Source organism: Haliotis rubra, unplaced genomic scaffold (assembly GCF_003918875.1).
Source record: "Haliotis rubra isolate DU_JTF1 unplaced genomic scaffold, ASM391887v1 Scf124, whole genome shotgun sequence".
NCBI lineage: Eukaryota > Metazoa > Mollusca > Gastropoda > Lepetellida > Haliotidae > Haliotis > Haliotis rubra.
In genome coordinates, this window is record NW_025765159.1 from 238,590 (window position 1) to 382,768 (window position 144,179).

General features: G+C 40.2%; 1 protein-coding gene across 1 annotated transcript; it reads left to right on the top strand.

Moving 5' to 3' along the window:
• The first annotated feature begins 9,783 nt into the window (after nt 1-9,783).
• Nucleotides 9,784-88,741, top strand: LOC124266201 (gamma-aminobutyric acid receptor subunit beta-like). The gene is made up of 9 exons (XM_046701005.1): nt 9,784-10,215; nt 10,321-10,415; nt 34,231-34,298; nt 49,145-49,365; nt 53,745-53,827; nt 69,673-69,810; nt 78,514-78,666; nt 82,794-83,029; nt 86,778-88,741. Exons 1-9 carry the CDS (start codon nt 10,160-10,162, stop codon nt 87,153-87,155), a joined length of 1,428 nt encoding a protein of 475 aa, XP_046556961.1. The 5' UTR covers nt 9,784-10,159; the 3' UTR covers nt 87,156-88,741.
• Nucleotides 88,742-144,179: the final 55,438 nt, after the last annotated feature.

Consider the following 144,179-nt stretch of genomic DNA (forward strand, 5'->3'; position numbering starts at 1 on the left):
ATTCCAATTCCTTGTTTCATACGAAAATGGTGTTTTTAAGTAATGTTTAATTTTAAACTTTAATAACATCGTATTTCTATATTTCATGGCGAGGTGTAGGCAGCATGACCTTAACTAAGACGTCACAGACTGCCCCTGTTTGATGAGGTCGTAAAATGATTCACAATTCATCTGGCTCACTGGTTACACGTATTATGTGGTTGTTGCGCTTATTCAATGCAGTTTTGCAATGCACAATGTGATTGATATAATATCAAGTCCGTACCAGACCGCCAAACATTTCTAACGGCAGAGCCTCGTTTTGAGATTTCCACGATATCCAGATTTCCGTTTGTCAGAGCTGGCTGTACGACAGAGCACGCTGCACGACGTGTTTGCAAGGATTAGAAGGAGCGTAGTGTTGCAATACACTAGTGCTCAGATGTTTCAAATAATACTGATTAATATTTATGTATCCAGTTGAATGAATTGGTCTCAAAATTCTGGACTGGTTATTGTACGAAGTTGCGTAATAAGACGAAACCCAGTCAGCAGGAAACGAGACTGTTGTGTAATCAATGTATTGACTTGTTAAGGGAACATTCACTCACACTCCATACGTGCAGTAACTGAACCATTAACAAGTTTGGAATGTGTGACCTGGCAGATCGTATCAACAAGACCATTAATGATGGTCGGTCTTCATGATATCAACCATTAGTTTCTTTGGTGAGAATTAAACATAAGACTCTATACGTGTAAGTAGTTGAGCCATTATGTCTAGATGTGTTCATGGACGTAGTCACAATATGTGACCTGGCACATATTATTGATAAGATCGTTTCAACCATTAGTTTCTTTGCTTAGAAATGCAGATTGTACTGTAAACATTAAAGCAGCTGAATTATTAACGTATCCACGTGTGTCCTTGGACGTTGTCACAATGTGTAACCTGGCACATCGTCTTAACAACACGATCGGTGTTGGTTGGATTTCAAGCTATCAACCATTACTTTCTTTAGTGATAATTACAAGTTATACTCTATACAAGAAGGCAGTTGAATCATTAACATGTCTGTAAGTGACCGTGGAAGCGACCTCATTAAATTGTCAGAGGATGTGCGGGTTAAGCGAGAAACACGCAGGTGGCATTACATTGCCCTGATTGCAGAATCCTCTAAGGTATCAATTTACTCCCTGTAGGGAATGTTTAAGACGTCGTTTATTAAACCTTTATGAAATGGTAGCATCTCACACCAAATGGTTCAAAGGCATGAGCTGGGTACGTTCATATGTTACTCTCATCAATGAAGTGTATGTTAACTGCCTGTCAAAAGAAAGTATCATTTTGTTATGCTCTCAAGAAATGAAAATTACACGAGGTGGTATTCGATGCTGGTGTATTGAATACGTGTATCAAAGTTTATGTAATATACATCACATCAATTAGTATCTCACAATAGGTCACGATCGAGGAAAATTGGGGTCGTAATTTAACAGTAAACGGTTATTAACAGTGAAATGTGACAGATAATAAACAGTTACAGTTAGTAATATTTATGAGTGAAAGAATCTTAGCAGCCATCATCTCCAGCGGTATCAAGGAGACAACAATTCAACGCTGGTCATGGAAACCAGTGACTAGTATTAGTAATAAAATGAGCAACAGGATACCATATCATTAAGTTACACATTCTGAGCCATCCGATTCTCTTTTGGATTGGTGGTTATGACAACCCTGGGATTATGAGGATATATTATGACGTATTTCAATGGTGCAATATTTTCCCTGTTATTTATGCCAAAAAAGGGCATATACGTTAGTCGTGTGTCCCATTTCATTTGCCGCCTCCGTGGTGTAGTGGTTAGAGCGTCCGCCCGGAGATCGGAAGGTCGCGGGTTCGATCCCCGACCACGTCATACACAAAGACGTTAAAATATGGTACTTGTTGGTCCCTGCCTGGCGCTCGGCATTAATGGGTACAACAAGGACTGGTCGGCTCGGAGTCAGTATAATGTGTCTGAGTGGGGTATTCATGCTTCACTGCGGCATGGTATCTCACTGAGCTAGCAATATAAAACCAGCTTCAATCTGGGCTAGTACAAGCAGCCGCACATACACATACACACGCATGCACGTCGTCATATGAGCGAAGTATTCTCAAGCACGACGTTAAACCCAATTTCACCTCACCTCACCTCCCATTTCATTTTATTGCTGCACATCTTATCTCGGAACTAACATCCCAACCAAGATGAAACGTCATCATCATTGTCTATGAATTATCTGAATATTCGCGACGGGACCACACACTCCAGTGGTTGAGGTCAAGACCACCAACTTACGTGTCTGGGATAAGATATCACACATCAACCAATCAGCGAGCTAGAATCCATTAGTCGCCTCTTACGTCAAGCACGGTTCCTGAAAATCAATAAATCCTAAACCGGAACTCCTGACGGGAGATTCAAGAATGTAGTCATCTAACACTCGTATTTGTATCTCAAACAGCGATTTTCAGTAGCTTGTATATGATTCCATAGTATGTTTTAATAGTGCTCGCATTGATTTGTCTAACCTTATGTACACACTGCACTCTGATTATTTCATTTTTTGGCAGTTACGTGACCTTGGTTTTATGTCATTAATTTCCTTTTAGATCAGAAATAAAACTGTCAATCTGTGTTTTACTATTACGTTATCATTTTCGCTTGGATTCACTGATTATGTTCTCTGGGGCCAATTTTCTTTATCAACCATGCCAAGAATACACTACCTTGGAGGCATATCTTGCCATGAAGCATAGAAGGGCGACACTTGCAGAAACTGGTGTAGTGAGTGTTTAGTGTTTTGGTTGGGTCCATCGTCTGTACTTGGTCCAGACAAGTACCTTGCATATTCATTTGTTTCATACAGTCACCATCGTGGGTGCTTCTCTAACAGTGACTATAGAGTTTGTAGAAAGTTACAAACAAACTGATCACCTAGTCTCATAATGTACAACAACGCGAGTTATGCGTGTCTTGATAGTTGTCTTCGCCCATGTCTCTATTTCTCACTTAAATTTGTTATATATGTGGGTCAATTAGTAGTTCTGTGGGTCAGTAGAATCTGTTGGTTTGGTTTTTCTCGCCAATTTGGGTGATTCTAAGCAATATCACAGCAAGGGGTAGCACACATAGAGCCCAGCTGTATGGAACCCACCCACTCTCACCTCCACCCCCGGCAGGTCAAAAGAATGTTATCCGTTTTTAGGCCAATAATAAAATATCTTTATAAAACAATAATATAGTATACGCCAGCATCAGTATCATATTAAACGTTTATAGTTCTATAGTATTATATACTTACGGGTGCAATAGTACGATGAACGATGACGCCAATTTGATATTGTTCATCAGTTTATAAGTCAGTTGGTTGGCAGTAAAGTAGATTGTACGTTGATCAATATTAAAGTATTCTAACGTAATGTAGTGAACGTTGGTATGTCCATAGTTTGGTTACGCTGACGACTCACCAATATGCTACAGAGTGATAGATTGTAGTGGGGTATATGTTGAGAAGTCAATAGTATGAATACGCTCCCGTTTCCGCATGTATTATGAGCACACTCTTTTACAATGCAAACGTGCACACATCCTGTGAGCGCGACATGTTATATTCCGGTGCTTTCATCTCTGATACTGAAGTAGCCTCACATCAACAATTACATTGTCGTCAGTTATTGGAGACCTTCCTTGAATACTTTACAATTGTGCATTTCCAAATTAAATCACAAAACCCATTTTATAATTAATGCTGAATTTAAAAAGAATCTATGCGATATCAAAGCAGTACTAAAATTCAGTTTTACGATTCGACTTTTTCATCAGGATGTGTTTATGAATCAATATCAATTGGTAATGCGAAATGTGTTCCAAAAATGTGAACGTATCCTGCCCCACCCGTGGCACACGTCACAAACACATGCAAAGGCAAATCAACTTCTCACCTGAAAGGAGCACGAGAAAATATGGTGCAAGTCGAAATAGATATTTTCATCCGACATCACTTCAGTCATTGTGGCATCAAATTTTGAAGGTACTCCACATGTTTAAGTGAAGTACGTAAATATATTTTTAATCAGAACGTATGTTTGAAATAGGTATTATTACGTCACTCGTTAGTAACACTTGCGTAATGAAAATACAGAGGCGTCTTTAAAGTGCCTCTGGTGTTCAAGAATCAAGACGAATGGCACAACTAACCAACACAACAGTGACATTTAAACGGAACTATTAATACTACCAATCACAATAATGTTTAATATGATTGTGAATGTTTCTCTTAATAGCTTAAGCGTCCAAGCTCTTACATTTCATATTCAACAATACATTATGAATAATGAGTATTCCATAAAAAATGTTATCATTAAACCACAGCGATGAGTTCATCCCTCGAGGTATTCTTGAGATAAAGGATTAGGATTTCGCTTTGACTCATAAACTTTGAAAATATTTCCTGTGAAAGGGAATGAATGAAATAAAATAAAGTTTATTGAGAGAAGTTATTTTAAATGTCAAGGCATTCAAACGTAAAATTAACTTCAGCGGGTTTAGGGATTTGCTTGAATCAATGAGGTTTGTGGTGGGTTAATTTTCTCTGGTAATTAGATATGATATGTAATGTTTTTCAGTGGTTCCATTTAAGCTAAGCCATCCATACAAACGAACTTTTGACATTTAATTTTAATTTAACTTAAAGTTAAATGCCAGTTCCTGTAACGTTCTGAAAAATATTTGTGAGTGCGACATTGTTCCATGGTTGTAGATGCAAGGTTTACTACACTTCCATGACTGACGTCACGATTGCAGCGTGTATGTGTGGGGGTGGGGGTGGGTGTGTGTTGTGGGATGAGGTTTTTTTAAGCGTTTGCTCCTCACACCTAAAAGGCAGGCTCAGTACCCCACATGGGTAGAATGTGGGAAGCCCATATCTGGTGTCCCCGCCGTGATAATGCTGCAATATTGCTAAAAGCGGCGTAAAACTACACTCACTGGATAAAGTGACACCAAGTCACCGCAGCAGCCAAAGATCTCTCCATCCTGGTTCATTTAGCTCGAAATAGGACACTCATTGCAAAGTCTCAGCAACATCTTTCTGTGAACACCTGGTATCATCACTATTCGATGCGTAAACGCATGGTCAGTATATAGTCGCAAACGTTAAATCGGATAAACTTTCATCAGAAATCAGAAAGGATGTGGACAGAGTTTTGACGCTTATATTAACATCCTGTATCTGCCCAGATTCTCTTTCATCCTTTACGACCTGCCGAAATCCGAAGACGACGTTCAAACTGCGAGCGTTGGTGTCATTTTACCTCAACGTAAGCGACTTCAGCGGTTGCAGTCGTGTGGATTATGTCATCAGTAGTAGACTAAGATTTTGATTGATTGAAGATTCCCGATCCCCAAATCCAAGAAGATTTCGACTGTGTATATCGGCGACTGAATGAAGGATATACCGAATATTGCGGACGAGGGGTCAGCAGATTCGGTGGAGGAAGTGTCATGATGTTTGAAGCCCTCTCTTATCGGGGAAACAGATATTGCTCATACCAACGGCAGCTTAAAGTGACGAGATCTCACATGCTTGTGCTGTTCCGACTTGAAGTACCAAACGCCATTTTCAACATGACAGACCTCGTCTCGTCACTGAACGAATCTGAACTGATTTCCTGCAAGTTCAGAACATATCCGTACTTCCGCGGCCGTCTCGATCACCGGACGGAGCACAATTGAGCATCGGTGTGATGAGCTACGTTTACGTCAACGTCAACCACGGCCACAGGATCTGTAGCAATTACGACGATCACTTCCGGACAAATGGGCTGCCATTTCAGATGTTGACAACGACAGACATATTGCTTCCATGGGCAGGATGTGGCGTGCAGCCGTTCAGGTCAGTACATGGTGACATAGCAGTTGGTTTTCCGACTCTTCTGTTTAAAGTTAAAATATGGTACTTGTTGGTACTATATTGTCCCTGCCTGGCGCTCGGCATTAATGGGTACAACAAGGACTTGTCGGCTCGGAGTCAGTATAATGTGTCTGAGTGGGGTATTCATGCTTAACTGTGGTATGGTATCTCAGTGAGTTAGCACTATAAAACCAGTTTAAGTCTGGGCTAGTACAAGCAGCCGCACATACACATACACACGCATGCACGTCGTCATATGAGCGAAATAGTCTCAAGTACCATTAAACCCCATTTACCTCACACCACCTGTTTAAAGTTGAGTTGAGTTGAATTTCACGTCGCATCGGCATTATTTCAACCAGACCAAGTCTGCATACATACATATTTTCAGTATAAAGTTTAAACGAGATTCTTAAAATACACCGTGGCGAAGCCTAAACATGCTTAGAATTCACCATTAACTCCATTATGAACTCTATTTGGCTTTGTAACCTTCCAAATATGCACGTTCACTTACCGCATTTAAGCCTTATATTAATTGTCATTGAATGAATATTTGAAAAGCCATGCATATGTTTCTCGTTTCAGGAGTTTGGATCATTTTGAAAAGGTATCGTTTGGCATGTGGTTCATGATGGATACGCCAAATAGGTAAATTATACTGTGGCGCTTTGTTCGTGTGATTTCATATTTCAGAGTAAACGTAATGTGTCATATTGACATGGGACGACTGATAGGATGTAGATAAAACGTTAGCTCTCCAAACTCATGGAACCCCTGAAGATCCGGGTTAGAATTGGCCTTCAGCAACCCCTGCTTGTCTTAAGAGGCGACTAACGGGATCGGCTGGTCAGGATCGCTGACTTGGAAGACATATCACTGTATCCCAATTGCGTAAATCAATGCTCATGATATTGATCACTGGATTGTCTGGCCAAGACTATTATTATTTAAAAACCATGAGTACATTTACCAACCCCATCTGCCTCCATCGTTAATCCATGATATCTTACCTAGTTGTTAAGTCCGTGCTCATCAGTCCGCGCAGGTGGCATAAGTACTGCATATCCTCTGATATGAGGATCTACCTGTATTTCCCTGTTATCAGCCAGTTTGTATATTTCATTAGACAGATAGACAGATATAAATTTATGGTTGAATGCTAGTTTTAATATGAATCTGCAATTATTGGACTGTCCTTTGTTGATAGGCTTTTATGTAGTGTAAATGTGTTGATTTTGATGTACAACTTTTTTATAGTCCCAATACGAATGACATACTGTCGATGTGACTAAAGCCTTATTCACTCACTCACTCTTCCCTGCACACGATTAAGGGGTGACATCCCAGCTAACAATTTAACGTCGTCACAACGTTGTCACAATGTTATGCCTTTGTTGTTACAACGCTATTCTGTGGACTCCTATTTACGTAGTCGCAACGTTATTCTGTGGACTTCCATTTACGTTGTTACAACGTTATTCTGTGGACTCCCATTTACGTTGTCACAACGTTTTTCTGTGGACTCCCATTTACGTTGTCACAACGTTATTCTGTGGACTCCTATCTACGTTGTTACAACGTTATTCTGTGGACTCCCATTTACGTTGTCGCAACGTTATTCTGTGGACTCCCATCTACGTTGTCGCAACGTTGTGGCCTGGCGTTATGATACGTCGCCACAAGGTTAACGTTATTTGATACTAACGTATTTTACGTTGTCTTAACGTTCTATTTAACGTTAATTGTTGAATAGTTTTCCCAGCAGTGAACACTACATTAGAAACAAAGCAGAAATTCACATCAATGTTTATTCGTCAATTGCATGTTGTTTTGGTCGTATGTTTTCTGAAGCTGTAGCTGAATAGTGAAGAACGAATCTCAAAGTGAAATGTTTTACAGAAAACACTATGGTGACACCAAGTTATAAGAAACGTTGTTATAACACTGTATTTCATTTTTTATCACAGTGTGTCAGCTGGAGGAGTGTGAGACAGCATGTCAAAGGCATTTCCAGACTGGACGCACAGCACGCGGGTACGTTACCGCCTAAACTATTGAGGTGAGGTGAGGTGAAATTGGGTTTAACGCCGTGCTTGAGAATATTTCGCTCATATGACGACGTGCATGCGTGTGTATGTGTATGTGCGGCTGCTTGTACTAGCCCAGACTGAAGCTGGTTTTATAGTGCTAGCCCACTAAGATACCATGCCACAGTGAAGCATGAATACCCCACTCAGACACATTATACTGACTCCGAGCCGACCAGTCCTTGTTGTACCCATTAATGCCGAGCGCCAGACAGGGACCAACAAGTACCATATTTTAACGTCTTTGTGTATGACGCGGTCGGGGATCGAACCCGCGACCTTCCGCTCTCCGGGCGGACGCTCAAACCACTACACCACGGAAGCGGTCCCTAAACTATTAAGTGAGTTTAGTTTTACGTCGCTTTTAGCAATATTCCAGCAATATCAAGGCGGGAGACACCAGGAATGGGCTTCACACATTGTACCCATGTGGGGGAAAGCGAAAACTTTAACCACTAAGCTACCCCACCGCCCCTACAACCAAAACTAGAACAACGCAGTAACATGTAATAAACTACGGATACTTGAAATAACACGGTGATGTTATACTTGGGTTAGTTGTAATAAGGGGCGGTGGGGTAGCCTAGAGGTTAAAGCGTTGGCTCGTCACGCCGAAGACCCGGGTTCGAATCCCCACATGGGTACAATGTGTGAAGGCCATTTCTGGTGTCCCCCCGCCGTGATGTTGCTGGAATATTGCTAACAGCGGCGTAAAACCAAACTCAGTCAGTCAGTAGTTGTAATGAAAACCGTATTATTACACATATATGATGTGGAATCTGGAATTCTAACTAACAATCAGCCTGTCCTGGTACGGTTAAAGAACGCAATTCTGCATCCTGGGCTTTAAAACATGTTTTATCCACAGGAACACCTCGTTTTGTTTGATCATACCAGGTCTTATTGTCATATCTGCCAAGTTAGCAATTACATTTTGTGCAAATTGCTCTCTGCTGTTTGCATTATTTAACATTGGCAGTGAAATAAGACGCACGACAAATTTTAAAGTTCATTTTTTCTGAACTATGTTTCCTGAATAAACACAAAACTGGTACATTTACAAAAGAAAAGGACTGGTTTCATTGCAGGGGTTATACCCACTGGTAAAACAAACAGTTACTCTCATTATAAAGGAAACGTCAGTTTCGATATCCAGTCATAATCCATACAGAAGCTCTGAATGTCCTTCAAATGATAGACACATTAGCAAACAATTCGCATGATTTGTGATCAGACAGTTTATGGCAGTGTGAATATAAAATCTTAATTTCAAATTAATATTATTCATATGTGAAAGGAGTCTGGTTTTGATTTAAGACTAGACTTGACTAGGGGTTAATATTGGTAATTTCTGATTCCGGCACAACCGAATAAAAGATTCCTTAAACGATATGACATGCCTCGATATATACACGGTATGTTTCAAGTATAGTTTTACTTGACCCGGTATTAAGTATTGTCAACAAATAAGCCACATGTTTGTGATGATGTAAGTCAAAAGATTAAATCAATGTCACATTTTTTAAAGATAGAAAACGAAATTGTTATGAAAATATTTTTGCTGCATCTCCCTCGAAAAGCTACGCACGTTGTGTCGTTACTCCTTACCCTAATCCTAACGAAAGGCAGTGTCTAACGATAAAGCCACTGTGGCAGAATACGACAACAGAGTGCATATTTCGCGCATTACACTGTTCCTCGTAGCATCAGCTGCAATCAGCTGGCCTTTACAAGCAACGGTTGAGCTTGGTAGGGACGGAGGACTATAAAAGCTTGGAACTCGTCTCCAGATTAATTTTTCGAGCTCATTACAGAGGGAGCAAATTCTGAGGGATGCCCTTGGTTAAACATGGACTCGCCTCCAACCTAGAACGGTAGAAACGTCTAATACAGAATGGCCTGGCGGTCGATGGGTTTACTTGGCCCACATTATTGATCTCGCCCAACACTTGTTCAGAATCAATCTCGAATTCCACTGGTATATCCGCCACCTAGCGGCAGCGAGATGAACTACTGGAGAGACGCGGAGCATGCGCGCTCGGGGACACAGTTTTCTCCCAACGTGTGATGTATTTATTTCAAACACATGTTGTAGGGAAATGATAATTGCGCGCACCTCAGCCAAACAATGGCCTTTCTGACGGATTTTTGGGCGATATTTTTCATCGCCTTTCACATTTCTGGGTATGTACAACTCATATATCTCCTCTCATTCATGTATGGCTCGGTGTTTATGTATAGCAATACCGCAAGGGTTTGGACGTTATTGCCTTGTATTCTTTATTTCAGGGCGTCCAAAACGGGTGAACGGTTCCAGAATGTGACGGATACAATAAAGGGGCTTCTGGAAGGGTATGATGTTCGTCTTCGACCAAGTTTCGGAGGTAAGAGTGTCCTCATCTCTATCATTTCCTATATTCTGTCCTTACGAGCAGTATTTGGGCAGCATCGATTGCCAGAGAAGCGGCATTAGGCACACAGACATTTGATAGCGGCAACCTGTCACTTCACTGTTGTGTCTGTGCAAATGATCAGTCAAAACATACAATATTGACACTTGTGCCACAGTCAACCTTCTGTCATGTCAGTTGTTTCACTATATCAGCATAGTCAAGCTTCTATGAACACCGTTCATTTGTATGTCAATATACCTAAAGCTGAGCGATTCTTACTGATTCATCTGCGTGTACTGGTATTCCATGTGTACATATAGTTTCAAAAATCAATATTCTGCAACAGTTTGTTTCATTACAAAAGAAAACATGTGTGTGCAAAACGGTTCTTTCAGGTAGTTTTTAGACATATTGGTGCCTTTATAAAACCATTTTTCATAAAAGATATAAAAGTTAAGCTCTATGATATGATTGGGATAGTGGAAACACGCTGTCATGTTCCTAAAAGACCATTTATAAAAATATTTGTCCTGTTAAAAAGGTTATTGCTATTTTTTTCTAAATGACAGTTTAATTGCTGAACTAATATGAGATGGCGTGCAAACTGTTCATTTATCGATATTAGGAAATGCAAAGTTATCTCTCATGTATAATAAGTCATTAACCCCAACATGAGAAAAACATAAACGTTTATCTCTAGAACATTTATAAAACGTAAGACAGGTCTTAAAGAAATACTAGAATCTGTCTCAGATGAATATCAAAACGTTGTGTGAATATGCGTATCGCCTCAATAGAATGAAATGTCATTGTATGAATTCATCCATATCTCCTTCAATTGAAATGAGTTCCGCAATGACTACGACTAAATGTTCCGTAGTGTAAGTTATATGACAGCATCATTTGCATTACAATAATCCCACAGAGACGACGCATTCAACGGTATCTCCATATATTCATCTCATTGCTTCGCCATAAAATAGTACTTTCAAAGATATTCAAATAAACAAATATTTTCTTTTAAATTTCTCAAATGGATTGTGGTAGTTCGTTCATTTGCATTCGTAATGGGGTTTGGTTCTGAAGCTAATCTATTCACACGCGACGCTAAAATCAAGGAGAATCCACATTTATTCAATTACATGGCTTTGCTGTTTGAAGCTGTGTAGAGTGTCTTGACGGATGGGTATTTGATTCACGTTGATTACTGCTCATTTGAGCAATGTGTTTATTCACACCAACAAATAGAGAACTATTCAGTCAAGTAAATTCAGTCACAAACGGAAACATAGGCAAGAAATTCCAGAACCGCATCATGTTGCTCAAAAACTCTTGACAAAAGCATACTTTTAGGAATACGATCTCATTAGGTACTTCCCGGAAGTCTGTTCCTGATTTTGAAATGTACAAATACAAAACGAAGATCCGTTCAGTCTTATTTACCGATTCAGACTGACGCCAAATGGATTTCATTAAAATGCTTAAAAGCTTTTCCCTTTTCACCAATATCTGAAGAATTTTCAAATTATATTTTTTACGGAAATATAGATATAGAAATGGAAGATTAAACACTATATGAACTCATTTGATTGGAAATCTTAAAATATAACTTTTCAGATCTGTAAAGTTTCATGATTTGGATTTTTATGGCAACTTTTGGATCTATATTTCTCTTCTCCGAATGTCATGTTATTGCTTCTCTCTTCACGGTGTCTTGATTAGCATACGTGTCATGTACGTGACTGCCGTTCGATTTCCAGCATGTACGTTGGCATTAATGCTGCCACACAGCTCCACGATGCAGTTAGTCTTCAATAAATCCTATGAGAATGACATCGTCTGACCAGCTCAGCTAGTCTCAGTCAGTAAAGACCGATACCTCAAAGGACCCTGTCAACTCCGTCTATCGACATGACTGATCATTCTCCAGAGCTTCTAATACAAGTAACACCAATTGCTCTGAGCTCATCAAAGATCTTTCTCAGTCGCTGACAACTATCTGTGAAACTGACAACTCAGTGTGCTGCACAAATTCAGGAGTAGCATCAGAAATACTTGATATTTACATCATTTTAAATAATTGGCATTGTTTGTATTGCTTCATATTCTGTCTTTGATGAATCAAAGACGATATGTCACGATGCCCTATATCAAACGAAAATTGCACCACAGTTAATTGATATGTTGAGTGCATGATAAAGTAGACTTCTGGATGTATATTGACTCGAAGTAAGACTCTGGCAAAGTATTGAACAACTTCAGCTGGAACTCTGTGGAGCCATCCTGTTGCATGACGGTCTTCTGTGGTTTAATCTGTAGCGCTGAGCCACAACGGCAATCGTATTTAGCGTGTACATGCATATATTGACACAAAGCAATTGGCATGTGAATCACGTCTAAACATTGATAGATCTACACGTATGAATCCTTTAAGAAACAAGTACAGGTAAAGAAATGTATTTTGATCCGATGTCAACTGTTTGCGAGAGTAGCCATATTTGTAAATAGAACAAGACCGTTTCCACATCCGTAAGATTTCTGTGCTAAAAAGCAGAGCACATTGTACAAACGATTGAAAACGTACAATATTGTGTGTGTTTGCGCGTGTGTGTGCGTGTGTGTTTGTATGTCTGCGTGAGTACGCGTGTACGTGCGTGTGGGTGTAAGTGGGGTGTTGTGTAGGGAAGGTCATACTTTAAATTCTGTATCAATTATCACTGAATTGATACGGATTATTCTCAGAGATCCATAATAAAAAATAAATACGAAACGACACCAGGTGTTGGAGAAAATAGATGTAACATGATTAATCTAACAAAAAATGAGGTGATGTACCGAGTAAGAGAAGCTTGAGAGCATGCGAAAACACTTTCTTTCACTGAAGTTGTGTTGTTACTGATATAAAAACGCTTCAAATTCTTATCATATTTCATGTTCCATTTCATGCAGCAGCATCATCACCACCATGCCTGTGCATATACTGAAACCATTCCATTCACTCTTCTACTCTTATCATATTCTTTGATATCTTCCATTGATCACATGTGCTCACACATAAGCACTTCAAATATTTACATAAACATATCTCCTCTATTTATTTCAATGGCACAAGAGACATATCAGGGCGAAATATATTTCTAAGACAGTAACGAACGTGTGCGAGGATTTCCTGGCCCACAACTGAAATCAAATTGGTTTCTATTTTTGCTTCCACGGCCCAATACAACAATGCGAATTCCTCGCAAATTATATTATTGATTTTTACAACAGCGAAAATTTCATTAGAACATCGGAGAAATTAGAAGCTGGTATTTTTTTCACACTACACTGTATTTAAGGAGAAAGTGGTCTCTACTCTTAACCTTTCGCACCAAAGACGGAGATATCGTCTTAGTGTGACGCATAAACCATTAAATCCTGATTTACTGCTTTGCTACATAACAGGATGGCTTACAGCAAACTCTTTATCTGTTTACAGCACGATACGTTTCTAAGAGAGGTTACCAGACATGTTTGCTGTTGGTTGGTAGCCAAGCAGTAGGCTTAAATACGAAATATATTGTTTCACAATGGCATTCAGGATACATGCCGTCAACTTGTACGACAGAGTGACTCACAGTCTAACATAGCCTGACATTGCCCTCTTAATGATCAAGCCTGTGTGGTATGGCTTAATGTAACATGTATTGCCTCTCTGATTCCACAAGATATATGTTCCCAAGCCACTGACAAGGATAATATCCAACAAGGACATACACGTATTTCCGTCTGCTGACGACATGGTCGGGCAGAATCCTCATTTCCTGTACACTGGCGTGAACGGGGTTAACCACATTTTGTACATACTGACTGGGACAGGGTTGACAAAAGTACAGATGGGCTTCTGATGGAGGTGGGCATTGTTGACAAAACGAACATTCCCGGCATACGGATGTTGACAGCGTTGGCCAGAACAAACATTACCTTCATGGTGACTGGGGCAGGGTTGACAAAAGCACAGATTGGCCTCTTATGGAGGTGGGCATTTTTGACAAGAACAAACATTCCCGGCATACTGACGAGGGCAGCGTTAGCTAGAACAAACGATTCCTCCGTTCTGACTGGGGCAGGGTTAGCAAAAGCACAGATTACCTTCATACTGACGTGGACATTGTTGACACGAGCAAACATTTCCTGCATACGTATGTTAACAGCGTTGACTGGAGCAAACATTTCCTTCATTCTGACTGGGGCAGGGTAACTGACTGGCATGAACAGGGTTGACAAGAACACACGATTCCTCCATTCTGATTGGCACTGGGTTAACAAAAGCCCCGGCGTAAATAGGGTTGACAAAAACAAACATTTCCTTCATTCTGACTGGGGCAGGGTAACTGACTGGCATGAACAGAGTTGACAAGAACTCACGATTCCTCTATTCTGATTGGCACTGGGTTAACAAAAGTACGGATTACCTCACACCGGCGTAAACAGGGTTGACAAAAACAAACATTTCCTTCATTCTGACTCGGGCAGGGTAACTGACTGGCATGAACAGGGTTGACAAGCACACACGATTCCTCCATTCTGATTGGCACTGGGTTAACAAAAGTACAGATTACCTTCACACCGGCGTAAATAGGGTTGACAGAAACAAACATTTCCTTCATTCTGACTGGGGCAGGGTAACTGACTGGCATGAACAGAGTTGACAAGAACACACGATTCCTCCATTCTGATTGGCACTGGGTTAACAAAAGTACAGATTACCTTCACACCGGCGTAAATAGGGTTGACAAAAACAAACATTTCCTTCATTCTGACTGGGGCAGGGTAACTGACTTGCATGAACAGAGTTGACAAGAACTCACGATTCCTCCATTCTGATTGGCACTGGGTTAACAAAAGTACAGATTACCTTCACAACGGCGTAAATAGGGTTGACAAAAACAAACATTTCCTTCATTCTGACTGGGGCAGGGTAACTGACTGGCATGAACAGGGTTGACAAGCACACACGATTCCTCCATTCTGATTGGCACTGGGTTAACAAAAGTACAGATTACCTTCACACCGGCGTAAATAGGGTTGACAGAAACAAACATTTCCTTCATTCTGACTGGGGCAGGGTAACTGACTGGCATGAACAGAGTTGACAAGAACACACGATTCCTCCATTCTGATTGGCACTGGGTTAACCAAAGTACAGATAACCTTCACACCGGCGTAAACAGGGTTGACAAAAACAAACATTTCCTTCATTCTGACTGGGGCAGGGTAACTGACTGGCATGAACAGAGTTGACAAGAACACACGATTCCTCCATTCTGATTGGCACTGGGTTAACAAAAGTACAGATTACCTTCACACCGGCGTAAATAGGGTTGACAAAAACAAACAATTCCTCCATTCTGACTGGGGCAGGGTAAACAAAAGCACAGAATACCTTCACACCGGCGTAAATAGGGTTGACAAAAACAAACAATTCCTCCATTCTGACTGGGGCAGGGTTAACAAAAGCACAGATTACCTTCATACTGATGTGGTCATTGTTGACAAGAGCAAACATTTCCTGTATACTGATGTTTGCATCTGGTCAGAGCAAACATTTTCTGATGCAGAGTAACAAAAGTATAGATTACCTTCACACCTCCGTGGGCATTTTTTGACAAGAACAAACTATTTCCGGCATACTGACGTTGAAATATTATCTTCACACGGTCGTGGACATTGTTAACAGAAACGAACATTTCTTCACACTGACATGGGTCTGGTTGACAGAAACAAACACTTCCGGCATACTGACGTGGAGGTTAAACAAAATCACGCATATCCTTTATAGTGATATGAATTTCGAGGACAAAATCACGTATTTCCTTTTTGCTGTGATGGACAGTGTTGACAAGAATAATATTGCCTTCATCCCCACTTGGTTCTGTTTGACTCAAACCAGATACTTTCTGTATGTCGACGTGGATAGGGTCGACAAGAACACATATTTTCTTCATACTAAGTTGGGCAGGGTAAACATAAACCCACATTCCTGTCATACTGACTTGGACATGGTTGACAAGAAGACACAGTTCCTTCATACTGACGTTGATGTGGTCCCTTTCGGTCTATACATTGACAATAACAATGCCCTCCCGGGATCATATGTCCCTTACGTTAACACAGATTTATGGTAATCGTATCGTGTAGATGGCTCGGTGTAGGTGCGCTTCAATACCCATTTACCTTCCGAACAATAAGGATAAGATCTTACCCGAATACCCACATGGATAAGATCTTTCCAGGATACAAAATTCCATTCCCACCAACAAGGATAATTCATGGGATTAGACCTTCCTCTTCCCACCAATAAGGATACGATCTTATCAGGACATACATTCTATTTCCAACCAACAAGGATAAGATCTTACCAGGATACACATCACCAGACTCCACACACAGACACCATCCCCAACACATACCATCCCCAACATACACTCGCGCACGCACGCACACACACACACACATACACACACCATGTACCGCAATAAGGGTATTATTCATCCAGAATACACATACAAGAGAGTCGAAATGGAAATCAAAACCAATACTATCAATTCAAATCTGTTTATGACATTGTTGTATTTATTCAAATTGCATCCAAGCATATTTGTAATGTACAAATTTATATAGACAGCAGAAATAGTTATTATCAACTATCTTCCATCAGGTTCCGTTATGGTTGGTGCAGGTGCTATTTATTCAATCACTAAAGCTGATAGTCTGGAATAGATACACGATACTAGCCAAGCAGTGGAACTCTTGTCATTATTAAACACGGCAACGCAGCGACTACACTGATATCATACAATGTATTGATGATAATGTTGTCGCTTGTTGTGTTTTGTAAGACTATCTGCAAGACCATCAGACTCAACGATCCTTTGAGTGAGTGTGGATATGATGACAACCTAGATGCATGATCAGGGCCAAGGTTGGAATTCAATTACAAAATGGCAAACATAATGAAGAGGTAACTTGAATATATCATGGATTAAACTAACCTTTTTAACATTACTCATCAGTCATAAAAAGGGTGCCAGTGGTCGTTTCAATTAATTTTGAAATAACAAACTATTAATTTCGAATATCACGTAATTAAATTGCTAAAATCATCGGAGGATATTCGCATTTGCATTGCACAAGAGAGTGAGTGAGTTGGGTTTAGCATCGCACTGTATCAGAAGGGAGTGTGTTTAGTGTTACGCCTCAATTTACAATCGAATCAAGGGAATGAAGAGAAACATCAGATGCGTGTCTGATCAACGCACCACTCCCAAAGGGCAAACAGAATACCATGTACTCCAAGACTTGGAGAACTCATATGTACTTTCTCGAAGCCAAGCCTTCTCACATATCTCTCCTTTCATTGTACATTCATGAAATGAAGAGCAACTAATCCTATACCCATGCTGGTTAATACACGTCAGCCACCAGAAACATACCAAGACCATATAATATACTGAAGCTTTACCTCTGGTCTGGAATGCCAGTGCTGTGTTTACAGAACGCAGGAATGGTTTGTGTAGGATTCATAATTACTTTTCTGCAGTACACCGATTCCCATCTATCACTTTCCCAATGTTTCCAAAGGATACCAACCCACATTTGTATTGATTATGGACTATTTTTTTAGAGGAACACTCACATATGAAAACATTATTAAATGAAAGAGTGAGTTTTCTCATTTACTTTGCCTATTGGAGAAAATCACATATATTCTGATTTCCTCACGGAATCAGGAAGTGGTATAATGCTACATCCTCTGAATCTTATGAAGGATGACGCTTAAAATATACGTAACCCGAATTCAAATATATCAAATGGCCCATAAGAAGATTGAGCCATCCTGGGATTTGCCATATGGGCATCGTAAAAATGAATCATTAATCTTTGGAGAAATATGCTTATAAACCTTATTGAGGCAATTTATATTCTTTGAGACGACTTAATCCAGCATATAAGTCAGGAAAATAGCAGAGCCATCGCTTCATAGGGCACACTTATCTCTGGAAAAGTATCTTAATACTTAAAAGACGAGCTCCCGTTTATTGCTGCCAAAAATACTCTCTATGAGGATCAAACCATCAATTCATGTCTACTGGAGTGACAATGACGAGCTTCAAACTATACTTTTTCACAAATATCGTGTCCGGTTGACCACTCTTTTCACGGTAGCCATAGATTATTCTCGCAGCGGTCATTTACAATGAACCGCAATCAATCACTGTCATACTTCTCGAAGATATAATGTGCACTGGACAGATGAAAGAGTATGATTCATATCCTGAATGACCACTGAGATCCCTCAGAAACCAGATATGGAGAAATCACACCCGTGGCAATGATCAAGTATATATCATATCAGCAGGCGTCGAAAATTGCAATAGCTGTCTTGAAGCCTTGTTTTATAGGTTTGCGCTGCCCATGATACTAACAGCCAATATAGTTAATAATGTCTAGGTTTATATGACTGTACGACATCAGACATATTTCATTAAATGTGACACATTCAAACCTTTTGACAAAAGTTTTGCTTTCTTCTTTTTCTTTGAAAAAGAAAATATATAGTAGTCAAATAAGCCTTCGGTCAATGAAAGTACAAGCGTGTTTTATGGTGGCTAAGTTTGAAAAGAATGGAGAGATGGTTCTTCGGTGTTTCTGGGACTGTCTGCAGTTTGGTAATGTTTTGTATTGTTATGGTCAAATCCAATTTTCATGTGAATACATTCCCTAACCCAAAAGTTTATCATGGTTAAGAATAGTTCAAGTAAGATGTGTAAGGCTTGCTCGTATCTGAGTCCAAGAGAAAGACCGAAGCAAGAACATTACAAAACCATGTATTGTATTATTGCCGTACCAGTGCCAGCACTGAAGCCGAAGTGGATTTAAAACTTACTGACAAACCAATACTCCGAATGTGTGGTAGGTTTACAGCTGACGTGAAGAAAACCTCTACGACCGTCGACATCAAGAACTGTTATTTGGGGATGATACATTTGAGTAGTGTGGCAAGTCTTTAGGTTGAATTGGCAATTATATCCCTGTTACTTTGGTTAAATGTGAATAGCACGCAGATATCCCCTCAGACAGTACTCTTGATCTCTATCGCTTAGACAGAACAAAATCGATTGTTAGAGGTATTCATATTCGTGTATCCGTCACATAAGAATGAGATGAGCTTCACAAAATGAATGGGATAAATCGAAAAGACTTACAGTCATGAATGATTGTGAAGAAAAGGCCAAAGTCTTCGATCACTCAAGGCAGGCAAACTGTTTCGTGCTAACTGACCATTTGAAAGCCCTTCTATATCTGTTTGTCTCATAAAAACCCTTTATGGTTTCATTTTTCACATTTCGTAAATTGATCATTTTAAGACTTTGTTCATAAAGCTCTGATTACAAATTCGAGAACTAATTCTTGCTTTCATATAGCCATATGTTTCAATTCTTTGGTTGCAGACAATTCCAGAATCTTCTATTATAATAGGCAAAAGTTGGAAAGTAGGTTTGACAAATACTTTGCAAATGCCTTCAAAACGTAACAAACATTGTAAACCTTTAGGTCCAAAAGACAACTAAGGTACATGTATCAGTATACAAGTACATCACCATCGACTTACTGTTTCTTGATTGGTTTATTTGTAGTCCCTCAAAACATGGGTGTATACTTCGTTTGCCCGGTAGCTTATCTGATGAATTCGTATAGGTATTTATTACCCCTGATCTGCACAGTGCATCTATCGCATGCATATTGCATGCTGATATAATCTGATCAGGCGGAACTGCATGCAATAGGCCTTCGCAAGGAGACCTTCTGACACAGTCGTTATTTGATATTAATTCTTCCACGGTCTCGGGCTGAAGTATTTGGCTCATTATCTGTCTACTGTATCAAGTATTGATATGTAATTAATCCAATACTGTGATTAGGCAATCCCATGATATTATGTTCCCACGTGACAATATCTGGATTATGCAGAGGCTGTAGTTTGCGAATATAAAAACGTATTGGTTAGTATCATCACGCAAGACTATTTCAAACACACAAACCTAGATCCCAATTGTTTGATGAGAGGGATGTTTTTTTCATAGTGTAAAGGTTTCTCATGCTTGACATACCTGTCCCATACGCATCTCTATGAAAAGAAAGAAATTAATTAAATCAGCTTTTATCGAACAGATTTAACTTTGAAGAAATCTCCGTCAGCTTCACTGTCGTATTTTGGAAAGACGGTGCAGTGGTACAGACATAATTTGTTTGCCTGTGTATGTCTGGCAGTGAAGGTCATAGGTTGAGATCTCACCGCGAGCGTATTCAACGAGACCCCAAGCGAGAACTACAACGAGAAGGGTTGCAGCAACAGACGCCCACAGCGAGATGCTAACCGGGGATGTTGGTCCCAGCTCGGTTTCAGCTTGATCAAGCCCACCATTGATTCGCTGACCACTCGGAGGTTTCCTATTGCACTCGCTTTGTGAACGATATCATAAAATTGGCAGTATATACTGTTAACGTAAGGGAAACTTAACCGTTCAATATACAAGTATTCACACAAGAATACAACTTGTTGAAGTGCATGCTATATTTCGAAAAAAGCCAGTCAGCACATTATTTAACATGCATGCTATCAGTGGTATCTATGCAAGCATCAGCAATAATATTGCAGTGAAGCATGTTTTGTCATATGACTGTTTGATATGCAATAACATGAGTGACAGTTAGATGTGCAATGATAATTAAACTTTTGCAGGACTCTGTTATCAGACTGAAGAACAGGTTATTTTAGACGATACAGGTTTAGTAATTATTGTAACATGGAAATATGTAGGACGCTGACTTCAGAATGCATGCTGCACTACAGGGCGTCATGATCTGCCGTGGCAAAGTGCTTGCGTGCCAATGAAGTTATCGACAGATAGTACTTTAATTATTAACTACATGTTGTCTGCTACTCTTCCCAATGATGCTATGGTCTGTTTCGAACTTTAAGGGTCATTTTCATTGATCAGATATGATATATTCAGTTAAATATAGCGTGGATGTCAACAGTCAAAATAGTAAAACAATTTGACAAGGAGTGTTTTGAATCTAAAAGTAACTCTGCCAATGTGTGTCACATTATACAACTGATAATAATCGACTTTTCCATAACATTTACTGGTTACGGTTGTGGCAACCATAAATCAGGTTTCTTACTTTTAACACCATGGGTTGTGTATACATTATGTATGCATATGAAATTTAAGGCCCTTCTTAACCTGATTTTCGGGATCGATTATATTGTATTTTAGTGATAAGTTGGCGCTTCGAAAACAAACTCCGAGTGCTTTGCAACATGTAGTTTTTCATCCACAATCGCGGACGGTTTGTCGTTAGCAATGAGATTGTTCTGTTCATTCCCGGTCTCATAAATGCTTAAAAATATTTCAAGGTCAAAATGTGTAGACCATCTCTACATGAACGCATCATGGACCTAAATGAAGTCAATGTAAGTCCTTGTGTTTAATTGGACTATATGTTCCAGTGTTTGTTTGTTATTAGCTAAATAATTAACTTGCCTTTGAGTGTGTTTATGACGTGTCCAACAGGTGTAGCAATATATAAACACATTTTCCCCCAACACCGGGTGCCATCAATATTTGATAGCGATGCATAAACCCAGGTTCGAAATTGTGCGATCGACTCAGCTCTTAGTGAGATTACTTATAATTATGGACAAGTTTTGTCGCTTTTATTTAAACAGAGGCGCTTGCATCGCACTAACACAACAAGAAGGAACCACATATAACCAGTCTAGTTAGGGCAAATCGTTCTGCGTCACAGCTGGGGTCAAATACGCATTCAGCTCATTGCATGTATAGCAGCAGGAAGGTTTGCCATCCACAGCTCAGACGGATATGTCTGCCTTCGTCATACGCACGGTTCAGCATTCACTGTCATTCCCAAATGCAAATCTGCATTCTATTAATGGCAACAAGCTAACACTCTGTGAGCCTGCATCTTTAAGCCTTGTAGATACCACTGACTAAGCCTATCCCTCTAGGTCGCTTGGATCTGTGTCGTCCTCATTACCTTCACCCTAAGGTAAACGTAACGCTGGAAGGTAACCTTGTGCTTGCGACACGGTTATTATTTACTTACGCCGTATCTGAGGAGCTTCATACAATAGATGTGTGTCCAAGCATATATGATGGGTATGTCCAAATGGTCTATTCCATCAGTGTCCATCTAAGGTTATTTGGAATTAAGGACAGTTTGAAAACTTGGTTTGGTTCGGTTGTTTAACGCCGCACTCAGCAGTGTGTAAATAATCTAGCGTAGGCCAGACAATCCAGTGATCAACAACATGAGCATCGGTCCATGCAATTGAGTGAGTGAGTATGGTTTTACTCCTTTTAACAATATTCAAGCTACATCACGGCGGGAGACACCAGAAATGGGCTTCGCACATTGTACCCATGTGGGGAATTGAACCTGGGTCTTCAGCGTGACGAGCCAACGCTTTAACCATTAGGCTACCCCATCGCTACAATAGTTCCACGGGCGATACATCCAAAACTTTCTATCCGAACTACCTGTTTTGTGTAGCACACGGACACAGTTTGATCATAACCAAGGAAAAGTATCAGTGTATCCTGGTACAAAAGAGGGCATCAACTTCTGGTACATTGGTCATTTTCATTTCTAAAATCGCTTCCAACTGACTGAGGATATGTACCTGATAGACTATTCCAAAATATTTTCATCTGATCATCGTGGCATTGGACGGGATACCTTCAATTTAGGTTCCAGTGTGTTTACAGAAAGGGAACTAGTACTCTGCAACCAGAGTATAAATGGCAATGGCATTCTGTTAATAAGACCATAAGACAAACGTCTGTAGACATCCCTATGGAACAGATTCCATTAGTTATTGGTCATCTACATGAGAAGCCATTAAGAATGATGAAAGCAAGGAATGATTACAGCATCTTATCGTCAGCTAGCCGTGATATAAATTCCCATATTCAGCCTTACACGCAATATGACCAGTTCATGCATCTGATGTCCAGATTCAATTGAATAAAGTACTATAATCATACCCACTTGCCGGTTAATTGTGATAGTACTTGTGTAATCAGTGATGTAATAACGTATCGATAACAAGAGTTTTGGGTAGCTTCCAACGTACAAAAAGTTGGCTATCTTAAATTATACGTATTTCAAGCCAATAGTTCTGTAGTTTCAGGGCATGGCACTTATTCACACCTGGAAACGTTAGACATCACTCTTTTGCCATACATTTCGGACTTCTATGTACCCTTGGAAATCAATATCGACAATATGCTCTTCATTTTATGTCTAAGATATCACCGAATGGTTTGAGTAAGAACACTGGGTCTGGTGTTTGCGGGAGCTTATTGTTTCCTGTCATTCGAGGGAAGAAACTGTTAAATACTTGTACTTAGTTTACGTAATTAGTTTTGGTTGTTAAACTTTAGGATGTGCATGCCAGTTTGTAAACAAATAAGAACATGTGTAAGATGTAAATAAAAGATACGATTTATTGTTGTTACATTTTGAAATAATTAGGTTGTTCATACAAATGTGTCACTTTATATACAGTTTATAATTATTTGTTAAATGACAATGGTTATTCATCTGCACTCGTCAAGGACATGGAACATCTGTCGAAATCTGCCATTATTGACAATATTGGTAGGCGTTAAACAAACACACGCCCTACTCATTTCTGAACAATGTTGCATTTGCGTTTGAATACCGATGCAGATGGTGCTTGATGTTTAAATAAGATATTCCTTCATCGCTAAATACATATACCCATTGATCCTGTGCTAAACCACGGTCATTACAACTCCAACATTCGAAGGGCATTTCTTTGTCACTAAAGCTCCCAAATCCAATATCATGAAGAATTTCTTTGGGTCAGGAATGCAATAATAGTGTGGTTGTGAGAGGTCCAATTCTGCTAGTGGGAACAGTGAGCGGTTTAAATTATACACCCTGACTTGAAAGGATGATTACAGCTCTGGACTCCTGTGGTCAAACAATCAATACAAGATCCTAATCTGTTACCCGTACCAGTGACGTTGTGAAAACGGTCCTATTCACACGATGTCACTATTGGTTTGACAATAATTGATTTTGTACCGAGGTCTTGGTACGCACTGGTATAACGTGCTCTGTAGTCAAGGACTCTGTGAGGGTCTGATTCCACATGTGACTCTTGTAATTTGTTCTTTGAGGCCATGAACTTGCTTGAACCTGGTATTGATGGTGCACTCGTCAACATTGCCACATGCCTCGGTACATGTAACAGTTTCTTTTGATCAATATACCCTTTGTGTCTTCACAGAACACACACATACGCATCTTAATGTTATTGTCCTCAGCTGATGAGGCCTCTTAGTCACGGTTACTCAATCTTAATGTCGGTATTATGCCTCTTATCTCAATTCATTCCATTTACAAGGAACATTATACAGTTTTATTGGACGCAGATTTTCCCCGGTGCTGCTCATGGCTCTCCTTGTTCTGTTACAACACGTTGATTTACAAATGAATAGACGTCCCGAGTGGTACTGACATATGTAAATAGTATTTGAAGTGACTGACACTTTTCGAGAACCACCGGGACACTTGAGAAGAGGCTTCCCTAATTCAATCTGAAGAATTTGGTAACTAAGCACCATTGTCGTGCTTTGCAGAGACACCATGATAAATGCCATAACGTGCCAAGAATGCCTATTTTAGTACCAACAAAGGACACATGATGAACAGTTTTGGTTTTGAGTTCCCTGTCCTGTTCAAGCACATCAAAATATGTTAAACGATTTTAGTTCATGACTGAGCAGAATATCTTGACCGTCATGTGTGTGACAGTATCTACAATGTATTCGCGGAATGATATACCATTAAGAACGAGTAATTTATTGTATATAGATATATTCTCATAGTGGCGTTTAATATTTTAATTAAGACATTGAGAACATTACAGGATTTCGTACAGAAAGTCTATATGATGAAAACTACTGCTTAAGCATTGTTTTCCTGAGTGTATGCAAATCTAAATATATTTTCAGAACTATTTTATGAGGAATAACTCTATAAGTGAAATATACTTATGATTTGCACGGTTTTACTATATTTTACCTAAATTGGCTTTTACTCAATCAACTCATATCCATTTAAGCACTGTCTCCATTTGTATGGTTTTACTATATTTTACCTAAATTGGCTTTTACGCATTCAACTCACATCCATTTAAGCACTGTCTCCATTTTACGGCCCCAGTTATCAGCTTTGTTGTTGTTCTTAACTGAGGGGCCCACTCAGTCACGGTTACTCAATCTTAATAAAGGTCTGATCCCTTGATGGCTACTCAGGGACACCTACAGGATCAGCCAGATAGAGTGCTTTCAAGAACAGACATCAGGAACCAAGCTCTGATTCCTAGACCACCCCTGACTCATTTGTTATCAAGAATCTCGTTATAGAATTTATTCTCATCTTTCAGAAAGTATAGTTTCTTCACACTTGGGATTGGGAAAAAATCCTATTAAGTCATCTGGATCAGAAATGGGAGTACTTGGTATGGTGGTCATTGATCTAGAGCGGTCAGTTGTTTACTTCCATAATTACATTGTATGGACGAATCAGACAGCAGTCTGCCTGTTACACCAGACATGGGCTTGAGAAAGCCTCTTCTGGTTAATCGAGTATAGGCGTAATCTCCCACTAATCACGACATAATTGCGACAAGAAGATATGACATAATCCTACGGTGATGTTAATATGGCACTTTCTACAACTTTGAAGCACGAGAGTAAGTAAGGATGTAAGCCATAATCCAGCAATAACACGTCGGAGGACACCAGAAATGGGCTTCACACCATGATTCCATGCGGAGAATCGAACCCGGATCTTTGGCGTGAAGAGCTTTAACCACTAGGCTACCACACCATTCCTGAAGAAACAGAAGAAATCGTTTGCACAGTTTTTCTCAAGTTGTCTTTGACTTGTATATGAATGACTAAACAACTGATAATTTTATCAGGCTAAGAGCTGTATATTTTGAATACAATTAGTGGACAAGAATTGATAACAAATTAATGCAATCGCACCTCATGCATCACAAATATGTACAAATGTGGACGTTCCATATACCAGTCTCCTTTTTGTGTCTTGCCCTGTTCATCTCGTCCTGATCAGGATTTTACGTCTTTAGATCATGAAGACATGTTTGTCTGAGTTTTTAAACAAAATCTCAGACAATGATTCTTCAAACATATGCTCACCCTTTCGTTAACAAATTGTTTTTTACAGAGATCCATGCATATTATTGCTTCAAATGTATTGCCATTTACGCCCAATGGTATCTATTGTTCCATCCTATAATCGAGACTGGTTATTCTCTGGCACTATCGTTTTATACGTGTGTTGTGTATTTCACACGTATGTGACACATGCATATCTGAATATACATCCTTGTAACATCTGATGTTTTCACATATATCTATTTCAGGAAACATTAATAAGTAATAACCATGATTACTCAATATAGTAATTCACTGGTTTCCAAGTTCAACTGGCACACTTGGGTCAAGGGTCCAAAGCATTTTCAATATCAATTGTTCTTGCTATCATACTAACGGAAAAGTCAGTTACATTCATGCATTAATAATATTATTAATATTCATCAGTCGACGATGCAACCATCATGTCCAATCGTTAATGGACACAGGGGAAACTTGGAGATGTGCTTTGCTCTCTTTCTGAAAGAGCACCAAGATTACGTAAGAGACAGAAACCATTTCAATATAACGAGAATCAATTTTTGTAACTCATGATTATTTTTCATTGAAATAAGTGTTTTTTCTTTAAACTGGATATTTTCCCTCTTTATTCATGCTGTTAGTCTGAAGCAAAATATTAACGACTCATACATATTTATATCTGGGTATGTGAGTTCACTTACAATCAGAGTATATTGCTTCAAAGTTGTAATTCAATAAGCACAATTTTTGTTTTGAATTGGTTTTGTCAGTAGACTGCGCGCCCATGACAATACCTCTTAAAGTCGGTTCGTTAAATTGGTGCACACTATGATAAGGAGAAAGTATTCAAGCCAGAATAGACTTAATAAAAGCCCAATAAGGGGATTGCTTCCCTGGCTTTCCCACCTTGGTGGAATCGCTCCATTTTCATCATGGGCATAGCTGTTCAACCAGCAGCCTCCACTGAAGATGGATGCCCTTCCAAGGTGAAATAATAGTGCATCTCGCACCTCCCTTTATGTGGCAGCGCTGAAAACACAAGGCCTTTCAACGCAGGCGTTTTCCGTAAAAACACTATAAAGTCTTTTTATGGAACCCCATTTTCAAGCAATCACGGCAAAAGGACACTTTTAAGAGATATGTTGTGATTGAAAACAGAAGCAATAGGCTCGCATTAGTGCATCCAAATCCTCTTGCCAGTAAAATGGAATGCCCCGGTTTCCAGGACCTGTTTGGCAACATTATCTACAGGCGATAAGGCGCCTCTGTATTGATCTTGGGAGGGTGATATTTTAAATTACAAGGCAAACAAACCCTGCTAAATTAACGATACAATGTAAGGGTTTCAGGCTCATTCAGCTGCTAAACTTTCCCATCAGTGAAAGGAACTTCTGGCCAGGACAACCAAACTCAATGTCGTCATAGCAATGGAAAGGTTTTGTTCCCATCTAACAATTGACCGTTGGAATGAACTTTTTCCACCCCAATGTTAATGACGGACAAGCAAAGAATCTCTTTATTTGATTAAATGTCTGAACTGTCTACCACCGATGACTGAGTAAATACACTCAGTTGAGACTTTGAAAAGTAAACATACATATACAACTGGGAGTCTGCTTTTAACCTTAGCGGATATGATCACTCTTCTTGAAAATTGACTTCGTTCTCAAGGGAAAGTCCAAACAAAACTGCGTTTGCCTTTGATCTGGTCACTGCAGAATTAAAACAAAACGTGATATGAACCACATGATTTTATGTGTGACGTACCCAGACAAATATACAGTTTAAAGTGGTATATTGGTGTACTTTGTGTGCATTAATCTCGCACACCATCCTCCCTCATTGCTTGTGTATATCAGAAAGTAACAGACACGACTGCAGTTTCTGTAATACAAAACATCTCCCCGTATCAATATCAAAGGACCAGTACAGATTTACCGCAATGATAAAACCAAACCATATTAATATTTTGCAATAAACAACCACATGAATGGTAGTTTTCATTGTCGTTTTCATGTAATTACCACTCGCTGGTGAGTAAATACACACCTATGAGCAATATACAAGGTTAATCGCACAGTAAGTCTTCTCCGTCCGTTGTAGTGTCATTGCAAGCCAATTGCAGTACAGCTGGAAGCTATTGTCCAACGAGAGCTCGCTATCTGATCACGTAGAAAGTATTGATATACCTAAACTTTTCAAAACTCTTCATTATATGATATGTTTTATCGACGTAATGTGGTGTTTTGTGCATTTTCTTGCATTTCACTGGTTGTAAGTGCAAACCAGAGAACGAGACAACTTACTGCACTACCATCCTTTTCCATTTATTCGTCGTTTCACTGAATGAGAGAATATTTTGCGTGTACCGCTGTTATTCCTATTCGTCTTTTATGTTAAAAAAGGAAAAAACAACGGCTTGCTTGGTATTATTTGCATATGTGTAGAAGACAATTCAGGGATAGTTGGCGTTTTAAGTGACCTTTAGTCACTTATTCACTCACTCACTTACCCACTCTCACGTGGCCGTTTCATTCGATACTACTAAAAGCAGTTTGTTTTTTTAGTTTCAGTGTTGTGTGTTCATGTTGACGTCACGGACCAAAGATCATATCCGGACTTTGTAGATGTAACTCAAATTGTTGAAAAGGCAAAATGGTGGTGACAATGATAAGAATGGATCATATATGACACCAGGTGTTCGCGAAAACGATAAGCATGTCCTACCCTACAGTTGGCAACCTATGCCTTCTCAATTGCAAGAAGTTACCTCAGATTATCATTCTTGTTAATGTTACGTGGACAATTGTAAAGTGATAGCAGAAACGTCACACATAGCCAAACATAGGTGTGTTAGATCGCTTTGTGCACGTTAGCCATGTGTATGGTTCATAATTCCCTACTGGTCGCTATATCAGTGGCATGTGCTGAAAAATCTACATGAAACTAAAATGTATCTGTATTAAGTCAATCATTGTCCAACACAAATATCGGAATGATATACTGAATAATACCATATATGGTATCATTTCTGTAAAACCGTGACAAAATTGAAAAGCGTATAGCCTTAAAATGTGTAGCAATAAATTGACAGGAAGAACTAAATGACAGTAACTACTCTCAATTTCCCACCCTCACGATCCCCAAATACATGACGAAAATACACTAAGTCCCTAGAATGACGTCCAAATGTTAAGAGTTCGGACGTAAAGTCCATTCGACACCTACATCTGCAGCATTGTCGTTAACCGACGTTGTGAGCAGAGTTGGTCGTCAGTCTGGCACGGTTCTGTCCCCAAGAGGACTCGTTGACAGAATCTGAACTAAAACTGTGGTCTATCATACTGCGAGAAACAGATTCATTTGCCTTCAAATGTCTCGCTGTCACATCCGTCTGAAACTGAACGTAAATGTACGTATATGTCTAGACGGAAATTCAGTGATGTCTTTTCTATCAAGACGTAACATGGCTACCCCTGGCAATTCAGAGAAACAAACGTTAATCCTTTCTAGCAGGTTGCCAGTATCAGGCATCGCCCGTTGGCATGGATTGACGGACGGCTTAGGGGTTACACAGTAAATGTTCTGAGATCCAGACACATGAACTATGGACTTTCTCATAAAATTAGCCCGCTGCTATGAAACTCTTATTCGCCACTAAAAGGCAGAATACCTGTTCGGTTATATCGAGGACATTTATATTTGCAAGGCAATTCCGTTCGTCTACGGTTACTGAACATCGTTAGCGCTCAGATTCTAGATGTTGAGTTTCACAGATGGAAGAGTGGAAAAGGTTATACAGAGCATTAAAATGTGAGGAAACATTGATATATTTGTACCGATGGCCGATCTGTCGAGATAGATTGGACTGATCGTTACATTGCGTGTTGTGAACGTTGTTTTAGTGTTTTATTAAGGTCGTGGAACAAAAGCGGTTCCTTGTCACAGCCCATCTGCTCTTAGTGGGCGCTACTCGCGAAATTCAACTCCATTTCACATAACCCCGATTTGGAATATAAATGAGTTACACAATTTAAGTGCAAATCATGTCGATTTCGATTTTGTTTTCATAGTCGATTATTTCTTTGATTATCATGACAACATAAGCAATTTATATTCATCTATATTCATTCCAAAAAAGATTTGGTTATTCCATCACTCACTGTATGATTCTTTAATGCTGTGTATTTTTCTAAATCACACAGTTAATGTTCAAGTAAATTAGTATATCACCAACATGAGCGATCCCTAAAACGGAATTATGGATTTTTAAACAAAGTATTGAAAGAGGACATAAAAATCTCATAAAAACACATTCAAATGAAACATCATCATGATGTTACAGTAATGGATGCATATATGTTTAATTTTTTTGTTTTTAATTATTTTATTCTCATGGATTAAAAGCATTGATACAAGTATGAATATTCCTGACTTTGATTTTTTATAATTTGAAGAATATTATGTAAATAAACATCACTATTATCAACAATAAACATCAAAACTGTCTTTCACAATATTACTGAAATTATTTTTAAAACACTTTACTTTGTAAATTGTTACACAAAATTCAATTGTCATTCACAGTCTGAAGTTGATGAATCTCTATTTCATATCTGATCCTTTTATGTTTTCTTTTCAATCGGTTCTGGTTTAATGTTGATTAGAATACCATTGATTCTCGCGCAGTGATATAACACACTCTCTGACATTTCACCAATTAGCTTCAATAGAATCGTCGTTTTACACATTCCAAAACTAGAACTGACAGATATTATAAGACGGTCTTTGAAACCTGAACAACTTAAGAGTTCTTTAGAAATCTGATTTTTTCAGAAACGTACAAACATTTTCATTACATTTCCTGTATATGAATATGCTTAACGATGGTTTGAAAGGAAGTGTTTTGGAGTTGATGTCTACTGGAGACCTTCAATCGAAATTGATTCTACGCTGGTTCTGATCTGTTTTGTTGGTTGGTTGGTTGGTTGGTTTTTTAACGTCGCACGCAGCAATATTCCAGCTATATGGCGACAGTCTGTAAATAATCGAGTCTGGACCAGACAATCCAGTGGTCAACAGCATGAGCATGAATCTACGCAATTGGGATACGATGACATGTGTCAATCAAATCAGCGAGCCTGACCACCCGATCACGTTACTCGCCTCTTACGACAAGCATGGGTTACTGAAGATCAATTCTAACCCGGGTCTTCACAGGTACTGAATTATACACGTAAAAACAGTTTCGAATGCACAGGTGTATGTTTGAATATACTTCCATGCCATTGTCGGTAATTCCAACCAGGAGGTACGATGGCCCAGTTGTCTCAGGCGCTTCGCTGTCCTGAGTTGCGTCCCTTGGAAACACCAGAATCATATATTTGTGGGTTCGAATCCCGTTCCTAGGTGTGTCAGTACCATAACAGGGAATTGTAATACGTTGTAAACGCCAGTGACCTGCATTACTGCATTCTTCCACATTCAGCTGCCACGCCGTAATATAAGTGGAATACTGTTAAAATCGTTGTTACACTCACTCACACATTCAAACCATTCTGTGGCACTAATATTGGCGATGCAGCAATCTCTATGTGTTCTATGAAGTTGTCATCGAGGAGATGTTTAGGGAAATTACACAAAACAGGTAGTTCGGATAGAAAGTTTTGGATGTATCGCTCGTGGAACTATTGTAGCGATGGGGTAGCCTAGTGGTTAAAGCGTTCGCTCGACATGCCGACGGCCCGGGTTTGATTCCCCATGTGTGTACAAAACGTTCAGCTGGTGTCCCCTATTGCTGGAATAATGCTAAACGTGGCGTAAAACTATGGTCGTGGAAGGTAGCAACGATAATCCAAATCCACATTAAAGAGACACTCAAGAACAGCATAAACAAGAAAGACAATAAACTCGTTTCAGTCCTACTAGTACATACCATGTGATGATTAACAGTGACATTCCTCATTTATCTTGCAAAATTGTAGGTTGTGTAATGATCTAATTATATGGTGATGCCTTCGCATCATGTAAATGAATGGCAATACATGGCCATTATTTACAGCAAATGTGCCGATATATAGCACTGTATAGCAATGTATGCAATTATGTTCCAGAATATGAAAATGAGCGACGATATATAAATATTGATGTCAACAGTATCAAATAATGTATGTAAAAGTATGCACAACTATGCTAAAGTATGCTAAAGTATGACAATGTATCAATTATCAAACTGTTGTAATGTTACACTTGAATATGTAAAGGACTACATTGGCGTGAACTGTTAATGAAGTGATGTTGTTCTCTGGTCCGAGCAGGCAGTTCTAGTCTCGTTTCTTGGCCGTGTTGTACATTTCGCAATCAATCAGGGTCATCTTCTTTCTACCATGGGAAATATACGTTCTACATCAGATCGCGTCTTTTCCGTGAAATATTGCTATTTGCATCAGTAAACGGACGTGACAAGTGTATGCGTCCTTCGGGATTCCTGAACAATAGGAAGGCTTCTGTACTGTATCGTTTGTTTCTCATGGAAGTCATCAATGTAATCGATACATCTGTAGCGTGATAATCCGATGAAAGGTTTCTATGTCAGGATAGATAGTGATCGATATGGTATTTAAAATAAGGTTTGTTCTAGTTCATCTTTGGGCCTTGGCGTAGCCTTGTGGTTGTAACGTTTGGTGGTTGTAACTGAATGAAAAGTATAAACCTCATTTCTAGTGTCCCAGACCGTCATACTGCTGGATTATTGCCGCAGGCAGCGTAAAAACTTACTGTCTCAAAATAATGTGTGACGTTCAAAGATCTGAAAGAATATGACATTATGGCAAATATGTTTTGTGCGAAAAACGTACTTAGCTGATATGTCAGATCTGTGATGAATATGTCAAAGGACGTCATATCCTACTCCAACCCCTGGAGTGATTTCTCCAGTTGTGGCTAAAAAGTTTAAGAACCGAATGTCGTAATGTTTCAAGGGCATTTCATAAAACGGACTGGTTTTGGAACTATTTTCTGTCGCCCATCGGTTCTTTCAGTTGTCCTTTCAAAGACTATTACTTGTTTATGTGTGATTGCCAAACCACTATGAATACATTACCGTTAGCAACCATTCCATACCCGGGGAGTGGATGGGTAGGGTGAGATGGGTGGGCTAGATGAAGTGTTCACATCAACTGTATAAACCTAACCCTAACCCAAATGAACATGGCTGGATACCCAGATATGATACTGATAAACGTTTTAAGCCAACATATTTGAGAACAACATTACGATAATGTATATATTTCAGCAGACAATTTCCTTTTTGATAATCTGAAGCATATTTATGTTTTCAAGCATTTACGAGGACAATTTAATACTTTATATAACCGCATCCCAAACTCCTCACCCTGTCCCAGGGAATTTAATTGTCAGTTCCTTAACACTGTCGTGATAATCTGAATCTTTTATAAAGGATGTTAAATATATTTTTGTCTATTTTCTTTCAGAATCACCTCTTATCATAGGAATAGCAGTAATTATAGCGAGTTTTGACAGTATTTCAGAAGTCAACATGGTAAGTAACCTTTTTGTGCATTCATTTATTCAAAGTCTAATGCATATTTATAAGTTATATGAATATTTAACCTGGATATTCCCTGCACGAAAGAGTCATAAACTTGTGCGTATCTAAAGAGAAAGTTTTACTTTCAGCGTATTATCTCATAACAGCTACATTTCAATTACTTATCCGTGTATAGGTGTACAGATCACGGTGTTAAGAATCGCTGAGACGCATCAATCCGTCGCCTCTTCCCAACCCTACCAAAGGGCAGATATATTTCCAATTCCACTAAAGCAAACTCCATTACGTGAAAATAGTATTGATCTCCTCACAGAATTGTAACGTAAAATAACGTTTACAACACATCTTGAGCTCCAATAACTTCATTATCCCCACCGACAACGTCGTATAAACGTTGCTAACTGGGTATAAACGCTCATGCCAGTCTCCACAGATCGTCTCCAACGTTGCTGGTAGCTGAGAGGGAGCGGTGGCTGGTGGGGTTGTCAATCAACACTAGTTCACTGCTCTATATTGATCAAAGGCCAAACTTATACATTCTTGTCTCCAGTCGTACATCAAGGGTTCCAAATTGCCAAGAACACTTTTAATTGCCTGTTGGCCAGTTCTGGACATGGGTCAATATTCTTCCCCAGGGATAAAGAAGTACCAAGGCCAGTGGCTATTTCTGAGCATTTCTTTGGTCCGTGTTCAGATTTGCCCAAGACTTCCAAACTGCCAAGAACACTTTTAAACGCCTTGTGGCCATCTCTGGGCATGGGTCAATATTTTGCCCTCAAGAAAAAGAACCACAGTGTCCAGTTACCAGTTGAACATCTCTTTCGTCCCCGTTCAGATTGGCTCAGGGACAATATGATGAGCCAAGAGACAGTGGTGGACGGCTGTGGTTTAATGATGACGCACCATTGATTGTGGAGAGAGTGTTATGGATACCGACTCCATAAACCTACATTTGACACAATCTGTCTTATAAGACGAGCGGTCACCACCGGTTGAATATGCCAAGCGTACAACTAGCCAGTAATGATCAACCAGAAATGTACACCGAATGGACTTGCGGATGAAATCCGAAGCTTAATCATCATGCTCGTAGATCTCTTTCCAGCTGGTCTACAATTTTGGAAGATTAGCATCGCAAGAAGATAAGTTTAAAGAAAACCCTCATCCCGTAATCAATCATTCTAGGCTTAACGCTACAGGTGTAAATTACAGTTGAACACGCCCACATCGTCAGACAGGTAATCACCTAATACAGTCCTTACACATTCGGCTCATGACAAAGGAAAACGTATAAACAACGAAGGTAAACACATGGGAAAGTCATACATATTGACTTGGTATCATTCAACGATTGCCTTTTGGCTTGCAGTAAATACACATGTTTATGTCAGTTTTCTGGTCCTGTCACTGTACCGGATCCCAGACAGAGGCCTATCAACAAAATTGCGTTATCGACCTTCCTCGTTTTGTGGCCCGTCGAGCACGTCTCAAGACCCACAACTTAACCTTTGTCGCTTGATGCTGTTTTCCACAGTTAACAGCGTGTTGGCGACCAATATCGGACCTGCCACGACCCAAAAAAATCTTTTTCGGATCAATGTTCTTCAGCGCTTTCTAGCCTTCGTAGGATCCAACGTATATCTGTGGAATCAGACAGTTTATGCCCACAGGGGCTCCCTTAGGACGCCGTTTGACGTTATTCCTCCATACAACTAAGAACTAATTCATGGTGAAACTGTGCCCTGCAAAGGTTGAAGACGTAGATTAGATTTGAAGAACGCATGTAGAATTGGGCTGTTCTTACTTATCCCGTTTCTGTATATACACGTAAAATTTAATAAACATATTTACATCAGTGCTGACAGCTATATCTCTTGAGACGTTATTGTAGAGTGCATTGGCGACTGTGTGTTACAAGAGTGCTGTGATTTGGTTTTGCCGCGTGGCCTGTAGCTTCAGTAATGATTACACATTGGGAGCATTCATCATTTTACTGGCATAAACTCAGAAGATTTCTGGCTCGAAGAAGGAATTAGGATAGTAACAGATGATGTTTCTTGAGACACAGTTTGGGTAATTACTTCAACCCGTAACTTCTTAGTACAGTAAATTTGGAAATAATGATGACGTTTAAGACCTTAAGACACCGTGTGTCCGAATGTAATTCTCCTTCCCTAAAGGCGCCTTGTCAATGCCAACTGTGCTGTACTGGGTGTACCTAATGGCTATATATAGGGTTACAGAAGCCACACATTGTAACTCTGATCAGCAAAACATGTTAAGCCAAGAAACGACCTTCATTTCCAAGAAGTCAATATTGGATTTCGTCGCAATCAGCAATATTATGGCATCCTCATTGATGTCGTTTCTAACCATAAGTTGGAGGTACTGGGGATTATGCTGCCATTACCAACGGAGTTCATACAAGGGAGCCTTTAGCGACGCCCCTGGTGCATTACGACACCCAGACATTGGCTTTTCGTGTTTTACTTATCAATGTTGGAATCGAACCTAGTCATCGAGTCATCGAATAAACCAATTTTCTACTCAGTCACACCAATTCATACAAGATAAAGCATGAAGTGATTTTTTTTCAATGCTTCAAGGTACATTCGGATAATTCGAAGTTTTTTCGACTTTCGAAAAAATCATACATACTGATTTGGCAAATGAAGTGATTTTCTTTTGTTCAAGATGTAACCATATTATTTTAGAAAATACTGTCGCGAAGAAAACACGTTATTTTATGAATGACTCGGTTGTATGTTGAGGAGTATTTACATGTATTTAATGTCAGATTAGACAAACCATCAAATCTGTGACAACAAATCATTGCCAATTGCCAATAAACGATGTCATTATCAAATCTAAGTTAGCTTACACAAACATGTTGATTTCACAACATTCACACGACCTTATGTCTGACATGCTCATGTATACGTCAAAATAGCGTACTGACTATAAGCCAAAATAACATCTTGACTATACGTCAATATAGCGTACTGACTATAAATCAAAATAACATCTTGACTATACGCCAATATAGCATACTAACTATTAGCCAATATAATATTGTGGCTATATGTTATGATATCATTCTAACCATATGCCGTGATAACACTTTGACCCTTTGCTTTTATAACACCCCGGTTCAATGTCATGGTAATGTTCAAACAGTAATGCATTGCTGATATATACTAGTTATTTAATACTTTGTTTACGAATCCTTCGACTATTTTATTCTGCCGACAAGAAATAGGTAAACAGTTTTTTTTAGAGAAAACGTCTTTTCCGTCTGTATCAATACAACTTAATTCTTTCACATTTTCGAACAAACACATTTGTAAAGTGTATATTAAACGTTGCTGTCCCTTTTTAATAATGTGAAGAATCAAAACATATTTTGGAAATGGGATGTTGGACAATGACTGTTGAGCCGCTCAGTACTGCAAGGGTAGACAATGCTTGTTCAGCAATTCAGTACTCAAAGGGTAGACACTATCATCATGGCCTCTGTGAACAATGCCTATTCAGCAATTCAGTTCTCAAAGGGTAGACAATATCATCATGGTGAGGTGAGGTGAGGTGAAATTGGGTTTTACGTCGTACTTGAGAATATTTCGCTCATATGACGACGTGCATGCGTGTGTATGTGTATGTGCGGCTGCTTGTACTAGCCCAGACTTAAGCTGGTTTTATAGTGCTAGCTCACTGAGATATCATGCCGCAGTGAAGCATGAATACCCCACTCAGACACATTATACTGACTCCGAGCTGACCAGTCCTTGTTGTACCCATTAATGCCGAGCGCCAGACAGGGACCAACAAGTACCATATTTTAACGTCTTTTGGTATGACGTGACTGGGGATCGAACCCACGACCTTCCGGGCGGACGCTCTAATCACTATACCACGGAGGCGGTCTATCATCATGGCGTCTGTAGACAATGCTTGTTCAGCCATTCAGTACTCAAAGGGTAGGCAATATTATGATGGCTTCTGTGGACAATGTTTGTTTAGCCGTTCAGTACTCAAAGGGTAGACACTATCATCATGGCTTCTGTGGACAATGCCTGTTCAGCAATTCAGTAGTCAAAGGGTAGACAATATCGTCATGGCCTTTGTGGACAATGGTTGGTCAGCCATTCAGTACTCAAAGGGTAGACACTATTATCTTGCAAAAGGAGGCACCATCATAATTGCTAGTGAAGACAATGGTTGTTCAGCCACTCAGAACTCCAAGGGTAGACAGTATCATCATGGTTTCTGTGGACAACGTTTGTTCAACCACTCATTACTACAAGGTTAGACACTATCATCATGGGTTCTGTAGACAATGTTTGTTCAGCTTCTCATTGGCAGGATAACGTAATAGCTCCACACGATAAGGTTGCCTTTGCACAGAGACCTGTGTTTTTTAAACTATCTTGTGATAATGATTTATTTCAACATCACATGGAGCGAGATAAATCGAAAGTGATGTGTATCACAGCTCTCAGTAAAACCATTGAAAGTTCAACATTGATAAACCTCCCTGTACACTACTGGGATTTGCAAACAGTGGAGAGTCTAATGTTCTCATAACCATGACACGACACAGAATTAATGTGTGTGCAGCGATCTCATATCCGTGGAGATTTCAAAGTAGAATAGGCCAGCAGTACCTTATACTTGATGCAAGAGCCAGCTAAATTGGGCTTTGCGTGGTTTCAATATATGACCTGGATGGTTGTGTCACCATGCCCCGACTGAGGGGGTCGTTTGCTGATCCTGTGGGCACAGGCACGTGTGTTCCAGACTGGATTGGTTACAGAACTTCGTGATAAGGTAGTGATATCTCTGACAGAAGACAATATCTTTCGCTCGGTGAAGCAAGTTTCATTCTGAGCAGTCACCCTCCACCCCGTCTCTCTCTCTCTCTCTCTCTCTCTCTCTCTCTCTCTCTCTCTCTCTCTCTCTCTCTCTCTCTCTCTCTCTCTCTCTCTCTCTCTCTCTCTCTCTCTCTCTCTCTTTTGCTCGGTGAAGCACGTTTCATTCTGAGCAGTCACCCTCCAACCCGCCTCTCTCTCTCTCTCTCGTTTGTCCGCTCTGTGTCCTCAATATAGACGCATGTTTAATGCGTGTTTGCTGTGAATATTCTCCATCAGTGATTCGTGTTCTCTATTAATGATGTAAGCTCCCTGAGACTGATGTGGGCGCACCAAGCATCCGTGATGATGGCAAAGCCCAGGCCACTGACCTTACAGGATTCGAAATGTCATGACCTTATATATTGCAGCATTTACACCCACCCTCTACAACCAGAACCTTGTATTTGTTCGGATAATAGCAGCAATTACCGAACACTAGTCCTGAAATAAGATCTCAGATGGTAGACAAATATCCACTTTTAGAACATTCTAATTACCGTTCCTTTCTTCCAATCAGATTGGCTTAAGGTTTTGCAGCTCTACAAATTTAGAACAAACTGTTAAGGACATTAAGGACTCAGTGGGCATATGAACGTAGAATCAACATTTTTCGCACACATGCAAAGGTTCGTGTTGGACTGAGAAGTAGGTCTTGAGAGACTGTCACCGAACCCTTGACATCCCGTGAAGGGCCATGGCCGGAGTTGGAAGAAGTCCATATTTGATTTCGCTAATTCAAGCCCAGGCTGCAGAGCTGAATCTAATATCCAATATCGACAAGGACAATTTGCAGAATAGGGCAAGACAATTATATTTGTGAAGCAGTGTTGTAATGCACCAGTCGCTTCCCGTCTAGACTCTTGGGTATTATTGAGAGAAAACAAGGCAAGCATGAGAGTATCCCAACGAAGATGGCGTTGCATATCTAGTGTTGTCTTGTAAGGTCTTTCCGGAAGTCCACTGAAAACGGGCGACGGTTGTCATGGCAGCCCGTGCTTGTTTTACACCCTTCTGATGTGAATGTGCCTTTCAGGATAAGACAAGGATCTGTGCCATGCGCATAAATTAGACTCGATCTGATTTAGCTATTATTGGAGAGTATTAATTGGCTGGAATCCTGATGATTGCTTAGACTAAGGCTCGCTATTTCTTCCTCATTACCCACAACCGGTGAACACACATAGTTCAAATACCGTTGCGCGGCTACCTAAACACTAAAACCCGTATGGTACTGATTAGTCGAATGATTTTAAGTGCGTCTATTGCTTGTCTATAGCTATTCTCTCAGACCGGACTCACGTATTATATCGGCACATGTGGCATATATGAACTTCATTAGTCTGACCAAAGGGCAGGTAGTCAAGTGGTTTATGACTCCGTCCCTTATGCCGATGACTGAGTGAGTATAGTTTTACGCTGATTTAGCAATATCCCAGCAATATTACAGTGGCTACACCAGAAATGGGCTTCACACATTGTACCCATATGGGGAATCGAACCCGGATATTCGGCGTGACGAGTGAACGCTTTAACCACTAGGCTACCCCACCGCGCCTTATGCCGATTAACCAGAGGTTGAATAGTCCTTGTCTGTTGTCCTTCAACATGAATGTTTTTCAGTAAATCGACAGAACGACAATTCACTCTGAAAATTAAAATTGATGCTAAAAGCAGGGTGTCTCGTATTGCTTTAGTAGCGCAGTTTTCTGTAAGTACTCATGCTCGCATTAGTTTCGTGACGCACCGTTTTTCAGATTTACAGTTCATAATCAGCGAACTGACATATGTTTGTGATTATTTCCACAAGAGCCCATTTGAATTATATAAAATATCAGACGCTATGTTAATTGTTTTATATTAGCAGGTTTTTTTGGCAATGACGATTTGTAACGAATGAACACAATGTGATTGAACCGTAGGCCAACATAGCCAAGATTAAAACATTAAAGACTTAATCTGTCTTTCCTTAGCAAGCAATCGATACCTATCTAACATAATCCGTTTCACGTGTCCCAAGGTTGCATATAGCCCACATTTATCACTGGAATAAGTACAAATTATCGACGATGAGCACCTTTATTCAGAACCCGTGAAGGTCCGGGTTAGAATGTGCCTTCAGTAACCCATGCTTGTCGTAAGAGGCGACTAAAGGGATCGGGTGGTCAGGCCCGCTGACTTGGTTGACACATATCATCGGTTCCCAGTTGCGCAGATCGATGCTCATGCTGTTGATCACTGGATTGTCTGGTCCAGACTCGATTATTTACAGACCGCCTCCATATAGCTGGAATATTGCTGAGTGCGGCGTAAAACTCAACTAACTCAAGTCACTTTTATTCAGAAAATCACGATGACCCAAAGACTTGTAGATTATCAACCATCCGTATCTCCTACAGCAGCTTCGAGGGACGAAATGAAGCTGACTGATCTATATATATATGTCTTAAAGAAAGGCTTCCTTGGGCTACTAATTATCCGATCCCGTCGGTGGACTACCCAATCGATGGCCCCTTGACCACTGGTCAGCGTTCATTTACAAGATATCGAAGACAATCTCAGAGTTAGAATCAGGAGATTTTCGCAAATTATTTTGTTCACCCTTCTCAGACGTTGTAACCTGATGTGGTAAGTGCGGATACACTTGTTCCCTAACGCCATATCTTGAAGGCGAAAAGAGTTGCTTAAGCTCCCACAACGCTCATAAATCTGGTCCCCTTGTTGACAAAAGGAGTTCATTCGGACGTTAGCACATTCCAGTGTTATTGGTAGACCACTAAATCAGACAACGAGCATTTAATCTGATAGGTTTGATGGCAAACCATTCTCGTTTTCTCGGGACTCGCATATTCTGAGCAGTGAGTGGAAATTGATTCAAATTAGCCCAGAATATCTAAATATATTTAGAAAGTAAACTTCTTCTGGAAATTGTGCAATATTTCTAATTATTCGTACATTTCGTTACCAGACTTGTTTGAAGATGAGAATACGATTTGCTGTAGCAGTTTGAGAACTGGCTTTATTGGAAAAGCCCGGAATTTTTATGTCGATGGCATTTAACCATTCGTTGGGATGTTGTCATGTTGGGTCGTTACCGTGGTTACACAAGTGCTGTTCTCAGTTCTATACAACATTATTGCTGTTTTCACCCCAGGCATATAATACCTCGACAACATATATCATATTTATAAATACTTCACAAACAATCTTGGATAAAACAAATAATGCGATGTGGTATACGTATCATCGGCCTAGTGTTGTTTTCTGTTGCAATCTGAGTTGGCTAAAGCTCAGAAGCGGACCATTTTGAAATCAGTCATCGAGTATGGTTTCAATCCGCTTTTCGCAACGCTAAAACAAAACATGGTAGAGTCACCATTAAAATTTTGTATATATTGTGCCTTTGTGGGCATCGAAACTTGTTTTCGTTGCAATGAGCCAGAGTTTTTCCAATTGGTCTACTCCGTGGTCACATCCTAGAATAACAATTACACAAGAATAGATAAACTGAGAAATTAGTACGTGCGTGGTATTTCATTGCCAGTGTCATGTTAAATCTTTGTTCAATAGAAATGCAAGTGAGTGAGTGAGTGAGTGAGTTTAGTTTCACGCCGCACTCAGCAATATTCAAGCTACATGGCGGCAATCTGTAAATGATCGAGTCTGGACCAGACAATCCAGTGATGAACAGCATGAGCATCGGTGAGATACGGTGACACGTGTCAACCAAGGCAGAGAGCCAATAGCAATTGTTACATGACAGATATAAATGTATTTTAACATCGTATAAGCATGTTACAAGATTCAAATATTGTTATGACCGTTATGCTTGATTTAATTTCTATCTAGGTATAATCATGTATGAGTTAAAAATATGACACTTGATTCTCCGAGAGGATTAATATTTTGCCTGCTTTAAAATTTCCAGCCGGTGTACTCGGCTACTGCTTCCCTTAGGATCGGGAACACCGGTTGTCACCAATGATATTTAGCAGTCATCCGTATGATTTTCACTGCTATTTCCCCTTGCACACCAAATGGAATCTATTTCTGACGATAGTCAAAACTGGGTGTTATTTTGCGGTGATATTTCATATTAGTTAAAGTGCTTGTTAAAATTTCATTATTCAGACAGAATCTTGTCTTTCATTTTTAACTATAGGGTCATTATGCCTAGTGGTTAAAACGTTCGTTCGTTACGCCGAAGATCCGGGTTCGATCCCATGGGTACAATGTGTCAAGCAGCAAAACGAACAATCTTTCACGTGTGAGCATTTGCAAGCTGATTTACGTCTGATGAAGCGATAGTCATGAACAAATGACGAGATACGTAATTAATTTATGTATGTGCCTTTCCACGCGTATAATTGCTCAAAGAGATACCAATTGGAAGCGTTGAAAACTATGACAAACAGCACTGATAAATGTAATATTAAGGATCGAGAGATCTGGGTCTGCAAAACCTTGGAAGGTAACATCGTTATGTTTTTAACGAGTAGGAGACATGGATAAATGCCCTCTTCTATCATTGGGATGCCCGGTCGATGTCAGGACAACGTAATCTATTCCCAGAGCCCGAAAAAGCACGTCTCTCAAAGATTTCATTCCGGCGATGCATCAACGGGAATCCATATAGATATAAAAATTCAAATGAGAATGTAGCCAGCTGCACCTTCTGAAGGCTAGGATGTAAAGAAATCCATCTATTTCCTGTTTCAAAGAAACAGAACTCCCTGATCTTGAAAACCGCGGTTCAAGTAGTTTCCATAAGAACGTCATGCCCTTCGAGAGGTCTGTCAGAAGAACTTACTCTAGCAAAACCACAAAAATTGGGGAATTGAGTAATAGCCAATGTTGGTGACTTAGCATACCTTGTTGTGGATGGTCTAGCTCAGGATAATGTGATCAACTCGCTTCATCGAGGAGCTGATGAATATTCTACAGGAGTCAAATCTATTAGGTACAATTGAGGCCATGGCTCGGAGTTGGGCTGCTTTTATATTCGTGTTTGAATTTCATTTGGCATAGTGGATGGGAACCCTGTAAGGGGCATAGTTAACGGTGCCAATGGTGAACATAATGTCAACTAGCTGCCTCTGCAATGATGTCAGATAGACGTAACATCTGGAATGAGGTTGTGCCATATTCCTGCTTCAACCAATTTATGTTTCCAGTAGAGAGACAGAGTTTGGCGAAGAAGTTCCTTGAGCAACTCACACGTTAACGTTCGCACTCGTGGGAGCGCTTGTGGTTCATGCTGTCGTAGTATCTTAATTTAGAAAAGTTCGCTGGTTATAATGCCACTGGTTATAATGCCAGTCTGGTTATAAGGCCATGTTGTATTTTTTCTCAGAATAGATTTCCTCAGAGCAGAATTCCTGGTTATATAAGGCCAGTCTGGTTATAAGGCCATGTTTTTTCTCAGAACGGTAATCCTAAGAGCAGAATTCTAGGTTATAATGCCACCGGTTTTAATATGAGTATCGTTATAATGCCACGCTTGTTGTAATACGAATGCTGGTGTGTCTTGTAATACTAATTTGTAAATATATAATATAATAATATTGAATATTGACAACAAATTGGCAATGTAGTTAGGTGACAATTCCTACTTCGAAATCGGCAGACTATTGATCCCAGTTGCCTTAACATCTAATCTTGACGCAGATAATTATCTGCTTTCTTAAAATAACGAAGTCATTAGCTTGATACTAATTATTTTAGCTTTTTCTATACACTCTGTGTGTGTCGTTTTGGTGTTGATAATGTTGCATTTCAACACTATTTCGTTGTCGGTAATGGGTCAGGTTGACATGCAAGTCCTGTTTCAAATCACATGATTTAAGCGTGAAATACTTCCCTTGAGGAATAATATCCACTGACTAGGAGAAATCAGAGGCTCAACTGTGAATCATTGTTGAAACCGAATAACTGCTGTATTTGTGAAATTGACAATGCTACGACAGCTATGGATAACCTTTCTTTTATCTGTCATGCAATTCAAGCACGATTTCCGAAAGCATCCTTTTGCAATGTACAATCTACAGAACTTGACATCTATCATAGGAAATATTATGCTACCTTGACAGACCAATTTCGTTTTTCCATAATCAATGGTCTAAAAGGAAATATCCGTGATGGCTGTTGCTATAGATGGGTTGTTCGGTGCAACCAGCCGTAGACAAGCCTTTTCTTGAGAGCTCAAACAAGCACCAAGGTTAGGAATGGTCATGACCCAGAAAATCTGGAACCTCTATGCCACTGGTGACTTCGCTCCATTCAACCCCCTGATTGGTCAATAAAACCATATTGATGTGAAAGATGGCTTTGCTAATCATTTCAGATGTCATCACCACCCATTCTCGTTCGGGGAATCTCGCATTTGAATTTCCAATTGCTGAAGTATCATTTGAAGATAAAGAATGGAATATTCTGTATTGATCATAATGACCCCATGGTATATGATGAATGCTTCTTGGGGATGTTATGTTACCATAAATAGTCATTATCGAGCAGTGACGTGAAGAATGACGACAGACTTACTGTTTGATAAAGGGGAAGTTGGGTAGCCTAGTGTTTAAAGCGTTCGCTCGTCAAGCCGAAGACCCGGGTTCGATTCCCCACATGGGCACAATGTGTGAAGCCCATTTCTGGTGTCCCCCGCTGTGATATTGCTGGAATATTACAAAAAACCAAACTCACTGTTTGATAAAGGAACTGGCACCTTTTCCGAAACAAAAACAACAACAAATAAACAAGAAACACAAATGATATTCAAAACTACAAATTCACAAATAATGTGTACTTTGACTATGTAGTCTTAAATGCTTGTTAAACATATTAATGTGTGGGAACTTCCAATGACTAGATGACTTGATCACCCATTATGTGAACCTCGCTGTAGTATTCTCGTGATCGAGAATGTAGTATTGGTATGAGGTTCCATAACATCGGCTCTCCAATGATTTACAGATTTACAGGTGTTTTGTGCGTGAGTGAATATAGTTTTACGTCGCTTTTAGCAATATTCCAGCAATATCACGTGGAGGGACACCAGAAATGGACTTCACACACTGTACCAACTGTTGGGAATCGAACCCGGGTCTTCGGCGTGAGAAGCGCAGGCTTTAACCACTAGGCTATCCCAACGCCCCTTTACAAGATGAACAAAATTGTATCAAATAGTGCTGTTTTCTATCATTTGTATCAGCTTATCAGCTTATCAGCTAATCCGCATATAACTTTGACCCAATATTTGTGAAAGTGATTGGCCCAGTATTATGTACCCAGATGATTTGATACTGTTAACTGTCTCGAACATTGCAGTAATCTTCATTGTATACAGACATCAATGTTCTACCAAATCTTTGAAGAGTGTTTCAGTTGCATTATGACCCGTCAGCTCCGTTCAACGTCACAAAATTTGGAATATCTCTATCAGATTTAATAACGTCGGAATCTTGATAAAAAAAAATTTCTAAATTCGCCACAATTGCACAAGGTATTCTCGATGAGTCGAAGCATCTCCCGTTCTACAGATAACATCCAGATCGAGGTTACCGTAGTACATTTCACATCGAAACCATAGAACATTTCAAAGAATTATTCTATCTCAAGTAATTATCCCACGAAAATACTTGTAAAGCCTGGTGAGTGCAATTCCACTGGCACTTTGTATGTACCATTGATCAATGCCCAGAAGACGTCATGTTCTTTTATTGATACTGTCAAGAACGTAATTAATGGAATGGTGCAGATAGGTCACGTATGTACTACCCATGAGGGCAATGGTCAGAGATAAGAAGTCGTCATATGATAATGTGGAATAGAGCTTTCAGACAGATCATCTTACACGGATATGTAAGATACGTAGGCTATGTGTGGCACTTGTTCCTCGAACACTTAGGTAATGAGTGAGTGAGAATGGGTTTACGCCACTTTTAGCAATATTCCAGCAATATCACGGCGTTGGACATCCGAAACGGGCTTCACATATTGCACCATGTGGAGAATCGAACCGGGTCTTCGTCGTGATGCTTTAACCACTAGGCTATCTCACCCCTCCCTTGAGTAATAAGATACTGAAGAATAGCTAAGTATGTTTTATGTGTATCTAAACACTTAGATATGCTTGTATTTATATCAAAACATTCATATGTGAATACATAATGCCCTCCTGGTCGCTGAGTCTGCTAGAGTTAAGTGAGTGAGTGAGTTTAGTTTTACGCCGCACTCAGCAATATTCCTGCTATATGGCGGCGGTCTATAAATAATCGAGTCTGGACCAGACGATCCAGGGATCAACATCATGAACATCGATCTACGCAATTGGGATACGATGACATGTGTCAACCCAATCAGCGAGCCGTTAGTCGCCTCTTACGTCAAGCATGGGTTACTGAAGATCAATTCCAACCCTGATCTTCAAGGGTTGCTAGAGTTAAGCCGTATTCTAAGAGTTTGGGTTGGAATCGCGAATAGGACAACATGTACTACACATCGTAGAACAATCAACTAAAATAGTTACCCCAAATATAACATATGTAACTTTGTAATGCCCATGTAACCAGATGATGAGAAGCTGCTGTAGAAGCAAATACACCATGATGTCAGTAGTATATGACGAAGCTACATGTTTGGACCTTCATGCTTACGACGCTTATGTTTAATTAATTGTTCTCTTGTTTTCTTTGTTACACTTAATATATATACTTTGCCTCCACTTCATATTAAAATTCCTGCTTGACAACGTTACAAGAATTATTATTATTATAGGATATTTATATAGCGCACATATCCACGCAACTAGTACATACTCAAGGCACTGGTATTGTTTCCCTCGATCATTGGATGTCAATCTCATACATTGGATGTATCATCTATCTCAACTCCCCGGGGATCATACACCTCTTGCAGCCACTAGGCGCTCCGAGTTATTGCGGCTTTCTCATCCTTACGAGGTACCCATTCACAGCTGGGTGGACTGGGACACATAGTCACAGTACTTTGTCAAAGTTTACTGCACGTTACTGTACCCGCAACTAGGTGTTTGCACGTATTCATGTGGCCACCATCTGGTCATATACCGACGGATTCGAGGGTTCTTGTGCACAGGGTTGTGTACTGTACACTAGGGTTGTGACAACACTGAAAGAGTCTGCACACAAAGTTGACTCCAGGGTCTTTACACCCGGTCACAGGTTGGCTCGATCTCGACACCTGAAGCTCGCTGGGTCACTAGCCTGGCGCCTTAGCCAGCTCGCCCACCATGCCCCATCTGTATCGAAACGTCGCACACTCATAATAAAGAAGTTGTTATCCATAATGTTTGTCTGTATTATGCTTACCAAGTTTCATATCATCGGAAAACAAAAATATTCCTATTGATATGGTCGTTTTTCCTTGACACACATTGATGTTTCAAGATCATTCATGATATCGCAACAGAACATCTCACAGCATTCAGTAGATAGAACACCCTTGAACTTTCATTGCCTGATGGGTTCAATGGTGTGCACATACGTACTCAGTCATGGATGTGAAATAACGTTTCTCATCCATGCCTATGCAAATATGGCTTAATTTCGATTGGTTGATCAAAGCACCGCGTGACTAGTTTCTGCTAAATCTGCGCTCATAACATGTTTATTGAATAGTTGATCTTTACCAATATATTTGATAAATGGGTTGTTATATTGCTTTGATATTGCCGTTGCGAGGTTAGAGTTGAACTCACTGGCTGAAAAAAACAGGCCAAACAACTATTATCGTATATGGTTGATGAAGCTGTATCAATGCTATCTGAGGATATTATTAACATTTATGTGTAAATATTATTACTAATATACTCTGTATGATCAGTTTCCATGACTGTCAAATCATTTCAAATTATTGCATATTGAATCATATCCTTCTTTGATCTGTTGACAGGATTACACCATTACCATGTATCTAAACCAATACTGGCGAGATGACCGCCTCCAGTTTTCGGGAGGCAACGAGAGTATGACGCTCACGGGAGAATTTGCCGAGAGGATATGGGTACCTGACACGTTTCTGGCCAATGACAAAAACTCATATCTTCATGATGTCACCGAAAAAAATAAAATGATTCGTCTCTATGCCAACGGATCAATCGTTTATGGAATGAGGTGAGTTTTTGAGCTAGCACTGAAATGTATTCCAGCGGACATTCAATAATTAAAGCTCCATCGTCCAAATTGCATTCCTCGAAACGAATGAATTTGAATGTCGGAGTATTATCAATTTTCTTAGTCTGAATGAATGCAATCCAAAACGTCATGGATGTCTTGTCAAGCACATTTGAAAATCGCAAATTAAATATTACAAAATGAAATACCTTTAACGTTGTGTTATTCAAGGTGTATATCGGTTTATAATTCAACCAATTTAGTAAATACGTTCAGCACGGCTTACCGTACATATTGTATCTGCATTTTAAAGTCATTACACCAATCAACAACTCTCTGTACAATTCTCCAGTTGTCGTTAAGATCGTATCTACACAAGCCTAATGCGGCAAGGTTTACCAAAGTATCGTTGAGAGGTCAGAAGGAACTATCTCTAACTATGATTCCTTCCGTTTACAGGCGTTGTCAATGTAATCAATATGAAAGCTCTTTTCTAACACGAAAAGCTACGATTGCTTTATTCAGTCTCGAATGTTTTCTTTGATGTTAAATCACGTTAAAGTGGATGCTTGAAAAATGCATTGATTTCTCTCTAAAGATCCTGAAAGTTTGCAAAGTCCCTATCTCAGTCCGCTTGAATCTAGAAACCACTACTTGTGTGAGGTCACCATAGACATTTGCAAAGAATTTTTTTTCTGTCGGTTTATAAGGCTTCTCAAGATCTCACAGACATCTTTTGTATGATATAATAGTTAATATTTAACGTTACTCTTGCTTAATTCCTAATGTGCATGAAAATTACATGATAGAGTATTCAAACGTGGATACGACTATTTGGACAAGTGAAACAATATGTTTTCTGTCATGTGAATGTCACCCATATTGATGTGTCAGGGAAGATCATGTTACATGAACGGTCACTCTGTTACACCCCATATCGATGTGTCAGAGACGATCATGTTACATGAACGGTCACTGTGACACCACATATCGATGTGTCAGAGACGATCATGTTACATGAACGGTCACTGTGACACCTCTTATTGATGTGTCAGAGACGATCATGTTACATAAACGGTCGCTTTGTGACACCTCATATGGATGTGTTAGAGAAGATCATGTTACATGAACGGTCGCTCTGTGACACCTCATATCGATGTGTCAGAGACGATCATGTTACATGAACGGTCACTCTGTTACAACCCATATCGATGTGTCAGAGACGATCATGTTACATGAACGGTCACTGTGACACCACATATCGATGTGTCAGAGAAGATCATGTTACATGAACGGTCACTCTGTTACACCCCATATCGATGTGTCAGAGACGATTATGTTACATGAACGGTCACTCTGTTACAACCCATATCGATGTGTCAGAGACGATCATGTTACATGAACGGTCACTCTGTGACACCACATATCGATGTGTCAGAGAAGATCATGTTACATAAACGGTCGCTTTGTGACACCTCATATGGATGTGTTAGAGAAGATCATGTTTCATGAACGGTCGCTCTGTGACAACTCATATCGATGTGTCAGAGAAGAGCATGTAACATGAACGGTCACTCTGTTACACCTCATATCGATGTGTTAAAGAAGAACATGTTGCATGAACTGTCACTCTATAACACCTCATATCGATGTGACAGAGAACAGCATGTTACATGAGTGGTCACTCTATAACATCGCATATCGATGTGTCAGAGAAGAGCATGTTACATGAACTGTCACTCTATAACACTTCATATCGATGTGACAGAGAACAGCATGTTACATGAACTGTCACTCTGTGACACTTCATATCGATGTGTCAGAGAAGAGCATGTTACATGAACTGTCACTCTATAACACTTCATATCGATGTGACAGAGAACAGCATGTTACATGAACTGTCACTCTGTGACACCTCATATCGATGTGTCAGAGAAGAGCATGTTACATGAACTGTCACTCTATAACACTTCATATCGGTGTGTCAGAGAAGAGCATGTTACATGAACTGTCACTCTATAACACTTCATATCGGTGTGACAGAGAACAGCATGTTACATGAACTGTCACTCTATAACACTTCATATCGATGTGACAGAGAAGAGCATGTTACATGAACTGTCACTCTATAACACCTCATATCGATGTGTCAGAGAAGAGCATGTTACATGAACTGTCACTCTATAACACTTCATATCGATGTGACAGAGAAGAGCATGTTACATGAACTGTCACTCTGTGACACCTCATATCGATGTGTCAGAGAAGAGCATGTTACATGAACTGTCACTCTATAACACTTCATATCGGTGTGTCAGAGAAGAGCATGTTACATGAACTGTCACTCTATAACACTTCATATCGGTGTGTCAGAGAACAGCATGTTACATGAACTGTCACTCTATAACACTTCATATCGATGTGACAGAGAACAGCATGTTACATGAACTGTCACTCTGTGACACCTCATATCGATGTGTCAGAGAAGAGCATGTTACATGAACTGTCACTCTATAACACTTCATATCGGTGTGTCAGAGAAGAGCATGTTACATGAACTGTCACTCTATAACACTTCATATCGGTGTGTCAGAGAAGAGCATGTTACATGAACTGTCACTCTATAACACTTCATATCGATGTGACAGAGAAGAGCATGTTACATGAACTGTCACTCTATAACACCTCATATCGATGTGACAGAGAAGAGCATGTTACATGAACTGTCACTCTATAACACCTCATATCGATGTGTCAGAGAAGATCATGTTATATGAACGGTCACTGTGACACCACATATCGATGTGTCAGAGACGATCATGTTACATGAACGGTCACTGTGACACCACATATCGATGTGTCAGAGACGATCATGTTACATGAACGGTCACTGTGACACCACATATCGATGTGTCAGAGAAGATCATGTTATATGAACGGTCACTGTGACACCACATATCGATGTGTCAGAGACGATCATGTTATATGAACGGTCACTGTGACACCACATATCGATGTGTCAGAGACGATCATGTTACATGAACGGTCACTGTGACACCACATATCGATGTGTCAGAGAAGATCATGTTACATAAACGGTCGCTTTGTGACACCTCATATGGATGTGTTAGAGAAGATCATGTTTCATGAACGGTCGCTCTGTGACAACTCATATCGATGTGTCAGAGAAGATCATGTTACATGAACGGTCGCTCTGTGACACCTCATATCGATGTGTCAGAGAAGATCATGTTACATGAACGGTCACTCTGTGACACCTCATATCGATGTGTTAAAGAAGAACATGTTGCATGAACTGTCACTCTATAACACCTCATATCGATGTGACAGAGAACAGCATGTTACATGAGTGGTCACTCTATAACATCTCATATCGATGTTTCAGAGAAGAGCATGTTACATGAACTGTCACTCTATAACACTTCATATCGATGTGACAGAGAACAGCATGTTACATGAACTGTCACTCTGTGACACTTCATATCGATGTGTCAGAGAAGAGCATGTTACATGAACTGTCACTCTATAACACTTCATATCGGTGTGTCAGAGAAGAGCATGTTACATGAACTGTCACTCTATAACACTTCATATCGATGTGACAGAGAACAGCATGTTACATGAACTGTCACTCTGTGACACTTCATATCGATGTGTCAGAGAAGAGCATGTTACATGAACTGTCACTCTATAACACTTCATATCGATGTGACAGAGAACAGCATATCGGTGTGTGTGTCAGAGAAGAGCATGTTACATGAACTGTCACTCTATAACTCGGTGTGTCAGATAACACTTCATATCGGTGTGTCAGAGAAGAGCATGTTACATGAACTGTCACTCTATAACACTTCATATCGATGTGTGTCACTCTATAACACCTCATATCGATGTGTCAGAGAAGACTATGTCATATGAACGGTCACTCTGACACCTCGGTGTCATCAATGTCACTCTATAATACAGAGAAGAAGGAATGAAAAGTCATTCGGCGTCAGCTCATATCATGAGAAATGGTGTGTCAATAATTTTAACAAGGATGTAAATGGCGGTTTTAAATTGAATCTTCAGCCAAACAAATTAAACCTTTTTATTCATATTTGACAAGAAAGGTTTTACAAATTGATATTTTGTTCAGGAAATGTATAATTAAACAATTACTTTTTTAAGAATTCATTCAGAGTAGCACACCCAACTGTGATTAAACATACAATATCTGTTCCCAATTGACTTGTCTTTTCTCAGCGGAAACTTTTTCCCCTCTTCATTCTTGTGTTCTATTACGAAAACCAATTCCAAGCTTGTTTCGTGAATTGCAGGATGTCTTGGTTGATTCATGTAACTTTAATTGTTTCCAGGTTCACGACAACTCTGGCATGTATGATGGATTTACATAATTATCCCCTCGACCAGCAAAAGTGTTCAGTTGAGATTGAAAGTTGTAAGTACACCATACTGACAGTTGAAATAGATTCGATTTAATCAACGCTCCTGCTTCTGAACCAATAGTCTGGAAACAGAAGAATATTCATTGCAACATGCCTAACTTTCAGTAGTACGCGTTGGAGAAACCCAACGTTCAAGAAAACATATTTTCGTGTTATTATCATAGAAGTACATTTTCTTTGATCTTCTCGTCCTGTTTTTATACGTCTAGGGTTTGCTTCCTGCAACAGCGACTTTGAAGCAGAGTTTGTTTTAGCAGTAGACACTTTTCCTTGCACAGTATGTTAAATTATCTTTTGAGTATTTTCCTCTGTTTTGATGACTCTCGAAGGGTAAAATGACATAAGGAAATTGACTCTTTGCGCAGCCTACACAGATGTTAGGCCGGAGAACAAAAGTGTGGAAATAGGTGTCAACCCTGAGGTACCCACTATAAATTGGGTTTAAACGACGTTATTATTCCGCAGTGTGTATCATAACAAAGCCAGTGCATGGCGTGTGTTTCTGGTTATTTCTGCTTAGTTATCTGAATAACTTTATAGAGAGTTGGTGCAGTGTGTGAAATAGTTTCCAAATTTTGCTAGCCAGTCGGGCTAGCTATGCCTGAAAGTTACTAGCCCACGAAATAATTCACTAGCCCGAAATTTGAATGTAGACACGGGTTTCATCATTAAGCTGCTAACATGATGAACATTTTTATTAGGCCATAATCTTGCATGATTTAAAAGTGTATTATAACTTAACAAGTCGGAGAGTGTGATACATTTACAAAATGACCCCATTGTGAAAATTAACTTGCCAATCGGGCCAGTGACTGTGAAAATGTACTGGCCCGACTGGATGTTTACTAGGCACGGGCTAGCGGGCCAGTGGCTATTTCGCACACTGAGTTGGTGAGTGACTTTGGTTTCACGCCGCTTTTAGCAACATTCCAGCAATATCTCGGCGGGGACACCAGAAATGGGCTTCATACCCATGTGGGGAATCGGACCCGGGTCTTCAGCGTAACGAACGAACGCTTTAACCACTAGTTATCCCGAATAACTTTATAGCAATGACTTGCGTTAAATTTATATTTTACGTTCATTATTTCAAAATAATAACCTAAAAGTGAACAAACATCATATATTTACGTTATTCTTGTTTGCACAATTAAGTTATGCACATGACTGAACCTGACTGAATAACTATAGACACAATCTCTAGATATCGGGCAACATTATGACGGCACATTAGGCCCTGCAGTGTCAATCGTAGTGTCACATTATTTTCTGGAGCCACAGGTGACTTCGATAGTCTTCGAGATTTCGAGTTAAAGAGTTTTCATAAATCTTCTTGATATTGACAAGTAGGTCCATAGCTGCATGAAGTCTTGGATCTTCTCTTGCTAAGAGTGGCCAGGTGTTTTCTTCTGTACGAAAAGAATCTCATTATTGAAAATAGTCAGACATGCAGAGAAAGCTATTACATGGAATAGATGAGCGAAACATAAAGCAATATAGCCGACGAGCCTACAAAAATACATTCCTTCCTCGAAATACTGCTAATTAGAAAGTGATTTGTTGCTGCAATACATTCTCTCTTTTATGCAACATTCTACAAAATGCATAATATAATGGAGCATGAAAAATTGCATGTCAGTTCAAGAAGCCCATAATCTTTCTTTTGCTGTTTAAACAGACCATTTCCTTTGTGCTAATCAAAATTGTTTTTGTGCATCGTTAAAGAAACGTTGCTTCAACACATCTGAGCTGATGGTTTGTTTTTATCCTAAATATTTACGACAATGTTTATATACAACGGGCGGTCTTGCAATGGCGTGAAAAACACGTAAACTGCAATGTTATTAAGCATGACAGTGACAGCGCAATTTCTAGCATGTCATCTCCCAAATAGATACCACCGTCTGAATGACATCTAAAGATTGGCTTGCCGTACGATGTCTGTTTTAAATCGATTGATCAGCAAGATTAGATGTACAATAAAAAGTCAGATCATAAGCCAAGCCAACATGACAACGTTAGTACCCACTTTACGACGTGTCCATAAAACTCTCTGAAAATGCAAATGCAATATTTCCTGAAAAGCACTAAAACATGCCTGCAGGGTGTGAAGAGTGGAGTGTCCACGTCGGAGTGTCCACGTCGGATTGTCCACGTCGTAATGGAACGCATCATTGTGTGACAAGTCAATCACATACCGAATGTTGTATGATGTTCCATTTGTCGTCTCCCGAAGTACTTAGTCCATGATATGTGTATTACAATATCAGGTTTTTAGACAAGCTCAATATTGACAGAATATACAGTGAAAAATCGCCATTTAACATATAAACGAGTCTTACAACCTTGTGTTTACAAAAAACAAGAAATAAAAAAACCTGATTCTGTGAGATGTGAATTGGAATAATATCAACACAAATATATTCTTTCTTTCGTTCTTTTTCTAAAACTGCCAGTCTAACCTATAGAAGCCACGCGATAGAAACATACTTCGACAAACGATTTGCCAATTCCAGCAAAACGCTTTGTCTGTTTTTCGACTTACACGACACCTTGGTATTTACGATCGGATCATCTAGTAAAGTCATCTTACTGTCTGAAGCATCTGTGTAATTATTTGACAACACTAGCACTTCCATTCGTTTACTACCCGGGTTACCAACCAACTGTGCCATGGCATATGATATGTACACAACTCGTCAGGTGATACTATCAACAACTATTTCGGGAAACCATCTGTTTACTACTAGCACCACGACTAATGAGACTTAATATCATATATCAAGAGAATGTAGTTTGTGATTGTATTCTGTACTATATCCGATTCAATGCATCATCATGTACTAACACCCATGAAGATTCAGGTTAGAATTGATCTTCAACAACCCATGCTTGTAATGGATACGGTGGTCAGGCACGCTGACCTAGTTGACACATGTCACCGTATCCCATCGACGTGGAGCAATGCTCATGATGTCAATCACTGGATTGTCTGTTCCAGATTCGATTATTTACAGACCGCCGACATACAGCTGGAAAATTGCTGAGTGCGGCGTTAAACAACTCACAAACAAACATGCACGATATATGTAAAGAGCGATCTTCAGTGTCAACGTGCCTGTTTCTGAAGGATGAGGTCGGCAAAAATCACTGCCTCTATGACGTCATTGCCAAATTTGAAAATGTACAGGCAAGTCTTCCATCAATACATTTCATCTTGGATGAATATAACCGTCTTGTTTGTGTGCCCGATGATAACAGTACTCCATTTCTATAGCGTATTCAGCAAACCCACTAAAGAAGATATGTAATTGAAACGTTTTTTGCAAAAAAGCTGCCACCGGGGTATATTCTTTGTACAGTTAACAATACAAACAGTCTCTACGAAAGTAGTCTCACACGGCGTCTTCTAGATTGACATTATACAGCATCAGAAATGAAATGTATACATATCATTCTATAAATCAAATTTATGTGCCCTCTAGGTAAGTAATTGCTGGAGTTATTCGCTATGGTTCAAATTTGTAAGAGACTGATTCGATTTTAAACCCTTTCTGAAAGTGGTTTCGCTTGAGCATTGATTTTTCTTTCCCGGGCACGTGTCTCGTAGTATAGATTTCCGTTTCCAAAAATGATATTAACATCAAAATTACACACACTCTGCTGTACGTCGATAAATCAAACAGCACACATGTCATATCAGACCGACATTAAATCACATCTTCCTTAAAAAATCATTTTAATTGCGTTCGATCGTATTTATTGATGAAGTGTTAGCCCAATTAGGAGGCATATGCACAGATCTAAAATTATGCATTGCTTTTATGAAATATAGCTTCTTGCCATTGTCAAACATATGTAGGCATTTCCATGAGATGATTGTTTAACTCTTTTACCTCAAAAGGCTTACATTAAAATCCATTATTAAACACAGAAAGTCAGATAACCACTTGGTAGTGTGTTTTCAATAGTTTTATCTTCATCTTGATGAATATATACAACGTCGGTCATTTTAGGAATCATATAGCTCTGAGTTATTCTGACATGAGAAATATTACATAGCAAACAAAACAATTATTTATTACTGCTTACCGTGAAGATCCGAGTAGCGATCTTCAGCAAGCCATTCAAGACGTAAGATGTTAACACGATACTCAGATTATCTGCCTTGGTTATCCCAGTAACGTAGATCGATGCTCATGATGTCAATCATTGGATTGTCTGGTCCAGACTCGATTACTGGCAGATTGCCGTCATAGAGCTGGAATATTGCTGAGTGTGGCGTTAACATTAAAACCAACAAACACCATAACTCACTGGTCATATCTATAAATGTTAAGTGAGAAATAAATGGCATTTTTGCTCCGGAACATTAAGTAAGATCAAAATTCGTCTACTGCCGAGACAGGATATTTATTCTTTAGTAATAGTTTCATACATCAGTGTCGCAGAAATGTTTATGTCCTCATGCTTTATAGCTACACGTTTATTTAAACACTTCAAGTGTTTTTTGACAACGACATACGATGACATGAAATAAAATCTTCACCTTGCATTTTTCAGGACACAAACCCACGTTCTGAACTATCAATATACACAAGGTTTCTGTGACCTGAAATTATATTTTTTCTAACCCTTTTTTCCAAGTTAGAATGGCATCCAATAACACAACATTGATAGCATGTTAAATAACACAGCCTTACATATGGCCATTCACTTCCAGTTTAAACTGAATTCAGCATCTTTTTCATGTGTGCAAGAAAGCGTTAGTGGCATCGTATTGCAGTAAATTATGTCATTAAAAAATGGCTTTATTGATCACCCGCTGTGGAGACGTAACCTCATTTTTTGCGACCAATACTAGGATTTAATAACAAATACTCAACGTCTTCAACAAAACATTCAGTGATAGGCAGTTTTATTGATTCCGTCTCATCGATTTTCTTCAAGTTCATACGATAAGCAGAGACGTTTTGTTTACTTGGTGATGTTTTTGTCACCCCAGTCGTCAAGGATTTCAGTAAAAGCTATCAATAACATTTGGAATTGTTCGGTGTTGCTCTTGAAACACTGAGTATGGGAGGTGTGTGCAATAAATGGATATGTCGGAACCAGATCCAACCAGGGTAGAGTAGGACCCGCTGGGAAAAACGCGTAGTTTTATAACGAGCACAGGCTTGGAAGTTTGAAAGTTATTTGAACAATCTTCAGTGTTTGACAAAGATACAAATATTTATTTTAAATCTACGAAGCGTTTTTCCTTCGGTTTTGAAAACACTGAGGAAGTGATTGATTTCTTGATTTCTCCAGGCATGGGTATTCATCGATTGAAAAAACAAAGTCGTAAAAAAATTGCGGAAGGTTTCGTAGACAAAACTGTTCACGTTGGGTCTAAGAGGCAAATATACTCGCCAGCAGCGTTCAGCGTCTGGATCAGCATGGCCACGTTTTCCACAAGTGATTCGTGTATATCCTGTCTAGTATATGGTTCTGATGAAATGCTTCATATGATCGAAGAGACGTGTCGTGATCGTATTGAGACTATAAGCAATTTGATTAGCCGTGATGCCAAAATGAATATATGTAATCCAAAGAAATACGACTCTATGGCTCCTTCTTTCCACCTACGATTCCAGTGTAAACACATGAGAGAGTCTGATCATTTTTTCCGCAGTCATTTTGAAGTCTCGTCAATATTCGTACGGTGAATACCTTCACAGCCAGAGTATGTTTACATATCACATCAATCATTGCTTACTCGGACACAAAGGATTCTTTTAAAGACAGTAAACAAGAGATCGCCATCAGATTTGTTAGTAGAGCACACGTTGTTGTGGAGTCACGTTGTAAACATGTTTTGATGCTGGTCATGTTAAACTTCCCTATCTGATGACGACTGTATCTTCCATCTTTCCTATTTATCAGGTTGTTAACACGTTTCAAATGGGTCACATTGCTAACTTGTTCCAGATGAGACATCGTGTCAACACAAGATTGGTAAGATGCTTGATGCTTTGAATTAGTCTCGGGTTCACATGTGTCAGATTAGTCAAGTTGTTAGCATGTTTCAGATTGGTCACGGTTGTTAACACATTTAAGATATAAGTGAGGTTTGTTAACAAGTTGCAGATTGGACATGTTTCTTAATATTTGACAAGAAGAACGAAGTCTTTTAAATGTTCCAGATTTGTCAGGATGTAAGCATGTTTCAGATTAGTCAGGTTGTTAGCATGTTCCAGACTGTTCATAGCTGTTCATACATATAGGATATAAGTGAGGGTTGTTAACATATTGGAGTTACGTCATGTTCTATTTGACAATTAGAATTCAGTTGTTTACTTGTTCCAGATTTGTAAAGTGTTAACATGCTTTGGATTTGTCAAGTTCTTTGCATGTTCCAGATTGGTCATGGTTGTTAACACATTTAATATGTAAGTGCGGGTTGTTAACAAGTTGGAGATTGGTCATGTTCTATGAAAGAGACAATTTAAATTAGTTGTTTTCATGTTCCAGATTAGGGAAGAGATTAGCATGTTCTAGATTGCGTATTTTGGTAATGTATTCTAGAATGCATAGGGTTGCCAATGATAATCGAGGTCATATGTTTAACATGTTAAACTACTAACATGTTCCAGATTGGTAACATATTCAAGAATGAATAGGGTTGTAAGCGATATCGAGATTGGTCAAGGTTGTTAGCATGTTTAAGACTATTCAGCGTTAACGCGTTCAAGATTGATCACATTGTTCACGAGCTCCAGACTGGTCATATTTTTAACATGTTAAACTCACGATGTTTCTCTCTTCTTCTTTTGCCCAAATACACTGTATATCCCCTGCGTCGGATCCCCAGCCTTGTATGTACCTAAACAAGACTAACCACTTAGACAGTACACATGATATACCAACGTGCGATACTTCTACAAATAAATGCATATGAAAAGTTTCGAATAGATCCTTGTAAATATATATTATATTTAATGTCTTGAGGAATATGCAAATATTCAGAAGGAATATGTATACAGTAAAACTTTAACTATATATTATAGCAAATACCTTGAAGAAAACACACATATTCGGAATATATTTATCTCAAGACATTTATTATAATATATATTTACAATTTTACTATCACGGAATTGAAAACGATAATTTAGGCGAAATATATGGACAATACTTGAATGAAAAACTCAAATGCTCAGTGGTTGGTAGCATAAGCCAGTAAAGATAAAGACATTAAAGATCATTAAGGATACTTAAGCCTGAATTCCAGTGAACAATGACTCTCAAAGAAAACGTTGCGAATATAACAAAGCTGATGTTTCTATGTTGTCTGTTAATTCAGACAACACGACCTGGAACTGGAACATATAGTCTCAAAACAAACACAGGTATGGCTTGAACAATGTCGCGTTTTTCTTTTGTCATCAGAACTGATAATGATGTCCACAGACATAATCTGACCCAACAATTCTACAAAAACTCTATCTTGGATTTATTTTGGACACTTTACAATACCAACAGAGCTATTTTTTAATTCACACCAGCATCACAACATAATTGATTCAAAGAATTATTCAGCTATTTCAGCATACATCATCACGGTCACAGGCAAAATGCGTTTAAAGGTTTCATTGAGACTTTATAATCAATTAAATTGCCATATACAAGCTAACAGTTCACACAAATGGGCATTTTTGTTTTTTTCAAGAGATAATGCCCGCCCCTCACCAAAGTTTCCAAATAATTCTGGCGACTTGCAGATCCCCTTTTCATGTGTATGAGTAATTTGAGAGAAATATATTGAAACGTCTAACGTCAGATGTAATCAATACCATTCAACAACCCATTTGCTGGTTCTTCTGTACTGCTGTCTTGTATCGTCCCCATCTGACAACGTCAGACGAATGTTGATGTCGAAATGCCTTAAATTCATTGCTACAACGAAATACGTTTGTTGTTCGTGGTTTCATTACGATCTCTGGATTGACTGCATTCCTGTGTTTGATGGCTTTCTCTGTAACTGATCACAAATTAGCGTTCAGTGTGGATCGCGACGTATCTTTCAGTCAGCGTCTTCAAACGACCCACACGTTTGCGCTTCAAACCGGCAGTTCCCTCTGCCGCAATGTTCTTGCAATATTTTGTTAAATGAAGGATTATCCTATAGCTGGTGGTGAATCGAGGACGGTGACCTTTCCAAACTACTTAGAACATCTGTACATTTTCTCTCCAATTCTGAAAGAATCTCTGAAAGTGATTTTATTGATGTGCACCAAGCTTTAAACAGTGTTGAAATTGAAATATTATCAACACTAACAAAACAACTCAAGGCACACCTATACTGCTACCGTCCTTTCTCACGCCTTTTACCTTGGTTCGTTCCTGTCTTGGAACTGTTAATAAAGTACTTCCCTGTTTGGGATCTGTTATTCCCGTACTTTGAATTCCCTGTCTTTGGTCTGTTATTCCCATCCTTTCCTGTCTTGGGTCTGTTATTCCCTTACTTTCCTGTCTTGTGTCTGTTATTCACATGCTTCCCTGTCTTCGATCTGTTATTCCCATATTTCCCTGTTGGATCTGTTAGTCCCATATTTCCCTTTCTGGGTGTGGTATTCCCATACTTACCTGTCTTGGGTCTGTTATTCCCATATTTCCCTGTCTTCGATTTGTTATTCTCATATTGCGCTGTCTTGGGTTTGTTATTCCCTGTCTTGGATCTGTTATTCCCATATATCCATTTCTTGGGTCTGTTATTCCCAAACTTCCCTGTCTTGGGTTAGTTATTCCCATACTTCCCTGTCTTGGATATCTTATCCCCATTCTTCCCTGTCTTGGGCCTGTTATTTCCATACATCCATGGCTTGGGTCTGCAGGCTCCATACCACCCTGTACTGGGTGTATTAGCTCGGTATACCACGGCACTGGTCAATATGCACCTCAGCTTACCTCCAATCACAATAAATGTGTAACTGAGTGAAAGGCAGAAAGATCGCTGACAAATAAGTAATAATATTGCAACATCAACATACTTAATCATTGTTTGACAGATAATTGTTCCCAGTGGTGGCGACAATAGTTTTGTCTTACATAAAGGATACAGATGCAACACTCAAGAGCGGTGGACTCATCACGCCGAAGGCCAAGGTTGGATTCTCAACATAGGTAGAAGCCAATTTCTGGTGTGCCCGACATTCTAATTTTAGAATAGAGTCCAACACAGAGTAACACACCAGACACACTGACCAAAGAGCCAAATCTTGGTCACAATCAAAACTTTTCAAACCGCACGGTTGCTATTCTTGACTTCTGTTATGTAACCCGTAGGGCAGAAGAAACCTGTTCATCTCAGGCAAGAACCGACGATATTTCTACCATCCTATAAGCGCACCAACACACGAAGACTAAACTCAGTTGATATTAACTTAAGTGATATGTCAGCCATGTATGAATTAAAAGAAAAAATGCAATAATCCAGAATTTAATCAAATCTTAAGGAACCGTTCATCCGGACCAGTTTTCAAAGAATCCGCATTTTTTGTGTATTTTCAATTTAACCCCTGTGATCAATACCGCTGGTCTACGTGGACGCCATGTTTAAGTGTCTCCTGTGGTGAAGGATGTAGCCAGGTGCAAGTCAAATTAGGAAAAGCCAAAAATGTATGCCCATTGGAATACATACAAAAAGTAATTCTGGGATTTCTGAATCTCCAGGAACCATAATCAACGATAGCCATGTCGATGAAGAGCTTAAATGTCATGGTGAACGAAAAACGGGAATTTTCTCGACATGTTTTACCCTGGGAGAGATTTCGGATTCAAGACTGCAGTGCGCAATTTGTCTTGCATAACTAAATTGTGCTTTACTGAGAGAGTGAGGTTAGGTTTACGCCGCACTCAGCAATGTTCCAGCTATATGGCGGCTGTCAGTACATACACGAATCTGGACCAGACAATCCAGCCATCAACATCATGAGCATCGATCTACGCAATTGGGATACGATGACATGTGTCAACTAGGTCAGCGAGCCTGAGTTACTAAAGATCAATTCTAACCCGGATCTTCACGGGTTGTGATTTAGTATAAGGTAATGCGTGATCGGACAATACAGCCTTTGTTAACGCTGTCAATGCATATTTGCTTGATCCAAAGTAGGTCATTTAGTGCTGTCTTTATTTGGTAGTAATGGCTCTGACGACATTTAAAATTTTGAAAAAGAACAAATTTCATGAAACGAGTCCATGATGAATTATACACTTCAAGAAAAGTAGAGGAACTTCATTTCTAATTTACGATTGAAAACATTGGGAGATATATCAATGTCAATCAATGTTGATATGATAATAATGAATGTTTGGAGAGTGCATCACCACTTGCACTTATGACCATAGCTGTTTGTACAGTAATCCCTCTTGAAAGATGATTGATGTATGATGTGAAATTTGCATGTGTACGATTTTCATTTTCAAACGGCTAGAACTAAACACTAACAACTGTGTGATGCAAGATGATTGTCAAACTAAATGGTCCACAGTGATGTATCGACCTTCCTGAAAACCTTTAAAATCAAGAATGACCCCCATGCACGTGTATGGGCTACTGCGTTGTGTTTAGGGGTGGTGGTAAAGAGAAATGGTGGTGCGTCTGTCTTTGAAAAGTATGTTAACGCTTATACTTCCTATCCAAATTGAAAGTTAGGGTTCCCTTACTTTTTAAGAATATATATAATGTCATGTGAACATAACGAAGTGGTTCGTCTGACCTTAAGCTGACGAAGTAGGTCGATGCCAAACTTGGTATTGCTGACCATACTGACGAAGATTGGTGTATCTCACCCTAACCTTTATTATTGGCTTGTCTAACATCACGATGACGAGGTCGGCTGACATCCGGACTTACGTGACAAGTTTGTCTGACCTTATCCTGACCGTCGTTATCTGTCTGCCTGACCTCACCCTGATGAAATGTCGATACCCATTACAGGTTTGTCTGACCTTATCCTGACCGTCGTTATTTGTCTGCCTGACCTCACCCTGATGAAATGGGTCGATACCCATCACAGGTTTGTCTGACCTTATCCTGACCGTCGTTATTTGTCTGCCTGACCTCAACCTGATGAAATGGGTCGATACCCATCACAGGTTTGTCTGACCTTATCCTGACCGTCGTTATTTGTCTGCCTGACCTCACCCTGATGAGATGGGTCGATACCCATCACAGGTTTGTCTGACCTTATCCTGACTGTCGTTATTTGTCTATCTGACTTCACCCTGATGAGATGGGTTGATACCCGGCCTAACATCGCAAGTTTGTCTGACCTTATCCTGACTGTCGTTATTTGTCTATCTGACCTCACCCTGATTAGATGGGTCAATACCCGGCCTAACATCACAAGTTGTCTTAACTTATCCTGACTGTCGTTATTTGTCTATCTGACCTCACCCTGATTAGATGGGTCAATACCCGGCCTAACATCACAAGTTTGTCTTAACTTATCCTGACTGTCGTTATTTGTCTATCTGACTTCACCATGATGAGATGGGTTGATACCCACACTAACATCGAAATTTTGTCTGACCTTATCCTGACCGTCGTTATTTGTCTATCTGACCTCACCCTGATTAGATGGGTCAATACCCGGCCTAACATCACAAGTTGTCTTAACTTATCCTGACTGTCGTTATTTGTCTATCTGACTTCGCCCTGATGAGATGGGTTGATACCCGCACTAGCATCGCAAGTTTGTCTGACCTTATCCTGACTGTCGTTATTTGTCTATCTGACTTCACCCTGATGAGATGGGTTGATACCCGAATTTGTCTTACCCACGCTGACGAAGTGTGTGGATACCCGGCCTAACATCACAAGTTGTCTTAACTTATCCTGACTGTCGTTATTTGTCTATCTGACTTCGCCCTGATGAGATGGGTTGGTACCCGGAGTAACGTCACTAGTTTGTCTGACCTTATCCTGACCGTCGTTATTTGTCTATCTGACCTCACCCTGATGAAATGGGTCGATACCCATCACAGGTTTGTCTGACCTTATCCTGACCGTCGTTATTTGTCTGCCTGACCTCACCCTGATGAAATGGGTCGATACCCATCACAGGTTTGTCTGACCTTATCCTGACTGTCGTTATTTGTCTGCCTGACCTCACCCTGATGAAATGGGTCGATACCCATCACAGGTTTGTCTGACCTTATCCTGACCGTCGTTATTTGTCTGCCTGACCTCACCCTGATGAAATGGGTCGATACCCATCACAGGTTTGTCTGACCTTATCCTGACCGTCGTTATTTGTCTATCTGACTTCACCCTGATGAGATGGGTCGATACCCATCACAGGTTTAATCTGACCTTATCCTGACTGTCGTTATTTGTTTGCCTGACCTCACCCTGATGAGATGGGTCGATACCCATCACAGGTTTGTCTGACCTTATCCTGACTGTCGTTATTTGTCTATCTGACTTCACCCTGATGAGATGGGTTGATACCCGGCCTAACATCGCAAGTTTGTCTGACCTTATCCTGACTGTCGTTATTTGTCTATCTGACCTCACCCTGATTAGATGGGTCAATACCCGGCCTAACATCACAAGTTTGTCTTAACTTATCCTGACTGTCGTTATTTGTCTATCTGACTTCGCCCTGATGAGATGGGTTGATACCCGCACTAGCATCGCAAGTTTGTCTGACCTTATCCTGACTGTCGTTATTTGTCTATCTGACTTCACCCTGATGAGATGGGTTGATACCCGAATTTGTCTTACCCACGCTGACGAAGTGTGTGGATACCCGGCCTAACATCACAAGTTGTCTTAACTTATCCTGACTGTCGTTATTTGTCTATCTGACTTCGCCCTGATGAGATGGGTTGGTACCCGGAGTAACGTCACTAGTTTGTCTGACCTTATCCTGACCGTCGTTATTTGTCTATCTGACCTCACCCTGATGAAATGGGTCGATACCCATCACAGGTTTGTCTGACCTTATCCTGACCGTCGTTATTTGTCTGCCTGACCTCACCCTGATGAAATGGGTCGATACCCATCACAGGTTTGTCTGACCTTATCCTGACTGTCGTTATTTGTCTGCCTGACCTCACCCTGATGAAATGGGTCGATACCCATCACAGGTTTGTCTGACCTTATCCTGACCGTCGTTATTTGTCTGCCTGACCTCACCCTGATGAAATGGGTCAATACCCATCACAGGTTTGTCTGACCTTATCCTGACCGTCGTTATTTGTCTATCTGACTTCACCCTGATGAGATGGGTCGATACCCATCACAGGTTTGTCTGACCTTATCCTGACTGTCGTTATTTGTTTGCCTGACCTCACCCTGATGAGATGGGTCGATACCCATCACAGGTTTGTCTGACCTTATCCTGACTGTCGTTATTTGTCTATCTGACTTCACCCTGATGAGATGGGTTGATACCCGGCCTAACATCGCAAGTTTGTCTGACCTTATCCTGACTGTCGTTATTTGTCTATCTGACCTCACCCTGATTAGATGGGTCAATACCCGGCCTAACATCACAAGTTTGTCTTAACTTATCCTGACTGTCGTTATTTGTCTATCTGACTTCACCCTGATGAGATGGGTTGATACCCGGCCTAACATCGACAATTTTGTCTTAACCTTATCCTGACTGTCGTTATTTGTCTATCTGACCTCACCCTGATTAGATGGGTCAATACCCGGCCTAACATCACAAGTTGTCTTAACTTATCCTGACTGTCGTTATTTGTCTATCTGACTTCACCCCTGATGAGATGGGTTGATACCCGGCACTAACATCACAAGTTTGTCTTTATCCTGACTGTCGTTATTTGTCTATCTGACTTCACCCTGATTTGTGGGTTGATCCCGAATTTGTCTTACCTACGCTGACGAAGTGTGTGGATACCCGGCCTAACATCACAAGTTGTCTTAACTTATCCTGACTGTCGTTATTTGTCTATCTGACTTCGCCCTGATGAGATGGGTTGGTACCCGGAGTAACGTCACTAGTTTGTCTGACCTTATCCTGACTGTCGTTATTTGTCTATCTGACCTCACCCTGATTAGATGGGTCAATACCCGGCCTAACATCACAAGTTGGTTTTAACGTATCCTGACTGTCGTTATTTGTCTATCTGACCTCATCCTGATTAGATGGGTCAATACCCGGCCTAACTTCACAAGTTTGTCTTGACGTACCCTGACTGTCGTTATTTGTCTATCTGACCTCACCCTGATGAGATGGGTTGATACCCGACCTAACATCACAAGTTGTCTTAACTTATCCTGACTGTCGTTATTTGTCTATCTGACCTCACCCTGATTAGATGGGTCAATACCCGGCCTAACATCACAAGTTGTCTTAACTTATCCTGACTGTCGTTATTTGTCTATCTGACTTCGCCCTGATGAGATGGGTTGATACCCGCACTAGCATCGCAAGTTTGTCTGACCTTATCCTGACTGTCGTTATTTGTCTATCTGACTTCACCCTGATGAGATGGGTTGATGCCCGAATTTGTCTTACCCACGCTGACGAAGTGTGTGGATACCCGAACTAACGTCAAAGTTTGTCTGACCTTACCTTGATCTTCATTACCCGTTATTGTGACCTTACTTAAAAATGAGTCAATAACCTCTCAAAGGACACTAGTCTGACCTACCCTGCCCAGGTGAGCCAATACCCTCTCTAAGATCCATGGCCTGACCTTACCCCAACAGAGTCAGTCGATGCCACTGACCTTACCCTAACCGAATGGGTCGATACCCAGACAATACTCACTGGTTTGTCTGACCCAGGTCTGATGACATTCATCTGTGGACTGTCGTGATATTGATGAAAAATTGCTGTCTGGGCATAAAGTGCCTTCTCCCTCACTCAACTCTAAGTGACCAAGTTGATCGTGGTCAGACCACAATGATCCCTGGGAAATCCTTGGGAAAGAATGATAGTCCTGTCGGGCATAATGAGTAGATAGAACCTAACTGATGCATATTGAGCGCGGGGTTGAGTCGTTGTTGTGTTGGCCGATGGAGATATTGTCAGCGTTCCGTTACATTTAGATGGGCATTTTATATTTTTGTTGATTGCTATAGACAACCATGTCATTGTGCCAAGTAGACACAATTTATTGATAAAAACGTCTTTATTGTATTGTTATACCTTTTCGTATAGCTCCTTATACCATTGTCAAGTAATTTATATCATCAGCTCATGGTCCTTGGGATTGAATTTATTATAAGCAAATGGTAAATGTTTTAGGGGCCTTTTGTACCCACCGATTTCAGCCAAGGTAAGGTTGGTTTGGTTGTCAGATTGATTAGTTGTTTGATTGGTTCACTGGTAGACTGATTGGCTGATTGGTTGGTTGGTTGGTTTGTTTATGAGTTTAATGACACATGCTCACTTTGCAATATCCAATATGTATGACTGCAGTTTAAAACATGGTGAGGGGGATCTTTTTTCCTTTTTTGGGTTACACCAAAATATTACAACGGATATCAAAATCATACCAGAATGAAGTCAGCCAGGAACCAAACACTGCTAATTTAAGATTCGAAACGCAACAAAGATACACATCTATTACGCATAAACATCGAATACCCAATTCTTGATTGTTGCATTCTTAACATCCCAACATGGGGTATCATTTGTCTGTACTGTTGTATGATAAGATGGTTATGGATGCGAATACACCAATAACCTTTACGCTTTCCTTGCCCCGAACAATTGCATTTATGTGTCAATCATGAGCCTATTATCAATCGTTGTGCGAGATATGCCAATCTTTGAAAATCGTTTGACGTATTATTTCCTGTTTGCAGACGGCTATGCCGAAGCAGATGTAGATCTGAGATGGCTGAATGAGAGGGATGCCGTGTCAGGTGTTGAAAACGTTGATCTCCCTCAGTTCTCAATTGTGGATTACTCCACAGTGGTGTGGGTCGAACGACTGCTAACTGGTAAGTGTTCCCATCACAGGAAATATTGATAGAGTTGTCACAAGTCTTTATCCGTAATCAGTCTACATTAGAACAGACGTTTACACTGCTGGAACATTGTCACGGGGCTTTAGCACTGATCCATCCACAATTAGATAGACCTAGAAGCTGATGGTTCAGACTTTACATGGACAAGGATGACCAAGATGCAAATTTGGATTACTTGGAATAGGCTGTGCTGGGTAAGTGTGTGGTATTTACAGTGCTGTGGAAATGTGACTGCAAACATTCCATATGTAAATACTGGTGTAATCTGATGAGTAGAATTTGCTCAGCTTTCATGGACAAATGAAGGTTCGAACGTTTCTATTGAGTACCTATGTTTGAATATTAATGCATCCTCTTTGGTGTATTATATTTCATATGTTATGTTTTAGAAAAAAATGCACTTCTTATTTTCAAAATGAAAAATACATTGCTGGTGATTTTCTTTCAACTTCTTCACTTAATGAGTTGAAATTGGTTCTGTTTTGCATGTTCTCACCAGGGAAGGTATATTACAATTGTCTGCAATTTTGCCTCGACTTCAACAATCAATGTGTGTTTTATCCTGGAGCTGAATCCTTATGAATGTATAAGAACATGTTTGTTTGTTTGTTTGTTGTTGTTTGTTCATTAGGCCGTGTTCAATTATATTCTTGCTATATGTAAATATTTATATGTAAAGAATCTTGTCTGAACTAGACAATCCAGTGACGAACATCTTGAGCATCGATCTACGCAATGATCACGTCTATCATGTGTATAATAATAATAATAATAATAATAATAATAGAGTGAGTATCATTTAGTTGGATATTCCAAGGGATACTATTCAATATTCACACATATCCGCATCGCATTCATTAAAACATACATCTGAGCGGTTTTGGCTGATTTGAAACTGAGGCTTAGCCGCGTGGTTAAATCACTTGCACATTTTGCCCAGGACCCTGGTTTTAATAATAATAATTGTCCATTTGTATGGCGCCGTTTCCACACACTAGTGTATGCTCATGGCGCCCCGTGTGTACAGCTAAAAAACTGCAGCAATTGTACAAGTCATTCGTAATATTTCCGGAAAAGATGGGTCTTCAATGAAGATTTGAATAAGTCATGGGAGGTTGCTGTTTTGATGGTTATGGGAAGACTGTTCCACAGTGAAGGAGCAGTATAGCTGAATGATCTGTGACCATAGTTATTGAGATGGACATGGGGTGTTGTTAGGAGGAACTGTTGGCGTGATCTCAGTTGTCGTGGTGGTGTGTACTCTGAGATGAGTTCAGAGAGGTACTGCGGCGCTAGGTCATGTAGACATTGGAACACAATGGCCAATATCTTGAATTCGATTCTGGGTTGGATAGGGCAACCAGTGAAGAGACTTTAGGACAGGGGTTATGTGAGATCTTTTAGATGTTAGGTATACCATGCGGGCTGCAACGTTTTGGATTTTCTGGAGTTTTGTCAAGTGTGCAGAGCTGACTCCAAACAGAATGCTGTTTGAATAGTCCAGTCTCGATAGAACGAGGGACCTGACGAGAGTATGGGCTGTATCTGTTGTTAAATTATGACGAATGTTACTGATAGCTCTCAGATGGAAGAAGCAGATTCTTGAAAGATGGTTGATCTGAGCATCAAGTGATAAGTCCTGGTCTATGAATACTCCAAGGTCTTTCACGGATGGAGCTAGAGTAATTTCTGCATCGGCTATTGTGATTTTCTCAGTCATGATTTTGTTCAGACGATGTTTATTGGCGACAAGCATAGCTTCTGTCTTATTATCGTTCATTTTGAGCATCATAGATGACATCCAGGATTTGATGGACTTTGTGCAGATAGCTGTCTTCTCTACGGAATGTTGAATCTGATTCAGAGCAAAAGAGTCTACCAGCTTAGTATCGTCTGCAAACGAATGATGAGGAGTGTCATACTTGTCAGATATGTCGTTCAAGGGTGTCATGTAAAGGAGGAAGAGGATGGGCCCCAGAACAGATCCCTGCGGAACTCCACATGTGAGATCTGCTGTTGTGGATGAAGACTACTTTATCAAGACTCTCTGAGTCTTTTATATCCAATCCAGTTCCTAATATCACCCCCTTTATTATACTGTAAATTCCAAAGACACCTTCAGTCATCACTATTAAACGGTGATCCATTCATGTTATTTTCATTCCAGTTTGCCCGTCCAGTGCAATCTGTTTCGGCGAAATTGACACTGGTGATGTTGTATATTTAGCATTCTTACTTTATGATGTCCAGAACACGGCATTCTTGACCTAACTGACCACAACTGCGTCATGTGTTTTTGATAGTTATACAGACACAGTCAATGAAAATAGATTCCCCCATTTGCTTCTATGGATTGTGTTATGATCCTTGTTTTGGAAACTATCCTTACACTAAAAAAAGTGTTTTGATGCATACAGAAATGCCAGATCCCTTTAACCATCCGAATCCAGATCCTGTTATGATAAGTTCAAACAAACGTTAGAAAAGGTCGGGGTTTTAGTGCTTTGTTATTCATCCTTCTTGAACAAAAATTTAAAAGAAAATATACATTTTACGCCTTAGAAAATTGCTATAATTCTAGGTGGTTATAATGCATCTTCTAGAATGAATTTGCTATTGTATTCGGGACATCTTTCGCGATTAATTAGGTTTCTGTTTTTGGGAGTGTGTCCGAAAGCGTTTACTTCACTTTTAGCAATATTCAAACCATATTCTTTTGCACATATTGATCAACGTGGAGACTTGAACGGAGAAATATGCTTCAACTACAAAGCTACCACTCATCTTTGTGTTCTAATGTTCCTTGACGGTTTCAAGTTGACTGAGGGTATGCTACTGATATAAGTCCATCTTTGGCGATTTATAACTGTTCCTCATTTAAACGGATTTTATGAGAGAATATATTTCCAACGATGCGCTGATGAAAACGTGTCCAATGTGCCTCAAAACAACCGTTGCCAAATCGATCGTCCTTCAGATTTTCACCAAGATGTGTCCTTGATTACAATAAATCTCACAATTTTGAGAAGAACGTGGGTTGAAATCAAAACATTCTTCCATTTTAGAACATACTTCCACAGAACAGATTCGGTCAATACCATTTAAAGGAGCTCGGCCCGCAAGCTTCCTCTTGTTCAGAAGCCCTTTACCACGCAAGAACAACGAAAATGCAATTAGGGCCAATGGCTGTTCTTCTTCGGAAGCTGCGGTCATCATTCGATATTCTCTCCACTGAGTATGATGTGAGGCTTTGTTACGGGTCTTCTTGGAAATATTGACATTCGCAAACAATTCTTTAAGCAGGTCACCTTTTTACCCCCGTTCTCCCTCTACTAATGTTGATCTTTTCAATTGCTATCCCCTTAGTTTTCCGAGAGACTAATTTCACATTTGGTTGTTTTATATTGATTATCGATTCCCTAAAAATCTTGTTACAGTTTTAGAGACCGCATTTACACATCTCGTGGAAGAGGCATACAATGCGTGTCCTCTTCTGAAGATTCTTGTTCTTGAAAGCATTCATCAACAATGGCGACAACACTGTTTTGGCCTCTGTGCTGCTTTTATGGAGGTTCCAGCACAACGTTGCATTTGATTGGATACAATGTGGTAATGATAGGTCGGCATCTCTAAACGTTGAGCCCCTCCTATCTCAACAGCCTGAAAACCCATTTCACAAAGCTTGAGGCATGTTTCTGTTAAAGGGGGAATCGATTCCGGCTCTAACCAAGGGTCGGTGTTGTTCCGTTTACGCAACTATTTTGGTTACAGCGAATACCAAACGAATGTTTGATCTATTCTATAGCAATATTGATAAATTTCCTTAGCCGAAATTAACCCCGTTGGCAGGCCTTCAGAAGAGGATGCAGTCTGATTGAGCATAGACATTATCTGATAAGTGGACAAGAAAATTTCTGAATATGCAAGCCATGCAAAGTGGCTTACAAAATGCTCTTTCTGAAAATTTACCGAATACATCCTTACATATTTATAATGACATTCTCTTAGTCATGATGATGGTGATGAGATGCAGATTAAAAATGTCATTAGCACTTTCAGAGTTTCCTGTTTTCATGCTGTTTCTTAAGCAACAATTACCTTTTGTGCATTATTGTGTCCCTTAACCGTTGCAGGATCCAGAGTCTGTGTTCGAATCCCCTTGAAAGCTCTCGGTATTTATCTTTCACGTTAAGCTGGAATGCCTCGTAAATAGTTACCCCTGTCCAATCATTCCCTCGACCGGTAATAACCCTACCGGTATCCAAGTATGTTGCTAACGATATCGAAATTGTACGTTTAATTTATCATGTTGGTAGAAAATGAAATGCTTATGTTCACTTTTCTTCTCTTATACTTTGGGGTTCAGTCTGTTTGCATTACTAAGGTTAAATACTTTTGAGAATCAGTGTATATATTATTGATAACTTGATTTGGTTTTACCCACCTGAACTTGAAATTAAAGGGAAAAGTGGGACTGCCTCAGCTGTTTCATATTTAGATCTATGCATGAAGATGCAGTGACAAAGAAATCTCCACAAAGCTGTATGACAAAAGGGATGATTTCAACTTTCCAATAGTCAGCTTCCCTTTCATGCCAAGCAATATTCCAACAGCTCCAGCCTTTGGTGTTTACATTTCACGACTTTTGAGATACAATCGAGCGTGCTCATTTTGTCAGGATTTCAAAGAGGGTCATGTCACTCTAGCTTAGAAGTTGTTTGATTAAGGTTACAACATTCAAGGCCTCAGCAAAGCTTTCAAGAAGTTTGATGCATCAGTGACAAAAATGATGTCCGATGCAATTCCCTATTTTGATTTATACCATACGTTCCCGAATTATTTCAGGTAAACAAATGACTAGATTTAGCATATGTTTATGACGGGTGCCATCGGTGGGGCAGGATACGCTCACCTTTTCGCGAACACCTGGTATCATCACTATTTCATAAACACATGCTCTCTCATCATTACATGGTGACAATCACTGGATTGTCTGGTTCAGACTCGATTTCTTTACAAACAACGTCATACAGTTGTAATACTGCTGAAAGAAATATCTGCTCATAAAATATTCACAATTCTACAATCGACTCTGCTTTGGGCTGAGATTTCTTATGAATGTAGAAACGGTTTTGAGATGCTCTAACTCTTTGAGTCAGAAAATAGTTGAAAGGGACATTGGGTTGCTGTACCTCATACCTTCAAAAGCTCTAATTATAGCACAAGTCTAAAAATAACGCACACCACTGCCCCCACAGTGTTATACACTTGGAATACTGCTACACAATAACACTGCCAGCTAACACAAACATTAAGATTGACTGAAACGTACTTGATCCTGACAGTCTGTGATGCATGCATGATGTGTTAATGGCGGATGGAGGGGAGGACATGCTTAACCTTTTGTTATCCATTCTTGCTATTTCTACGGCTATTTTCTCTTTTTACAGCCATTGGATTCACAGATATCTTTTTGAGATTCACTTATTTATGAGACACTGTGTATTTTTACGCCGCTTTTAGCACCATCAATATCACAGCGGGGGACACCAGAAAATGGCAATCTAAATATTTGGGTAATCGAACCCGGGTCTTCGGCAAGACGACGAACACAAGGCTACCTCATCGTCTATTTTATAGTCATAAAATATACTCTCCCAAAAAAAAAGAAACGCATCATGAAAATAGCAATTTCATGTAGCAATGAATTAAAACGTGTTTCATTTTACAAAAGGTTTTGCTCTGTTAATAAGTCCTATGGTGTTTATGTTTTGAAACAGCACAACAAAACGCACCATCCGTAAAATACCCGTATTTAACAGCATGATTTTCAATTCCGGCGTGTAGTGTCACAGAATACACAATTCACATGCAATGCACGTGGAAGTTGGGGATCAGATAGTCTCGATGATGGGTATAAAAGGTTGATCGCTGTCTGTCGATTATTCACTGTATTTGGAATATTGTTGACGAACGCAATATTGTTGACGAACGCAAAATGCCAGTCTCAACGTGCACGTCTTTCACGTGAAGCCAACCGTCATATCGCCATTGGTTTGCTTCGAAGCTGGCCAGTCTCAAGACGTGCAGTTGCCCGACGCATGAATGTTCACCAAAGCACCATTTCACGGCTTCGGGAGACGATATCGCCGGCAAAATGCGGTAGACAGATGCCCCGTTATGATGTGGGGAGACCTCGAGGAGACCACAACCTGACAGCGCAGGATCGCTACGATCCGGGCCCACATCAATCATTGATCGCCATTGTTTCGAAATGCCAGGCAGCACGTCACACTAGAGACTTCCTCCAGAACCACAACATCAATGTGCTCCCCTGGCCCTCAAGATCACCGAACTTAAACCCGATCGAACATCTGTGGGATGCCCTGGACAGACGGGTGCGACGCCGTAACCCTCAGCCCCAGACACTTCAGCAACTCGCACAGGCAATACAGGCAGAGTGGGCTGCGATTGGGCAAAACGAGATTTTGAGACTGATTCGTTCGATCCCGAGGCGATGCCGTGCAGTTCTGGATGCCCACGGTGGTCACACGAGGTATTGACTTCAGCGCAACCACACGTCTCAATGTGACACTCAAACTGACTTTCCTCGAGTTGGTGCCAAAGACGGATCGGTCTGCATTCCCAGTGTGCAATTTCGCTATATTTCATGGACTCATAAAGCCTACAAGATGTTTCAAAATAAACATAAAAATACAGTTGAAATTCATATATGCGTTTCTTTTTTGGGAGAGTATATTATTGCTCCAATACCTCAGAATAGTTGAAGAGTGAGACATTCAAATCACAACAGTAGTGGCAGGGTTGTGTAAAGAAACGTTTTGAGTACATTGAAAGCTAATTTCAAACTGTGGAAAGAGATTTGTTTCATGTATGTTTTTATCACCAAAGGAATTTATAGCTTTTCTCAAGTGATATTCTTTGTACACAAGTTTTATCATTTTGGCATTGTGATGACATATTCCAATTGCTGAAGAGAAAAGTGTAGTTTTCCTTTCGGCATTATGATAGAAATAACATAATGTCTGTCACAACAGTGCGTTTGTATGTTCAACCTTTTTCATTCATGGTGCATTGTTATAGTCTGTTTCAGGTTGCTGTTCATTTATTTCTATTCAATGTGACGTGTTTCACTTGGCACAATGATGGCAAAAACATGAAACCTGGTACAATGATGGTTTCATTTTTAATCCTCTGTGATATAGTCTACTTCATGTCAGTGTGTGTTCATTTCTATAATAATAATAATAATAATAATGTGTCCATTTATATAGCGCAAAACTCCACACTAGGTATGCTCATAGCGCTAACAATCAAGGCACAGCACATTATTACCCCGGATAACCCAAGCTACACGAACTTAAAGAAATCCGATTGTTTCATATTTCTAAAGTATAATTAATGTGTTCTGACATGCTTTTGATTTTATTTCATTAGTATATTAATCAGAAAATAATTATATTTATTCACTCCAGATTTCTTATTCTGCAGATATTTTGGCAGTTTTGATAGCATGTTTCTAGTTTAGGTGCTGCGTTTTTAAATGGGATGATACTGATGCATTTATCTTAATTAATAATCATTATTCCAAATGATTATATCAAAAACGACACACCCGTGAAGTCCTTGGTTAGAATTGGTCTTCATGGCATCGGCCCATATTTGTCTTCAGAGGAAACGTTGGTGATTTGGCTCGTTGACGTGATTGTCATGTCATCGAGATCGATGCTCATGACATCAGTCACTGGATTGTCTGGTCCAGACACGATTATTGACAGACCGTCGTCATATAACTGGAACATCTTGGCGTTAACAATAAGAAAACTCAGTACAACGTTGGGGATGCGATATTACATTGCCAACAACTGAATGCTTTACTCTACTGATTGACTCCACAATCCATCATTGTATGACCCGATCTGAGATTAATCATCACTATACACTGAGGAAATTCATTTCTTTACAGCACGCTGCTGGAGATTATCTTATTATTTTCGGATTGTGGAGTAAACTCGTTTCTTATTACCCTTAGAGCATCGTGTTATCGTGTGCTACTAATGTTGTCCTGCAATGTTTTCATGCACCGAGATTGCCCTATCTCGGGTAATGAGATGTCTTTCATGTCAAAATGTATGTATTTGCCTTTCTCAACACTGTCATTATCTTTGGAAATATGATATGCGTATAAACCAAAGAATACTGTTTCACGGCGGTCTTTACATGATAATTTGGAATAGGTCGGTTTCTGGTTTAACGCAGCACTCAGCAATATTCCAGCTATACGGCGGCGGTCTGTAAATAATCGGGTCTGGACCAGACAATCCAGTAATCAACAGCATGAGAATCGATCTACGCAACTGGAATACGATGACATGTGTCAACCAAGTTAGCGAGCCTGACCACCCGATCCCGTTAGTCGCCTCTTGGGTGGCTTGCTGAACACAATTCTAACCCGGATCTTCACTTCAGTTGTTGATATAATGAGCGTCAAATTGAAGTTCCACGTCGTTTCATTAAACGTCTTCAACTTTGGGTACCTGAGTTGATGAAGTCGTGTAATCGATTTTGTTGTAGAAGCCCATTTCTGGTGTTCCCCCTCGTGACATTGCTTCCATATTGCTAAAAGTGACTCACTCACTGTTGTAATCTTTCCAGGTAACTACACCCGACTTTCCTTGCACTTCAACCTCCAGCGCAACATCGGATACTTCATCTTCCAGACATATCTTCCATCCATCCTGATCGTCATGTTGTCCTGGGTATCCTTCTGGATAAACCACGAGGCCACATCGGCCAGAGTAGCCTTAGGTAAGACCCTCCTTTACCAATGTTTGACCATTAGAAAGAAATGTACATAAGAAATCGCCATTGCAAGATGTATTAAAAGCATGTGGTTATAAATTACCATGAAATAGTGATGGAAGTGGCAGCTCCCATGGACATGTGTTGAAATTCATCTGAACAAATGAAGGGGCGGTGGGATAGCCCAGTGGTTAAAGCGTTCGCCCGTCACGATGAAGACACGGGTTCGATTCCCCATATGGGAACAATGTGTGAAGCCCATTTATGGTGTCCCCCGCCGTGATATTGCTGGAATATTGCTAAAAGCGGCGTACAACTCAACTCATTCGCTCACTCTGAACAAATATAGTTATGACTGCGCTGGTCAAAATTGGAAATGTTGCACATTTGTCAGTCACATTCTTTCAGTTCTTTTTAATTTGGTTTTGTTTTCTTTCGTTTTTTTGTTTCGTGTCTGTTGTTTTAGATGGGGCTGTTTAAGGAATATACTTTTGGGCAAGAGGTATTTGACATCTTCACGAGTACATGAGTGAGCTCCGCGTTTAAACATTAAATCGATTGAAAACATTTCATATCCGGATCTTTGTGATGTGTGCTGACATTAGAACAGCTGAGAAATAAACATGACTTAAACGGGGTTTCGTTGCTGTCTTTCCAAAACTCATTGCCAGCATGTAACAAAAGTGATATTAACGTTTAAATGACATCTTTGTACATCTGTGTAGAAACACCGGCACAATTGTTTTGGCAGTTTGGCAGTTTTTCATACCACAGATATCTGTGAACCAGTGAGGATGCGTGAAAGTGTTGGTTTATGCCATAAGTATAACTGATTTGGGAAATTTGTCGGACAGATGCTCTGAAAGACACCTTGACTGAATTAATTAGTTTAGTTGTTGACAGTTCAGATTTCGCTTTTGTTTTAATATTATGACAGCGACGAATTCTTTTCCATGGCCAAAACAAATATCTCCTAAAAGCAAGGTCTATTGTGCGAAACTAAAAGGTATCATGACCTCGGGTTTTGCGTATCCTGCCCACCCATCAAAAACACATGCAACGTCAAGGAAAGGATTGTTTCCTTGAGCATTTTACTGCACGTTTCACCCTTGTCTTCTAAACACTATACATTCTAAACCTTCTGATTCCTATATTCTTATTCAAATATATTTCTTTATAATCATCTAACCAGATCCGAATCCAAACCATCTTTTCCTAAAGCTTTACACGTGTACGCTGCACCCTTGTACTCTAATTGCTAAGAATTGTCATGCTTTCTGGCCATTTGTTGTTATTCAAATATTTCCCATTATAATCTTGTAACCAGATACGTGTTGATGCTTTGAGCAGCATAATACCCGGGTAACTGTACTTCATAGGGAGATGCTTTTTCGAATATGCTTCTTATGATTCGACACGTCCTAGCTTTCGGCTGTACATGATTAAGTGTATTTGTAAGGGGAAAGCATGCTCCTTTAATCCTTAGAATTTCCTATTTCGTAAATGACAACAAAAGCGCGCTTCGCCTATATTCCCTTAAGCGAAAACGTTAACACGATTTTCTTGACAAAAACTGCTATTTTTCTTCAAATCCACGACAAAACGCGTTAAATTAACAATTATTTGGATTGAATTACGTGTTTGACGTGATAAATGAACACCTGACTCTAGCTGCGAGCAATGAACGACTTCTTTTTTTTAAATCGTAATTACAAAACAATGTTTTTTAAGAAATATCAATGAAAACTGATCATTTGGGTAAGATTATCACTCTTACGAAGTGCGCGTGGTTCACGTCTCTGACGTGAATGGATATAGATTTTGTTTCGAATTTATACCAAGAGAAATCTCTCAATCCTTTTCTCTTTCGGATATTTTTATAATATGTTCTTAGTCGATTCATTGAATGATTGTTTTTGCTCTCTCATGGTTCCGATTTGATGTAAATTCCACCAACACATTAATAGGGCATGGTTTTGGTCATCCGTGTTACATATTGATGGCTGGCATGGTTACAATGCCTGCGCCTCTCTCTAAGTTTCATCCATATTCCATACACGCTTCTTAGAGTGGACGCCGAAGACAGGGGTTCGATTCCCCACATGGGCACAAGGTGTTAAGCCCATTTCTGGTTTAGCCCGCCGTGATATTGCTGGAATATTGCTAAAAGCGTCGTAAAACTAAACTCAGTCAGTCAGTCAGTCTTAGAGTGGATAAATGGTAAGAATTATAATGAATGTTTTTTTTACACAAATAGGAATAATGGATATTTATTGTTATGCATTTTTGTGTTTAAAATTACGTTTCCGAATTGTTTATCTTGTGATGTGTTTTTCATGTAATAGATGAATCATTTGCCAGTATCATATGACAAATCATATTATTAACTAAAACTCCTGTTTTGTGCCAGAGATAGATCGCATAACTTTATCCCATTTTAAACATTTAAATGTTACTTTTTCGATCTTATTGACGGATTACTCATCGAAGTGTGACATTTTTAATATATCTGCAATCCCTGTTTTCAGAAGAAAAAACAATGAGGAACAACAGTGTAGCATTAATATTTCTTCAGCTTTCTCTTTGACCTTCACCCAGTGCCGAAATACACGTTGACCTTCACCCAAAACCGACGTTGTTCATCGCAGACATGTTGATTGCAGATTCATTACAATAGGAAAAGAGTCAGGGATTGACCACTGGTCGAATGTGACGTAGAGTTGCGTCCCTTAGTTGTACCGGGATGCACTGTTCATTGGTTCCGATCCCACATTAGCAACAATTTTGACTCATAGTCTGGAAGCATCCCTACCATGACTTCTACCAAAATGGCAGGACATTCAAGACGCATCACGTTAGACTTTTCTTCCACATTAAGATGAATTTGAAAGATGTAATGAAGCTGATATTATTATACTCAATTTCAAAAATTAATATTTTGTTAGATAATTTATTAAATTAAAAGTAGTTTTCTTAATCTTTCATTTAAATGTTATACAGGAAAAATGAACTGTCCCTCTGTCAAGACGACGCCAAATCAAATTTGAATGCATTAATGTCAAGTGTGATGCTTTGCAATTAACATAAAATCATGAAATATTCAAAAATGGTATTTTTTCCATACAGTTGCAAATATTGACTTATAAAATTTTAAGAGGAAACATATATTTTTGTCCTCATTTGATCTTTCTAATTGCTTTAGTCAAAATGATAATATGTCGATTTCTGTATTCGGTTGTGAAGTTGGAACAATTGTGATTGCTCTTATGTAACGATTAATGTTATTTACGTGCAATTTACCGATCACGTGCAATTGTTTGGTCTGGTGTCAGAAGTGATCATAAAGATTTTCTGGACAAATAGAGTTGGAAATAGAAGGCACAGTGGGGTATTATAAATGCAAAACATTAAACCAGAGAATAACCAGTCTGAACGCCATGTAATCAAAAACATTTAATATTGGGTGTACAAGGCAAAAAGGCTAGAACACACATAGATGACTGCAAGTCTGTTTCGTTTGTTTGTTGTTTATATATTAATATTGTTGTTTTATTAATATTGGTGTTTATATATTAATATTGCTGAGTGCGACTCTTGGTTTCGACTGATCCCGGGTTGTTGATACCAATTGTAACCGGATAATTGTCACTGAAAACTGTTATCATTGCATCACTGAATCACTGGGAACCACTGAATTATCTGAATCGATCACTGAATTAGTGTTCAAAATATTTAGTCTTAAAGAATTCACTGAAACCAAAAATATTTTCAGACCTTCCAGACAAAGGTTTTCAGGCATGAGCAAGGATATACAGCAAGCGGTCCTGAAAGATGCTTAAGCACATTTTGGATTGGAGATGTTCCACAATCTTCGGGTAGATAACAATACAGAATGAGTCAATATTGTTTTACGCCGTAGCAATCAATGTCCTCCACTTCACTTGGTTTCAGGGCGGTGGGGTAACCCAGTGGTAAAAGTGTTCGCTCGTCACGCCGAAGACCTGGGTTCGATTCCCAACATGAGCACAATGTGTGAAACCAGGAAACCCATTCCTGGTGTCCCCCGCCATGGCATTGCTGGAATATTGCTCAAAGCAGCATAAAACCATACTCACTCACTCTCTTGGTTTCAGGTATCACAACTGTGCTCACCATGACAACCATAAACAACGGCGTGAGATCGTCCCTTCCACGTATCTCGTATGTCAAGGCTATTGACATCTACCTGGTGATGTGTTTTGTGTTTGTGTTCGCGGCCCTTCTGGAGTACGCTGCGGTCAACTACACATACTGGGGAGCCCGGGCCAAGAGGAAAGCCAAGCGGCTCAGGGAGAGGTCCTTCAGACAGAAGACTGACGGGGAAGTCATGGTAAGGACGTTGTTCCGTTACGCGGCAACCAAAGTTAAAACAAAGCGTGTAGACTATTTTTACCCGAAAGGTTATGACAAAGCGAGATTAATTTTCACCGATTGCATTTCCATAGTATAAGACAATGTATAAAACACTGCTCTATTTTTAAGTCACCCACCATCCGTTATGCTTTCCTCATGCTTATCCTCATTGTCATCCTCATCCAACCCCTCTGTTTACGCACGTCACCCTCTCACACTCGGAAATGTCTCCAAATTGGCTTAAATCTGTCTTCAGTGTCATATGTTTAATACGTTACGGAAGCTCTGAGTGTTTTGACAGTAAGCGTATTCTTTTTCACACGGAAATTTCCATCTACCGTAATCTCTATTAGACATTGAATAATATATTTATTATATAGAGCTTCCGATTTATATGGATAACCATTCTTCCATTTTTTGTGTTTCTAATCTGAGGTTTAAATTGTTTAATATCCATTGGTAAACGTATCGAGGTTGTAGATCGTGAATAAAATGATCTTGCATATTGTTTGATGCCGAGCTCTGCAATAAGGCTGTGTGTAAATCATTTCCCTTGCTATAGCTAATCGCCTACTAATTGTCGATATGTCCTTGTATAGAAGTGCATTGTATGGATATTTAACAATAGCTATTGTCTTGTTTACTGGGTGCATCTAGTTTTGTCAAATAACAGATATATATCGTTTCATCGCTTCTTTGCTGCATTGTTATGTTATGACATTAATGAATAATAGGATCTAGCGGCGAATATCCGATGATTTTGATGCGGCATTGTGCTTTATATATCGGAACAATACTATATTCACGACGTTCGCTGAACATTGTCAAAATATGAGGAATTTCATTAATGTCAGAAAACTGAAATCATTACATCATTAATTTCTTTCTCCAAAAATGGCAGCCTGTACACTCTGGACTGTCGGTTAGTCTTTCAGATATACTTACTCGCCCTGCTACCCATCAGATGAGACAACCTCAGCTGTCAGTGGATGAAATTATAAGACTGACTGAGTTTGGTTTTACGCCGCTTTTAGCAATATTCCAGCAACATCACGGCGGGGGACACCAGAAATGGGCTTCACGCATTGTACCCATGTGGGGATTCGATCCCGGGTCTTCGGCGTGACAAGCCAACGCTTTAACCATTAGGCTACCCCACCGCCCCTGAAATTATTAGAAACATGATCAAGATGTGTAAGCGCACTATCATGCCAAATACTTACTATTATCTTAATTACAACATTCATCGACAAATAGATGATCTCAACAGAAAGGAATACAATGATAGGATGGTCTAAGTTTTTCGTATATAATCAGACATTTATAAAGGAATTTTTACAATGGAAGATACATAATGTAGTGAATAGTGACTTGACCAATTCAAAACTGGCAGTGGTGACACTACTCTTGTGATGAAGCCGATTCAGAACATGTTTCCAATTGCTAAAAGGTCTTTCAAGTGTCAAATACTTGGGATTTCATTTCCAGGAACTGTCTGGAAATGATGCTTAAAAGCAGGTTCGGTAAATCAATAGATTATTCCAAGGACCTATAACTTTTTCTCTGAGCACTGTGACCGGTGTTGTTGATTTATGGCGTTTTAAGTGGATCTCCTATCGAATAATCTTGGTGTTGCTGCGGGGTTATCTCAGTGAATCAATTACCTGGTCCTCTGGCGAAAATCCGTCATGCCTAGCATACAAGAGTTATCAAATATCAAACGGACAATTAATCTCTATCATGGGCTTCCTGCGTATCAATCGTAAATTTAAGACAGCTCTTCCTAAACAATCTGTAAGATCTCAAGTTGTGAAATAAAATAACTCAAACACATAAACTGATCCGAGTTAACGCGAAATGCCTGACGTTGCTGTCTCCCTGTCTGAGAAGGAACATACACTGTTTTCCTTAAAGCAGTTATCTCCCCCTGTGTGTTGTTTTGGCAAGCGTTGACTGGGAGACGTAATTCTACGTTACGCTGGCAGCACATTACTTGGTCGTCAACACTGCAAATAAAACGCCAAAGGAATTTATATGAGTACGCATTCGTTTTTACATCATCAACTCTATCTTTGATTTAACCTGCGGCCTTGTCTGTCCCCTGAAGTTAAGCATCGCCTTTGTTGAGAAATTTAGCTTGTTTTTTAAATTGAAAACAAATAGCATTTCAAAGAAATTAAATGGATGTCTTTTCTCGCTTGTGGTAAAACCAGCCAGATGATTTCTGGAAGAATACACACTGATAGTTATTCCTAGTTTTAACGTTTCGTTTCTCGGTTGGAGAATATTGAGCATGAAATACGAGATAATTTTGCCGCAATGAGCTGGTACATTTGTCAGTAATTTCCACTTTAATTGTAATCTCATCATCCCGCATTCTCGATCATTTTAATGAATGAATTTTTTTTTTCAAATTGAATTCAAACACTAATTATAGCTCACATACAACCCGTGGAGTTGTTTACGTCAGAGGCGATCACGTGACCATATTACTTCGGACTACTTGACGGCCATTTTGAAATTATTCTAAACGAAATTCGCAACTTTTTTCACTCTTTGTCGAGCATGAATAAATTCTGTGTCACTCAAGCTCTCAAGCGAGAGTGTTCTGAAAAACCTTGCCTCCACGCTGTCGTTTTCACACATAAATCAGGTCTCTGGCACCAATGGGAGGCAAACCAACGCTCTGGTTTGATCCAATCAACCGTATTTCACTCGGTTATCTCCATTCAAAGCCATGACGCTTTTACAAAAATTCCTTAGATCATGTTGGGATTTCGTTTTTGCCTGATTTATCGTGTACTTTAAAAGATGAAATCTTATTTAAACAAGTTTCAAGAATTCCATAAAATAGGCTTCGTGGTGTTTTTGCTGTGCCGTGGAAGGACTGCACATTTTTATTCCTGAACTTTACGACCTAGTTTACAGACGTGATACCGTCTTTAAATGCACAAAACGTTTATCGCATTTTTTATTAGTAATGAACCAAGAGATGCTGTGTCAGCAAATTATCCCTTGTGATAATATTCGCCTTGTAATCGATTGTTAATTGATTGGGCTTGCACACAAGAAGAGCTATCGTTCATGACCCTTGGTTCTGTTAAGATCTTGATGCTTTGTGACAATATTTCTGGATTCGGTTTTTGTTTCTACCAGTCGCAAACCAATAATAGTCTTCAGGAGTCATTCAGATCTGCAGTTTCTCTTAACTGGACAAATCATTGTTTTGATTAATCAAAGAATCAACGATTACTTTGTGCGAACTGTCGTGATGTTTCCAAAGTGATGTTACGGCTAGGATGACGGATGGCATGAACCAATTCCACTATAACATAAAAGAATGCTAATCTCTGTGCTTTGGTATCGGTACCAGTAAAAATATATCCGAACATTAATATAACATGACGTGCAATTTTATGAATAGCTGCAACTCCAACTTAAAGGAACTGTATTTCTGGCGCCACGGTCACCAAATCCCAAAATATTAAAGCATATACAGTCCTTCGATCTGAGGTGGTTTCCCCTGTACTCCTAATACAAATAGGTAATAATTACAGCCCTGTGATATTTGATCGGGATCAGTTTTGTTACACCTATAAATTTATTTGCGCTTTCTATGTACCCATTGCCTGAAATCAACTACAGTGATCAGTCACTCCCACACGTAACACTATCGCAATCCTGTTCAACTAGATATGAACGTAATTAATTCGTGTTTGTTTCAGAACAACACCTATGACGCTATGGAACTGAAGGAGATCCGGATGTCCCCTGTCATGGGGATCAGAAACAACCAAACCTTCACTGCAGACGTCGAGGCTGAAGGAGCAGAGCCTCCCAATCTTCGCATGGCACCTTCAATTCCAAGAACGTATGTTTCCCATGGTTACCTGCCCAGCAATCTTGTGCGCAGAAGGAATAGCAACTCCCAGCCAAAGAAGAGGCGCCTCTTTTCAAATTTCAAGCAAAAGGCGAAGTCCATCAAGGTGAAAATACCCAGAGTGCAGGACGTGAACACCATTGACAAATATTCCAGGCTTATGTTCCCGTTGCTGTTTTTAGCTTTCAACGGCACCTACTGGGTAGTTTACCTTTTCGTGTGACAATTTGCATGATCCTGATGAAGGTCAGTGGATGATGATGATGTAGATGATGACGACGATAATGACGGTGAAGATGATGGTGGTGGTGATGATGATGATGATGATGATGATGATGATGATGATGATGATGATGAATATTGTTGTCCTTGATACTCTCGCATTGAAAGTACCAGAAGAACCCAGGAAGGATTCATTTTTGAAGGGTTAGGATTGTCTCGTGGACCATTTAGCACCAACGCTCGAAGCGAACTTCAATCATAAAACACTGTTTGCTGAGGTTCACCTCGATGTTTGAGAAGTACTGATGGAAGAATGTCACCCACTGTATTCAGTGAAAGCAATGAAGAGCCGGCACAAAGGAAGCATCGTCAGTCGGCTGTAACGGAGTTTCAACAAACATTAGCCTTCCCAAACACCGGGAGAGTTGTGCTGTACAAAGGAACGACGATGCCGACGTTAATCCCAACAACGGCAACTGGATGAACTCATGAATAGGTTTTGGATCAACGTGTATCTTGGTGAAGTCTTTAACGAGGAAGTGCTCATAATAGGGGGTCTGTATCACAATAGTTTCACAGACGTTTCAAAATGCATGTGTCGGCAGTTTTATCAAAATGTGTGAATGTAAGATGTACATTGTAAAAGGTGTTGCAATTTCTCCGATCAAATAGTCATTATGTACATACTTGCACCATTGTATTACGCATCGTCATTTTAACATAAGAAATTATATGTTATTTCATTTTATATTTAGTTCTATTTCACAATTCTACCAACAGTTTTAATTATTTGCTTTTTCAAACCATAAAACTGTATTTATTATTTTGTGCCATTAATTCTTTAGTTACCATACACACCTAATTTACATAATAATGCCTCCTTTATATTTAATGAAGTCATTAATGTATCATCAATGTAAATACTTCATTGTCATGGCGTATCTTTTATTTCTGTCAACAACGATGATACTGTCAACACGAAACTATTTCAATCTTATTACACACGTGAAATTGGCATATCACCAGGACTGTGAGACTAGAAACTAGATGTTCAGGTACTAGACATTTCGTGTAAATACCAGTGTTAGAACTATACTGGATTTTACTTCACTTAGAAGAAGTCACTTTCCATTATGCAACGTTCTAAATATGTACATTTAATAAACAGCACATGTGCACGAGGTATATTATTCTCCGGCTTATTGATTGACAGGTGTACATATACCACGCTGCTCATTGCGCATGTATATTGACATATGCTCATTGATGTACATTTCAGTAGGGACCGTCTTCGTATACGTTAAACTCCAGTTTATCAGTTACACCGTATTTCATATCTTACCTTTGATTTTTAAGACTGTTTCAAACCGCTATATAAGTCCTAGGCTTGGTTCGCTTGAGATGATCTACAGAAAAATAGTACAAAGCTAAGAATTAAAATGCATGTATTATTTTAAAACTGTCTTGCTGTATAATAGTGCATGGCTGTGTACTCTGCTGTTCTACGAGAGGAGTAAGATAGGTCTTATTGTAGACATTTAATTGTATTCAAACTCGAAAGATCGAATAAATATTTTTATGCAAAAATATGTTTTTGTTGAAATGCAATACAGTAAGAAAATGTGATAAAAGATCTGAAACATGATGAAAAATATGTATTGGGGTTTCTGCCTCAGAGTACCTCAGCGTCTGTGAGGGAAGCCCTGAGCGATGTTTCAATTTTGATAGGTACGTACACCCTTCGAGCGCTGGTTTGGTGTTGAGACCAATGATCATAACTGGAACGATTCTGGGATTCTAACACACGATCAGAAGATCCTGCCACAAGATGGCACATAACTCTACAAACTCTGGACCCTTGAGGGCGTCGGAATGTTTACAATTAAGTATTTATAAGGTGTTTGCCAAACGTTAAAAGTGTATGATTACCAGTCGTGGTGGTTGCCTGTGGTGGTGGTACGAAGAGGGTTCCAGAAGGGCTCCGGGGGGGTACTAGTAGGGTTCATTGAGGGTTCCAGAAGGGCCCAATGAGAGCTCAAGAAGGGATCCAGGAGGGTTCCAGAAGGGTTCCAGGAGGGCTGCAGAAGGGTCCCAGGAGAGCTCTATGAGAGTTGCAGAAGGGTCCCAGGAGGGTCCCAGGAGGGTCCCAGGAGGGTCCCAGGAGGGCTCCAGAAGGGTCCCAGGCGAGTTCCATGAGGGTTCCAGAAGGGTCCCAGAAGGGTTCCAGAAGGGTCATAGGAAAGCTCCAGAAGTGTTCCTGAAGGTTCCAATAGGGTTTCAAAAGGGTCCCAGGACGGTTCCAGGATTTTCAAGAAGGCTGCAGAAGGGTCCCAGGAGAGCTCTATGAGAGTTGCAGAAGGGTCCCAGGAGGGTCCCAGGAGGGTCCCAGGAGGGCTGCAGAAGGGTCCCAGGCGAGTTCCATGAGGGTTCCAGAAGGGTCCCAGAAGGGTTCCAGAAGGGTCATAGGAAAGGTCCAGAAGTGTTCCTGAAGGTTCCAATAGGGTTTCAAAAGGGTCCCAGGACGGTTCCAGGATTTTTAAGAAGGCTCCAGAAGGGTTCCAAAAGTGTTCTAGGAGAGTGCAATGCTGACCCTCCTGGACTCTGTTCTTAAGTCACACACTGGCTGTGATTTTCTGTGGTGTCGAGGAGAGATATGAGGCCCGTGTTGTTACTGTGGCTGATGTGCATGTATATAACGTAACAGTTATATACATGTTTATAAAATGCAAATCTCTTGTATATAGATAAGTGTAGCTTAACCCCTTTCAAAAACGATCGCGTTTAGTTCCATCAAGCCTCTAATACTATACTTACTGCATAATGCGTTGTCGTGTGTGACGTCATACAGTTATAGGCCACAAGTATATGTATGAATGTATGCATGTGTGTGTGTGTGTGTGTGTGTGTGTGTGTGTGTGTGTGTGTGTGTGTGTGTGTGTGTGTGTGTGTGTGTGTGTGTGTGTGTGTGAAAAATGCGCGTGCGTGCAGATAGAGGTTTGAATGGCGTCTAACATGTTGTTTTGAATTATTGTAATATTCGGCGTCATGGATACATGCGTTTGCCTGCGCTTTTTGTGTCTGCGTGCGTGTGAGCGCATGTGCGTGTGTCTGCTTGCACTAGTCTGAACAAATCTCGGTGTGATAGTGCAAACCACTGAGACAGCATGCCGTATGTTTGATATCAAGTGGCCGGAGTTCAGACAATATCCAGTCCAGCGGCGGTGGGGTAGCCTTGTGGTTAAAACGTCCACTCGTCACGCTGAAGACCCGTGTTCGAATCCCGACTTGGGTACAATGTGAAAAGCCTATTTCTGATGTCCCCAGGCGTGATATTGCTGGAACATTGCTAAAAGCAGCACAAAATCATACTCACTCTCTCACTCACTCTATCTACCCCTCTACGGATGCCGTATTTACATATAAAGTGAGTTTAGTTTAACGTTACTTATAGCAATATCATAGCAATATCACCACAGGGGACACCAGAAATGGGCTTCACACATAGTACTCATGTGGGGAATCGAACACGGGTCTGTCACGTTGAAAGCGAACGCTTAACTACTAGGCTACCCCGCCGCCCCACTTGATTGGCAAAGGAAACGTTGGCAAACGCCGGATTGAACCCAAACAATATGCCTACAAACTAGTTAAGCCAACAAATGATATATCGTAGAAACACCAATTTTATCTCCAGACCATATACCTAAGGTATTGATGCCATGACACTTCGAAATATACCATAGGTACAAATTACATTATAAACGCAGTTCAGACTTTGTGCAATAAACTCAATATTTACTGTAGGTAAAAGAATTGTATTAATACCATATATCTCACCGTCGTCTAGACTACATATTAATATTTTGACATTTCATAAAACCGTTTTTGACGGGAGCCAGTCAGTGATGTTGTCGTGCCAAGGTCTGCTAATGGGTTATCGTACAGCAGCGCATGGGTACACCCCAAGAGCGACAACGTCTCTTGCAGCTCTTGTTCCATCAGTGGCTGTGACGGCAACGTTCACGGCTCAGGGTATGTCTGTCTTCATAAACTGCTTCTGGTTTGGCTTGAAATCATTAAAACGTATCTGACATTAAATCGTATTACATTTCACAGTCTATAGGCCTTTCCCAGCCAGCAGACTGTGTGTCTATTGTTGTTGGTCGTTAGCATTTGGATGGCGACGTCAGTATTCGATTTCAGTGTTGCGTTCGTAATGTTCATCAACGTATTTCTGTGCTCAACTGATGACTAAGGGGTTTTCCGTTAACGTTGATTCAGCCAGTATTTCAGTTCTAGGAATATATGTCAGGTTAGTTCAGGTTAGTGCAGGTAGCGACTGGTTAGTGAAGCCTACGTGCATAGTTAATATTCTGACATTGTACGGATCATGAGCCTGACTTCCACAACTTAGGGGCGCAACTCTGCACAGCTAATTACAAACATTTGGCATTGCCTTTCAACAAATGGACATGGCTACACTGCTGACAAGAATTATAATGAGCCGGAATGTGGGATTCTAAAACACGATCGTCGAATTCTGGAGTAAGTAAGGGAAAAACTCTTCGCAGTAGATTGCCGTTGTCTTTATGCATCTTTGAAGAAATTACAATATTTATCCAAATATACGTCAACATTCCTCCCACGTATAGGTGAGGTGAAATTGGGTTTTACGTCGTGCTTGAGAATATTTCGCTCATATGACGACGTGCATGCGTGTGTATGTCCCACGTATAGATTTAACGAGGCTCACGTGTCAGGTTATTTATTGACACTATATATACAAATGGCATTTCATCAAACACAATCTGATCGATATATCGCTTGAGACAACGTATCGGTATGGCACCAGCAGATTGCTACCAACAGAAAGGTATCCTATCGGCACCTCGCCTGCGTAGGAGTTTTGCCTCGTCAATAGATGTCACGGATGGGAAGCAATTGCGGCTATTATGTAACATCTGTCGCACAGATCTTTATCTTGTCATGAGGTACAACACACACTTCAAGCATGAGCATTATTCCCGCCAGTCTCCATTATCCACTGAAACAGGTTTCATAAGGCTGAAAAGGCAAAATAGTGGCGACGATTATATCAATTAATCATTGAGAAAATATTATTATTATCGACGAGTTGACTGTCATATGGCACGTTATAATAGGCAAACATGAACTTCAGACATGGGCGATATTCTCGTTGAAGATAAATAACGGGATACAAAGAAAATCTGACAATATGACATATAGATGGAGTAGTGAGTGAGTGAGTATGGTTTTACGCCGCTTTTAGCAATTTCCCAGCAATATCACGGTGGACACCAGAAATGTGCTTCACACAATATTCCCATGTGGGGAATCGAACTCGGGTCTTCAGCGTGACGAGCCAACACTGGGCTACCCAATCCCCCCTTTATACATGGAGTTTGTGCCTTGAAGCCATGTAGGTGTGGCGCAAATAGCAGAGCGAGAGATGAGATTATGATGAAACTTCTTGGCCTCCAGGGGTGTTGGGGTAGCCTAGTGGTTAAAGCGTTGGCTCGTCACGCCGAAAACCCGGGTTCGAATCCCCACATGGGTTCAATGTGTGAAGCCCATTTCTGGTGTCCCCCGCCGTGATGTTGCTGGAATATTGCTAAAAGCGGCGTAAAACCAAACTCAGTCAGTCAGTCAGTCAGTCTGGGCCTCCAAGAGCCCCTGATAGTGTTCGTTAATAGGATCATTAATCTGCATTGCTAGAGTCATTTCGTGAATATCAGAGTATCTTTTACCTGATTCCACCCATGTATTGATTACATACCCATGTATTGATTACATGGAAACCGAAGTCGTAAGTGTCATCAGGAATTGTCTTTATGACTGGAGTCCGTCGCTATCCAGTGCAATAAAGTCTTGTGGTGTTTACAACGCCAGTGCTGACCTTCATACAACATCTTTCCAAAGTCTCATATGAATCCCTAGACTTAAGACAGTGTGTTTCTGAACTGGGGCATTTATCGCTTGTATATAACGCTGTCACGAGCTACAGTATTGTGTTAGCGCTAATCATCCCACTTATGGAACAGCTCTCGCGTGCTACCTTGGTAACGTTAAATCATCTCGTGGAGCAGCCTGAATCTATATTGAACAAAATATCATTCTTTTGTTAAATACATTAATTTTTTAAAAAGGTAGTGTGATAATAATCACGGAAGCTGTATAGATGTATTTTGGAAATAGGAAATCCTAACAGTCCAAGGTCATTGAATTGCGATAGTGGCACACTGGGTGACAATGAATACTGGCGTTGGCTCGAAACAATGGATGTTGTCTTATTCATGTTAAATTTCCTTTTTTTTGTCTCCAGATATAAAGCAGCACACTTGACTAGAGGCGAGCCGTCATTGATACAGGGAATACTGACTTCGATGGCAATTCAAAACACCGCCTGCGTTCATATTCGCTTTATCATGGGTAGCCTAGGGGTTAACGCGTTGGCTTATCACGCCGAGGACCCGGGTTCGATTCCCCACACGGCTACAAGCCCATTTCGCGTGCCTTCCACCGTGATATTGCTGGAATATTACAAAAAGCCTCGAAAAACTAAACTCATCATTGAGGAGAAAATCGTTCATAATCATCGGGAGACTCTGCCCCAGCAGAGCCCGATTATGACTCAAGTGTATATATGTACGGCGCTTAGATTGACGTACTGGTGAAGATGGAAGGTCGCGCAGAAAGTGGTCTGCATGTGTTCATATGGGCGACTTTCATGAGTAAAAAATCATCATTCTCAGTCATGGAGCATGGACACACCACCAGGATGCAGTATCTTGAACCAGTCTTTGGTTTGTTCCTTTAATACCGGCATCCAGGCAGGGTAACAACAAGCATTATCTTACCTTCATGTAAAATACTTTAATTTCATTGGTCAATGACGCTTTAACAAGTTTCCGTGTCACCCCTCCCAGGAGGGTGATAACTGGAAAAAATATTACCCGCTGCCACGGTAACCGCCAAGCTCCCCGCCGAGAAGCTGAAGCGCTAACAATCGTATGACGTCATAATATGACGCATGCCGTGCCCGGAGTTCGAAAACCGTTCGATCAGCTGTTTTTGTGTTCACTTTGTACAGATTTATTTTACCGACTTTCATTGCTTTATTTAAGCTATTTTATACATTGTGTGGTTTGCACACTCAACTTAAACATAATTAACCATTTTTATAGGCGTTTTTAGCTTGTCAGAATATGTTTCACTGATTTTAAAAATCCAGTCTAGAGGCAGACGCCATTTTGTTTAAATGTCATATAGTCGGTCGCTATCTTTAACATAAAATAAAATGATATTTTGTACATTTAGCATGGCGGTAAGATAAATACGTTGTATGCTTCTCCCTCGGGTAATACGGTCTGATGTATGCCTTGTGTAGCAGTGTTATCTCTCGCCTACCGGCTCGGGTGACACTGCTACAAAGAGGCGTACATCAGACCGTATTACCCTCGAGAGAAGCATACAACTTATATTATATTTTAACGTGTTTTGGTATGGGAGAGCTTGGAATCGAACTACCGACTCTGGCTCTCTGACAGGATGCTGCTGAAGATGTTGCTGTTTAACACACGTATTATGTTCCTAACACACGTTTTGACAGCATATTTAAAACAGGAAGTAGAATTATCAGACAGTCCAGGGTAAAATCTCATATGTGTTTATTTCTTTGCAGTTAACTGCAATTGTCGCTATGATCTCGATCAATTTATGAGCGTAGTACATTACAATATATGTGACAACGTATCCTAATCACGCCGGTTGCATTCGTCAAAATTCGCCGAAAATATGCGATGTAACATATAGCACATGTCAAAATAGGGAATTTAGTCGGACTTCCTGTCAGTCACTGAAGCGTCAAATTTGGAAATGTCCTCCACCGGTATAACCAGTCACAAACACATGCAAGGCAAGGCAATTGCTCAGCTGACAAGGAAAAGTCAAAGACGGAATGGAAACGCCGATTTCCGAAAGCCATCTCATATGTCCAACTACACATGTTGTACAAATTGGTTCTCATGATGAGAAAACGTTCCAAACGTTTGAGGACTTTAAAGTTAGTAAGTATATCTGGTTTAAACGTGAACCCCACACGGGCCTGTTTGACCAGGGTCTAGACTTTGAAAAGTCTCTCTAGGGAGAAATAAAGTCAACAAACCAATCGAACAGTTCGATAGTAATTTAGCTGTAACGATGTTTTGGCTAGTCTGGTATGGATCTCTTCTTCACACTAATCATGATAACCGAATATCGATCACTGATACCTCGATGCTTTGGCTTTTCTTTGTAAACAATTCAACATTCAAATTCCAAAAAGGCTTCACACGTCAACAAATTAAATTCTTTGGGGTCTTTAAACATTGGAATTTTTTTTAAAAAGAAAGTAAACTTTGCATTAGAAAAACAAGAAAAACGTGTGTTTTCGTTTGGATATTACGTTTTGGAAGCATTTGGAAATGATTTTAAATTGAACCTCAGAGTAGAAAAAGGTTTATTGTGTAAACTCAATCTGTATGGCGAGAACTTTCCTCTGGGGATGTTTCCATTCACTCTGTTATTGTCGATAAATTTACTTAGAGAAACGATTCTGAGTCGTAGTGTGACACTCCTTTTGGATAATAGGGGATAGTATGTCATTTTGACAAGATGTTTAAATGGAATAAGCGCAAAAACCTTTTCCGCGATCATAGGAAGTTTCTACCAGCAGAAAAAAACACTGTACGGTTCCAACTGTCAGAAGTGAGTGTTTAGGGATAACCATAAGATAGTGAGTGAGCGAGCGAGTTTAGTTTTACGCCGCTCTTAGCAATACTGAAGCAATAGCACGAAGGGGGATACCAGAAATGGGCTTCACACATTGTACCCATGTGGGAAATCGAACCTAGGTCTTCGGCGTGACGAGCGAACAGTTTTACCACTAGACTACCCCACCGCCCCTCCACAAAATAGTGATTATACAAGATGTTTGCGAAATGTCCAACGTAATCTGCGCCACCTTTGGCACAATCAAAAACACATGCAAAGACAAAGGACCCCAAATCATGAAATACCGTACACGTTCTCTCTATTCCTTATGATGTAACTATGGGTTTCACGAGAGCGCAACTGGCGCAATTCCACTTTTAGATAACGCAACGTGATGTAACTGAAATACTGTTCACTAACTCACTCTTTTATTTGTTCGAAGAACATAAACTAACTCGCTCACTCTTATATTTGTTTGAAGAACACTCACTCACTCACTCACTCACTCACGCACGCACGCACGCACGCACGCACGCACTCACTCACTCACTCACTCACCCACCCACATACTCACTCACTCACTCGCTCAATCACTCACTCACCCACCCACCCACTCACTCACTCACTCGCTCAATCACGCACTCACTCACTCACTCACATATTTGTTTGAACAACATGTATAACTTTCTAAACTACACAATGAGCACAGGTTGGCATTCTCACTGAAGGGCTATCCAAACACAATTACAAAACCATTGCGTCCATTCTTGCTTCAAGGTACATGGAATGTGCCAAGTTCCTCACGTCCGACTCAATATCCATTCTCCTTCATGTATTGTATGAGATTCTGCACACGAATTGCACAATGCTCATTACATGAACGCGAGTGTCATATATATTCAAGGAAAGCTGTGTAAGAAGCTCTACAGTCCAACCATTGCCAGTGTACACACGCAAATAGATCATCCCTGTCAATGCATGTTAACATTACCATATAACACTTACATACTGACTGTCGCGAGGCATAATGGGTGTCCATGCATCGGAAAGAACATGAAACGAAAGTTCATTTCTCATTTTTCATCTGCCATTTCAAAGGATATTTTTTATTTCACTAGACAGTATTGACTTGTCTCGGAAATATATAGATCTTGTGTCATCCCTCTGATGACTTCTTGCATGTTTAAAAATACCAAAATATAACTAACATTTGGAAACAGTATATTTCATTGCAATGTGCTTCCTGGTACGAAAGGTTGGAAAGTTTTTTTAAACTTACTGAGAAAGTGTAATCCTAAATATAATATCTATGTTACATTTGACCTCTTTCTCAATGACATTGTGTTTTCATAGTTTCCGTGGGAGCCGTGCCAATTTAACTTGTCAGAGGGGTAAACAAAGTACGTGATCTAGACCTCCAATTGCCCGACTTCCCTTATTGTGGAAGCCTTGGTGGCTGGGTGGGTTAGATCTCTAAAATTGTGTGCTGATGATTAGGTGCCTGTCTCTGAGAGTGAGGGTTCGAATCCCGGACGAGACTCAACCTAACGAAAGTACTAGAATCTGTACTGAGAAAGTGTATTCCCAAATATAAAATATGTTACATTAAGTTTTTTTAGCTTTATTAGATTACGTAGAAGTACATGTTTAACCCTCATATATCTAAACGGGATGAGAACATCATCAACTAGGTCTTATGGTAGCAAGCATACAGCAGTGACCATTGCTCTTTATGTACAATGGTGGGTTGGGTGACCTTGTAGATAAAGCGTTCGCTCGTCACGCCTAAGACCGGTTCGATTCCCCAAATGGGTACAAGGTATGAAGCCCATTTCTGGTGCCCCCACCATGATACTACTGGTATATTGCTAAAAGCTGCAGGAAACTATACTCATTCACGTTTTCAATTTTGTCCTTAACAATTACCAACACGTGAAATTTCAATACAATTGGCAAACTATATAAGAAGAAACGATTTAATGTACATGTGATATTCAACAGCACATCATAATTGCTGGCATTTCTTCTTCTGATCGATATCAAGCGGCTGTGTTATTAATTTAGTGTACAAATATATGTGCGAATTATTCTGAAGAAATATCTCAAACTGCTTACCACCATTCAAACTGAAAAATATAACAAAATATATTGATATTGGTTTCACAAAGGTTGTCGACATGCATGTTTCATGTTAAATACATGAGTAAACTTTTTGACGGGAATTGCAGTAACATCACAAATCAATAAAAGACAACATCTTGAAATTAACCCTTTATCTTTATGGGGCTGTATTCCACCAATAAACAAGTGTTTCCACTTTGTTTTTGTGCATGGTTCTTGATGACAAGCACCACCACTGTACTGTATGGTAGAGTGCGTGATTGTTCTTTGGTCTCAAGCACCTCATTTACTCATGTTTGCATTTATGATGGTATATTCGGGACCAGCATTCCAACACTTTATAAAAACTGTGTCCATCCTGATATTTACATTCACAACTCTATAAATGCCAAAACATATCGAAATCATTTCTAATAAATAAGTATATCAACAAGATTCAATTACACGTTGCCTGTCATCAAATCTGGAAAAGACAACATGTATACAATACGTAAAGATTGTTTAGTAAAAACGTTTTCTTTTGTTTGTTTGATTGTTTGTTTGTTTGTTTATTTGTCAGCAATAGTTCAGCTACATGGTTGCGGTCTGTAAATACTCAAATCTGGACCGGACAATCCAGTGATCAACAACATGCCCATCAATCTACACAATTGGGATACAATTGAGATGCGACCCTGACCACCCGATAGTTGCCTAGTTGTCTTGCTTACAAACATTGTTTGCTGAAGACCAGTTCAAAGGGATATCACCTTGTAGATAACATGTTATTCAGTTAACCCATCAATTCTCACAAATATGGTTAAATCAAAAGAGAGAGTGTCATGTGACTGATTAATCCAGTAATAGCAATAATAGCTGTTTTAAGGTGAGGTGAGGTGAAATTGGGTTTAACGTCGTGCTTGAAAATATTTCGCTCATATGACGACTTGCATGCGTGTGTATGTGTATGTGCGGCTGCTTGTACTAGCCCAGACTTAAGCTGGTTTTATAGTGCTAGCCCACTGAGATACCATGCCGCAGTGAAGCATGAATACCTCACTCAGACACATTATACTGACTCCGAGCCGACCAGTCCTTGTTGTACCCATTAATGCCGAGCGCCAGGCAGGGACCAACAAGTACCATACTTTAACGACTTTTGGTATGACGCGGTCGGGGATCGAACCCGCGACCTTCGGCTCTCCAGCTGTTTTAAGAACAACGTTAATGATATCAACATTCTGTCCTCCCAAAGAGTAAAATCGCTTTTCTATTAAGCAGAATAAAACTTTAACATTGCTTTTCATTAAATTTAATGGCAGTGCATCGTTGGTTTAATATTTGGTCTTGGCCAGACTTCGATTTATTGTTGTTATTTACCAACATAATAAATTATATAAAAGCAATAAAACCCGTACCATGATCGGAAGAAACCTCTTAACGTAACTCTACTGCTTATCATATTTTACGAATGTCGAAGGCTTTGTGGATCGGGACCCAGATCCAGCAATCTGTACCTTATGTGGTAAGATTAATACGTGTCCTTCTGAGAAATGTTTCCTGTTGTGCACCGACACAATGAGAAAGATGTACAACATTTCTGAAACAAATATTCAAGCTACTTATGGAATGATGGTCTTGTGTGCCGTCCATGTCCAGATCACCAGATCGTCGCTGCAACTGGATTAAATCACCACAAGATATGAAACAGCTTTGAATCAATTTTTGAGTGGTTGTATAAACTAAACTTCACCTACACAATATGTTTGGTCCTCTGTTTCTTCTGTATGTGCCTTAATCATAGTGCTAAGTTTCCCCCAACCACAATGTCTACATGTTCAGACGTTGTAAGGTCTGAATGCTGTGAGTGACAAATTGTTGCATATTTCTCACAGAAAATACACAGGATGGAGTTTGTCTTCAAAACAGCACAAGAACAGTTGCGTAGTTTCTTTATCTTTGTCATCAACAGATACATCGATTATCATCCAGAAACAGCTGTCTTTAAATGTATGAGGTACCATTCCAAATCCTGTCCAAGCAACTGCATCTAAAGTATCTCTGCATGTCGAAGCAAAACAATATATTTTACATCGATATTTGGTCGACATGGTGTCTGACCGCTTTAAGTCATTGCGAAGTGGTTCTGTGATTGGCAACGTTGCCATTCTGTGGACTTGATGCACCGATATCTTGGAAAATAAAATATACTGACCACACAATGTCGCACACACTGTTCCGTCAACATTGTATAATGTATCAATGTATCAGTTTCATATGTAATGAATATGTAATCTTACCAGACAATGTTTGATATTTTTATTTGCAACCTCACATGCTTCTCAAATATCAATCAGAAAAAAACAGTGTAACAAGTTTCATGTTATGTAAATGTACAATCTATGTAGAGAGAGAGAATTGCAAATTTGCACAAAGTTTTCGCACTATATGTTTCAGACAATATAAAAAAGAAATCTCGTAAAAATATAAATAATTCATTTCTGCAAAGTGTTAATGATGACAAACATTTTAAGTGTACATTGCCATTCATATTATGTACTTTCCCCTAATGCCATCTCTATCATCTCTCTGTATACTCTCGAGACATTCACACCAAAATAGCGTAGACAGAAGTTTATACAACAAAAAGTGTTAAAGAGTGATGGTGAAAATATGCGTTCAAATTCAATACTGTGTCTTTCCGTTAACCGCAACATACCCACAACAACTCACCCGACAATAGCGGAAAGGTGCGAGCCGCTCTGGTTTGTTGTTTGGATCAGTTAAATGTAGTTGGATCACCAATTAACTTCTCATTGACTGACTTCGGCTTATGTATACAAGATTACTATTGTTTGAATCTCAAGGGACCAAATTTCCATTTCGAGTCATCGTGTGTATTTATAAGACGAATTCGTGTAACCGGAAATCAAATGATGACAAAAATAGCAGGGAATGGTCGGGACCGACATGTTCTTCGTGTAATGCATAATATTCGAGACACCGGCATTCGACTCATCGGGATTTGACTGTACTTGTAGCGTTTATCCTTGCAATAAGAAGGCTTGTTTACATTCCACAAATATATACAGACATTTTAAGAGATAAGCTGATTTACAACAAAACATTGTCAGATTATCTACCTCTAACTTATTTGTAGGCAAGGAATATCTATGATAAAACTGCGTATTAAGCCATGTCCACGAAATTTGGAGTGAGATCTGTATTCATCTAACCATAAGTGGGTACAAAATTGATATCGAACTGTTTCTCATAATCAAATGTATAATTATTAAATGTCAGTGACACGATTAATAAGAGAAAAGTTTCATTTTACATGTAACTTATAGAGTCTTGGACATTGTTATTTTGCTTGTGATGCCCAATGGGATGTGTTTTGTTTTATGTGGCTATTCTCCAGAGTTAACGTTTTATATTTTGTAAAGATGCATCAGTGTTGACGAAATTAATGTCACACAGGAGAATATTATATTACTCAAGAGTAGAAAGTGTTGGATTTTCACGTAGCACGCTGACAAACGCATATTAATATTAAAGTTACGTTTTCAAAATTACATCCAGACGTTGACCCATCTATTTTTAATCGCATGCTAACAATTGAAACTTCGTAAAGATCATTACACTAGTACTTACAAAATAAATACATGTTCGTAGCCTACTGTTGGATGTTGAATCTATGAAGCGTCCTTTCCATAATGATCTATACTTTTCCACTAGGTGATGGTCGGAAGGGGGGATAACTCTCACGGGTAATATTTCCACACATCTTATTTTCACAACTGTAGTGACATCAGTTAACGAACTTTGCAAAGCGGATGAAAAAGCTATGACTTTTGACAATGTGCCCATATATTTTTTACGGATGTAAGGGAGTTTTTAGCACAATGTTGGTACATTCTTTACTTGAAGTTTTGTAGAATATTTACACCTGGGCCTGTCTCTGGGACTGGGTTTTAGGTTTAACCAAAAGTATTTGCAGACAGTAATACGAAATCAACATTCAGTGATTGTGCAGTTCGGTTAGATACAAATATGTAATATTTTTGTGATGTCATTATTGTATTTTGCTTTACTCCTTCCATATACTGTGAAGTTCGGCTACCGAACTTTAAAATAAAGTTAGGTTGTTGTTGTTTTTGCTGTTTCATTAAATCAAAGACGAAATCCAAGAACATGATGCATAGCGGCATAAAAAGTTAACAAACTTCTTACATCGTTTTTTTCAGCAGACAAATATAATCCTAATTAATCCCCTGCCATTTGAACAGTGTAACGAAAGAAGTTCCGATGTAGCTCGGAGGTAAATAATCATGATAGATTACTGAACAATGGTTAAGACTGCTCTAAAGAAATATGTCACCATAGCTGCTGAAGGCACCAGACAACCTTGGAGTCTCAGACCACTTCCGCCTTTGTAAAGCTGCTGCAGATTACGTCAATTAAGGGCAATCTCAGACAGGTTCCTAATCTTCTGTTAGTTAAATAGCATCGTGTCTGGGTCTTAACCTCGGCAATATCCTACTGGCTTCCCAATGAACGTGTCACGGCATGGAGTACAAATTACGTTAATGTAAATGTAAGCGACAAATTCCTTTCCAACAGAAATCTCGATTGTATATTAGCTAATATCATGAACACGTGTTTATGTACCACACTATTACAATAGACCTCCAACTGTTTCATCGAAAGTATTGTAAACACGTGCATAAACAGATGATTGTATTCGGCACATATGCTATGCTGTACTAATGCCCCGGGACACCAGTAGTACAGTGGCGCATCGGAGTTGCCTCCCTTAACCGTGTCAGGATCCCTATGAGTTGGTTCAAACACCAAACTCGCAATGCTTATAATCCTTAGTCGATAGCTAGTACTCAGTGGGTGAGTATGGTTTTACGCCGATTCTAGCAATAATATAGCAATATCACTGCGGGGGACGCGAGAAATGGGCTTCACACATTGTACCCATGTGGGGAATCGAACCCAGGACCTCAGCGTAACGAGCGAACCCTCAATCCCGGTAGCTTTTAAACAACTGCAAACGAACACATGTATCCAAAAATACAGCGTCCACAATAAATTGCTTCGCGTGTTGTTTTACGCCGCTCGAATATATCCAGTCAAGTGTCATAATTCAGTCTTGATCAGACATTTGAGTAGAGAACTGTTTTAAGCTTACAATATAGATTTCTGTTTAGTCATTGCATAAGTAAAATCATTCAAAAACAGGATGGCAGCACCACAGGTTTCAAATAAGATACACCGGTATGGGATAGGGGAGGTCCGAACTAGTTGAGCTAGCGTAGTGGACGAAGTGTTAGCTCGTGACATCGAAAACACGGGTTCGATTACCCACATGCTTACATTTTTGGTGTCCCCGTAATAGTGTTGCATATTCACTCACTCACCCGCTTACTTACTAAAATGACCCATGAAGATCCGGGGTTAGAATTGGTCTTCAGCAACCCAGGCGTGCCGTTACGGGATCGGGTGATCAGGCTCGCTGACCAGGTTGACACATGTCATGGTATCCCAGTTGCGTAGATTGATGCTCATGCTGTTGATCACTGGATTGTCTGGATTATTTACAGAGCCGTCTTACTGGATTATTTAAACAAAAAACACACAACAAACAATCAAACTAAATCATCTCCAGCTGCGCCCAGCAGATACAGATTCGTTGACCATTCTGCATGCTGAAGGAACTGAAACATTGTTCCATTGATGAAATCAGTAAAAAGACGGATGTGTACAGAAAATCATATGTCATGTTATCCAAAGAGCTTAGTATTTTGGTGGGTCTATTTTCAATCTCAGTCATGTCGAATCCTGAATGGTCAATTGAACTAACACCGCGTCAAGAAGTATTTGCAATGCGATCTCACATTCTGGATACCGCAGGACTTCCGGGATTTTGGTGGAATAATAGCGGTGCGGTGCTGTGTACTGTTGGTACCGTGCAAAACAACGGTTCAAGTTTACCACTGACTTCATTCCTCTAAAATGCATTAAAAGTTAGGGAGAGGAAAAACGTTTATTGTTTTCACGCTCCTCTTTGGACTGAATTCCCAGAGTGCAATAAAATGCAACGAGGTGCTCTTGTAGTCTAAACACGTTTTCGTGGCACGACGATGTGCATTTTAGAACAAACGAACGTTTATTTGCATACTATGAATAATTTCTGAGAAAATATTTTTTCTGGGATTTCGCTCTGCAGTTCAAGCATGTTTGACCCTGCCTGAAGTCACCGCAAGGGAAATTAACTCTAAACGGATATACGTTCTTAGGACAAGTCCATTAATTTGCATCGATTCAAAAGCTTTTCAACATCCAAGATGAATTTATTCCTAAAAGAGAAAGTTTAATATATAATTTTTGCAATTAGTTTTGAACATTTTTCAGGGGCTCACAAGTGAAAAGGTCTCTTTCATCATTTTATTAATTTGAATGTCAAGCATTGATAACATTATTGCTTTTTTATAATTTAGTAAAAGTGGTCCTCTTTCTGCACTCTGGCACAATTACATCGGGTAGAAATTCTTTCAGCAGCTGGAATCAACGTGTGTCGTCCACATACCCCTTTGGGCGGGCGCTTTCACGAAGTTTTGTCAACAAGGCAAGGTCTCGTTTCTAATTGTTATAAGATTAACCTTACGGTCGAACTGATCTTCCGAACTGAACTCCAAGATAATAACTTTTCTTGGATTCTTGGTCAGTTTCTCTGAGGGATATTCTTCCAAATGTCTAAACTTCCTGTACACTTTAAAGACAATAGCTTTGGATCACTCTGCAAAAGGACTCGGCGAAAAGACTTAATATGTCGGTCCAGGTGTTCTTTGGTCCTTTTCTTCTTGGAAGACTGAGTAAACAAATCTGTTGCAGCATGTCTTGGTGAGACGCGTATCATACTTTGATATATTGATGTATATTAAGAGCGATATAGGGTATACTGCGAGTTCACTCAGACATCCAATATTTGTGGCACGTCTTGGAACTATCAGGATGTTTTCGCCGTTGTTATTGTAAAGTGTCACTGATGTTTCTGCTCAGGTTTTGGAATAATTGCATTTTCGATTTTTTAGCTGATATCCCCATACATCCGAACCATCGGCTGTTACTGGCACCACTTCAGCACAGTTTCGGTGCAAGGATATAACAGAAGAGAGACTGGTGCCTGTGGCTAGGCAGTGTTGAAGTTTGGACCACTTTTGTATTGCATTTCCTCTCACTGTGTCGACTGTGCCCTTGAAGGATCTGTTCCTGTGGGAATGCACTCCAAGACAAGTGGCGATATTCATGTTACCCAAACTAAACGGAGAACTCGAGGTTTCAGGATCGAACTCTGTCCTTGTCCTCAGGTCCAGAAAAAGATGCATAGGTCAGCATAAAAATGCAATAAGAAAGAATGTTATGGAACGCTTCGTTCCTGTCATACTTACTTTAATATAGAAATCTCTAAAGAGACTTTCAGTGACTTAACCAACCGAATAGCTGAAAGCTGGGCTTACAAGGAGACAACGACAAATGACAAACGTTGTTTCCATAGTGGCACTACATGTCACCTATGGAATAATTTATATCTAGGCTCATACTAATTTGATTTGTTATGTCTGTAATAGAAGTTTGATATATTGCTTTGGATGTTTATGCTCCTCTATTTTGGATAACCTTTGATAAAAGGATGGTTCATCTTAATTGGGGTTTTAATTTTGATAACCAAATACAAGTTGACAACCATACACTTGAACGTAACTGAAAAACGTAGACGCCAGAGTTCGATCTGTCTTGATTAACAAATTTCGCTTGGCGTTAAAGGCAAAAATAAATTTAGTAATGACAATTATGAGAATGGATCACTGAAAAGACATTACAATATTCCAGGTCTCAATAAAGTTTCATTGTTTTACTGGAGACATATTTAGGACATACCGAAATTTGATGTATCATTTGCTGTGACTAACATGATGTCCAACGCGATTCCCTCCATCGATATGTACAGTGGTTTTCTTTAGTTGAAACATTGAATTGCCTTTGCATGTGTTTGTGACGGGTGACATCTGAATGAGTGAGTTTAGTTTTACGCCACACTCAGCAATATTCCGGCTATATGGCGGTGGTCAGTAAATAATCGGGTCTGGACCAGACAATCCAGTGATCAACTGCATGAGCATCGGTGTACGAAATTGGGATACGATGACATTTGTCAATCAAGTCAGCGAGCCTGACCACCCGATCCCGTTAGTTACATCTGTGGAGTAGGAAACTCTTACCTTTCGCGAAGACCTACTGTTCATCACTAATTGACAATAATTCATAAACACCTGCTCATGATACAGTTGTAATCGAACAATGGACAAGCAGTGATCAAGGAAAATGATATATCGCTTTTGTTGATAATCAGATATAGATATCACCTGTATGTAACACAGACTACCACCAGTTTTCCCTTGATGTCGATTCAACAGATACCACGGGGAGTTAAAGTGTTTTAAAATGAGTCGTGCTGAAACTCATTAGTTCATTATAACCAAAGTTTGTTATTCGCATTTCGACTAAAATATGAAGCAAGTGTCAGGGGCGAAAACAGCAGTTCGTTACCTCCGCCAGTTCGTTACCTCCGCCAGTTCGTTATCCGCCAGTTCGTTATATCCGCCAGTTCGTTACCTCCGCCAGTTCGTTATATCCGCCAGTTCGTTACCTCCGCCAGTTCGTTATATCCTCCAGCTCGTTATATCCGCCAGCTCGTTACATCCGCCAGTTCGTTATATCCGCCAGCTCGTTATATCCGCCAGTTTGTTACATCCGCAAGTCCGTTATATCCGCCAGCTTGTTATATCCGCCAGTTCGTTACATCCGCCAGTTCGTTATATCCGCCAGTTTGTTACATCCGCCAGTTCGTTATATCCGCCAGTTCGTTATATCCGCCAGCTCGTTAAGTTCGTTACATCTACCAGTTCGTTACATCCGCCAGTTCGTTATATCCGCCAGCTCGTTATATCCGCCAGTTCGTTATATCCGCCAGTTCGTTACATCCGCCAGTTCGTTATATCCGCCAGTTCGTTATATCCGCCAGTTCGTTATATCCGCCAGCTTCGTTATGAGGCGATAAAATTGCAATACACGACATATACATAATGTTACCCTGCTGGACGTCAGCAGTAAAGGAGTTAAACAAGGACTGAGCTGGGATTCAGTGTATTGTGTTTGAGTGGAGTGTTCATTGCTTCTTTAAGTGACATTTTAGACGTTGGTGGGATGAAGAGGAACAAGGTATGAGGATTGACCACCTCTGGTGTGTTCATGTAAATGCGGCCTGGTATTTCAGTGGGCTATGACCTTGAAAGGGATATTACGTCTGATTTGTACAAGCAGACACACACAAACACACACTCAGCTACAAACACACGCACGCACACACACACTTACAAACACGCACACGTCTGCACAGTTACAAACACACACGCACACAGTTACAAACACACGCACGCTCAAACACACACAAACACACACGAACACACAGTTACAAACACATGCACGTACGCACACACAAACACAAGCACAGACGAACACGCACAGTTACAAACACACGCGCACACACTTACAAACACATCCACGCACACATCCACACTTACAAACACATATGCACGCACACACAGTTACAAACACCTGCACGCACACACACTCACACACGCTTATGCACATCACTGTATAACTCCAGTAAATTAAACCACATTTCGCCTCAATCGTAAATATTGCAACCATGCAAGCTTAAACTATGTCTCCGAAGAGCTGATCACCATTAGGACATCGCGGAAACAAGACTGGTTCTGTCCTAGCAATGCCATTGCGCTGGTGCGTCGATAAGACTCCATCTACGAGTGAACTGACCGAATGATTATTGCTTTGCTCGGTTTCTTCAATTTGGCAGCCATTAGTAGTGAGAGCCACAGAAATAACCCTCATCAATATTTCCTCCCATGGAAAACCAGAAGGGTTGACAAAGAACATTAAAACGTTGCCACCGTCAACTATTTGTCAAGAAGGATGTATAACTGCGTGCTGAATGAGGGTCATCGTATACTTAGCCTTGGTCCTAACGTCTAAATCTACTTTGGACTTTGCGGCAAGCCAATTCATGGCAAATTAATTCACAGCTAATTCAAAGTACGTTAATTCACGGCAAGTTACGGTACCGGTGTCACGTGTGAATCCATTTCCTGTTTCCCACATTCCGGAAGGTCCATTCAAGCATTCCTCACTAGATTAACTTCCGCTGCAAAGCCGTTGGGCGCTTATGAATTAGAGCGATACAAAATGATCTTTTTCTCTCTCTGATGCAAGTTGATGCCAAGGCGTGAAGACATGTGGGGTCGATTATTGACTTTTCTGCCTCCACTCTCTGTTGGATGGATGCATCAGCTAACTGGTCGATACGTGTTAAATGTGTGTTAATATATTCCCATTTAGTACCTCATTTGATCTTTTCCGCTAATGTAATTATGAGTGCTCAGAACATGAGTGAACTATAGTTACGTCAAAACGCAATTCTTTTTTTCAATTAGTTGGCCGGAGAAACTGAGAAACGATTCATCTTTGTTTAATCTTTCCATAATTAACGTTGAAGGTAATTTATCATTTGGAAACAAGATCTAATGAAAACGAAAGTTTGATTATATTTCTATGGGAAAGATGATTCAGATGTTACTGTGGTTCGTTTGTCTTCTCATTGATGTGAGAGGGAGTTCACATGCTGATGTATCAAAGTCTTGACATTCAAATTAACACTCAAGAAAGTCACGCTAGTTATACTTTGTACTCGCCCCGATCACTTTTCATGTCGATGATCATAGAGAAGCACTCGGACGTGTTTACTTACCACTGGAATGGATGAGTGGATATGGTTGTACGCTGGTTTGAGAAATATTCCTGTATTACGAACTCAGGAACACCTAATAGGCTTCATACATTGTATCCATGTTGGGAATCGAACCTGGGGTTTCGGCGTGACGAGCGAACGCTTCAAACCACTTGGCTATCCAAAAGCCCTTGCCATCATGTTTGTTTGTTGTTTTACGCCGCACTCAGCAATATTTCAGCTGTATGGCGGTGGTCTGTAAATAATCAAGTCGGGACCAGACAATCTAGTGATCAGCATTATGAGCATCGATCTGCGCAATTGGGAACCGATGACATGTGTCAACCAAGTCAGCGAGTCTGACCACCCGATCCCGTTACTCGCTTCTAACGACAAGCATGGGTTACTGAAGACCCATTCTAACCCGGATCCTCACGAGTTCTTGGAGATGATTTTAATACACCTTTCGGACAGGATTGACAAGAAGTTGTCATTTATCTCGGCTCACATTTGGAACCGTAATCGTTCACTGCAGGACCAAACGTTTCAGTAATACTGGTTTTCCCTTAGTACCAACTACAGGAGGCAAGGATGCCTTTCCACAAAGCGATAAAAGCTTTATGCTATCGGGACACTGAATTGGAGTTACAGCTTTGCAGTGCTCAGTTAGCTTCGGGAAACGTACCTAAGTTCATTCTACTACGAAAGGAAATTAGAATTGTTGTCATTTGGTTGATCTGCAGAGGGTTTCGTACGCTAAGAATGATTACGAGACTTCGGCAAACATCTTATTTTTTGTAGAGAAATAGTCATGACTCTATGTTACATACCGCTCCTACTTACATGTCCTTGGGGAATATAAGATCCTTCACTCTCTACAAGTGCTACAAGACATGTCTACATGCTTTACCAGCTCACCGAAGCTCTCGTCCCTGACGTTTCGCCAATTATACCTGATTTTCAGTCATCTGTGATAGCTTACTTTTTATTGGCCTTTTGTTTTTGCGCCCAGTGGAATCTGTTTGTGGTGGTTACACTTAAAGGGATTCGGTTATATTTACTGTTCGTGTGTGTGAATTTGTTTTTAAGATGGTTTGGATTATTTCCGATATTCTTTAACGTGTAGGAGCACCAGTCTGAATTTGACAATTTAATCAAACCGGCACGAAACGACTCTGTAACAGAAGTTGATCAATTGCAAAGTGTTTAGGCAAAAACGTGTGTGTATTACTTTTATGATAAATTAATACTTTCATGAATTCATAATATTCTGCACAATTGGGCATTTACTTCTTAATTTTGCTGTAAATTAACTACAATATATTATGTTTTTAGAAAGTGGCATGATCAAATATGTCTCTCTCTTAAACTGCAGTGGCGGTGGGGTAGCCCAGTGGTTAAAGCGTTCGCTCGTCACGCCGAAGGCCCGGGTTCGATTCCTCACGTGGGTACAATGTGTGAAGCCCATTTCTGGTGTCACCCGCGGTGATATTGCTGGGATATTGCTAAAAGCGGTGTGAAATCTAACTCACTAACTCACTTAAATTGCATGTGGTCCCATGTGGTCCCATGTGGTCCTGCCCAGACTGTAGACTTCAACAACGCTGTGTCGATGCAGAACAGCTCTTGATTCTTTAATATGTCTTAACAAGTTTCGGTCGTGTTCAACACTGAACACATGTGGTCGTATTTAGTGTGTCTCTTCGGGGATGTGACCGTTTTCGACATGACCCTATGTTCACACAGCAGTGATTGTGTTACCGGATGAGAGGGTAATATGAATACAACCTAATGACTCTAACAAGCTGTTTGTGTCGCGGATTCTCCTCAGGGAGCTGAGAATGTATAGTTACATGTTCATGACAACTGGGGTGGTGACTAGACAAATTATATGGTATACCCTTCAGCTTGGTATGAGTAAGTGAGTTTAGTTTTAAGCCGCTTTTAGCAATTTTCCAGCAATATCACGGCGGGGAACTCCAGGAATGGGCTTCACACATTGTACCCATGTGGGGAATCGAACCCGGGTCTTTGGCGTGACAAGCGAACGCTTTAACCACTAGGTTACCCCACCGCGCCGCCTTGTATGAAGACTAAAAATTGAAATAACAGTTGTATAATACAGTAAACTATTTCTATAACGAACACACTTATAACGAACTGACAGATATAACGAACTGACAGATATAACGAATTGACAGATATAACGAACTAGTTTTGTACCCACCTCTTGCTGTATATTCGACATACGTATAACGTACTATGGTTATAACGAACTAAATTTAGTGGTCCCTTTACGTACGTTCGTTATAACCATAGTTAACTAAATATTTAAAACAATTAAATAAAGAACTTTGTAGCGTTCTGTCGCCTGTGTTGGGACTATTCGGTTGATGAATGTCGGTTTTTGTCGCCTGTTTTGCAGTTAGTGAGTTGGTGGTTTGCGCTTTTTATCATAAGAGACTGTTTGGTCTTTTGATATGGTGAGGGAGAAAAATTGTTTCATCCGTCCATCGAATCCTACATCATTCAGCGGACGCCAATAAAAACGGCACAAAGAGCCCATCATTATGAAGGATCGAACCAGGGTCTCCTGTGTTTAGACGAATACATCAACCATTAAGCTAGCCTTTGCCCGATAATGATAGATCAGTGATGCCGTGATCAAACTGACTGTAAAGATCAAAAGACGCGGTTTTCACAATACCATAACCAGCATTGATGCCAAACTAACCTCATTGACAAATGCGTGAAGAGCTCTTCCGGGGGTCTATCAGGACCACTATCAAACCAAGAGAGCAGTTCCAAAAGCTGATCGATCCAAATTTGATCAAATGTCAAAGTTTACGCCGTGGGGTGAAATCGACATGACATTGACAACATCAAAAGCTGTTTGAGTGGGCTTGAAAATGCTGCAACAACAGTAATTGAATAGTGAAGAACATCAACTCAATTGCCGCTGATGGGAGCCATCTACAAAGGCATCCCTACCTTGCAGCATGGGCGGAATTGGGTTAGTGGTTCTATCTCGGGGGTTTCACATGCCGGGGAACACGGGCAGTATGTAAACTGTTGTCCTTGCAGTTTTTATACTCTTATATTTGTTTAGAAACTTTGAATGAAGAGATGAACTGGATTTTCACTGAAGCCGCGTGTCTTCAAAATAGGGTTGAATTGTAATGATTCCCAATGTCATCACTGCTGACGTCCGATGCTATGTACGTTTTTATCAACAGATTCTTCTTGCTGTGGCTGACGTTTATGAAGAGGTTTGTTTGTGTGTTGGTTGGTTGGTTGGCTGGTTGGTTGGTTGGATGGATGGTTGGTGGTTGGTTGGTTGGGTGGTTGGTGGTTGGTTGGCTGGCTGGTTGGCTGGCTGGTTGGTTGGTTGGTTGGTTGGTTGCTTGGTTGGTTGGGTGGTTGGTTGGTTGGTTGGATGGTTGGTTGGTTGGTTGGTTGGTTGTGGTTGGTGGCTAGGTTGGTTGGTTGGTTGGGCTAGTGGTTGGTTGGTTGGTTGGTTGGTTGGCTGGTTGGTTGGTTGGTTGGCTGGTTGGTTGGTTGGTTGGTTGTTTAATGCCACATTATTCCAGCTTTATGGCGGTGGTCTTAAAATAGTCTGGATCAGACAATCTAGTGATCAACAGGATGAATATCGTTCTACGCAACTGGGATACGATTACATGTGTCAGCGAGCCTGACCACCCGATCCCGATAGTCGCCTCTTACGACAAGTATGGGTTACTGAAAACCAAGTCTAACCCGGATCTTCACGGGTATGGAGAGGAATGTATCGATCTGATGTGCACAAAAACAAACCCAGAATAACACTAGCTTGTAAACTGACGGACGAAAGAAAGAATACACCATGCATAATGGTGGCTACAAAAAGAAAAGAAACATGAAACGTCAATGACAGAGATTGACCAGTCTCGACTATCGGACGAAACAGATTCCATTAATTCTGAATTTCCTCAATGATCCCACACGAGACGATGGTGATCTACAACGTATCGAAAGACAAGTCATAGTCCACTAAATGTGAAAATTCTAAACACTGATGGGCAAAAGAAACTTTCTTATAATTTTTTCATAATATTAACATAAGAAAATATAATCAAATGCAAATTGACCCATAGTTATTGCCAGCAACAAGGGTTCGATATATTCTGACCAACATCAGCGCTCAAACGCACCTCTTGACAACTTTGCATCGAAAACAGCAAAATGCACGTGTTTTGCAAGTAAGGGTAAAATGCACGTGCATGCATGGTATAAAACCACCTCACAGCACAGAGCAGATCGTACTTCAGCAGAAAACCACTTTACAATGCCGAGGTTAACTTCAGCAGAGCGAGAACGGACCATCGGAATGCTGCAAATAGGCGCTACAACGGGTCACGTTGCAAGAACCTTCAATTGCCCCGTCGTGACCGTCAGGAACCTTTGTCGGCGATACCAACAGACTGGTCAGACCTCAGACAGGCCACAGACAGGCAGACCCCGGGTGACAACTGCGCAGGAAGACTGCCACCTGAGGACGTTACACCTTAGAAACCGCTTCCTGACGGTAACGTCATCAGCGTCAACAGCACTCGGTCACCCAGTGAGTCGAAGGATAGTGTCAAGGAGACTACGGGCCTATGGTATCAGGACCTACCGACCGTACCGAGGAACGCTGCTGACAGACAGACATGGTCGCTCGAGTTGTCCAGAACTTCTTTCACGCGAACAACGTCAACGTCCTGCCATGGCCAGCACGCTCTCCTGATATGTCTCCGTATGGGACCACCTTGATAGAGTTATTCAACGGAGACAGAATCCACCAGTTCCAGTACAGCAAGTATCTCAAGCCCTTGTCGAAGAATGGAGGCGAATCCCAGCTGACGTCATCAGACGCCTCACAACTTCAGTCAGAAGACATGTGTTTGCATGTATTCTAGCCAGAGATGGACATACTCGCTATTAGAGACTTCTGTTCACGCTTTGCTGTGTTTCCCGAATTGACCCACCGATCGTGAATTCTCTAGTTTGACCCCATGTCGACCATAACCTGTTCAATAAGTTATCAGCCTTGTTAAAAATCGAACGTTTGTACTTAGCACGTGCCTATGCCATTGCTGCACAACTTATAAATTGCAAACTTCGATTTCTTGTTGTTGTTTTTAAGTGAGATCAAACTGAACGAGGAGAAAGTTTCTTTTGCCCGTCAGTATATATAACATCAAATTCCAAAGAATAACAAATCCCGTTTATTCCTTGAAACAGACCCGATTGGACAAATTATATGAACGACACTCGGAAATTGTTTTCATTCGACGATGATATATTTGATACTTATACCATTTTTGTGTTCTGGACCTTAAGTTTGCTCCTATTAACGTTTGTCAATTTGGTCAAATCCATTCCCAAGTGTATACCTTCTTCTGCCCGACAGTTAAGTATGTCAATTCCTCCTTATTATTTCCCTTTGTGTCCATGTAGTACTTTTTCCTTTTCAAGGTTACAAAAAACTATGACTGACCCCATTCCGTCAAAAAGGATGATTGATTGATCAATTAATGAGAGAATATTTCATAGGGGACTCAAAGAACGCTGAGAGAAGTTGCTGATGCGAGATGATGTAATACGACGTAATGAGTCGTAGTTTACGCGCTAATTGTTCCGCATCTTCTCAGCATCCTTTGCTTGTTGTTTTCAAAGGAAATTACATTTTCAGCTATCCTGTTGCACTGGAAAGCGACCGAACTATATTCTGTGATTCTGGAATTTCAATAAGTGCTCTACGACATACATTATATTCTTTGAAAGCTGGCGTCGAACAACTTATGTGTTCAGCTATAGTTTTCTGGACAATATTCCTTTTGATAGTATTTTCTGCAACAAAATATTTCAATTTTATATTATTCTCTTTGCGATTTCTTACCACCGCCGCCATCCGAATTGCAGAGTCCTATGGCAATATTATCTACATATCAGGCATCTATCCACTCGCTATTTCATGCGACAGAGACAAAATCCGTTCTGTCACTATTTTCAACTCGACATCTAGTCACACAAGTTCAAAAACAGGCGCACATTTCATTATGCTATAATAGTCCTTCATTTTTCGAGTTTCATGAAGACATCAAATCGGTGTCACACATTCCAAAACAACATGTTCTTCAACATTTTAACACATATTCATATTCATATCTGTTGACACTTGATGACCATTGTTCACGTGAAGTTCCGGGTTAAAATTGATCTTCAGTAACTCATGCTTGTCGTCAGAGGCGACTAACAGGATCGGGTGGTCAGGCTCGGTTGACAATTGTTATTGTATCCCAGTCGCCTACAACGAAGCTCATGATGTTGATCACTGGATTGTCTGGTCCAGACCCGATTATTTTCAAACCGCCGCCATATAGCTGGAATATTGCTAAGTGCGGCGTTAAAATCCAACCAACCAACCATTGTTCGTGTTTGACAAACAACGTTTATAAGTGTCCCTTTACTAATCATGTTCAGTATAGATGTACTTTCCCGAAATCGTTACAAATGTGTCAAAATCGCAACAGCGTAGAACGATGCTCATGCTGTTGATCACTGGATTGTCTTGTCCAGGTTCAATTATTTACAAACTGCCGCTGGAATATTGCCGACTGCGAAACAACGAATAAAGAAACATATGTGTTAGAATTCTCTCAGCTAGCGGGTGGATGTGTGTAATGTTTGACAGTGTTCTACAGCGTTGCAAGACATTCTTGAGATATACTACATACAATCTCACAGGTCACATAGATACATAGGACGTTTGCGCTTGTCAATTGGTGTAAACCAGATAGTGATTAATTACTTAAAAATTCATTGGTCATGTGAGTGTAAATGACATTCACGCTTGTCATTCGGGTATCCAGCGTCAAGATTACTCAGGTCATCTCGGAATATAGCCCCTGAAGCTAATTACCACGGTACACGTGTTCAAGTAGGTCAGAGAAGGCCAAGTAACAAAGGTTACACACGATTACAAATGACTTATAGGTCACTTAAATGCAACTCAATTAGTGAAATCATCATCTATACAGAAAGTGAAAGGTCATTCACTTTCACAAACATTAGGTCAAACTAACAATACTTTTGGAAATACCGATTAGCTGATAAGCTGATACAAATGATAGAAAACAGCACTATTTGATGCCAAATCAGACAATGTTGTTGATGTTGTACAGGGGCTGTGGGGTAGCCTGGTGGTCACAGCGTTCGCTCCTTATGCCACTCTTCAAAAAAAGAAACGCATAGGCGTTTTCAGACAACAATCGTCATTAACACAATTCCTATGTTTGAATCCCGTTAATCATGTCGTGGTTGTGTATTATGCTCAAACGCATGCCAAAATGTGTTTGTATACGTTTGTCATAAAAAAAATGAAAATGATACAAGAAAAATGCATGAAGAAAGGTTTCCGCGTAATGCACGTGCAATGTTTCGGAAAAATCAGTTGAGAAATCGACTATAAAAGGTCAAACCATTACGGAATTTACGTAAACGAAGATACATGCCAATATTTAGTGTTACTGGCCGAAATATCGCTACTGGATGTTGGGAAACAGGGGAGTCCCAGTCTGCCCTTGCAAGACACTTCAACGTCCACCTCAGCACCATATCTCGATTACGACATCGATATATCCGCTTCAATTCGATCCGTGGAAGACCAAAAGTGACCACTCCTGCTCAGGACCAATTCATCCGGGTGTTCCCCATCGTCACCGATTTGCTACAACAACGGACACTGCAGGACAGGTGTCTGGTCTACGAAGAATTTCCGGCCAAACCATCAGAAATAGTCGGAGAGAAGTGGGAATTCGAGCATATCGACCAAAGGGTGGACCTGTCCTGACACGACTACACCGACAACGACGTGTACAGTAGTGCAACAGGGTACAGACATGGAACCTGGGGAACGCATGGAACGCGTCTGGTTCTGCGATGAATCGCGTTCCCTCCTGCAACGACGGGATGGGAGACAACGTGTCTATCGACGTCGACACGAACGCTTTGCGCCGAGCTGCGTTTGACAGGTGGACAGATTTGGTGGAGACGCGTCATGGTGTGGGGTGCCATGTCTTATAACGGTAGATCAGAGTTAATGGTGGTTCAAGGCAATCTTACAGCAAATCCCGCGACCTCACCTCCTCCCACTTTTTAACCGCCAAAGGGAGCTGTTCCAACCCAACAACGCTCGACCCCACATTTCGTGTAATAGGTACCGTCAATGCAAATAATTGTTTACAGACCACCGCCATAGAGCTGGAATATTGCTGAATGTGTCGTTAAGCAACAAACAAATATAACAAACTTTGCAACAGCTGCCTTGCTGGGATAATCCGTTTGAAATAATCATGATATCAGATGTCCTGACACTGCCGGTGACCTTGAACTTATGAGCTACGTTCTATGACCTGCGGCACAATGGTGCATCTATGTAACGAAATATACAACGTCAACGCCAGAGAATAACTAGATTATCTCCTGAACCAGATTCCACTAGGCGTAAAAGGAAAAGAGGCGGTGACGTGATGTGAATGGACAACTCTGGGCAAGTAATGCCATCGGGTGTTTGTGAAAGGATAATAATGTTCTGGCCTATAAGCGAGTCACTACATTCTGAGCATGACCTCGTCTATTACTAGGTCAAGGACATGCAAGGTTGCTGTGACCTCACAGGTTGCTACCGTTCAAAAGGTTTAATAGGTTAACTGGTTAGGTACTAAATAAATAACGTGACTAGTATTTGTTTGAATCTGTTCGTGATGACGTGTAAGTTGAAAGTAGCTCTCTCGTGAGCATGTGTGTTTGTGGTTTGTGTGTCTGTGTGCCTGCGTGTGTGTGTGTGTGTGTGAGAGAGAGAGAGAGAGAGTATGTGTCCGAAGTATATGGTGTGTCTTTGGTATGTTGGTGTGGTTTTGCTAAACATGGTGATAAAGATATCATATTTTGTGATTTGTACGTCAAAAGTTCGGTACTTAACTCAGTGATCGATGGTATAGTTAACACAAGAGCTAAATCAATCTGCTTTTGAAATATTTGCTTCAGAAATACCGAGAACATATTTACAACGACACATGTCTGGACAATGAAATAATGATATGACGCAATGATGACGTCATCGAAACAAATAACAATCCGCTATTTACATTTATCAGTGGAGACACATTAAGACCGTATAATTTCACAAAACAGCCACGACACATTCACAACAAGTTAACATCCACATGTAAATCAACGCAGTACACGTGAACAAGAAGCACATAAGAATTAGATGCTGTCCAACAAGGCCAACGGGCAAGAAAGCACGGGCATCCATTGGAGCTAAATGACGCCCATTACAACTTGTGACAGTCCGGTTGACCGCGATGCTCCTTACGTGCTAATATGATGATTGGAGATATTTCTTGTGAATAATTGTCCGTCGAGCATACAGACAATTCTATTATCTGCCTGTCTACGTATTACGTGACTCCAAGATGCTCTAACCCTGAATGTAAGTTCCAGTCGAGGAATCGTGGCGATCTTTGGAAAATGTTGTGATATAACACATTATTTCTGGATTCCTCCATGCTTCCAATACGTGATGATGGATAAGGTAATCTACGACTTATCTAAAAGCAAGACATGGTTCAATATATGTGCAAATTCTTAACATGCCCTCAAGAAAATATAAATCGTCAACGTCACAGAACAACCATTATCAGATTCCCTTGCGCACAAGTGGCATGACTTTTGTTTCTTTTGCCCGCCGCTAATTATCCTGGAATAATGTCTGATATTGTATAGACATTTGATGTAACAAATGTTATATTTGGGATTACACTTTCTCAGAAAGATACAACTCGTAGCACTTTGGGGTTTGAGTCCCATCCAGGAGGTCTCCGTGGGTTCCATCACTGACTTTGTGTGCTGGCGATTTGATGCGGGTTTGAGTCTTTGATTTGAGTGAGTGAGTGAGTGAGTGAGTTTAGTTTTACGCCGCTTTTAGCAATATTCCAGCAATATCACGGCGGGGGACACCAGAAAAAAATGGGCTTCACACATTGTACCCACGTGGGGAATCGAACCCGGGTCTTCGGCGTGACGAGCGAACGCTTTAACCACTAGGCTACCCCACCGCCCCTCTTTGATTTGAAGAAACATACAGAATTTGTATTTTACCGAGCAATATCACATTTTTAACAAATGACCAAGTTCGAGTCACGTTATATTCATAGACTCACAGACATATGGTTGTTTGAATGTGTTAGCAAAACTTTTGTCTGAAGTCAGAAAGAACCAAAGTAAGAAACTTTATATCAACAGATGTGCCTGACGAATCGACGACGTCATGCAAAGCTTAGTGAGCGAGGTGACACTAACTGTGCAGATTGTTTTTATCAGCGTCAGCACTCTATTCAGTATGAAGAGTTCACTATCGGTTTTTTACTAATATTGCTAATAGTTTAATGAAGACAAATAAAGAGGGTAATATGAACCCTTAACACTGTAAGATTAGTATTTTAGATTAGTTCTTATGCTTGTCGTGTGAGATGGATTAATGGAGATATCATTACTCAATCAATCAGTCACTCAAACAATCTATCAATCGATCAACCATTTGGGTTATTTCGTATGTTGGGGCAATGGGCGTGATGTTGCTGGAATATTGAAGCGTTCAACTGGATTCCTGACCCATAAGAGGAAAACGTTTATTTCGGATGACCCATAAGAGGAAAACGTTGGCCCGTGAAATACGATGTTTTGTCAAATATTATGTCCACCCAGCGTTCAACTGGACACAATGGGCTGTCTTCTTTCATGTAAGCTGACGCCAAAGTACACACTGGTGTTGAGGAAATAGTTTTTTAAAACAGGTTTGATTGTGAACACAAACATTAAATATATGATGCAAAATTATTCCGGCTGCTTTCAGCAAATAGCCTCAGATCAATAGATGTTTACTTTCTTTTGTACATCATTTCAGGGCGGGGGGTAACCTACTTGTTAAAGTGTTCGCTCGTCCCGCCGAAGGCCCGGGTTCAATTCCTCACATGAGTACAATGTGTGAAGCCCATTTCTGGTGTCCCCCGCCGTGATATTGCTGGCATATTGCTAAAAGCGGCGTAAAACCCAACTCACTCACTCACTCGCTGTACGTCAGTTCCAGGTCTAATTTTACTTGCGCTGTTGGTCAAAATGATAAAATTGTTAAATTAAACATGGATTCATATTACTTACGAGGTTTGAACAACGATACCAGCGGTACATTCAATTTAAGGATCATCAAAACCGAATACAGTTGTCTCGATATTTACGGGACCAGGAAAAAATATCGACTTATCCGAATATCGACACATCCGAGTTGGGCACATCATCACATCACATGAAAGAAATGAAAGAAAACAAAAGAAAACAGTATATTGCATGTCTATTATTTATTTGTCCACACAGAGATCGGAAATACACATGGTAATCTCGTCATAGTGTCCATTTTGAAATATACAAAAGATGGATTTACTCCACAAACGAAGTGAAGAAATCAGAAAGTTTTAACTGACGGGCATTTGGTGCTGGCATTGAATCCTTTATTGTGACAAGGTGACTAAACAGATCCATTGTCGTAAATTTAAGAACATTTCGTTGTGACATCGTTCATTATTTTTGCTTTAAGACATGGAACATGTGACGCCATAAAAACAATAATTTTACTTGCAGGGGACATTGTTAAATACACTCTTCTAAGCAAGGCAGTGAGTAATTCATCGAAAAAATGGAAATGGGACTGTAAGTTATCTGCCCCTCGGCAATGAACAATGAAAATTCCTCTCCCAGTGACAGGATAGTTACAAATTTTACTCACTTGGGACAGATATTTCTAACTCTTTGAGACCAATTCTAAATTCTGGAAGAATCTAACACCAGAATCCATGTTACCAGGGATCCGATCTATCAATTACCTAAAAGTACAAAAAGTGTAAAATTGATGCGTGATGGTATATGACAATCCCGAAAGACATTGTGTAAAGAAACGCTGGTACAATTTGATGGCGGGAACAAATTTTGATAATAATCGGGAATAATCGATGTAATGTGCAGTATAAAGAAACAAATCTGGTTTGCGCACTGCCGATGCACCCGAGGGAAATTGCATTCTGCTGCAGTAATGTGTGGATGATTGAATTATGTATTGTCTCATCCATGGCCTTGTCGGAATCGATGTCATTTTCTCCCCTGACATGAGAAGGTATGGGAATGAAAGGGTACAAATAAAGACGTGTAAAGACTGAGAGAGGCAGGTAGAGAGAGAAAGAGAGAGACAGACGGAGAAGGTGAGAGTCAGAGAAAGGGGAAAGAAAGACAGAGAGACATTGTAAGACATGGGTAAGGACAGGAAAGGACATAGAGAAAGACGTTAAGAAAGAGAAACATAGAGTAAGAGGGGACATTAGCAGAGTGAAGTAGTGAGGAAGATGTGACAGAGGGAGAGAGACAGAGACACTGAGAGAGAAGGAGAGAGGGAGATACAGTCAGAGACGAGACAGAATGAGAAGTGTAACGACATTGCTTGAAACAGAAAGGGAAAGAAGGAGAGATATATATGGAGAGAGACAGCGTAATCTACGAAGTGAGAAACAGAAAGAGAGATGTACAACTAGAAAACAGACAAAAAAGACAGAGTGAGTGAGTTAAGTTTTACGCCGCAATATTACGGCGGGGGACACCAGAAATTGGCTTCACACATAGTACCCATGTGGGGAATCGAATCCGGGGCAGTGAGAAGCAACGCTCTAACCACTAGGCTACCCCACCCCCAAAAATACAAAAATATAAAAACGGAGAGTGAGTGAGTGAGTGAGTGAGTTTGGTTTTACGCCGCTTTTAGCAATATTCCAGCAATATCACGGCAGGGGACACCAGAAATGAGCGTCACACATTGTACCCATGTGGAGAATCGAACCTGGGTCTTCGGCGTGACGAGCCAACTCTTTAACCATCAGGCTGCCCCACCGCAAAAAATACAAAACAATAAAGACGGAGAGAGACAGCGAGGAACTCAAGCAGACAGACAGAGTATCTGTGTCAATAATCTGTATGCCTATTTTGTATTACAAGGGAAATGGGTGTTTCAGTGCTTAAAAGCTTAACTAGCTGAAATGCCCATTGGGTAGTTAAAACGTATTGTCCAAGTAAGATCATTTGTCAACCAATTTAATCCCTTGTGCATTGATTTCTTCCTCTAACTGGACTCCTAGGGCCATCTTACACATGCTTGTTACAACGACGGAAAGTCGCCATACAATGTTACTGTAACAGCTCCCTGTAACTCATTGATCTCACAGTCATAGATTATCATCTGCCAAGACAAGAGCTCTGATCAATAGGGCCCTCATCGAGGACTTTCCCATCATTTCAGTGTCAATTTTGCCATGCATCAATAGAGAGAAGCAGAATTTATTCTGATAATATATAGATTTGTTTTCCTTGATAATGATATTTCAAATAGAAGTGAACCGTTACAGTTTGAGATTTCGACATCTGACGGAACATAGTTGTGACTGTACAGTTAAGAATGGCCATGATGTCAGTCTATGCATCCGATTATTTTCTATCTGCCTATCACACACAAACCCTTTCCCCGTCTCTCTCTCCCTCCGTCGAACTGCCTCTCTCCATCCACCCATTTCCCTCTCTCCTCTCTAACCTACCTTTCCATCATCCATACTTCCGACTATTTAGCCATCTTTTTCTAACACTCAAACCCTTCCCCCTCTCTCTCTCCTTACCTCTAACATCTCCTCCCTCCATCTATCCATCCATCTATCTCTCTCTTTCTTCCTCTTTCTACCCTTCCGTCTTTCCATCCATCTATTCATCCATCTATTTATCTATCTTTCTCTTACACACACACCCTTCCTCCTTTCTCTCTCCCTCTAACAGCCTCCGTTACTCTTCCATCCTTCTATCTGTTTATTCTTCCTCCGTCTCTCTAACCTTCCATCTTTCCATCAATACTCTTGACTATTTATTTATCTCTCTCCCTTGTCTCTCTCTCCCTCTAACAGCCTTCTTCCATCCATCTATCTCTCTTTCTCTCCCTCTCTCTCTCCATCCCTCTCTCTCTCACAGAGAGAGAGAGAGAGAGAGAGAGAGAGTCACACCCCGTTGTGACGTGTCTGAACTGGTTCGTGGTGATGTAGATCGCCTCCAGACAATACATATTCATCAGCAACATCTCCTGACCCAGCAATAGAATGGCTCGCCTATCAACCATCATCTCAACAGAAGCGTAAAATCCTGCGTTATTGGTATTTGCCGCTCTATGAATCTCTCATCAGCGATTATTTATATTATAGCTTGGTGCAGTTTGGGCATAAGCCTGGACACGGAATCGCCTCGACATCCGCAACACAAATCAAACATCAAGGCTGAAATACGGAAGTGTATGTAACCTCACAACATTGTCTTCAGAACCATTCTATGAAATACTGTCATGGGTGTAATCATTCGTATACGACTTGAATTGTTGTCAGAGCGGACTGTTTTCATGAATTTATAAACAAGACACTTTTGGCTTGGGATAAACCTAGCTGTATTTGTGGAGCGTGAGTGAGTGAATTTTCAAAGAGCGACTGAGCTTGGTCTACGATTGATAACAAGTTACCAGGTGATAGATTGTTTAGCTATATTCCAGCAATGTAACGACGAGGGGCACCAAGTGGGCTTAAAAAATTGTATTCATTTGGGGATCGAACCCAGTCCTTCAACGTGGAGAGCGGACACTTCAACTGCATAGCTACCCCTCTGCCCCAGGTAGCGCTCAAGTTGCAAGTATCCTGACTCTTACCACCAAGTAGGTCCAGGAGCGTGGGTGTGGTGTTGACAAAGAGGGACACATAATCATGGTAATGGATAAACAACGCACACGCACGCACGCACACACACACGTACGCACGCATGACGTTCAACCGAGTTCATCTCCTTTTACCTCATATGAAATGCATCTTCACACAGACAATCCAGTGATTGACTTCATGACCACCCGGTCCTGTTAGTTACCTCTTACTACAAACGAGAGTTGCTGAAGACCAATTCTAACCAATCCTACTGTGAGTCAGGAGGTGCCTTATGGGCGCCAACCTCACTTGTGGCACTCCGGGTTTTTTTACATTTAGCTCTGTCATGAACCTCATTCAAGAACTAGTTCCAAGTTCCAGTGCAGCTTGGGATTCGAACCCAAGAACCAACAGCCCGAGATGTGGTGATGTGAATCACTGGTAGGTAACATAGACCGGATCACCCGTCCATCATCCACTGATTGGATCGGTCAGCAATCAGGCGTTACATCGACCAAAGTCTGGGATTAATTGTTTCGGAACACGTCAACACTTGGACAGTTTTGGTAAACTCAGCCCCCATCAATCACAGTCCTAAAACCAGGGAATTTTTTCAAGCCAGCAATCAAATGGTTCCTATTCAATCCCAGTGTTTGTTCTGACACTGCAATTTCCTCACTCCACATGGTGCCAGGATTGGCTAATAGTCATCTGCGAGTGCCATTCCAGCGTGTTCATCCTATTTGGACTGGAATCTCCAACTCTGACGGATCCTTACTTCTGTGTTATTGTTGGTTTTACTTCCTATCTGTTTGGGATAGTGACGTATGACTGACTGAAATCGTGTAATAATGGGCTGAGGAGAAGTATTCTTGGCTCTTGAGGCCAAAGCAAATGTAAACAGATAGCCGACTTTTGAACCCCTGTGTTCGGGAAGGATAGGTCCTTCCATCGGGAAGACCGCGTTAATTAAACCAGTGACCCAGTGTTAACTGTTGTTGCACAGAGAGGCTGGGTTTGACAGAGGTTGAGATTCACCCTGGACTGGGAGCTTGTAATTTGATATCCGTCTGGACAATAAGAGTGTTGTGAAGTACTGGTGCCAGTATTTGTGATTGTTGAAGTATACGTGTGAGTAGCGGAGTGAGTCGTAGTCGAGGTCGTAGTCGTCGTGGTCGTAGTAGTAGTAGTAGTAGTAGTAGTAGTAGTAGTAGTAGTAGTAGTGGTAGTGGTGGTAGTAGTGGTGGTTGTGGTGGTAGTAGTAGTAGTTGTTGCAGTGGTAGTAGTAGTTGTGGTGGTGGTGGTAGTAGTAGTGGTAGCGGTAGTGGTAGTAGTAGTAGTGGTGGTGGTGGTGGTAGTGGTAGTGGTAGTAGTAGCAGCAGTAGTAGTTTGTTATTTGTTGTTTAACACCACACTCTGGAGTATTTCAGCAATATGGTAGTACCAAGTCGTCCTCATACACAATACAGTCACCTTTGTAGAGATGATGTGTTTGGGGTGAACATCTTAATCCTTGCCGTGTGCTGTCTGGACATGCCTTGTTGGAACGGGTTGTTTGCCCCCTGCTATAGGGGAGATAAAACAACGTGACAAATTACTTCGTAGACACAATGGAAAGTCAGACTGGCATCGAAAGCGACCTCATCTACTTCCCTCTATATATCTCTTTATCCTCCTCACACAATGACGCCATCTCTACCATAAGGCTCGACCTCCCAGCAGCACACGACGTGTCATACGTCCTCCACGTAGACGGCGTACGCCGACTCTTCCATCAGATCTGAATCATCTGTCATCTGGAACCAATTCCCAAGAGACTCTTTGCCAGTCCATGTTCTGCCACTGGCTTAAGGCGCATGTCCAACACAATCTCTGAAGTTGTTTGTGGTGTCTTAAGGCAACTCCTGGGACCGTACCATATCCCTGAATATCATGCAGTTGCAATCACAGTCGGCACCGTCTAACAACCAACGGATGCTGAAGCTGATGACGTCATGGTCCAGAATCTGTTTCTGAGGTACGGGCCCTAGTGTGGCCTAGTCGCTGATGGTTATCTGCTCTGATCTATCCTCTCTTCTTCCTGTTGGGAAGAAATGCGTCATCAGTCCGGTGAATGTGATGCGCGCGCAGCCAAAGATCCACGCCACGCTGGATGAGTAGCACCCATCTGTTTCGTGCCGATGGTTCTCAGTTAAGGTGCTAATCGTGATACGATTGTTGAAAATGTAAATTCCGATTCTAAATGTCGATTCCACATTGCTTTTATATCCTTATTCCAATTGGAGATCGAGTGAGTGAGTGAGTATGGTTTTACGCCGCTTTTAGCAATATCACGGCGGGGTACACCAGAAATGGGCTTCACACATTGTGCCCATGTGGGGAATCGAACCCGAGTCTTCTGCGTGACGAGCCAACGCTTTAACCACTAGGCTACCCCACCGCCCCGATTGGAGATCGAGTATTACATTGTTCACGTTTAACGAAGTTGAACGGTTAAATCTCTTTTTCATAATTGAACATGTTGATTGTGTTTTATGGAAACATATCAAACTGCAGTTTTATACAACTACATACAATGTTTTATTGAAAAGTTAACTTAAAGTTAAAGTAAAGTAAGACACGGTTGTGTCGAACTACCGGTTGTCCCGAGGCCCCTTCCTGGGATCATTTCGCGTTAGTGTCGAAACCCGGATAAGTAGGAATACTATTTACTCCTCGAACTTCGACACAACGGTGTTAGTCTGCAGTTTCTTTTGACCATTCATTTCATCATTGCCATTATATTTAATGACCTGTCATTTATGACCTGTTCTTTCTATCTGAATATGCTGAGTATATCCGTGTTAAAGATACGTCACGATGGCCTGATATGTCACATTGATTTAGTTTAAAGGAAACTAGCACCTGTCCTGCCAGCTCAGTAAATTTCGACGTATTTATAGGACAGCTTGGAACTCAATATACGTACTCTATTTTCAGAAACGTTAGAGGTCGGTCGTCTCAGAACCAATGGTCTATAAATATTTAAAGTGGCAATCGAAGACGGTTGGGTGCTCAATAAGTGACCCATTTAGCAGATCACACGGGAGAGGCAAGACATCTCCATTTTACAGCATCCTGCACTACAACGTATTCACGGCAACACCTCTGCGGGAACTACAACAACGACCGACACGAACTGGCCATTTGAACAACCTTCGACTGCCTCTTCAATTCACCTACGTAGCCAATCAAGTCATCCTCAATAGCCACATCTATCTTATGTAATCAACATGACTAAATCTACCAGTGACTACTGAAGCATGTTCGAACGTTCTAATTTCCTGCCTGCATTATGTGCCTCCTTCCAATGACCGCCGCGTACAATGCAGCGTGGACCACGTGCTGGAACCATTGTAAGGTCAGTCTAGACAGGACTTCCAATCCTCCGTCCACTTACTATTACCCTTCTACGATCATAATTGCCGTGGACTTCAGTACAATGAATTACAACAAATTCAGACGATTATAGAAATTGCTTCTTCTGGGGAGAGGATTTCGAAAGTTCGGACAAGAAAGACGATGAGACCCTCTTCATCTTCTCCAGCATCCGTATTCTAGTCAATCTCGCGGAATGCTATAAAAATAGGCTTTCTGGCAAAAAAACTGATTTTAATTTTAAGAAGTAGTCTCCAGCTGTAGTTTTGTATGCTTCAGAAGTAAGGTTCCACTAACGGTGTATTTCCTGGCTTCGATGTCGGACGGGAAATAATCGTTTGCAAATAAGCTTTTATATGAACACTATTCAGTTCCACCTATAACTCGGATCTGAATCGAATGGTCACATTAGTGTCTTTATCAAATTTCTTTTGGAATATTATTTGCTGTATTGTGGTAATTAAATACACCTTGATTTCGCAGGAAATTGCTGCTCTCGAGGTCTGAAGGTTTTTTATTGATTCTGTTAGTCAGGCGTTCTCAATACGGTATCATCTGCAGGCAAGACAAATCCGCGGACCCTCAAGGAGAAAAGTGCATATCATTTTCTTAAGGTTGACCTCAATATCCTAAACAGGAATTTCCCAGGAACACTTAAACAGACAGACAGAACCATTTCAGAGTCTACACTCTTTTTTCATATACTCAAAGGCAAAAGTAACGGTATTAGTTTGATTAATTTGGCTTTGTATACACCATGGCTTTGTTCAAGTAAAGCAATAGTAATAATTTTCCATATTATTGATGACAGAATACCTGATTCGAGCCCGAAAAGCCTGCATCATAGGTTAACAGGTGCACCCACAGAGGCGGTTGGGTAGCCCAATGGTTGAAGCGTCCGCTCGTCATGCTGAAGACCCGGGTTCGATTGCTCACATGGGCACAGTGTGTGAAGCCCATTTCTGGTGTCCCCGCCGTCATGGGGCTGGAATATTGCTAAAAGCGGCGTAAAGCCGTGCTCAATCCAAGGCCACATGGAAAAAATCATTAGAATTAACATGCTCATATCTGCTATCATCAAGTCTAAAAGTTAATACAATTCTATGAATGCGGATGTGTGAGAACTCTTTACTGCTATTCTATTCATTTACCGTACGTCTAATTTAGTGATCAGGGCCTCGTGACCGTAACTTATGTACCCTAAAACGGTTTACGATAACCTCAGCTAAGATCGCTTTTAGGAAAGAGGCCCTGGACTATTTACTTAATAATACGTCTATCAACAGACGAATATTAATTCACCAAGTGTGTAAACAAATATCACTTACGTAATTTCAATGACTGCGCTTTATCGAGCTTGCCGAAACCTTGGAACAGAATCTTACACATCCATGACACAATCGACCGAAAATTTGTCCTTTCGTCGAATTCGATTAATCACTCAGACGATACATCTCGAATTCGGCATATGGACTAGACGAGCCAACCCGTGTCAACCCGTCTTGAGGACCTGTCTGAAGGCAGCTGGTAGTGTATAAATATCCGAAAAAGTAGTTCCGGCTTGATGACCTGATTTGCATATATATCGGGTCGCGATACCAAGATTATCAAATCGTTTTATCGCCAATACCGCAATCAGTTTTATGATAAAAGGGTTTATTGTGACTTGCCCTCTGATCTCAAATGCATTGAAACGACACCAAGATATGCTGGGATGTCTTGACAAGTGCAAAGTGAATTGAGTTTGAACGAGTTGAGTGAGAAACAGTATCCAAGTTATATCATGACATCTCATCTTGGGGGGGGGAGCCCCAAAGTTTGCTGAAACACACGAGGACGGTGCTGACAAACCTTGAAACATAACCAGGTCGAACCGGGATTCGAACCAAACGTCATTGGCTTCTGGCCTAAGTGAAATTGAACCCTGCACAGAGGAGTTCGCTTTAAGTGCTTAGGGAAGTGCTAAAACAGATGAATCACCCTTGCTTCCGTTTTCGTAAACAGTTACATCAAAGGACGTTGACAACAATATCTTTGGCAATGGGATTGTGAAAGTGAGTGAGTGAGTTTAGTTTTACGCCGCACTCAGCAATATTCCAGCTATATGGCGGTGGTCTGTAAATAATCGTGTCTGGACCAGACAATCCAGTGATAAACATCATGATTGTGATAAGGTGGTTACTGTGAGAGAGAGAATTAAACAGAATGATTTATTCACCGTCTGATTTATATTGGAAGTAATACCGGTCCCCGATGTTTACCACTTTGGGGAAACTGACGGGTACGGCACGGTGCTGACACACCTCGACCCTTTGTGTCATCGCTGTTGAATATTCTGTTTATTTTATGTGAACACAATGAGAACATATCCAAACCTAACGGGTGGTGCTACTCAGTAGCATCAGTTTGAACTACCCACCCGACCAACTTCGATTTTTTCCATCCTCCGAGCAGCCAAAAATCTTCCCGAGCTTAAATTCAAAACTGATTTTATTTGACAGTTTAGTATCTACGTTTGTTTGTAACATATTCAGTTGAACCTTCATCATTCTAATCAGAGTGGAAGGACTTTTGATAAAACAGCGTTTTTGATATTTTGTAGCTTCATCCGGACATCACACTGTGGTAGTTTTGTTCCATCCCCGTTTGTCAATGTTGATCCAAGGATCGTCCACAAGTAATCTCGCTATGTGGGTGTACATGGAAATGCTCTGCTTCTCATGGTCGGAATACAAAGCTGATTATGAATGTGTCTTTCAAAATGAATCAAATCGTTGCTAGGTACACCAATATACTTCTGGCAAGTCTGATTGTCCATACACTGTTTCAAACAATGCTTACATTCTCTGTCGAGGCTTTGAGAGCACAGCTAGCGTGCAAACCCACAAGCATTATCTCTCTAAATAATCCTCACCTAATGAGGCCCAATATTGACAGACACTAAAACACCACCTCTAATCCAAGGTCATCATTACCAGAGCTTCAGAATGCTCTGGATCGTGTTTCGTTGGCGATGGTTGGCAGCATTCAAATATTTGTACAATTCCATCCGCCATCGGCCATTATTGTAACAGCCTCAACCAGTGATTTTTTTCTGTAAGAGATTAAAAGGATTTATTGATACAAAGTCTAAGTTTTGTTTGATGATAAGGATTATGGAGGTCAATGACCCCTTTGGAGCTAACAGCTATATAGGTCATGTGTTAACGATTTGTTTGTCAATGTGACACGTGATCGATATTAATCAAATAAGTAATGAACAATAATTGGCTATTGGAAAAATGGACCATTAATAAGCACTTACTACGTTTACAAAGCATTATTGGAGCAGTTGAAGTACTTTTTGATTTGATATTGTTTACCTGTGAGTATTGGCATTCCACAATTGCTCTCAACATATGCAATCGCATTGATTTTCTTCCGCTATTTAAGCTAGCATTATCCTCTATGCTGTTCGATAAGGCTTATTGAGACCATTGGTTCGATATCAACACATTTCAGCGGCAGGGCAAATTTGTAACAGCATTCTGTTCGATTGTTCGATTATATATCATCGTAGATCTGTTAGCTAAACTAACATTGTTCATTAATACAGCCAAAGTGAATCTTGTACCTATTGCCATGACTAATAAGAACAGGTCTCTGCATCTGATATTATACATTTGGGAGCGTTTGACATTAACATCTGTTTCTATTTTAAGACTGAAGGCGCATCGGAGTTGTCTCCTTTAACTGTGTCAGGATCCCTATGAGTTGGTTCAAACACCAAACTCGCAATGCTTCTGATCCTTAGTCGATAGCTAGTACTGAGTGAGTGAGTATGGTTTTACATCGCTTTTAACAATATTCCAGCAATATCACGGTGGGGGACACCAGAAATGGGCTTCACACATTGTCACCATATGGGGAATCGAACCCGGGATTTCAGCATGACGAGTGGACGCTTTAACCATTAGGCTATCCCACCGCCCCAATATTGCGCAGAAACAGCCTTAGACATAACTGAAGTTCATGGAGGTGGACCATCAGCCATGTATTTGCACGACAGCCATTAATGCAAAGAGGAGATATGTTAGTGTTTGTTGACAGAGATATTGCTGGCTCGACATTCACGGTTATAGCACCACACATTCTATGATTAGCCCAAAGGAAATACAGTTCCTGATATAGTCGAGCGTGGGGGTTAAAAGAAGAATCGTGCCTTCATCCCCACCCACGCCCATGTTTTTCAGTAGGAATTCACCTTGAGAACTTTTATCACAAAATACTTCTTAAAGCCACAGATTTTACAGGCTGAATTCACCAGGATCAGTATTAACACACTTTGCCTGCAGGTCCCAACGGCTTGTGATATGTTGGGTAGCAGATTCTGAGAGGGATAGTTTACCATAGTGACAGGTCTGTCTAGTGTAATAGAGGCATGTGCTGTGATGACTATTGCAACCGATACCTTGTAATTCCCCAGTCTCTGAGACATGGCTGGATCAATGGGTTTCCTGGTTAGTACAAGGCTGTGTATAACAGGTTGCCGGCGGCAGGGCTGGAGATGTATTACTTGTACTGGGAGGGAGGGATCTATAGGGACTGACGTACTGACGGATTGACTGATGCCAGTTTAACCAGTGGAGCAGTGGTTGATGTCAATGTTTTCCTTGCAGAGCGTAGTGATTTCTCTTCAGTGCATTGCAGTTTCTGTGCTGTTTGTTTTTGTAAGGTGCCTGGTGTTTTCTCGTTCTCATTGTTTTGTATTATTGGAAGTGAGTGAAGCTTTACAACGTTCTGTTTTATTTTACAGTGTTTGATGCTTTTCACTTGTTCCTTATTCTGATGTTTTCGTGTACGTTTCCTTTTTATCATTCAGTGTGAGATGTTTTGTTTTATCATGTACATTGTTCTGTTTTATCATACAATGTGTGATGGTTTCTTGTTAGTTGTTCTGTTTTATCATACAATGTGTGATGGTGTCTTGTTAGTTGTTCTGCTTTATCATATTATGTGTGATGGTGTCTTGTAAATTGTTCTGTTTATCATACAATGTGTGATGGTTTCTTGTAAATTGTTCTGTTTTATCATACAATGTGTGACGGTTTCTTGTTAGTTGTTTAAAATTACTATACAATATGTGATGGTTTCTTGTAAATTGTTTAACATTACTATACAATATGTATTGGTTTCTTTGTTGTTTAACGTTTACATACTATACAATATGTTTTATCATTACTACAATATGTGATGGTTTCTTGTAAATTGTTTAACATTACTATACAATATGTGATGGTTTCTTGTAAATTGTTTAACTTAAAATTGTTCTGTTTTTGTTTTAACATTACTATGTGATGGTTTCTTGTAAATTGTTTAACATTACTATACAATATGTGATGGTTTCTTGTAAATTGTTTAACATTACTATACAATTTCTTGTAAATTGATGGTTTCTTGTAAATTGTTTAACATTACTATACAATATGTGATGGTTTCTTGTAAATTGTTTAACATTACTATACAATATGTGATGGTTTCTTGTAAATTGTTTAACATTACTATACAATATGTGATGGTTTCTTGTAAATTGTTTAATATTACTATACAATATGTGATGGTTTCTTGTAAATTGTTTAACATTACTATACAATATGTGATGGTTTCTTGTAAATTGTTTAACATTACTATACAATATGTGATGGTTTCTTGTAAATTGTTTAACATTACTATACAATATGTGATGGTTTCTTGTAAATTGTTCCATTTTATTTTACAGTGAGTGATGTTCTGCTTTCTTCTATATTTCTTTCTCTTGTTTGATATCCATGTGTATAACAGTGCTTGTTCGATCATATAAAAATGCTTCATAAAAATGTATATAAGTGAGTGGTTACATTTACCTTTATCAATATTTAACTTAATATACGTGTATGTATGGTTAAGGGATTGCAGCCAAACACATTAGGGAGATTCATAAATATGTCTCCATATACAAATTTGAGCCAATCCACAAACCTTACTAAAACCACACCTGTGTGGGATGTGTGGAATAAGTATACTAGATTAGATAGTCAAATACAGGACTGAGTAAGCCTCCCCGACAACAATTAAATCAAATAATGCATGGAACGTAAATACATATATTTCTTGAACGTGAAAATAAAAAACTCAAATTAGGATTCCAAAATAGACATCATGATCACCTCCTTAAATCAAACGAAGCTACTTTCCAAATGCTTGTTTTGGACGAGGACAACAATCAGGTCACTGGCATAATGTATCAAACTAATGAACCGCACCGCCAGTCAGTATAGTGTCACCGCGACAGCCATTTGATAAAATGACCAAGTCTTGCGTTACGTTAAACAATGTTGCTGCGTAATTGATAGTTAGCTGAAATGCTTTCGTGCACGAAGGAAAATCGTTCTTCAGACGTCTGTATGTACGTTATTATGTTTTCTTGTAAAGCATGCGATCGTTCTTTGCTCGGCCCATCCCGTACTCGCGTGTAGTAAATGATGTATTCACGTGAGGTTTGGTAACCGAGAATTTGATATTCTGGGGAAAGGTAGATGGGTTTGTATATGGAGACGAGATGCTTTTTATCAGGTATAATAATAATAATAAAAGCTATAAGCATAAATATTTTTAGAAAAAAACATCGCACTTTTACAAATGTATTTTTGTGGCAGATAATTTATACTGTTTTAACAATATGAGACGTAATTATTATGTTGAAAGCATTTTCGAAGACGACTGTCTGCGATAAAATAAACGGAAAAGCTCTTTACGTAGAGTAAATGATGTATTTTTATGTTCGGGTAATATCCTCTATTTAACTGTAGTGTGTTGATTCAGTCATTTAATTGTGCATTGAGTGTTAATTCATTCATTTTATTGTACAGTGTGTGTAGATTCTTTCATTTAATTGCGCATTGAGTGTTAATTCATTTATTTAATTGTACAGTGTGTGTAGATTCATTCATTTAATTGTAGTGTGCAGGTATGCAGTTTTCTTGTACCGTATGAAGTGTTACCGTGTACCTTCATTTAAGGTATACATTATGATGTTGTAATATGAGTTTAAGGCTGCTTTCATAGGCCATTTTTTCTTTTTCATAAGTGGGTAAGAATGGTTTCATAAAATGTTCTCTAATACTGTTTATGATGATAGCTGCTACTTCATACCTTTTCAAGTGAGTGAGTGATAACGCCGCTTTGATTAGAATGCCAGTTATTTCACAGTGTGTCACTTTAACGTGAGGAAAGCCCAATATGATGCATGTCTGAACTAGAGAGCATCAATGGCGTTGAATTATATTTTATCCCGGTCTCTGGATCCAAATGTCATGCTTATAGGCGGGATCACACTTCTTCGAGATGAATGAAACTCATTTTAGTGTCCGATCATTCTGCTGAAGGAACAGTGCCAACGGAACGAACATTTATTCATTTTCCTTCTTTAGGGTAAACATATGTCTGGTGTGTTATTTTCAAATATACAAAACAGAACGTCATTTCAAATGTCGTGTCCGGTTATGCAAATATTTCGCCTGTTTGCAGTAGCACATTCAAATTCGCTACTTCAGAGAGTCCAACATTACAATAGCTTATGAGAAATATATGGAGTAATTGTTTTAAAATTCATGGAAAAACATGCGTATTTTGGAAAACAGTCCTAAGTGAATAGCTATTCATCCCTGTAACCAAATTATGTTCAGAGGGAAGGTCTGTTGATACTATTTGTCAAAATGGAAGAGTTATCGATTTGATACAGTCACGTTCAGATTGTTTTTTTCTTGACATAAATTCTTTGAATGACGCCTACAGAGTGTAGAACATGAGAACTTGTTACAAAGCATATGTCTTCCTGACTCGTATTCTTACTAACACAGTTTTCTTTACTGAGTTCTAAAAGGTTAAAACGATTCCTTCAGTACAGTTGTCAGTGAGTGTGATATAATATTCGTGAATTATAATAATGTTAATTTCTACATGTAAATTATTGCAAACTTCCCTTCAGAATGCTGAGATTAACAGCATCTTATGAGATGCATATCTCACGCAGCTAATTAACATTTCTAGATAGACTTGACTTTGTCTTTGATGGTGAAAATGTGTCTTCCCATGAGAACATAATAAACATGCTCTGAAGCACCTATACATGTGAGAAATGTAAAGAATATGCCATTGGTTTACTGCCCGACATGAAGGGGAGATTCACGATGGGAAAGTGAATCGAATCTCTCCTTCGCTGCAGCTTGGTACAAATAATGCCATCATAGAAGCACAGATTCAAATAGATAAAACCGACGAAACCCTTTCCGTATTCAGAACAAATCTCTACTAAAAGCAAAGTCACGATTCCGACTGATTCTAAGCAAGTGTATCACTATGAAAATGGAATTCACGAGGTTGGCGTATCCTGCGTAGAACACTTAAGATATAGTATTTCAGTTGATTACATATTCGATCTCCAACTCTGGTAAACAGATGAGATGACTACAGTAATTTACGTTAGCAATACAGGACCTAGATCTTCGAGGCTCTCTTAGCGCTAAGATAGTCGTGCCAATCATTAACAATAACTTACGACTATCTTAGCGCTAAGAGAGCTTACAACATCTAGGACCTAAAGGACATTATTCTATTTATTGTGTCCTTTCTTTGACAAATTGAAACAGTCAGAGCAGGTATTAGAGATGTAAACATTTTTCTTGTCAAAGTGTTTCATTCTCAATATTTGACCAAAAAAATGACAAACAATAAAGTCCTACTCCTACTATTCATTTGTAGATATCTGAATATATTTGTTTCCTTCAGGCTTAAGACATTGACCACATTCATTACAAACGTCCAATGAAAATTTCATTTCCGAATCCATTTTATAAAACAAAAGCCTATTGAGCAGAGACTGTATGTTTCAGTTCAGTTTGAGACTAACGGTAGTTGTGAATAGAGCAAGCAATCATAGATTGTTCTGTCTTGATCAGAGATTGTGTAAATAATTTTCAGTAGTTGCGTGTAAGAGTAGTTTGCTTTTACCATTCGTGAGCTCTACAATGCCACACCTGAGTCACTGAAATGCTGACAAATTGCTGATGTAATGTAGTGAGTGAGTTAAGTTTAGTTTTACGCCGCTTTTAGCAATATTCAAGCAATATCACGGCGGGGGACACAAGAAATGGGCTTCACACATTGTACCCATGTGGGGAATTGAACCCGGGTCTTCGACGTCACGAGCCAACGCTTTAACCAATGCGCTACCCCACCGCCCTGAGCAACATAACAACGTAACACGGGACAAGTTATGATAGTTTCACTCACAAACGTTGTTCTATAAACTCCACAAAAACAAAACACACGATTGCCACTGGCTAATCCAGTGTATCAATATTTTATCGTAAACCAGAATAACTTTACAACAGTTAAAGTGACCTTGAGAGTTACAGTCCGACGTTCTTGGATCCAAGGACCAATACGCGGTGTATCGATATCATTAACCTTTCAGAAACTGCTTGAAGTTCTAGCCTCGAGATCATAATTACCAAAGATTTGACTTTTCAAATCTTATGCATCTTGTGCAATCAATAAAAATATCTTTTGAGTCCAAAGTAGCTTCAGTTTGCTTGCTTTAAGTGACGGATTTGGAGAGTGGGTGGGGATAAGAGTGTGTGGGTCTTAAAAGCCACTTTATATTACATCTGCCAGTTTAATTCAAAGACTAGCCAAAGAAATGACGTCTTTGAAATTGACGTCATCGTCAAAGTACTTCAGACAAACCCATTTCCGTGCTTTTGAAGGCAGTAGACTAAATGGTATATACATGCCGCTCCTACTGTCTTTGACCTCGACCTTGAAGGGATGAATGATTCGGGCAAACTCAAAGGTCATCCAAGCACCATTTTGTTTTTACTGTTGATTCAGGTGTTAATATGTATATTAATCTAACACGATTACCCTAAATACAAAGGGATTATGTTAAATAAATGGCTTCAATTACAAAACGATCCAAACTGACCACGGTCAACACACTGAGGAATGTAGTCCTCCTTTCACTAACGATGGTGTTACCCGTGGGACAGGACATGCTCAAGAACACCTGGTGTCCAATAACGTTATTATGTACGTAGTATTTCGTTATCACTTCCTTAGTCTTATGGGACGCTGAGGCGGGGATGGACAACCCTAACTCATTAAGGGGATTTCTGATTATTCTCAAAGCGTGTGACATTATTACCCTGCTAGTCAGATCAACGCCCATATCACTTTGCATTGTAAGCTCTGAAGGAAGAATACATCCCAAGTTGATTGTAAGGCGTTGAGAGGTTGTGTATGCTTTGCCATCCGACATGACCCAGATACTTATTGGACAAACTAGAACTTAGAAATTAGAATCAGCGCCCGGATCTGCCCAGTTTGGTAAACTGTGTTTCAATTGTGGAACGGGAACAAGATTGTAGAAGCTATGAGGAATGAAACTTGAGAAGGGTAGTCATCCATCCACCTAATCACCTTTGCCAAATATGCACTCCTGCCGCAATGTTAACTGCGGATAAGAGAGGCAGACAATAAAAGAACTGGTCCCTTTTGCCGCATGTTTGTCGTAGGATGTCTGAGGTCCGATCCACAAAGCGTTCGTAGCGCTAAGTCATTCTGGAAGCCTATGATAAACTATGTAGTTACGATAGCTCGTAACATTACGAACGCTTTAAAGATCGGGACCCTCTTGTATTTGTTTTCAGAAAGCCTCCGGGCAATGGGATAGCCGAGTGGTTAAAGCGGTCGCTCTTCAAACCAAAGGGTCGAGTTCTATTCCTTGGGCGGGTTCACAGTGTGAAGCATTTACTTGTGTCCCGCTCTCTGTCTCTCTCTCTGTCTCTGTCTCTCTCTCTCTCTCTCTCTCTCTCTCTCTCTCTCTCTCTCTCTCTCTCTCTCTCTCTCTCTCTCTCTCTCTCTCTCTCTCTCTCTCTCTCTCTCTCTCTCTCTCTCTCTCTCTCTCTCTCTCTCTCTCTCTCTCTCTCAAGGTCACCGTAATAAAACTGAATACTGTTCCAACTTCCAACTCACTGTGTTGTGTGTAACTGTGTTGTGCTGGGCTATGCTAACTGCTCCGCTGCTATAATATACCATGCCTTGCTTCCCCTGCTGAATCTTCCCAGTTAATGTACGTTACAGAATGTTTCACTGTCACTTCTTCATTGTCCGCCGGGATGCTTTCCAGGGAAGGTGTCAGGAGCTATTCCAATGGGTTAATATATCACGTAACTGAAGCAGGGATTGCACATGAGCTGTGATGAGTTGCATGCAAAACAACTACCGCTGACAGCAACATGCTGGAAGAAGTGGCGGAACGTGTTGCAAGGCAATATCGGGTGAAAACATAAAATATCAAAAACGCCCAACCGCATTAATTCTGTCCTGTTTAACTCCATCTGTAGAACGCCTGCACGCTGTGCGACGCTGTACTACGAACCAACGCGATGCGACGCGAGTCGACGCGAAGCGATGTGACATAACGCTATATTGCGACACCGCCCAATACCATTCGTTGTACGACTATCTGGAGTGAGTGAGATAGTGGGTGTGTGGGTGAGTGAGTGAGAGGGTGAGTCAGTCAGTCAGTGCGGGAGTGAGTGAGTGAGTGAGTTTGATGCCGCCATGAGCAGCATTCCACTTCTACATCGGTGTATCAGCTGGATATGTGACAAAACCTGAAGGGATACGTGCGCAGATCCAAGACCTTTACTACTTTGGTAAGACCTACAAGAAAACATAATCGTTGATTCTCGTACCCACGATCACAGGTTCCTGGTGTGCCTAAGGGCCGCAACCCTACACATCGACATATAACCTTACGTCTTAAACAACTGGACCATCCATGCACCAGACATTGATGAAGACACACTCAGCCTACACCTCCGTCTTCCATCAGTCAGGCAAGGAACTAGATATTTCTGGAACGGGCCATGGACTGGGCTTTCTATTTTTCGGGAGCACAGGTGGCGCTGTCACGTCCCTTTCATCTGTCAGGATCTGCTGGTTATTGGATATTGATCTGTCACCACCAAACCCGTGCCCACAAGCTTCGCCAAAGACGTTAAACTATGGCCTATTTCCAGAGAATACCGATGAATGTTAACAAGCTACCTACCTGGTACATAACTTGATTAAATTGGTTACAAACGTATCTTCGGCTTTATCGATTTTAATATCCTTCCAATGACCGTGCTACCTTCTTGGAGCCCGGAAAAGACATGGCGCCTTCAGAGCGTGTGGTGTGTTAAAAATTGGGAGTGTTGCTCAGACGAAATATAGTAAATTAAATCGCTTTTATTTAGCTATACAAGTTTAGCATCTAACCTCTGGTGGTCCAGAGGTGAGCACGTTTGGTTTTTCGTCGCATCTGGTTGTATTCCAGTTATATTACTAAGAATTGGTTTCAAACATTTTACCTGTGACGGGAAGCGAACCTTCGGCATGACGAGCCCACGCTTGGAAATAGGCTAGGATCTCACTACATAGTCACTACATCCCTAAATTTTCAATATGTTTTTTTGTTTTTTTAAATGGGACATTCCCAACGTTTTTTAACAAGTTTAATGTTACATGTAAATTCTCCGCATGTTCGTGATTGTAAACGTGTATATAGAACATGTTTAGATATTAACACAATACTGAACAAGTTTATGTCTCTAAGCACATTCTATTCTTGGGACGAGGAACGTATTTGGGTTTGGGTTTAGAATAAGAACACATTTGCACGTGCAATATGTGGATTTTTTATACATGTACTTCCAAGCCGGCAAATTATTGTTCACAGGAATATTACCCTCATAAAAAATATACTCAACTTTCGTTCATTTTTGTGTTTGATTTTCACCTTTTCTCTGACATTTCTTCTTCTTCAGTTACCTCCAACCACTGATCGTAGCACTTCCGGGTTTGGGGGTCAGATGTTAAACTGGCACTTTTCCTCGGGGCGAGTGTCGCACACAGCAAAGGTCAGTCTCCATTTCCCCGCGTGCTCATCCAAATCTCAGTGGACACTGTTATGCGTTGTTTTTCCACCGTCTGAAATAAACGCCTCAGACAATAGAAGCACTTCTACTGACATACCACATACAGACTCCATGATTGATATATGAAATGAAACATTGTATGTACAGGTTAAACATTTTTTTGCCAGATTGCATTTTTTTTAAACAAGAAGTACATCATCTCTGATGCATTTCTAAATGATTGTCAGTTGAAAAACAAAAATACAGTTAAATATAAACTTAGATGTGTCACATGATTTCAGGTGTAAATGTTATCAATTTGGAAATATGAGTCAACTGTCGCGTCTTCCCTTGGTCGTTGTGATGGTACGACTCTGTACAAAAGTTCAGTGTGCATATGTTAATCGAAAATAATGTAATAGAAGAAATGATACAGGAAATTCTATTTATTGCACAAAATATGAATGGCATGTGCGTTCGTATTTAAAAGTCTGCTTACTTTGTATTGTACAAACTCACATGAGTTTGGAACGTGAGGATTTAACCAGTTCTCTAAAAATTAAATTAAGTGATAGCATGACGTGTCAATTTATGCAGTAGGGGACTGACGCAGAACACACTGGTTTATATCATGTACGCGATTACATGCTCATCCTGACGCAAATAAGGGACACAACTCTACGAAGGATAACAACGATGATGTGTGAGCGCAAATCTATTTCTGACACAAGTCGTCCTTAAACTATACTACCACTACCACTACCACCACTACTACAAATACTACCACTACCACTACCACTACTACCACCACTACCACTACCACTACCACTACCACCACTACCACTACCACCACCACTACCACCACCACCACCACTACTACTACCACTACCACTACCACCACCACCACTACTACCACTACCACTACCACCACCACTACCACTACCACTACCACCACCACCACCACCACTACCACTACCACTACCACCACCACCACTACCGCTACCACTACTACTACCATTATAATGATACAACACACAAGAAATAATGTCGATTGTGACTGAAAAAGTATAAATACCAATAAGGAAATTCAAAATGTTATGAAGGTTTTATTCAGGAAAACACCACAAACCCGGGCGATAAAGTTCAGTGTCAAATCGTTTCTGATACCAAATAGGGACTTACACTTTTTGTTGCAGACGCTGAAAAACGTTCGAAATTGAGTTGATATTGAAATATTTTCAATACTTACAATACTTGATATGCGACGAGGGGATTCTTTGGACATGAGGGGCGGTAGGGTAGCCTAGTGGTTAAAGCGTTGGCTCGTCACGCTGAAGGCCCGGGTTCGATTCCCAACATGGGTACAATATGTGAAGCCCATTTCTGGTGTCCCCCGCCGTGAAATTGCTGGAATATTGCTAAAAGTGGCGTAAAAACCAAACTCACTCACTTTGGACATGAGAATTTGATACAGATAGCAGATACAACATCAGAGGTAAAATGCAAGACAGTGTTGATACATCATTTAAAAAGATAGCCAGTTTGATTAAAGATCTTAGAACTCTTAGATAGATCTTAGACCAGACTGACTGACTGACTGACTGACTGAGTTTGGTTTTACGCCGCTTTTAGCAATATTCCAGCAATATCACGGCGGGGGACACCAGAAATAGCTTCAAACATTGTGCCCATGTGGGGATTCGAACCTTGGTCTTCGGCGTGACGAGCCAATTTTAACCACTAGGCTAACCGCCCCTAACCAGAAGATAGAAGTTTATACACGTTACTTAAAATTATCTTGGTCAGTAGGAATTTTAAGCAATAACTTTTATCTTAGAAACCGTTTTTCGAAACTGTGTACACATTTGTTTAGACATGAGGAGTAAGACTTTCGACATAACATGAATTCTTTCTGCCCAATTCCATGTTATAAATTGCGATTAACAGGAATATACTGTGCTCCTTCAGCGATCCTCAGTGCAACAATTGAGGCGGTGGAGTAGCCTAGTGGTTAAAGCGTTTGCCCGTCACGCCGGAGACCGGGTTCGATTTCCAACATGAGTACATTGTGTGAAGCCCATTTCTAGTGTCCCCCCCCCCTCCCCCCTGGAAAATTGCTGAAAGCGACGTAAACGCAAGCTCACGCATTCTTACACTCAATAACTCACTCAATGCAGCAATTACACACAGAATAGACGAGCTTAAAAAGGATCAGTTCAATGTGCGACTAGCAGATATATATTTTGGAAAACAGACTATTTCCCTTATTCCCCACCCAAGAATATCTGCAGAAATGCCTGTTGCTCTTGTATAGTACACCTAACACGATGGAGATACGTTCGACAAAGCGTAGACGCATCCAGTCCGTCTATACATCACATAATATCGAAACATTACAACATCTGTCTTCAAAACGAAAAACAATCTAACTGGAATTGTAATTCATGGCGTAACGTTTGTTAAAAATGTAGCATTTTCAATTACTTCGTGAAACATCATTTTTGGATTATGGCGTTTACCATTTGGGATATGAAGCTATCAACTACCCACAGAGATTGGCCTGCGAACGGCACCGTGCGGGATGAGACCTTGCTTACGTGAAGCAATATAGGCGATTAGCTCGTTATTTATTCAAACGAAAGTCTCTGTCAGGGGAAGCGCATATGCATCAATAACCTTATGGCATCTCAGGGTCTGTGAATTAAAAAGTACAGTTGTATGTGTGGAAATGTCAGTATAGCTGAAACAAACTGCAGGGCAAAAGAATCAAAGGGTTACTGGGCTGAAAATGGTCGTGAAAACACTACAAATGCGTGTTCCAAAACACAACTCGATTCGTATCGCATGCATCGCCATCGAACATAACATGCATTCTTAGGGGTTTTAGCATCTTTCAAACATGAGAGTATTTTTGCTTCTGACCGGCTGGTTTTTGGTATGAATGTCCGCATTTGATTAACTGTAAAAAGTAGCGGGCGGCTTTTAAAGCCTTACGTTGTCATTACAGTTGGCAGTTGTATTTTCAAGAAATGATAGTTTGATAATATAATTATATTGTCCATGCAGAGTAAATCAATAAATTGAAAATGTTATATATTTTTTGTTTCAAATTTAAAATGTTCCTGCAAATGATATTTTTTATATAAACGGCATAAGTTCGAAACGCATCGACTTATTAAAAGAAACGTTGCCGCTAATTTTTATGTCTAGGCCCAGATGTTCTTTCTCAAGCCGACCCGTGAAGATCCGGGTTAGAATTGGTTTTCAGTAACCCATGCATGTCGTGAGAGGCGACTAACGGATGGTCAAGCAAGCTGGCTGACTTGGTTGACACATGCCATCGTATCCCAACTGCAAAGATCGAAGCTTGTGTTGTTGATCATTGGATTGCCTGGTCCAGACTCGATTATTTAGAGACTGCCGCCATATACCTGGGATATTGCGGGGTACGGCGTTAAACAACAAACCAACCAACATTAACTCAAGCCATGGATAGATAACACAAACTTCCTGTTTCATTTCACAATGAAACATATGAACCTCTAGAGTTATTTGTCAGACAAGATAACACTAGAGCAATGTGTCCTTGGAGAATGTACTCTATTGCACGATATATGAATAATTTAAATTTGTTGAAATTTGATCGATATAACCTAATATTCAACATGCAATATTTGCAGAATAAGGATGTACATCGCGTGATCTATTTGGGATCCTACATTAACGCACGCTTATTGCTAAATTATATTTGGAGGCTGAACCAGATCACATCGTGACCAGAGCCCGAGAAGATCCGGGTTAGAATTGATCTTCAGTAATCCAGCACCCTGAGCATGTACTAGTTGCGTGGATATGTGCGCTATATAAATATCGTATAATAAAAAAAGTAAGAGTCGACTAAGGGGATCGGGTGGTCAGGCTCGCTGATTTGGTTGACACCTGTCATCGTATCCCAATTGCGTAGATCGAGGCTTATGCTGTTGATCACTGGATTATCTGGTCCAGACTCGATTATTTACAGACCGCCGCCATAT

Bases quoted from the DNA above. Each gene is read 5' to 3' on its own strand.
- LOC124266201 (XM_046701005.1), top strand. From the start codon at position 10,160: ATGGCCTTTCTGACGGATTTTTGGGCGATATTTTTCATCGCCTTTCAC. The intron at 53,828-69,672 runs GTAAGTACACCA...TCCTGTTTGCAG, and splicing joins TTCAGTTGAGATTGAAAGTT to ACGGCTATGCCGAAGCAGAT. The intron at 78,667-82,793 runs GTAAGACCCTCC...TCTTGGTTTCAG, and splicing joins ATCGGCCAGAGTAGCCTTAG to GTATCACAACTGTGCTCACC.